The sequence below is a fragment of the Grus americana genome, chromosome Z, assembly GCF_028858705.1.
Source record: "Grus americana isolate bGruAme1 chromosome Z, bGruAme1.mat, whole genome shotgun sequence".
NCBI classification, from domain to species: Eukaryota; Metazoa; Chordata; class Aves; order Gruiformes; family Gruidae; genus Grus; species Grus americana.
Window position 1 is genome coordinate 25,455,933 of NC_072891.1, and position 144,179 is coordinate 25,600,111.

Below are 144,179 nucleotides of genomic sequence, written 5' to 3' on the forward strand. Positions count from 1 at the left end.
AGTTACAGACAATAATTTCAATATTCACCCACAACTTCTGTTTGAGTTATAACAGCATACAGAATATTTAAGTGCGTGTGTTGTCAGTACTATAAATATTGAAGTAGACACATAATCTACCTGGGCTGGGTGTGCCACAAAGAGAGAAAGCATTACCCAGACTGAAACAGGCAAATGATTGTGAAAGACAAACTAAAACAGAACAGGGATTTTTTTTGTTAGTTCTGAATTGCAGTAATACTTTCTTGTTGCCCTTAAATATAAAAAATGTATTGATTTTGATTGGCATTGCCTGTTAAGATTGCCAGATTGGACAAAGATTATAGTCATCAGCACAAAATGCCTTCATAAATTCAATTTCTTCATCTGCATCCAAGAGTAATACTAAGAACAGCATTTCTCCAGAATAGATTACTGCATTGCCCTGACTTAGGCATTTCCAAGAGAGACGATAAACAAGCTTCAACTTGCTTGAAATACTCTTGCCAGTGTTAGCATTTCATGCAAGGAAGCAATGACAGTTTTTAGAGATTATAGTATTTTTCATAAGCTATCAAAGGCAGTTGATTATAAGATATTATTGTTTTAAAAGCCCTCAAACCCTAGAGAATCTTTGCTTTAAAATCGCAGAAAAAGTACAGTGCTGAATAAGAAACTTCTGAATCTGAATCTTGGTCCTATGGTCAGATGCTCTGTGGCCTTCTCAGTGTGGCCAAGTCTCATGATAGCTCAGTTAACCTCTTAAACCTTTTGCTGCTGGAATCAAGTGATTGCATGAGAAATATAGGCTTAGGTCAATAAAATAAAAAACTGTGGCCTTCAGGGTGGAGGAAGCTTTCTTCAAAACAAAGGCTCAACAAGAAGTTAAAAACTTTTTTTTTTTTTTTTCAAATCATGATAAGGGTGTGAAGTAGGGCTGGAGTATCATTTGCACATATTTAGGCAAATCAAAGTTCATGCTCAGTTTCTCATAATTATAGACAAGCATTCATGTTGTAGAAGCTATTAAACAGAAGAAAACAATCTGTACCTCAGAAAATCTTTGAGGACAAAGTATTAGGCATAAGAAGAGCTGTATCTCTGATTGGTTTGCATGTTCTTATACTCCTGCTCCCATATTCTTGGCCAAAGAAGGTGGTTGCAATGGTTCTGGTGGATATTGGGCTGCTGGTCATTCACCTGACCCAGATGGTGTGTCTGTACAACTGAACACAAGAGGCCCAGGGAACTATGTCAAGGTTTTCTGAAAAGATGGCCTGGGATTGTGTAAAGTAATGTGAAGAATGTGCTATACCAGAGTGGAATTTTATGGACTGAAAATTGGGGTAATGGGTGCATGCCCCAGGGTGTAGAAAGGAGGTATGAAAGGACATTAGGGAATGCAAATCCCTAATGATGGGATTGTGTTGGAAGACTGTGTACTGTGGAGGGAGTGAACTCTGGTGCAACACCTATGCTGCCATTTGGGGAGAATGGTCCCTGAAGATACCTGTCCCTAGAACCAAAAGTAGCTTCATCTTGGGCAAGGCCAGTCAGAGTGGCCTAAATAGAGCAAAGGAGAGAGTTAGTAATCAATCTGTCTCAGCAATCAGGAGTCCAACACTCTAGTTTGCTTCCGGGACCCTGTTTATTTAACAGTGTAAACGTAGCTAATGTGGCTATTCTTACAAGTTTTAGGAAGATCATTTAATTAGCAATTACATTGTGCTCTAGCACTGTACAGAAGTACTTAGTGTTATGCAAAATTGGAAAAAAATGGTTTCTAAAAATGGTTCTTAGAATTACTTTTATAATGTTTGATTGTTTTATTGTCAAGACCACTCTCAGCTCTAACTCGCAGTTATCTTCTCTAGCATCATTGAAGAGCCTGGAAGGGTGTCTCTTTGGAATGTGTTTCCTAGTCTATTTTAAACCATGTTTTCACTTCTGCTTTAAATGTAATATTTGGCTGTGTTTCTTTAAAGGGTTTTTACGTAGTCTTACTGTACAGGCTTTGAATGTGCCTCTGAAAACCACTAAACAACAAAGTTGTTGTTGCCATTGCTGCTTGATCTTTCTGGGAGGCCAGTCCCACACAAACCTCCTTCTCTCTCCAGAATACTGCATATTGTAAATACAACAACAACTTTCAGTTTAGTCAGAGGAGAAAAATGCAGTAGCTTTCTCTTCTTTCAGATTGTGAATTAATTTTTTGTTTTGTGAATACCAGTTTCAATAGCTGCACAGCCATTTATGTTAACCAAAAGACCTCAGACATAACAAAAAGCACGAGCAACGTGGTGAGATGCCATTTCAAATTTGCCATTCTGGGACTGAACAGAGCATTATATTTAGATGTGTTCCCAGATTTTCATTCCTTTTTATACTTTTAGAGTTCTTCACGTGCTGTAATCACAGGTATTTAGTTGAGAAATGACATAAAAAGGTTATTCTTATCATATAGCAAGAAGACTTATGCTTTCTGTCTGAGTCAGTGAACTCTGACACTTCATATTGTAATAGCTCTAGCCCTATTCATGTGACTGAAGAGAAACTAAGGAAAAGGCAAAATAAAAGGAGAGGAAATACTATTCATGTTATATCTGCTCTCCAAATCTAAATGGAAAATTATCCTCTCATTCCATAAGAGTTTTTGAGATTTTGCAACCTTTTTCCCATGCTGAAATGGGAGGAGGAATTGAAGGGTAGGAAAATATCATAAACTAATACACTGCGGGAAAATAATTTGGACCAGATGAACTGTGTCATTTTATTTAGACATGTTAGAAATCTTTCACCTTTATTGTGGCCTTTTTAATGTGTTTATTATTATAAGTGAGTTAAAAGTTTTAAGGAAAAATGTAAAATTAAGGGGTAAATTGAAACGTGTGTGTTTTAAATGTTTGAGAATGGTGTTAGTAACTTCCAATAAATTCAGAAATTCAAGATAGTTTTTGAATCAGAAGCCTTGTTAATATAGCTCCCTTCTCCCCGGCAGCTTCATTTTGACTGACATGAAATATGTTAGAAAGTTTTTAACCAGTTCTACAAGTATCTTCTTCTTGACCTCTTTTCTGCCATTTGCCACCTCTGGTCATTATGGCTACAGAAAAGGTGATTATTTTCAAAATTGTTCTAAGCCTTATAGCTGTGCTGCTCCTTTGAGCATCTCTCTGCCTGTCCTGCTGCTGCACATGCACACTTCCTGACAGTCAGGGAGAGGAAATGCTGGCGTGCGGCTGAGATCCAGATGGGCACAACAAGGTACCAACTCCGCCAGGAGAACGCGGAGGGATGGGGCAAGGAGAGAGCCATACAGTTACGTAGTTTGTGTAATGTGTTCTTGCTTTAGGCTCTACATTAGGGCATCCTGATGTCCTTCCATTCTCCAGTCAGGTAGAGAACTAGCTAATGAATCACACTGTTGTCAGGAAAGGTCCCAACCCAAAACATTTCATAGACATACAGACTGGATACATTTCATTGATAGGATTTTCAAAGAATTCAAATTTTCAAAGAATCTCCCTTCAGTACATCCAGTTGGAACCTGAAGACCTGGGCTTCAGGATGGGGTACCATGCCCATCACCCAGTGTGTGCCTGGGGACTGGCACTGCGGGGCAGTTGGACAGCCTTGCCATGGAGCTTCCTTGGGACCAGGAATTTCAGGACCTACAGTCTCTAACTCTATGCCAAAAAAGTAGAAATCCAGGGCTTCTAGTGTCAACAGCTCTAGGGTCGCTCAAGTGTTTGGACTATGCACATATCCAGCACTTCTAAAGTCTGGATTGGATCCATCCTGTACACTACCCCATTTATCACTGTTGGAAGAGTTCTTTAGTCTTTCAGATTAAAATGGATTAAAATGACTTTTAAAACAAGAAAGGAAAAAGACTCAGATCACTTGAACTAAAATACACTTTTTACATCCCCAAAAATGACTTTTAGTGATAACACTTCCAGTATTATTTCCTCTTGAATGAGGGAAAGTCTTCCCTAAATTAAGAAAGTCCCTATGCATGGTGCCTTTCTTTCACTCTTCTTTTTGGATAGATTTCTAAACCTGTTAGCTCTGTCCGCTACTGTGCTTCTGATTTTAATTATTTTCTGAAGACTGAGTATTGAATATCCTATCATCGCTGATCAAATCCCCATAACATAAAGATGTTGATGTCATCTGATTCTTCACCATGTTTTGGCTTAGAGTCAGAATGAAGCAGAAAAGGTGTATTTGCTATTACAGAGGACATGCAAAGCAGTGCTCTTCATATTGGGAAGCAGAATGAAGATGTTACAGAGCAAATGGAACAGAGGAGTGAATCAGTACCTCTCAGTGCAGTCAGGCAACATGTAAGTATGGTTGCTAACAAACCACCAAAGGAAAGGGTTTTCCTTTCTCACAAGAAAATGCTTATCCCCAACCAGGACAAAGAATAAAATCGAGGGGAGAGGGGGGTTGGTGGGGAAGAGAAAAAGGAAGTGAAAGTTTCAGATTAAAAAGAAATTCCAAACCAGACTGGGAAATTTTTTGTTTGATAAATGCACTGTACTGATCACCAGTTTAATCATAGAATCATAAAATCATAGAATCATAGAATGGTTTGGGTTTGAAGGGACCTCAAAGACCATCTAGTTCCAACCCCCCTGCCATGGGCAGGGACACCCTCAACTAGACCACGTTGCCCAAAGCCCCATCCAACCTGGCCTTGAACACTTCCAGGGATGGGGCCTCCACAACCTCTCTGGGCAACCTGTTCCAGTACCTCACCACCCTCACAGTAAAGAATTTCTTCCTAACATCTAATCTAAATCGACCCTCCTTCAGCTTAAACCCATTACCCCTTGTCCTGTCACTACGTTCCCTGAGGAACAGTCCCTCACCAGCTTTCCTGTAGGCCCCTTCAGGTACTGGAAGGCTGCAACTAGATCTCCCTGGAGTCTTCTTTTCTCCAGGCTGAACCCCAACTCTCTCAGCCTGTCTTCATAGGATCACTTAGGCGATTTGCTCCACTGTTCTGGTTGATAGGACCCCTTATTTAACAGATAAAAGCCATGGCTACGCTTCTGGTTCTGCCAATGTAATCTGCTGTTATATATAACTCTTCTTCCTCCCTGTTTTAGAAAATGATCATATTCCTTCATAGTTTGTGTTTTACGATGTAAAGCAAACTAGGTTCTTCTAGTGTCTTGTGGCCTCCTTTAATCTCCTCTCTCCCCTCCGTTTCTCCCTTATTATGGTCTGAACTAATCTTTCTCAAATATGACACCCAAGTTTGAATTTAATTGTATTAAAGAGGTTTGATGCTTTCTTGGTACTCTAACAGTACTCCATTTCTGCTGGAAGTACTTCTCCTAATACAAACTAGTATCGTGTTTGCCTTTCTTTCTGACTGCATCACACTGGCAGCTTATAGCTTTCCTTTACTCAACTTCATACTAAGCTTTTACTCCTCACAAGTCATTTCCAACTGATGTTTTTGTTGTGAGTCACTATAGGGTCAAATTCTTCATAATCCAAGTACAAAGAATTTCCATTGGGCAAAAAAATTTTTTTTTCTCCTACAATTGTGAGTAGTTTCATTGCAGTGTCTGTGAGGACTTAGCATGAGGTGCTAAGAAGTTTTAGCTTGGACTGATTTACAGTGCTCGGAAAACTACTCCGTTGCTTTGCCATGCACAGAAAATGCTGAACAGTTGTGCTAATAAAAAGTCTACTGCATATCACATCATTGGTATTTCTAATTGCATAGTATTCATTTGAATCTTTTTACATCTGAGTAAGCACCAAAAATATGAAGGATATCCTGAAAAACATCCAATTTAAATTAACAATGAATTTAAGGAATTTCAGAAGACTCTCTTAAAGTTTAGCTCTCTAAATGCAAAAACCTTAAAGTAAATACACAAAACCATTTTTTGCCCTTACCATTGATCCTTCATCCCATCCTATTCTTTCTGATGATTGACATGAGACTTGCTAACAACTGCATAGAATTGCCTTGGGTATAAGTTTTGCAAAATTCTTAATTGTAATGCAGACAAAACGTGGTGTATCACTTCTTCCACATCAAGGAACAACCTCTATAGTTGTATTTTTAATACCACAGCACTGAGAGGTCAGTTTGGCAAAGCAGAATGACTGCAGTATTTGCCTAGTTTTCAGAATTGCCCATAGTAAAACAATCTTATGTTAAAATTAAAATCCCATGCCAAGGAAAATGGCAGTACCTGACTTTATGCATATAAGAACACTGCAAACATAGAAGTATTTTGTAAACAGAAATTGAAATTTGTGTATTGAAACTTTCTGCATTCATCTTGGAAATGAAAATTGCTCCTATTTTAAGTATTTCTAATATATTCTGTTGAAAGTATATGTATATCCCTACATATTTGCTTACCAAAATCCATCTGTACTCATCAGCTTCTGTCTCTCCATCAAATACAAAACAAAGATAATGATTGTTAAGCAGTAAAATGCTAACAGTTCTAGAAACATGCTTATGTGCAAGTTACATGGGCATCTAAATCTTTCTACTGGATGACATTTTTTCAGTGATAAAACTAGAGAGTTGGAATGTCTTTAGAATTTCTTGACATGGAACAGCATGGTGTATTTGCCAGACTCAAGTGTTCAAAAAAGGGAGGGGAAAAAAAAAGGGGGGGAAAAAAGATCGAGTTCATGAAAAGCTGAAGATGTTGGTTTAAAACCAATGAGATTTTAAATAAAAATACATGCTGGGGCCTCTTTATTTATATAAAGATGTTTGAACCTGGAGTCTTCTTTTTTCATGTTTTGCTCAATAGACCAGTTTGTGGACTATTATTTATTTATGTATGCATTTTTTTAGTGAAAGATGAGATTCTCATGTAGTTGTTAGCTTCTTAAGAGAGATGTTAAACTCTGAGAGCTGTCAAAATGGTGTGTAATTATCATTGACTTGAGAATATTTTACCCAATTTTGTGTCATTTAGAGTAGATTTTTGAAAGTACAGTAACAACTGTCTCTGAAATGTGTGGTGCCAGAATTAGAAAGACATGTACACAAATATACCCACTAAGTACCCCACTGACATTGCTGTAGAACGCAAGGCTACTAGAAATGATGCCCTTAGTGGCTCAATATGATGCTGAGCTTTTTCTCTTAATAACAGCATGGTTATAGTGCATGTTGGCAATTGACTTGGCATTATAATAGATGACATCAGCTACTGACACAGAAGAATTATTTACAGTGATTAGAAAGCACGCCCTTTAGGAAAGCAGAGTCTCTGAAACAAGCGTAGTAGTCCAACACAATCCAAAATTATGAGTCTTGCTAAACAGAAAAGCTAATCAACAGTACTGTTAAAACAGCAGCGAAGGAATGCTAAAGAAAAATGCTGGGGTTTGGCTGCTTCTGGGCAGCCAGGTAGCAGTTTCTCAAGAATGACATGCATTATTTGTGGAAGGCAATGAGTTTGCTAGTTTCTCCTGGAGTTGCAGGTCTTCACATCTCAACATACATTTGTTACATGGAGATGGATCCTAAATCATAGAATCATAGAATGGTTTGGGTTGGAAGGGACCTCAAAGACCATCTAGTTCCAACCCCCCTGCCATGGGCAGGGACACCCTCCACTAGACCACGTTGCCCAAAGCCCCAGCCAACCTGGTCTTAAACACTTCCAGGGAGGGGGCCTCCACAACCTCTCTGGGCAACCTGTTCCAGTGCCTCACCACCCTCACAGTAAAGAATTTCTTCCTAACATCTAATCTAAATTGACCCTCCTTCAGCTTAAACCCATTACCCCTTGTCCTGTCACTACACTCCCTCATAAACAGTCCCTCACCAGCTTTCCTGTAGGCCCCTTCAGGTACTGGTAAGCCGCAATTAGATCTCCCCAGAGCCTTCTTTTCTCCAGGCTGAACAACCCCAACTCTCTCAGCCTGTCCTCATAGGAGAGGTGCTCCAGCCCTCTGATCAGCTTCATGGCCCTCCTCTGGACTCGCTCCAACAGCTCCATGTCTCTCCTGTACTGGGGCCCCCAGAGCTGGACGCAGTACTCCAGGTGGGGTCTCACAAGAGCGGAGTAGAGGGGCAGCATCACCTCCCTCGACCTGCTGGTCACACCTCTTTTGATGCAGCCCAGGACACGGTTGGCTTTCTGGGCTGCAAGCGCACACTGCCGGCTCATGTTGAGCTTCTCATCAATCAATACCCCCAAGTCCTTCTGCTCGGGGCTGCTCCCAATCCATTCCTCGCCCAGCCTGTAGTTGTGCTTGGGATTGTGCCGACCCATGTGCAGGACCTTGCACTTGGCCTTGTTGAACTTCATGCAGTTCGCACAGGCCCACTTCTCCAGCCTGTCAAGGTCCCTCTCGATGGCATCCCTTCCCTCCAGAGTGTTGACCACACCGCACAGCTCGGTGTCGTCGGCAAACTTGCTGAGGGTGCACTCGATCCCACTGTCCATGTCACCGACAAAGATGTTGAACAGTGCCGGTCCCAGTACCGACCCCTGAGGGATGCCACTCGTCACCGTTCTCCACTTGGACATTGAGCCGTTGACCACAACTCTTTGAGTGTGACCATCCAGCCAATTCCTTATCCACCAAGTGGTCCATCCATTGAATCCATGTCTCTCCAATTTAGAGACAAGGATGTCATGCAGGACAGTGTCACATGCCTTGCATAAGTCCAGGTAGATGACGTCAGTTGCCCTTCCCTTAGGCTTCCAAGAGGTTCATATGCATCAGGACAAATCCTGAGAATCTCCAGGAAATTCTTCTTAGTGGTGGAAGCTAACAGAAAGCACTTTTGCTACTCCTGATTGTCACAGTATGGAGCATGAGCCATGTTAGCCCACTGATTTTAATCAGCTATTTGAAGTATTAATTTGGTGCACAAAGTCTTAGATTGTTTGTACCCTTGTTATGTGAGAAGTTCCTCCCATTTCTTGGCTTAGTTGAATTCGTGTTGATTTATGTCTGCTCATGTGACAGCTTTGTTTAGTTTCATCCTCCTCCCCTCCCTCTTATTGCAATTTGACAAAAATTTTGAAATGGAAAACAATTCTAAACCAAAATCTACTTTCCTTTAACTTAATTCTGACAACAGAGGATGTTTTGGCCAATTTGTGAATCAGGAGATTTTTTAAAAAACAGGTCTACTATCAATTTTGGTTTGAATGAATGGGTAGTTTGACATATGGAATTGGGAATTTCCCAGCTTGCTACTTCTGTGAGATTTGTATTTTAATATCTAAAGCTATTGAGCTGCATTGTTGGTGTAAAAGTAGTAAGTCACCAATTATAACCACCTATGACTAATCAGTAATGGAGGGATTTTAGAACCAGACCTCTTGCAAGACAAGACTGACCAAAGAGACAATGTGTTATATTTTGTTATATTAGTCAGTGATACCATAAAATGCATGCAAGTCTCTGAGCACGTTTTGTCGGTATAAGGCCACAAAGAGGGGGTCATAGTTTAGCTGTTTTCTTCTACAGCAGCATGGTCTGGTAATTCCAAGATGTATTTCAAGTGATTCAGAGGCACACCAAGAAATAAGAACAACTGCCTTCCTGACTGATTATCGTTCATTCTGGAAATGTTAGGTAAACTACATTCACCTAGATCTACTCTACCGCATAAAACAGGATCATCTTAGATTTAAAACTTAGTATCGTGACAGGAACTACTTGAAAATATCAGCACAGTTAGTCTGCTCAGAGACAAGCTACTGCATAGCACTAGTAGTCCAGGATATTCAAATTATACTGGGTACTGGCACTTTGCCAATGCAATAATTATGTCAGTTGCAACACAACCACACATATATTTTATGTGCTTTATATAGCCAATTGGACAGGTGGTTATATTAGTCTCACATGCAAAATACTTAAAAATAAGGAAGATTCACTGCCTGTGTTCCTCTGAATCCTGCCTGAGGGACAGAGCAAGGAGTGGCGCAGAGGCAAGCATTTTTCAGCACTCACTCTCAGGCTCATTGACACTAATCAAGGAAGGGCACCAAGGAGATAGATGATGAAAGCTGTTTCCAGGCTCTTTCAAGATGATTTGGTTCAGAAACCACTTCAAAGTATGTGGTCAGGCGCACACCTCTTGGTTTTACATCTGTGGAGCTGCATTTGTGAGGACTCTCTCTCCTCCTCACCTTCTCCAAATACTCTCTCCTGGGCTGGCTGGCGCATGCTGCAACCTGGCTGCATGGCTTTTCACATGTGAATCCTTTACAGAAAAGACACAATTATATCTGTTGGGTTTTGTTTTTTTCTAGGTACCTTCTTGAGAATATTCTAATCAGCATTACAGAGAGCATCCAAAATACAGAGCCAGCCAATCAGAGCAAATAATGTAAAACTTGTAGTACTAGTCTTTTAAAAGGGAATTCCCATCCATTACAACTAATGGATGAGAACCACAATCTTCCAGTAGCTCAGTGGGCTATATCTGGTTCTACTCCATAAACTTCCAGTTGTCTGCAGACTTCTCCTTATTCACATCTATCTCTCTCCTGCATTTGGAATAAAAAAATAAGTATGAATCTGAATTTGTTAGCCTTTGGGACACGCGAGACAGATTAAATCACCTGCTGCGGCTTCTCTGTCTGCGGGGTCTGTGTTGCGCACACTCTTTGGATTTTCGTAGTCTCTGAAAGACCTGGAGGCTTGAGGGCTGCTACTATTTCAAATTCAGCTGGAGCCTGATATAGCTCTGCAGTTAAATGCTAAGCATTTTTGTCAGTCTATGGGACGGGTGGGTCTGAGAATATTGACAGAGATGAGAAAGGATAAACTGAGATTCATTTATGGACTTCTATTTTAATGAAAGGCTGTAAGGATTCCATACCTCACCTTGTTTACATTAGTTCATTTCTAGGACATGGAGAGTAAAAAGTAAGTCCTGAGACCATGGGATCATTATTCCACCTTCAGTTGCTGACAGTTTTGCCTGAGCAAGAACAGCATGGCACGGTGCGCAGTAACATCGGATACTTCTGTGAGAGCTGGTCAGACTACTGCATACATAGACATTAACCAGAATTATACACACAGAATGTTTAATTGTCACTTTGCTGCATGGTAACAGCTGATACTGCTCAGCCCTTCTCCTCTTCTTTTTGGAAATTTCCCTCGAGTGCACAGTGTCTAATGCAATAGCCAAATACGGCTTAACAGTGTCTAACTCTGGTGTGGGTTGGTGACAATAACATTCAGGATATAAATATCCTAATTCTGGCTTAACCTTGGGCCACCAAGCTGCATGACAAATATGCAGCAGACCAAATATGCGCTTGGAGGACTATAACTTATAGCTGCCACAGTTGACAGGCATTCCCGTTCAGAAGGCCCCTAAGGATTCACGCATAGCTAATGCACTGCCCCATGAAATCTTGCTGGCAAGAACTTATTCAATTTTAGGACCACTGATATTTCTCAGGACAGTTGCAGTTCTGTCTTTTTTTCCCACCAGTACTTGCCCTTTTTATTGCATAGTACTTTAAAGTGTCAGTATTGATAGCCCTTTAAAATTCACCTATGATTTGTAGCAGAACAGAATAGGTTTGTACAGCATTAATGACTTGGAAACTGTTAATCAATTTCATTAATAATTATCTGGAAAGTAACCCTGATATTGCTAGTTGATTCCAGAAGAAAAGAGAAATCATACTTTGCTTTTTAGTTAGGAAGATAAATAGAACGAGTGAGTAAATTACTCAACTCCATAAATATCTACAATTTCATCTGAGAAGAAATATCAGAAACACCCAGATATCTATAAGGGACCCTAAAGTGTCAAAACAGGACTTAGAAAATGGATCGCTTATTTTAAATTACCCATTTTAGGCCCACGAATAACTGACTCACTCTCACAACAACCGCAGCTAACAAACTAGCGCAAGGAGGAACATCCTGCGAATGCTGGAGAGCAGGAACTGTTTTAGCTCTAGGAAAAGCAGCAGCAGAGATGCACTGCATGAATATGGCCAACATATGCAAACCAAACATTACAAATCAGACTAAATATAAATGGTGCTTAAGAAATGGCACACACACAGACTCCTCACAAGTACTTCTCTAATTTTGGAAACCCCTCAAGCATTTGCACAAAAAGCACACACTGAATGATTAATAGGGAGAACTCATTTGTCAATGGATTTATTTGCAAACATCATGCTTCATTGTCTCTGTCTTACAAATCCACACATTACTTCATCCCACTAATATCATTATAAGGTTGCGTGGTATTGACCAAGGTTAAATAGCACTCATTTTATTTCAATCTATAAACTAAAGCCAATCAACATGCCTTGATATCACTACTCCAAATTCTCAATAGGACTGAATAATAGAGAAGAGGTAAATCAAAGCTAACTACTTTAGCTCCAGCCAGTCTGTCTCCACTCAAAGCATCCATTCAGCTGGGAAGCACATCAAAATTTATAGCGTAGACATTTACTGTGAAAGGCTTTAACACTATGAGGAATCCTATACTCGTGCCTTGAAAGCCAATAATATGACACAGAGCCTATATTTGCACTGTCCTACAGGAGTGCTCAGTGCCTGACTGCAACAGCAAACAAAAGCATTTATTAGCCTATGAATCTTATTTCATCTGTGTACACTGACACTGGATTTGTCTTCCTTGAAGCTGAAAACAACAAAAGATCAGAAATGGTAACAGCTCCAGCCTTTTTCTTCTATTTCCAACTGAGAGTCCAGAATCACGGAATACTGATATAGTTCTCCATCAAAAAAGGTGGGCCACACAGCCCTGCGTTTCCAGCATCATAAGTGACACAGACCATAAAAATTCTGGCACAGGGAATACAGAGCAAATCTATTTTCCTAGACAATGAAAATAATCTTTTCAGGTTCATGAAAAGAACCAAGATTGCAAACATTTCTATTCCTGGCAACTTCATGTCTTAATTCTCAATATTACTGGTGAGGGTATGGAAGAGATGAGCATCTGAATCACCCTCTTACTGTGAAATAATCATCTTGTTTGGACAAAGCCTGAATGTTAGTAACAGATTACTCTTTCCCTCGTGAATCTAACAAGGTACTGTTTGGCAAACAGAAGGACATAAGATAGGCTGACCTTGAAAGGCTCTTGATTTCATTGGTGACCTATGATTTCATTTTACTTTGAAAAATAATGATATCTTTTAGACCTGCAACCTTCAGGCTGTCCTTCTAACATTCTTTACAGCTAGAGAGGATGAAAAGCCATCACTGCTGTGATCTACATTTTGCACAGCAGTGAAGTGCCTTGCTGCTTGCAGAACATCAATTGCTTTAAGACTGCAACCCAGAAGGAAAGAAGGATCATTGTTGGCACTCTCCTATATCATTGAGTAATAATTGTATCAGACATGTCAAGTCAGAAGTCAAACCTACCAGAGGGATGCTCAAACAATAGGGACTTTCCCAGATCCTCAGTAGGCATACAAACAGGAAAATAACCTTGCATTAATGTAGCAGGAACCTCCACGCATTCATGAGTGATCAGCTCACAGCATGTTCTGATATGGGTTGTATCATTTCACCCCAGAGAACTATGATAGTTTTCAAAGGTTTCTGTTACCCTAGACAAAACAGGATAATGTGACTGATTACATGATTTAGGGGATGGGCTTCCAGCTGTAATTATGTTTACTTAGCATTTCACTTGCTTTGCTTCTTTACTTCAAGGTTCAGTATTTTGATCTGTGAAACTCTTCTGTGTTTTGTTGGGGTTTTTTTTAATAACTAATTTGGTAATAATATTTACCCCTTTCCTCTTACCAGAAAAAATCAGAGGTTCAATCTCCCCATACCTTTTGCTCTCTTAAGCAAATCTAGGAAAGGAAGTTGTGCTCAGAACTTAAAAAATGTACTAGCTGGTAAAGGCTATAAAGTTCAAGTTTGATAAACCACCATAGCACACTTTCAAAAGCCACTTCACTTCTTCTGACATGTACCCTGAATAACTCACCTTTTCCCTTTTCTGGTGCCTTTGTCTTTTCTTGTGTTTGCTAATTGCTTGCCAATGGCTATGCATTCATTTTTCAGGAAGAAGGTTTTTAATCTGACAAGACTAATGCAATTTAAGGAAAAAACAAAGTGAAAAGTGGAAACAAAATACATTAAGGCAAGGTATGGGAAGTCAAGCATGCCCTGTATTGCTAACTCTGGCAAGTTTACCTTCTGATACAACTCCACTTTGTTGCTAACGCAAGTGAGCGGGGAAGTGTTGGCCATCTTGTTATAAAACTGAAAATCCTACCACATTTCATTTTGGAACCATGACAAGCATTTCATTTCAGACATTTCAAATCAAACTTCTACAAACAACAGAAGCAACCGCACCTCTTAGGTGCCACTTAGCTGCACTCAGCAAATCTGAACCCCCCTGGACTGCTGATATCTAGGGCAGCACACAGGATGGGAGCTTCTAGGGGTGCCAACCTATTAAAATTTAGGTCATGAACCTGAGTCTCCATTATAGGTGGGTGACCAAGCACGCAGTTGAGCAAACTGGCAAACTTCTGATAGAGATCTGTCTGGCAGGCAACTTTTGCAGCTCTCCTTGTAGAAGTTCCCAGTCTGTCCCCAGATTCCCAGATCAGTGTTTTACTGTAAGCTGATTTCATGCTATTTATTTCACATTTTTAAATAGAAAAAGATCAATTTGGAAATATCTGACCAGTTCTAGTAAAATTAATTACAGAAAATCATGTATTACTCGCATTTCTTTTTATCTCAGATTCTCTTGATTTTCTTTTGGGTAAATTCATTTTCATTGTAGACAGCCTATTAGATGCTGTTACCTCTCACATCCCCTAGCTCACAGCTCATATTGAGCTGGAGTTCCAAGTCAGGTTCTTCACATCACATCCATTTGCTTAGTCTTTACCAACCAATGCTCTTTCCCTCACTAATCTTCCAGACTAATTCTTCTGCTTCTTGTAAGTACTAACCTCCCTTCCTGTTGTGAAGTTTTGATATTCTCTAGGAAAGGAACATTCTACACATTAGTATGTTACAGCGGCTAGTTTTACATACATATTGTTCAAGCAATGTTGAAAAATATTCAGAGATGTCTAATTAGAGAAGATGTAGCACTCAGCTGACTACTGTGCAATGTGCTATGTAGGACCAAGCTCTGAACTGACCGGCATTACTAAAAGGCCAAGGGCCCCTTGGAGCCCTGATGATAAACTATTTCTGGTTATCAACAGGTTACCAGTGACTGACGATGGAGTGTGCTGTCTTTTCACATTAATGTAGCTTTTCTAGTAATCCTCACCTTATACCAGCAATCTCACCAAATTTGAGTCAAATTCCTGTCTCCCAACACACCTCATACTGAATACATGTGAAACACCAAACACAGACTGCTGTCAGATACACAGTATTTCATGTGACGCATATTTTGAGCTGAAAATTCTACCTCAGTCTTGTTGAAGCTCCTTCCTACTCTGAAATATATTTAAGGCCAGGTGTGCACACCTCCTATCATTTGTCATGGATGACCTCTGAGAGGCAGTAAGATTTGCTCAAACATACGCTTCCTCAGAGAGCATACCACGTACACCACTTCTGTTTTTTGAAAATACTAACTGGAGATATTTTCAAGACTATGTGTTATTCTAGAGATTGTACTTTCATTCAGAAATGTGTCAGCCTTCACTCTCTGTGAAGGAAGCTGGCTGGCTATAAGTATTCATAATGTGTATACATCAGAGCTCAAACACCTGCAAATCAGATACTTAAGGTTTTCGGATAATCCCTTAATGAATCTGATCCCATAGGGTAAAGCTGAGCTACATTTAGTCTAACTTTCACATGCTGTCTGATAATACTACTTCAAGAGAAACTCTTCTCACAGTTGAGGCTTTGGGCAACGTGGTCTAGTGGAGGGTGTCCCTGCCCGCAGCAGGGGGGTTGGAACTAGATGATCTTTAAGGTCCCTTCCAACCCAAACCATTCTATGATTCTATGATTGTCTTAGATCTACGTTTGAGAAGCAGCTCCACAGGAATCCATAAGATCAGGAGAATAATTTGGTGTCACCTTGAGAACTGTCAAGGACAAAGGATGATCAAAATAGGTACAGCTCTCTTCCAGCACATTATGGTTACCATATGTGGTATAGGAACTATATGATAATATTCCACAACAATGTCTAATGCATCACAAGCAACAGGAACCTTTCCCACCAACATATTATTACAACTCAGTAACTAATTTCTCAGCTGCATTTGCAACCCTTGCATGTTCTCACTCCATGAATAATCAAACTCTTGCATTTAAGAGCACAGATACTAATTAAAAGTGAATCTATAGTTCATTTGCTCAAAGTATTTGCTGTTGATGCTGGTTTTATTGCTGTTATCTAATAACAGGATTTCAAATATGGTACAGGGCTGATGAGTTAACTACATGTGGTAAGGTCTATTGCCAGGGCATGACCAGGGTGAAAGGTCTTAGGGCTACAGGCTGGAGAAGCAAAGGTCAGTTGGCAAAGGTCATGGTCACCTGCAGCTCATTAGCCTCCTGGGAAGCAGCCTGCAGCAGCAGCAGCAAAGGAGAGAAAGGGGAAGGCAGCTCCTTGTAACATTCAAAGGGTAGGGTTTGATCTTTACATTGTAATGAAGGGTTTCTACAGATTTTTTTCTGTTCTATATTATTCCTACATGCAAAATATGTTTAAACAGTGTTCTTACCTTTCTGTGGCTTTCTAAGAACTCAGCGGCAAAGAGGACAGAGAGCTGGTTTTCCATATGGACAGGAAAACAGATGAGATGTTACAGGTTTTGGATCATTACTCTGCAATGTTACTTTTTCCAAATTGGATGGAAGAGAACACAAAGATATTCATTGTTACGGTTAAATGGATAGGGGAGGTAGCATATAGCAATCATATCTTCAAGACTAGCTCATTACAGATGAGATGCTGTGGCTCTTCAAAGAGGCAGACTGTTTATTTTCCCCAAAGACTGAAGGTGCTAGTGGACTGTAACTAGATTTGGTGTGTAGGCTGAATTTTGGGGGTGATTTCTTAAAAGGAGAATGGATGAAGACATTTCCTAAGAAGAGCAGATGAAGGAACCTGCATTCTGCCTGAGCCATAGTTAAGGCAAACAAAGATCAGAGATTGTAATTCCCTGAAAGAATTTGATTAATTAGCAGCAACTTGCTTTTAGCTATTGTGTAGCACAGGTCTGTAGCAAGTCGCATCATGCTATCATTGCAAGCAGGAGCCTGATAAACTCCTTAGCATGACGGTTGTATTACCTCCAGCGTCTCGGCAGCCTGCTTCAGCTAGCTTTGTACTCGGCTGGAGGAAAGGCATGTCATGCTTGTCATTCAACCTCGTCATGCCACCAAGTAAATTACAAGGGAATGCTTACTTTGATACATGCCAGAGGCTGGCATCTACCGGGACCACAGCATAACTCCTGCCTGAGGGACATTGTAAGAACTGGAAGAGGGAAGAAAATGAGTTGTCCCCATCAAAGTCTATGTCTTGCCTTGATATGGGATTAAAACAGGGCTGAGAAGCATGAACTGGAAATTGTTGCCAACAATCAGTATAGATGCAGTTTTAAAAAATATCTGCAACTATTCCTGTAAAGTGTATTATAATATTGTTGGGACTATGAGTTTATTGCAGTTCTGCCTGAAATACTTACAGCAGAACCAGTGTGCAACCTCCTTATGAAAGACAAAACATCTTACATATAATATCAGCCTGCACTCAACTCCACAAATATAGGTCCTTCTTATTCACCCCTTTTGGAACCTAGGCTGTTTTTCTGGCTTCAAATTTACTGTCGCTAAACAAACACTTCAGCAAAAGCTTCAGTGGCTACCTTGAGTCCTCAGCAAGTGCTTCTGCAGACACATGAAGCAGGATCAGAGCCTATCTACACAGCAAGCTGGGGGATGTAGATGAAAGATGAAAAGTAAGAACCAAAAATTTTTATTATCTTGCTGGGAGACTGGGAAGGACTGTGAATTGCCTGAGGCCCTTCCACCAGCCCTCAGCCTATGGCAGAGACAATATAGGTGTCTGTCTGCACACTGTGATCCTGGACAGAAGGGTAGTACAGAAAGACTTGTACAATTTATCTGAAACAAAAAAAAAAAAACACAAACCACCAAAGACAAATTTTAGTCAGGTGAGAAAATCTGATCTCTGTGTCTGACTTCAAAGACAGCAAGGGCTTCTTATTTAAAGATTAGATTGTTTGGGGAACTCATTAGTCATCCTTATAGGACAGACTGAGAGAAATATATTCAATCCTACAGGAAGCTTTCAAGGAATGATGACAGCTGAGGAAAAGGATCAAGGAATAACTCTTACTGGTGTGGAACAAGAGCAAAGGTAAGCAGGGGAAGAAGGATGATCCAGAGGGCAGGTGGATGCCCAGGGAAGCAGCAGGAAACACAGAAAGCAGGTCGGAGCTGTATGCGGGGGTTCACAGTATTTGGGGAAAAAAATCACCTTGTCCTATGACACAGCTACCAAAGGAGGGAAAAAAGCAGCAGCATCTGCAGGGTCTGTCAGCCATTAACTGCCATATTTGTGATTACAATACCTGATCAACGACCCATTTGATTGCAGCTGGATTGGGAAACCAGCTGCCGTTGCTGCCAGCTGAGATAAGCAGCAGTATTCGCATGGAGACGTGTGGCTGAGTACTAGTGAGGTGTGTTCTGAGGCCAGTGGGCAACTGCTGGCTGTTGATAGGAAACCCACAAAATGAGAAGTGTCACTGCTCAGATATCATCATGGCTGGCACACAGGGAGTTCCCTTCTGTGCTGAGCAGCAGTGCAGTGTGAGCCACAATCACAGCAGAACATCAAAACATCTCAGGGAGGAGGGTATTGCTTTAGGCTCTGTGTGGTATGCTGTCAAATAGCAAACTGAAGTTTTGGAGGAATGATTAAATTCAGAATCACCTTTGCTTTGGGAGATACACCTGAGGCCAGTTCCAGTTGGAGTTCCAGCAATCTGTAGAGGTTTTTGTCCTACATGTCCAAGTACTCGATGAAGGAACTTACGTGTAATTCATATACTTGAATTACATGGAGACTGATTCCTGTTGAGGGATATTAGTTGTTTAATGTAAATAAGTAGGTTTTAATTAGAATAAATTACTTAGGAATATAATAGAGTGTGATTAGTGCTGTCTGCTTAGCTTTACTTAGTATAAGTAGCTAGATTTGCTGAAGACTTTAGGCTGTGATAGAGGTATTTTTCTCAGTAATTTTCCTAGTAGTTTTCCTAACAGCTAGTACAGTGCTGTGTTTAGTCTTGTAGTATGGGAAAGTATTTTGATATCACACTAATGTCTCGGTAATGTTTTTCCATGTCTGGGACTCTTCAGTTCTCCATGTTCCACCAGCAAGGACAGGTGTACAAGGAGTCTAAACCAGACGATAAGGAGGCTCCAACCTCTGGGGAAAACTGCGGACACTACAAGTCAACAAGATAAGCACCTGCCTGCCTGGACACAGAAGAAGAATCCAATTAGATGTTAGAAGACCTCAGACCAAAAATCACTCTTGGACTAAAAGACATGTGGACAGCATGTGAGGGGTGTGTGAGGGGTGGGTGTGTGGGACCCAAGGGTGTAATTGCCCCAGGATTTCTTTGTTCTGGGTCCCTCTCTTTGGAGGCACCCAGCCCAGGCTGATCCTGCTGCTGCACCTTTCAATTAAATTAATTATTTTCTAAAATCTGACACCTGAGACTCTGCTGCAGGAAATCTATGGTCGAGCCTGAACAAGGAGGAAGCACACGTGCGTGTGTGTGTGTGACACCATGAATGGTGTGCAAAGGCTTGGGAAGCAGCTACTCCTTCAACATTCCTAGGTTTTCAAGTCCCATGTAATTAGCATTATCAGCTCAATAGCAGTAAGGAAAATTCCAGGTAAAGTAAATCACTGACCTGAGCATGGAAGACAGTTGCTAGTTCAGGATAAAAGCACTGACTGTACAATATAAAATGGTTTTTACACTCTGCTTTGCAAGTACTGCTGGGTACACTGCCAGCTTGGAAAGTTTTATCCCACAGCAGGCTTCTGCTCAACCACATGGATCTGTCACTTGGGTCGCTGAAGTAACTGACAGCCATAATAGGTTAGTATTCATCCACATACAGGATGACAAGGGGTAATGAGGCACACGCTACCAGTGTTTATCACAAGTGCCTGCTGACGACAGAGAAAAAGCAATATACCCTTCTCCTTTAGTATTTTGGGGGGGAGGGGAGAGCGGGGAGAAGGAGAAGGGAGTGGGAAAGGGTAGTTTATGATTAAGTTGAAAGTTCAGGATTAAGGCATGGTTTTTACTTTACTGAGTTGGGTAGTGGAATTAACCTTATGCAATATAGAATAGATTGGAGAACTTGGGTCATTCTTCAAAGCAAGGAACTTTGCAATTAACTGCTGGTACAACCCCTCCCTTTGACAGCTAAGTCCCTTACTGTGGACTGCATGAAAGGAAAGCATTAGAAAAAATATGAGTCGACTTGATTAACAGGAGATGACTGAGGAAGAGAGAAATTTTTAGGAAATTTAATAATTTATGTGTGACATAAGGTGAGGAAGAACATTTTGTATTCCATTGGTTTCTGCCTGAACAATTCTCATGTTGTCATCCTGCTCCCTGCTAAAATCAATGCTAAGCATTTCTAATGGCCAATAAACTTCATTGCATTGTTCAGAGCACTTTTGAAATCCAATTTTTACTTACATCAACCAGTCTCACCTCTGTGCCTTGCAAGATCATGGAGCAGATCCTCCTGGAAACTGTGCTCAGGCACACGGAAAATAAGGAGGTGACTGGGGACAGTCAACATGGCTTCACTAAATGCAAATTGTCTGACAAGTATGGTGGCCATCTACAATGGGGTTACAGCGTTGATGATAATGGAAGAGCAACTGACATCATCTGCCTGGACTTGTGCAAAGCATTTGACACTGTCCCACACAACATCCTTGTGTCTAAACTGGAGAGATATGGACTTGATGGATGGACTGCTCAGTGGATAAGGAACTGGCTGGATGGTCGTACTCAAAAGTGTTGCGGTCAACAGCTCGATGTCCAGGTGGAGACCAGTGACAAGTGGAATTCCTCATGGAATATTGGGACCAGCACTGTTTAACATCTTTGTCAGTGACATGGACAGTGGGATCGAGTGCACCCTCAACAAGTTTGCTGATGACACCAAGCTGTGTGGTGTGGTCGACATGCTGGAAGGAAAGGATGCCATCCAGAGGGACCTTGACAGGCTTGAGAGGTGGGCCCCTGCGAACCGCATGAAGTTCAACAAGGCCAAGTGCAAGGTCTCGCACATGGATCGAGGCAATCCCAAGCACAGCTACAGGCTGGGCAGAGAATGGATTGAGAGCAGCCCCGAGGAGAAGGACTTGGGGATGTTGGTGGGCAAGAAGCCCAACATGAGCCAGCAATGTGCGCTTGCAGCCCAGAAAGCCAACTATATCCTGGGCTGCATCAAAGAAGCGTGACCAGCAGGTTGAGGGATGTGATCCTGCCCTTCTACTCTGCTCTCGGGAGACCCCGTTTGGAGTATTGTGTCCAGCTCTGGGGCCCCCAGCTCTGGGGCCCCCAGCAGGTCATGGAGGTGTTGGAGCGAGTCCAGAGAAGGGCCATGAAGCTGATGAGAGGGCTGGAGCACCTCTCCTATGAGGACAGGCTGAGAGAGTTGGGATTGTTCAGCCTGGAGAAGAGGAGGCTCCAGGGAGACCTTACAGCAGCCTTCCAGTACCTGAAGGGGCCTACAGGAAAGCTGGAGAGGGACTGTTTACAAGGGCAGGGAGTGATGGGACAAGGGGTAAGGGCTTTAAAGTAAAAGAGGGTAGATTCAAATTAGATATAAGGAAAAAATCCTTTACTGTGAGGGTGGTGAGGCACTGGAACAGGTTGCCCAGAGAAGTTGTGGCAGCCCCCTCGCTGGAAGTGTTCAAGGCCGGGTTGGATGGGGCTTTGGGCAACGTGGTCTAGTGGAGGGTGTCCCTGCCCACGGCAGGGGGGTTGGAACTAGATGGTCCTTGAGGTCCCTTCAAACCCAAACCATTCTGATTCTATAATCAAGAAGTGATGTTGTATTTCTTTCCCAGAAAAATATCCCAATGGTTTTCACCAAGAGAACACCCCAAATCCTCTTTAACTACTGTTACTACAAAGAAAACAAAGCTAAGGAATGTATGTTGCTGATGAATTGTATTAAGAAGTCACCAAGAAATTATAACATTATGCTGGCTGATGTGATGGATCATTTATGCTGTTTCTGCAATTCTGCATTAAGAACTACATGGAGCAGACAAGGAATGGTGAGAAGCTGACAGTACTGGGTTTCTAAGAGTTTACTAACTTCTTCAACAAAAGTAAAAATGAGTGAAATATTTAGAAGTAGGGCTAGAAAGAGCAGTGTTGGCTTAGAATTATGATAAGCAAATTGTATTTTGTTGCTGGCCTTATTTTATAGTTGAAGATCAGCATGAATTTCAAAGCATTTAAAAGTTTCAAGTATACTTTCTATTAGCTAGCTTTTGAAAGTTTCTTGAAGAGAAGTTGGGTAAATTACATTTGCCAAAATATCTTTTTAATAAGAGACAGTGAGAAAAACAGGTTAAAGCAATATGAATAGGAAACTTCAAACTATATCTTCTTCTGGTGAATACATCTTTGGGCTTTGAAACCTTAAGATCCTGTTCTTTTTTAGGCAATGAGCAACTTTGGTTGATGGTTCTAGTGGAAGATCTGAAAGTGTTTCAAAGTACTTTGGCTTTAAGTATTAAAAAAAAATACTCACTTCAGCTCAAGTCACTTACAGTAACAGTACAAAAACCCCCAAGTGTGGAGAAAGGCTAATGTCTGCACTGGGTAAAGGCAGTATTTAAAAGGAAAGTACCTAAGGACCTTACACATGGACCTTAATGGTATTTTGATGCTTAACTAGCTTTGCCTCTGTCCAGGGACAAAGAAGTTGATGTGGATTTGCCCTGTGTCAACAAAGTAATTCGTAAGTCGTGGTGCTAGATGGATTCAGTTATCTCCATGCAGGATACAAAGGATGTCTCTTCTAATTTCAATCAGGGGAAAGAAGATGTGCAAATGCTGAAGTCATCTGTACCAAGGATGGAAGCTTAAACAACCTACTTGGCATAGGCTTTGAGCCTTAGTTTCATATGCGGAGTTTGCTGCAACTCTCAGTTTAGATGACTTAGGATTGGATACCTAGAGCTGTAAGTAGTTCACACTAATAGAGGTGATGGGAATGTATCTAATTTATCTAATTTATCTGGGATTTCTGTCAAGATGCCAGATTCATCCACTTAGCCATGTAGGTCCTGTAGATTCAATCCACAAGGAGTTGTTCATGGTGACTGAATTTGATGTAGCTGTTCTTTAATTATCTATGGACAGGCAGGAAGAGCAAGCTAATTTTGGACATTACCTCAGAATTGACTAAGCCAGGGACTCAAGCCATTCATTGTTACTCATTCATTTGGGAAAGTTAAGTATGATACAAAGTGTGCTAGATGGTGTCTAGTTGTACTCTCTCCAACAGCAATGGGATACTTGCCAATGAGTTCAGTGGGTGGGGACTGGACCCTGAATCTCCATTCTCCAGCTCCAATTTCTGCAGTTGCATTCATGAGCTCTACCTACAAATGAAGAAGTCAGGTTCTCATTGTCTACTCATTTTTCCAAATAATGGAGATCATATACTTTCTATCCACACTTCCAATTAATTTGCAAAAGGAAGAGAAATGTATCATGCCTTGCAGATAAAGGGAGTTGTCTTGCCTTTACAAACAGGGTTTCAGGCATTGGAAACATCCAGAACTACAAAGAGGTATTTATTGTAGAACAACTTAACCATTCTGGAAGCAATTGCTTCTGATAGCTGGCAACTACACTGCTACAAAAATCATGGCAGCTGGGAGGCCTCGTGCTTGGAATTGTTGAGGGAACTTCTTGCTTTCTCCATTAATTTGCTGTTGTGTTAGTGATATCAGTAATAGCTCAGTGATCAAAGATCTTTTAAAAGCCTAGACTTGCAAAAGCTACTCCAGCTAAGGTAGAAATCAATTTATAAAATGAAGTGAAAGAAGTTCTGCTTTTGGAGCTTGCTATTCACTGATGCAAACACTTCCAAGTAGTCTGATCCAGAAAAAAGGAGACATTTTGAACAGGAGGCCGCTTCTGTGCCTTCTGGCTTTGAGGGTACATAAGACAAAAATGATTACTAGTACAGTGGCTATTACAGAAGATGTGAAACTTCCTCACTGATTTACGATCTGTCAAAACATGCCAATTAAACAAAAGCATTCATTTGGAATTCATTGTGTTTCAGCAGTTTTCTACTGTAACAACTGGATTTTGTGTTAAGCATCCTGTTTTCTACTTAGGAAAAAAAATCCAAATTATAATGAAGCATTTTGATAAACCTGGAATTAACATAGTGATAAAAGCAACCCTTTGGGGTTTAAGAATTCAGTCCACGAGAAATTTTATGTGTTTTGTCTTATTTCATTCCACAGACTGATTCCCACTCCTCTTGATGAGTTGTGCTTCTGGCCTCCAGCCATCATATTTTTATTGGGGATGTTTCCAAACTCAATTAGAGAGTCAGCACACAAAAAGCCATCTTCTAGTTGGTTGGTTAGTACATCTTCCCTTCTTGTATGTTTCTGCAGTGAATAAAACTCCATAAACTTACAGTTGCCCGGTTGCAGAAAGGAACAGGCAATAAACCACTTTGTTTCAAAATTCAAATTCTGTATGTATTTTTTAGTGCCAGTAAAGCATAGATTTTTTGCAAACAAACTTTTAAAATACAAGCAGCCTTTTTTATGAGTAGAATTTATAGCAATGTATTAGATTTGTGTGGCAAGGTTTTTCTGGCAGGGGGGCTACAGGGGTGGCTTCTTTGAGAAGCTGCCAAAAGCTTCCCCCATGTCCAACAAAGCCAATGCCAGCCAGCTCCAAGATGGACCTACCGTTTCCCAAGGCTGAGCCCATCAGCCACAGTGGTGGTGTCTCTGGGGTAACATAGTTAAGAAGGGGGGAAAAAAACAACCAACCTGTGCAGCAACTGCAGCAGTCAGAAGAGAGAAGTGAGAAGATGTGAGAGGAACAACTCTGCAGACACCCAGGTCAGTGCAGAAGGAGGGGCAGGAGGTGCTCCAGGCACCAGAGCAGAGATTCCCCTGCAGCCCATGGAGAAGACCACGGTGATGCAGGCTGTCCCCCTGCAGCCCATGGAGGTCCATGGTGGAGCAGATATCCACCTGCAGCCTGTGGAGGACCTCACGCTGGAGCAGGTGGAGGTACTTGAAGGAGGCTGTGACCCCGTGGGAAGCCCATGCTGGAGCAGGCTCCTGGCAGGACCTGTGGCCCCGTGGAGAGAGAAGCCCACGCTGGAGCAGGTTTGCTGGCAGGACTTGGGACCCCATGGGGGACCCACGCTGGAGCAGTCTGTTCCTGAAGGGCTGCACCCTGTGAAAGGGACCCATGCTGGAGCAGTTGGTGAGGAACTGCAGCCTGTGGGAAGGACTCACGTTGGAGAAGTTGGTGGAGGACTGTCTCCCTTGGGAGGGACCCCATGCTGGAGCAGGGGCAGAGTGTGAGGAGTCCTCCCCCTGAGGAGGAAGGAGCAGCAGAGACACCATGTGATGAACTGACCACAACCCCCATTCCCCATCCCCCTGTGCTGCTGAGAGGGGAGGAGGGAGAGAAATGGGGAGTGAAGTTGAGCCCGGGAAGAAGGGAGGGGTGGGGGGAGGTGTTTTAAGATTTAGTTTTTATTTCCCATTATCCTACTCTGATTTGATTGGCAATAAATTAAACTAATTTTTCCCCACGTTGAATCTGTTTTGCCCGTGACGGTAACTGGTGAGTGATCCCTCCCTGCCCTTATCTCGACCCAGGAACCTTTCGTTGTACTTTCTCTCCCCTGTCCAGCTGAGGAGGGCAGTGACAGAGTGGCTTTGGGGGGCACTTGGCATCCAACCAGGGTCAACCCACCACAAGCATCTATTTAAACCTATCAAAGCCCCATTCTTCCACCTGACAAGCTCGATGGATTCACATATTCGATGTGTCCTGAACATATTTTGTGGCAGCCTTCTGCTACAGACTGAAAAAGGAAACTCCCGGTGATGGGATGAAAGCCAGAGGAAAAAAATCTAAACAGAGAAGTAGCTACTTAAGAAACAGTAGCAAATCCGAGGCAGAAATACGGTCAGCAGTAGACTGAGCTGTACAGTGCCCTGCAGTGGGAGCTGAGATTTGGTGTCCTTCCATTGCTGTGGAAACTTAAGGAAAGCCCTATGTTTTTTGAAGGTGCAATAGGGTTCATTGAACAATTCAGACTAGAGCAAACATCTGCTTCTAATAAAAATCCATCCCTCTGCACAAAGCCTAAGTGCATGGGCGTGGGATTTACGTCTTTCTGTATACCCTGAAACATGCCTGGCACGCACCCTACACAGTGGGGCACATGTACAGCTCACCACCCTCCCAGATCCAGAGGCTTCATTCTGCCTTACCTATGCCCTGCAACAGGATCACAAAGACCTCATACCTGATAGTAGAATCTACAATCATGTTTAGAAAAGCAAACCAAAAAATCTATAATCATGTTTAGAAAAGCACACCAAATTGAGTAGACTGGTCATTTGACATTTCTGACTTAAAACAGCTGACAAATTAAAACAGATAAAAAACCAACCAAACAAACAAAAAATCTGAACAAAACAACCCCAGCCTTGGTACAAATTTGGGACAAAAAAGTTGTCCTCTATCAAAAAAAAGAGAGGTTTTCTCTTTGTCCAACCTACAGTGCATAAAAAAAAAACCAAACCCTCTGCTTGTGACTCAGTGATCGTTACATCTGCAGTTTGACCTCTTTTTCCCACTTCCAAAGCCATAAACTGGCTTATAAAGATGAAGTAGTTGTGGGACAGCAATTAGCAAATGAGGAATGTAGCAGTTCCCAAATGACGGTTCCTGGTCCACGATTGGAAGAACTGAAAAACATGAAGGAGACTACTGTTTTGAGACTGACTATCGAGGCTATAAAGTCATGCCACTGAATGAGGGGTGATATCCTCTGAAAGAAGAAACAGTGTCAGGTACCAGAAGGAGCTGTTCACTTTGCAATTAGAGGCATAATGCAGCAAAGCATGTACAAGAGAAAGGTGAAGGCCTATGCAATCATTAAAACTAGGGTCTGAGTGTGACAGATAAAAGTCACAGAAGTCAGGTAGTAAAAATGAATGCTAAAAATTTAGGAAATGGCATTTATGGTCATTTTTAGTATGGAGTCAGACTGATCCCAGCAAGAACCTAAATCTTCTGGCTGTTGCCTCTCTCACCGCTGTGCTGAAATCCATCTAACAATTCAAGAACAAAACATGACATTTTCCTTGTACCTTCAAGACATATTGGAAATACAGAAGAAAAAAAAGAATTATCTACAGTCTGTCCTCTGCCATATTTCCGTGCCTGAGTTTCTCTCTGAGCCAACTGTAAAATTTCCATACCTGCATTTACTTCTCTGTATAGAGTCCAAGGAGTAGAATGGAAAAGGAAAGAATAACTCCTTCTTATTTTGCTCAGCTCAAACTTTCAGGCTACAGCATTGTTTTCTTTTTCCTATTTGAAGAGCGGTGACAAGGATGTTGTAACTGCTGTTTGAAAGAACAATCTATAGGCACATACCTACCTTTTTTCAGGAGCTATGTCACATTTCTCTTAGAATGTCGTTCTTCCATACCTTACTACAAATGTCTCACTCTAAAACTGTCCTGAAGCCTTTAATAGCCACCTGCAAGTCAAAGAACTTGAATTCAAGAAATATGGATAGTAACTATTGAGTTAGGATACCTGCCATTTCAAGAGTTGTCTGTAAAAAACCTGGCACTCAGCAGTACGCGGGAAGGCTACACACATTGAAATGCCACGGAGACTTCAGTGTTCCTATAGCCACTATATGGAGCAACAGAGTAGCCTTTGCACTCTAAGAGCGTGTCTGCCTGCAGAATGCTGCCTGGTTTGTGTCTACCACAGGTATTAAGCATCCAGTAAATTTGGCAAGATTTACAGTAACTTGTCTTGGCATTTGGTAACTTCAAGATTAATTCACTTTAGTTTGGTGTCCCTTCTGAAGGGCTGCCAGTTCTTGGGTACAATTCCATCTTTTGTAGATACTTTGCAAAAGGATGTCTATATTCCATAAGCAAAAGGTAGACTAAACAAACTGAAATGAGTCTCTTATATTGGAAATTATATGCCCAGCACAGAATTCAGACATGCTGCATAGTTCCATGCTACTCTACGAACAGGTCTTGAATTTACTTAGCTGCAAATATGTCAAATATCAATTCATCAATCACCTATTACTGGCAAGAGAGAGCTAAATAGACCTGAACTAGGATTTGCACCAGAGAAAGAAGAAACTGCATCTCCACATCAAGGAATTAATTTGTTGGCAATAGAGTGATATTGATCCAAGCAGAGACAGGGACCATTTTCTTTCCAACTGCATTTTACTATGTGACTAGTGAATTTCTGAATGAAAATTAGATAGGACTTTAATTTTAATTAATTGTCATTTTGCTTTTCCATCACTCAGAGAAAACTGTATGATCATTGGGAAGCTGCCTGCAACAACGCAATCAATGAAAACGAGATAGGAAAGGGATTTCAAAAGATTGTCTAGTCCAATACTTTGCTTCAAAGCAGGAGAAACATGCTTTTGTTATTCATGTCAGGTGTTTGTCTTCCATGTTCAGTAAAATGCATGGTGGGATAAGACTTTAGGGAGAATGGCAAAAAGAAATGCTCTTCTCAGATGCTGTCTAAGAAGTGAATTACAGGATGGACTTCACTGCAAATTCCACTCTTTGGAGATGACTATGTAATGAAACATGAAGCTCATGTCTTAACGCTAACTGTCTTTCAGTGCTTCTTTGGTTTGTTTCTTTCCCACTCAAAAATATTCATTACTAAAGATGAGGCCCAGTTTCTCCACTTCTTTGCAGTTTTCTGAGCAAAGATTATGTGATATTTGCTGTACAGATGGCTACAGAAATTGACAGAAAGAAAAAATAGGCCTTGAAGATTTAAGTTCAAAGGGGAAGAAGAAAGTCCCAAGGCCCTTTTTTCTGAATCTATTTGTGAGGAGAACAGGAAAGAGATGTTCATTTTATTCATTTCATCCCTTTCATTCAGAAGACAAACAGCTGTGTTAGCTATTTCTACATTCAGCTTGATAGCAGCATGCTTCATTGGTTGGTGTGTTACTACCTCTAGGAAATCTTCACTCCCTCTCTACTATTTTGGGTCTTCTGGTCCTTCTCCTTGGGCTCAGGAGAAGTAGGTTTCCTTCAGTGTCTTCCACACCCTACATTATTTAAACCCTACAATTTCATCAATTCAAAAAAAAAAAAAAAAGTACCAAGCCTTCTGAAAGTTTTCTCTCTGGCATTGTCTTTTTTAAGTTAGCCACACACATGCAAGGATCTAAAATGAGTAAAACCAATTGTGATGCCTTTAATCAGAAAGCTAATACTCATCTGAGTTGTGCTCCCACAGAATCCGAACAAAAGTTGTACTCAATTCTTTTTCTTCATGGGTGAGTATGTATGTTCTTAAGTGTTTATACATCTGAATGCCAACAAACATGTTTATGGCTCGCTAGCCAAAATGCAGTACTATAACAGTTGGATAGGTCACCTCTTACTATAAGGTTTACCTTTAATTAGAAAACCAAGTGTCATGATAAGTCCCTCCTTGTCATATGCCTGGACTGGCAGAGAACTTGCTAAGCTGTCTGGTTTTTTGGAAATACAATCCTTCCCATGAACTTTATTTCACCTGTGTTAACATTATTGGTGTCAAATAGCTGGCAAATGAACTAATAAGGCACAATTAACTGAGTAACTTAAAAAATATTAAGAATATTGAAGCAAGGCTAACCATAAATATCTGTAAAAAGTAAAAATTACATGTTCTGCCTCCCTTTTCTCATCATATTCAGAAAGAAGGCATGGAAAGAATTGTGCTTAGATAGAGAAAAGGTTTGTGACATTTTCCATTGAAATATAAATACTCAGTAAAATCAGTCAGGCAAATGGGAATTTATTGCTTGTTATGCATTTAAAGTTATACTATTTGAAGAACTGCTGCTACTCCCAGTATGTAAGAGTGAAACCTCACTACTTCTCTACTGCTCAGTGAAGCAGTGATAAAACTTTCAATGTGATATCTGATGCATGTCCAACTAACACGTTTGTAGTTGCACATCTATATATAGCAGCCTATTAGCAGTTTAACACTATTCCAAATTACTATGAGACTCAATGAAGCTGTGTATTTTCAGTCTATGATTGAATAACTGGTGTAAAAGCCAATGTAACCAGTTTAGACTTTCTGAAAGCCTGGCCTAAAATTTCTTAGTCTTAGCTATTCTGGTAAGAAATCTATTCTCAGCAATAAGTAGACTGGAAAAAAAAACCCCTTACATCACACAGTGACTATATTTAATCAGAAGCACAAATGAGGTAACTTCCCAGGCAAAGATGCATCATTAATGACAGAGACAAAGACAAAAATATCACAAAATGTTTTTAAATAATCCAGTCTCCTAATATGGACCCAGCATATTTTCTTCCTGCCAATTTTGCAGAGGTAAGTGGGTAATTATTGACAGCCCATGGCAATATTAATTTTAAAAAACTGTCTTGGTTTCTGCAATGCAAAGCCTCACCAAATTATATCAGATCTTTGGAAAACAGGGTAATAAGAGCATACCAACAGGATGAAAAAAATTTCACAAAAGTGTGTAGGAGTAACAGCTTACCTCAGCAGCTCTATGCTGCTGGAAGTAGACAGACCAAGAGACCACCTTTTTAAAGAGATTTGTAGCTTTCCTTTCTTTGAATAAATGTAATTCACACCTTATCTGTCCATCTGTAGGATAATGCCCAAAGCTGCTCTGCGCTTGATGTGCAAATGCTAGGTCTATCATTTGCATGCACAAGTGATATGCAGGGACCCATTTGCACTTACATATGTAGAAGATGACATTTGAAAAACTGGCTCCTAGAATCATTCCTTCTGTGAATGTTATGCAGCCATCTGTACTGAAGTAGCAACCAAATACTTTGCCATCAGCAGAGTGTTAGCCTTTCAGATATGACTGGTTGAGAGGGGGTTTTTTTGTCCAAACTTCATTTCAACAGAAAACTGGTTTTTTGACTAATACAATTTTGCAACATAATGTTAAATACACTGTTGGTTTTCAGCTGAATCCTTCCTTTTCTCACCATTGCCAAATTTGATTGATTCAATAGATGCTAAGCATGTTCATGTCCTGGGACTTCAGTTTTCTCTGTGGTACTATGATCAGGGGTCCCTGTGACACATCCTAGCAGCCCAGCAAGAGAAGTATGATCCTTGAGGGACTGTAGCTTATGAATTACATAATTACATTACCTCAGATATTACCACAACATTTGGGGGAAAAAAAAAATCAGGTTTCTTTTCTAACCCCACTTCCAAAAGCATTAAAAAAATCCAACAAGGAAAGAATTTTCTCTCCAGTCCGTTCCAGTGAATCTGAAAATCCAAATTTGTCACATAATGGTGCATCATTCTTCCACAAGAGAACTGTTCCATGACAAAGGTCTTTTCCAGAGAAAATTATTGTGGCGAATTGCCAGAAAGATTTCTTTGCATAAAGATCAATGTAAAGTTAGCTGCTCAAACCAGGCACAAACTGGTCAGTGCTCTGTTGTCCATGAAGTATGTTGCCACTTGATCAATGGAGTGGATGGACAAAGTATGCAGTAAGAGAGGCATGAAAGGGAAGACCTCAGATGATGAGAATCACATATGGAATCCATGGGTCATGCACTACGCAAAATGCTCAGTATGCTAAATCTATCAGGGGCTGCACTGCTGAGATTCTGCAGTATTCCCAATATAATACAGATATTAAACACGCATGCTGCATGTTAGATTACATCTGAATCAAATAACCTAAACACAGGGGATGGCCAATGGCAGAAGCCATCAAAGAGTCATGAAAACAGGAGTGTGGCAATTTTCCAAAATCTGCTCAAATAGCACACATGCCAGGACAGGTGTTCTCTGCGTCCGCACACTGTGCCAGAGAAGTTAATTAGAAAAGTGGAAGAGTGACTTCTATTTGTCATATTAATCTGTGTAAATACTCATTCCACATTATTCTTCCTCAGTATTTTATACGAGACCGAGATCATGTGTGCACATGTATACACAGATCAGAGACATAGATGGGATTTTTTCAGGGAAGCATAATCAGTTTTGTATTCTTTCAACCTTTTGCTGGCGGGGAGAAGCAACTTTTACACTTTATCTGTATATTTAGGACAAATTTTGCTCTCGGTTACATAAATATTGGTATCTGTTGAACCAAACAGAATTTTATCCATGAATCAGAAAAAAAATAAAAATTATTTTTCCTAAGGAAATGCTGTTGCAAGCCAACACCTATTAGAAAGAAATGTTGCATTAGACTTTACTTGCAAAACCTCTCTGGAGAACCAAGGTGCCCAACAACATCTGTGCTCCCTTTAGGAGGAGATATTTAAAATTTGCCATTATTTTCTCCCTGCTTTCCTTCACATCTTGTCTTGTTCTTTACACAAACACTGAATGCAGGAACAAAGCAATCTTATCCCACTTTGGTAATGCTTTATTCTCCCATCCTACTTTCATCGTGTTTTATATGCACTTTCTGATATGGTGAATCATGGCACAGGATGCAAGACAATGACAAGTCAGGATCTAGAAGCCAGTGGACTTGGGATTTTCTTTTGTATATGTTTGGAAAAAGCATTTACATGCTCAGTCCTCAACTAACAGCTGAAACCAGTCAGCAGTGCTTTGATTTTGCTACCAGAAACTTTTCTAAGTCAGGTTTTAGTGAAAAAGGACATGGAGTAGGTGACAGCTTTTATGAAGTATATGTTTAAAATAATTCCCTCCTCTCCAGATTGACATCAGTTTCCATAGAAACAGAGGTGGAAGTGGACCATTAGCATCCCTGAGTCAAGTTAAGCTACTAGTGGTCAATTTCTATCATTGAAAAAAGAGCTTGAATTAGTGAAAATGGAAGTTTTTAAAATGACCCTTAAAAAAATCTTATAAGGTATTTTTCTGCACCTGCCAGGCTGGGTCTCTGTGGGACAGTCACAAAGGCACTTGGAGCCAGCAGGGAAGCAGAGGAGGAGGACGAGAACTCCAGATCACACGCAATAGCTGGAAGTAAAAAGGAAAACAAAAGGCAGATGAACCTTTGGGGCTCTCAAGCCTCAAAATTAAAATGTTAATTTAAAATTGCATAGACTTGTTTTTTAAACAGTGACTTTTTAATATCTTTGTCTGAAAAGCAAATTCTCAAGTCCCTTTAACAACTGCAACTACAGTCTTCAGGAATTCACTTTCCTTGGAAAGGTACAATTACAGGAGAGAAGCAGCCACCTAGGTCATGGGGATATTTAGTTATTAATCCTATATACTGTGATATGCTGTTTTACCAGTGCAGTCTACCCCCAAAGACATGAAAGAAGGAATTCCAAAGTATCTTTTGCTATGTAATTGCAGAATGCTGAGCTGTAAGAACGCTAGACTTGAGGCCTCTTGAGATTATGGTTTAGCAGCATGGTACAGATATTGAACCTCACATTTCTTTTATTGTGGTGAAGCTCCATTGCCATTAATGACATTACTCCTGCTTTCTAAGCATGAGAAGCTTCCTTTGTGGGAAATCATGGCAATCAAAACCAGTTTTGCAGTGGCTGCTTTCAAGCCTAAGTGTGCATGTGTTGTGCCCTATTTGCACATTACATCAACCACAATATTCGACTGCCATTTTTGCTTGTGTCTTTGTATGCAGTTAAATGTCTACATGTTCTTTCTGGAGTTCATACCCACTGCACACAGCTTTAAAAGCATCAACTAGGAGTCTGTGGTGCAAAATCATACTTCTGCTTGAAGACAGAGCAGCAACTTTTCTGCATAGCAGTTTGGATGCCTAGGGCTCAGTAGCTTCTCCTCTCTTTGGATGAGTTTCACTCCCCCCGCAGATGGTTAAAGGATGAAAATTACATGCTTAGTATTTTTTTTCAGGAATTCTGCCTGATTTCTACAGTGCATTGATATAAAGGTCAAATTCCATCAGCTTCTGCCAGAGAATTCTCTGAATTTTGTTCTTTTTTCCACAACACAAAATGAAGCAGTACACTTGCCTTAAAAATGCTTCAACTTTGGGGGGATTTGTTAATTTCTTCTCTTCCAAAAGAAGTATTACCTTTGTAAAGTATTTGTTGATTTCTGTATTTAGCTCTATTATTTCAGCATTTAGTCTTCAGCATTGGGTTGAGTCCTTTTTTTCAGTCTCCAAAGCCTCAGAAGCGAAAAAGAACATCATGTTCCTGCAGACTGCCCAGGACACATGCTTCACAGCTGTGCCAAGTTTGCAGCTGACCAATTGGCCTACGTTGCAAGAAGAGTCATTTTCAAAATTTACAATCGTTTTTTTTAATGTGTGCCAGATAGGCCGATTCACTGTGAGACTTCTTTGATTTTATTGACGTTTAGAGCCTCATCCAGTTCCCAGTGAAGTCAATGGGTGTCTTTCCAGTCCTTATAGCAGGACTTGGATGAATCTCTAAGTGGGCAGAACTGTTTCCTGTCACCTATCTTGCCCACTGAGACATTCAAAAGATCACCGACCCCCATTCTGTAACGTTGTATAACGGCATTTATCCTGGAATTTAAAGGAATTGCATGATCTTCAAAGGTAGCTACCAAATTAAAGGTGGCAACTGACTGACTTAAACTTACAAATTCCACAGTGCTAAGCATCTCATGGAAATGGTAATACTAATGGCATTATTTTGTTTGATTTGTTCCAGAAATAATGTGTGCCTTTTAGATCCCTAAGTCCTGCTCCCTGAACATGGTGGCTTGTCTGGGTGAAGGAAGTGCACGAACAAGCAAGTGTTAGGCATCTAATCTAAAATACCATGATGTGATTTCACTAGCCGAAATTTTCTAACAGTGGAAGCAGGCATAATTCAGCCATAAAATGTTTGGATTAGAGTTTAATGCCTGAAACTATTTCGGTCTGAACATTTCAGTTTACAGTGCAGACTTCTGAAAATCAGCATTTTCAAAGATGAAATCATAAGCTGGAAGACTCCAAACCCAGATGACATTTGAGTCTGTAGCCAACAATAGCATCCACTCCGCAGTGTAAAACAAACAGGACAGCAGCAATGTTCACATACATGCTTGTATGTGTACATTACTATACAAGCACAAAAAGCTTGTATAATGCCATTTTTCTGGTGTGTGCAAAAAGAAAACAAACAAACTAACTAACAACTGGACAGTTTAGGGCTTTTTGTTCCAGTCAGTCACCAAACTACTGGGGGGAAATGAAAGAAAATGAAGCTCAATAATTCCTTTCCCCAGTTGCCAGGGAAATTCTTTTCAGGAATCTGAAGCAGCATGGTATCAGTATGGTATATATAGTGAGGAATGAAGGAGACAAGATATCCTATTTGCTGAAAGAATTGGACTTTTTGGTAACCCACTTTTCTCTCCCCATCTCAGTGTCATCCTCCATCTCTAGAGTCATTATAAAGAAACACAAAAAAGAGACAGAAATCAAAAAGATAAATTGTCACAAGAAAATAAAAGAATATTTGTCCAATAGAAGAGTTGGTGCACACCACTTCTCCTCCTATACTTCTGGTGAAACATCACAAGCACCTATTAATTCCACAGGCACAAAGGCATATGACTTGTCTGAAGTGGAGCTAAATTAGGATGAGATATAAAGAAAAGTTTTTAGTAGTGATGTCTAAGGGGCATGAAAAGCTACACCAAAAAGAAGAGTGGGAGAACCACTTACAACACTATTGATCAAGACATTTGAGAATAGGCTATATGGAACAATTTTGGTATGAAGAGCATGAACTAGAAGTATAATGGGTCCTTTCCATGTCTACTTTCTCCACAATCTAATATAATTGAAAGTGTACTGTTAGAAAAACTGCTAAAAGGTACAGAATGTTTTTCTACATTTCTGTTAAGAGAAGGGAAATGCTATTAAATCAGTTAAGATAAGCACTAAATCTAAACCCAAGCGATTACAGAAGAAGTGATGCTAGACTGCGAGAAGAAAGGAAGAACAGGCTTTCCTCCACAAAGCGAGCAAGGGAAGAATAAAAAATCTATGTCACTGCAAAAGTTAACACTTGATAGTTTTCTCTTTAAAATAGTTTTAATTTCCAGTCGTATTGTTTCCCAAAGAGAAAACAAAGAAGTTGGTCATAGAAAGCTGATAAGATCATGCTAACTCAAATAAAATGAGAAGGCCAAACTAGGAAAAGCAATAGCTCAAGACCCCGGACAAATTTCTTCTAAGGCAGCTTAGAGTCATAGAAGGATGTTAAACCTATTTTCTCTTCTCTTTACTTTGCCTTCACTTTCCTTGTTCCCAACACACTCATCTTCATTCCCACCCTTGTCTCACCTGGACAAAAGAAGGTTACTATAATGAGAAGGACCAATGGTTCATGACTTTTCATGAACCATTACATCTGAGGATCTGCAAAGTCCATACTTTGTCACCACACCAGGAATGCAAACCATGAAAAGAATGGAAATCTCCCTCAGCTACTGGAGTTAGTCCAGTGGCTATCTAAGGTAGCAGTCATTATTTATACTACAATATCATTCAGGTTTGTGTGGACCAAAGTTTTGTAATCGTAGGTGCTATGTAAGCATATATGAAAAGGCATCCTCTCCTTGGGGCAGGAACTGTAAGGTAAAATGAGTGTCTTGAGGATTTGGTAACCAGTGAGGTGAAAGAGAAGATCAGGGAGGCAGCAGCTAGAGCACACACCAAAGAAAGGGGCTGAGAAACAGGCCTCAAGTCACTATTTCTGCCTGGAACAATAATGACCACTTCATTTAGACAGCTGATACCATCCATGGGCTTAGCAGCACATTTAGTCATTTCACCTCCCTGTCTGGACAAAAAAGTGGCTCATACAGGGGGAGAATCTGACCATGATAACTGCAGAGAGTGAAAGTGATGCAGGCAGTGTGGGTTGCGTGCATGCGTGTGAGAGGGAGGTCATGCCACCTTTCTTGGGTTTTGCCAGGAAGGTTTCTTTGCTGTTCCCTGTATTTCTTTACTGACCACTGTATCATCAACAGTAGTACCAAAACTGTATGAATGGCAGTACTTTAAATTAATTAGCCCCTGTATGCTGTGCTTCACCGAGGGAGTTAGGTAGTAGATCTAGTATCAATTGGCTTTACTTACTTCTTCGAAAGATATGTGGGAGGTTGGTTCTGGGCTGCACACCTGGCAAACAGAGACCTGAGACTGCTGGAGCTGACCAGGGCTTCATTCTTCTCTGCCTACCAAGAAAAGGGAGGCTGCATAAAAATATCTTTAGGGCATGGCATGCGGGAGTGCTAGTGGTAAGGACAGAGCATTGATTCACCTTTACAGTCAACAGGTCTGCACTTACAGTCATACCGCTGATGTTTAATGGAGGCATGAACCTAACTGCAGGGCAAAGGGAAACGGCTGCAGAATGCAACAAGACAACTGACTCCTCTGAAATCCTAACTGAAGTAGCAGTCATGTCGATATTGATCATGAAATCCCCTTTTTAGGAATATTTATTAAAAATGAGCCAAATTTCTCTCTTAGCTTATTTGTAACAATGGACTTTTCAATCCCATAACAGAAGCAGATACATGCTTAATTAATAAATGAATGGTTATGTTTCTGAAATAATACTTGGTTCCACATGGGCTACGCTTGGAAAGTGGCTGATAAAAATCTTAGACACAGAATAGGAAATTGTTGCTAGTTCCTTGCTCAATTATTTTTACTTTCAACGTTGCCTCAGATAATATTCATACATTGACCACTGAAGAATTCCAGCTCTCTCTCTCAGTGATAAACATACCCACAGCCAAGACATTCTCATAAAAGATTAAAATTCCTTCCCATATCAACAACAAATTAGTCATTCATTTTCACACTGTTGCACTCTGGAATCAGAAAAATATAAATTATTAACTATTCCTATACTCCATTTACAAAAGCAACTATTTTAGTTAATTGCTAATTTGAGCATGGCTTAAAAACAAATGAGAAAATGTACCGTAAATGTTAGCACTCAACTATATAAAGTGGATTCTATCAGCAACAATATTAGCACTTAGCAAGGAGATTTGGGGAATAATTCTTCATAGGAATAACTCTTAATACAAAAAAGATTTGCTGAAGACTTCATTTTCCTACATGGTAGTATAAAAATGGATCAAGGTATTTAGGATACTATTTCTGTGTTATATATCGCTTAGAACTAAGATTGTATTTTGTTCCCTCCTGTAGTGGAGAGTACTTTTATTGGTAGATACAGGAATATGGTCACATGCACTTGTGACTATTTAAGAAACCTGCATGGTAACATAATAATAAAATCCAGTGAAATCTTATCTATTGACAACATGAATAATTATGACAAGAAAATTTAACACACTAACTTCATAACATTCCAGAAAGGGAATCCTTTAAACAGATCTGTCTGCATCGCACCCTTTTACTAGCAATGAACCCAGATACATAAATAACCCAGTGGCATAAATAAATACATGCTGGTTCACCTCAGGTGAGGATTGACAAGCAGGCTTCAGCAGGGCTCAAGACAAGGATGTGGGACTATGTGGTTTGGTTCCTTTGTGGGACTAGATATAACAATGGCTTTCTAAAGAGTAAAATATCTTTTCACACAGGTAGGGTAGGTCCTGAGATTATAAGGAACATTCAGTGAAATGTATTCCACCAGAGTTATCATGCAAGGTTGTGGACACATGTAAATAAAATATCAGTCAGCAATTTTCTGGCATGACAGAGGGCTGTACCTGCCTCTTAAAGCCTCAGTTCTGTGAATTAAAAAATATATTCAAACATTAAAGACATCACAAAAAATGTTCTTTTTTCTTTTTTGTTCATGAACCAAGATCGCATTGGACTGAGCTGGCGATCCATCACAGTGCCCCATCAGGATCTTGTCCAGCTTGTCTGCAGGTGAGAAGGCTCCAGCTCACAGGCTGTGGTTAGGTGAGCTGGACAGAACAGACCAGACTGCAGGCACAGTACTTTGTACTTTCTGCTCAGACTACAGTATAAACAAAGGCTGGTGAGAAGCCAGGACTGTTGAATTGCCAAAGATGTAGACCCACCACTCCAAGCCTAGGTTCCATGTGCGCATATGGGAAGAAGGAAGTTGTACACTTATTCTGCTGCTACAGACCAGATGCAGGGTAAAGTTAATATGCAAAATGTGAGCTCGCCTGCCACAGACCAGACTATGCAGACTCCTAGCAGGTCCCTCAGCTTTGCACTGCTCTCCTCCAGTGGATCTGTGTGTTGTTTGAAGCATTATAGAACAGAAGTTACTGCCCCTAGCTGGAGTCTAAGTGCAGGGAAAGCACTGAGAGTCAGGGTCTTCGTTCTGGAAGTCCTCAGCTTGATCCTAAGCCTGACTGTCCACTCCTAGCAACAACCCTGAGGGCCACCACACTTCCCTGCTCTACCACACTGCACCATTGAATCAAGGTCATGTGTGCAAGTCAACCCCAACAGCAGTCTTCATGGAGAACAGAGCCTCCAACAGAAACAGCACTGCAATAATTTCCAGGATTGGGCAGGGGCATGGGCAGCTCCAGTACTGAGCACAGAGGGAGGCACTGGTTGACCTAAGCCCTGTACCTACGTCTCATCACACAGCTCTCCAGAGTGGGCCTCTTTTTGCAGTGCCTGCTCCAAAGATAAGCACAGCTGGCTCTTGTATCCCACTGATGCATCTATTGAGAACAATGGATTGCATCTGTTGCTGTGAAGTCACCACTGCAGCAAAACTACTGAAGTGATCTGTCTTTTTACTTGAAAATGGTAACAGAAGAGAAGTTTTTTCCTTTTTCTACAATCACACTGTCCTCCTCACCCAGCATAAGCTATCTCAAGGAGGTCTCCTTTGACTGTGACAGCCAGGGCGACACAATGAATATCCTGCTGTCTTCATGGAGGGAGGGAGGACTCTCTAAGAAATACTGAGGCTTCAGAATGAATACTGGCATGGGAAGTGAAATCTATTTCAGAGTACCTCCAAAAATTGTCTCACTTCAGCTTTTTCTTGCAAGGCTCACTAAAATTTCATGCAGTGCTGATATGATATGAAATATAGCACTGTGTAGGAAACAAGCTCACCAGGCATATTGGAATTACTTAATTCCCATTTTAGCTGTTACATTACTGTATGGGACCCAGATACATAGATCAGGCATCCATCCAGCCTGTCCCTGTTCCCACTACAAGTGGTGGAAGAAAATCAAGTTTGTGTTATATGATCACAGTCCTTACAGAGAATTTTGATACTTTATTAAAACTCCAGGATACGATACTCTCCAACTCAAAATAAGGCAGGACTCCAAGCCCACAGTGAAGATTATCTGTAGACTATAAGCTCCTTGTCTTTTCTCTTGAGTAAGTTCTTTTTTTCAGTTCACTACTCCATCACTGAAATGCTACTCTAAACATTCTCTGCATCATTTTGTAGACCATTAGCAACCACCAAAAAAAAAAAAAAAAAAGAAAAAAGACATAGGGAAACATTCCATGATTTAAAAAGTGAGATCCTGGGCTGCAAATTCACATAGGCCCTGTGTTCCCCCAGCTCCCCTAAGTGTAGCACCGTGGGGCAGCATGTGCAACACAACACACACTGTTCACCCAGACCTCCCTCGCCTCTCCCTAGTGAAAGCAGAAATGCCCTCCAAGGACAACTGCTTACAACATTTTTCACCGGTGAATATACCACGCATGCCCCTATAACTCAATTTCCATGTGGCTTATATTACCTACATTTTTGGGCTCCAGCTTCTTCCATTTTGTTGTTACTATATGCAACTGAGATCGAGTTGTGGCTAGACTAAGACACATAACTTGGGCAAGGCACATCATAGGCTCACCCACCTTGGAGTTTCTCTGGGTGACACTTCAGTCATTAATATCTAAATTATATTTATATCTAAATATCTAAAGGCCTCTGTGCAGAGTGCTGTACAAGCATGGAGAGAAGCCAACCTTGCAGGGATACTGGCCCTCCCTGGACCACCATTTCCTGCCTCCTAGCCTTCCAGAAGAAAACAGGTCGTAGTCCTCAGGTGCTGCAGGGCAATCTGAGATGGAGGATTTGCTTCCCACAGTCCAGCCCCTTGGCAGTTTTGAATTCAGTCACATACAAGAACAGCCACAGTTTCAGTACATGTCACACTGTGTTAATAGCACTTCCTCTCATCAGCTTCCAAGAAAATGTTTGCTGTACTAGCAATTCTTCTGTCCTGCATTTAACCATGATGTTTCCTACGGTGTACCTCACCATATCACTCTGTTCCCACAGTCTATACATTTTGCAGGTTTTTTCCCATACTGAAGCCATCGGCATCCTCTGCTGCTTCTAAGACTTTCTCTCTAGAAGGACTCATGAAAGTCAAACCATTTTTTTTCTGTGTCACATTCAAGACTTCTTATGTTGGCTGTTTCAATCCATTTCTGTAATAAGTTCAGCTATTTCTTACATCTTCAAGGCTGTCACAAGATCCCTCTGAGATCTGACTTATGATATGACACAGCTGATGAACTACAAGTTCCCCAAATTCCTTCACTTTTTAAAGTGATGCTTCAGGAAACAGGCCAGAGGGCAGTCAGTCCCGTCTCTTAAGAAGCTGGTGACCCTACCATAAGCCACAGTTGCATCACATCAAGGGATCTTGTTTCAGTAGCAAGTTGCATGAATAAATTGCCCTTACAACATAGTTTCTGCTTCAGGCACACTCAAACAAGGACAGTGAGAGACCAAACCCTGCTCCAGACAACATAGGTCATTTTCATCATGATCTGAGGGGATCATGGTATCTTTGCACCAGCCACTGATTTTTGTTTGTCATCCAAACCTATGCCCATCCAAAAAAAAAATCCAACCCCCTACAGCAGTAACAAATACTTCCAGAGACTACATGGCTTTGTTCTAGGTCCATTTCCTTCTCCTGTAAAGGCTGTTGGGAGGCACTCCTTTTCCAAAATGCATTTCATTTCCAAAGTCGTACAGAAGTTCTTATATGAAATGTGCAACAACAATGTACAAATTGGTGGGTAATGGGCAGACACTACCATTCTTATCTTTGAATTTCTGTTCTTTTCCTTAGACCCCAAAACCTTACTTTAAAACTGTGGTTTCCTCCACTCCCCTCCCCTTTTCTTTGTGGTTTAACAGATAAAGTCAGAATGGGAGGAGGTTTCACCACTTTTGCTGCATGTAAAAACATTAAATTATTCTGTTATTCTGAGGCTCACTGATAGTATGAAGATGACAACTGAACACCAATGATAGCATTTTCTTGTTCTGTTAGTAACAGAGGGCTTCTTTGGTTAGGTTTTTCAGTTTAGCAAATTCCTGATGCAATTGTCTTGATATGAGCTGTTCAAGTTTTTACCTCCATCTTTTCCCCAAAATAACATTCTTCTTTTCCCTATTTTTTATTTTTGCAAAAAAAGTAATTTGTAAACAATTATTCAGTTTATACTGAAATATACTAGCTCACATGCATTTGTCAAATCCTATTTTTCATCTAATTAAAAAGGTGTCCTAGTAGCACATACCAAATAAATATTCCAAATGAAAATAAAAGCATTTCAAATATCACAGAATCATTAATTCTCACAGAATAATTTAGGTTGGAAAGGACCTCTGAGGGGCATCTAGTCCAGTGTCTCCTTTGAAGCAGGGCTATCTTCAAAATTAGATCACGTAAACAAAAAAGGGTTCCAAACACTAACCGCTCAAATAATGTTTGCTTTACACTGAAATTCATTTAATAGTTTTGTAAGATTTTTACAATAAGCTATAATTTCTTGTAGTACAGAAACTATATTGTTGCCATAAAATGACACAAGCACCCTACTCAGATGTCCGGCACAGTTAATGACCAATTCCACGCGGACATGGGTTCGTATACATGTGCACTGAGGACACCAGTGATGAATCATCCTGTCCTATAGCTAGCTGCAAGGTGGAACTGGCACTGTTTGTTCCACTTGCTATTCCTACCAAAGAAGAGGAGTAGGTAGAAATAATAAAGGCAATTTGCTGCCATGCATTTCCCCTTGAAAAAGGGAGAGGCAAATGTTGTCAGCTTTCTCAGCTGAGATTTAATGAAGCCTGACTTTCTAAGGTGCAGCTCCCAGAGCCTATATTATCATTTTGGGCCTGCTAGAATGACAGCTGTCATGTCGTGTGATAATATTTGCAACAAACAGGTGGAAGCCTTGTTGATGCACTGTTAGTCAGCAACAGAATACCTTGATACAGCTAATTAATCAGGTTGCAAATTTGTCTCAAAGTTTAAAAAAATTATAGCTCTGGCCCATCAGATTAAACAGCAAAGATTCATTCATTTATTGCTGCAATAAAAAAGAACTACTTCCCTAGCCCAGGCAGCAAAAGGAAACTGGATACACTTTTCTTCTGGCCTTGAACTCCTACTAGCTTCACAGGATGAGCCCTAATTTTGTATTAGCTTCCTAGTACTGTAATTCTTAGAGATGTCACTCAAGATGTTTTTTATGTAGGAGCAACAGCACATGTTCCTGCCTGGCAGAATTTCGATTATTCATGCCCATATTGCAGTGAATTTCGCAGGCTCTACAAAAACACATCTAAATTGGCAAGGTTTCCAAGGCTTGGTCTTGCATCTTATGCACTTTGCAAGAGAAGGGAAGGTGCCATCTATGAAGTTGATATATACATTTATATATATCAAGTTTATTTATATATATTGAGGCTTACTGCATCTACTTCTCAGACCAAGATCACTACTGCAGGATCCAAATTTACCTGTGATCAGACATCAACACCAAAACGTACAAATGGCATCTTTAGGGAAACAGTCTCAGTAGGAAACACATCTACAGATGACCCTGGAAAATTAGATACATTATTACACATGGGGGTCTTATTACTTCTGGTGGTCTATTCAGATGGTGCTGATAGATGTTGGGTGCACAAATGATACAGCGCACATGAAAACTTCCAAGATTTCTGTTCACGTTGCACCACTTGTCTACACAGAAGACATGAGTCTTGCATGGCTGTCAAGCCTAGACTTTTCTATGACTTAGCACACAAGCACTGAAAGAGCAGAGGAGGAATTACTCATAGATTTCATAAAAAGCAGGATCTATGTTTATGTAATTTTATATGGTTGAAAGATAAACACAGATGTTGCATTTGCAGATATGATATTTATAACACTATTTTATCAATTATGCTGTGCTTCAGACATGGAGAAACATTGTCTATTTATTTGCCTTAATAGTCTGTAGATCAAAAAAAATTCTTATAGATTTTAAAAGGTTACTTGACAAAATGTAGATTTTCATATGTTTAGTCAAAATTATGAGACTAGAGAAAAAGATTACATAAGTCAACTTTCAGATGACTAAAAATAGTTTGGGTTTTTTAAACAAAATATTTTGAAGACTTTTCATGAACACAAAGTATTTTCTGGCTGTGATTAGCACACAGAAATATTCTTTTCCACTAGCTTTGTGTTTTAGAAATGTGCTCCAAAGCAAAGTGAAGAAACTCCTTGCTAACAGGTCATATTAGAGGAGTAAGGCTCTCTGCTATTACAACTGCAGTCATGTGGGTTTCAGACACAGGGTAGGAGCAGGGGAGCAATTTTGGTGCCACTTTGCTTCTAGTAGGAAATTTTAATTAAGAGAAAATATGGCTTCTCAGGGTTTGTGTCTTCTTCTGATAATTCATATATACATGCACTTACCTAACCATAAAAGGCATCCAGTGGTCATCTATTCAATCTCTCTGGCCAAGGCAGGACAACCAGTACCCCTGCTGGGCAGCTGTTTTGACTGGCCTTCCTAAAAACCTCCAGTGATGGAGATTCCACCACCTTCTCAGTCACCCCGTACCCTGAAGAATGGAAAAAAGCCTTAGGTGTCCACTATAGCATGAAATGAATCATACACTAGCAATGTCTATAAAGGGAGATTTGTCTGATTAGCTGAGATACCAACATCCATTGCTGATGTCAGGTTTTTGGCTGGATAGAAGCCATTCTATCCTTCCCACAGAACTGAAATAAATACAAATCAAATCACGCTGTGATGCCCAGCATGACTGGCACACTGCTAATCAGCTTCCTTCCAGTTTTAACTTGAAAGTTGTCAGGCTTACTTCTCTGATTCTTAATATGATTGCAAGCTTTGCTTCTTTCTTTCCTGCACTCCTATATCTTTAGTTCATTCTTTTCCTTTATATGCTAAAATGCTTTTAAGCAGTGAAGGAACTTGCTTTTCATGCTACTGTTTTGTCTTCTGAAACACACTTAAACCCACATTTTTTGGCCAGCAATATTTTCTTTGTCCTAGCTATGACAGGAAAACATCACCATTCACAGTCTTTGATGCTTGTCTTTCTTGTGATCCATTTTATATGTTTTGTATTTAATTCATGTCTACAATAACTATGGACAGTTTTTCCTGTTGTTTTCCTGACTTCCCACTACGGTCACTCCTTTGGGAGTTTTACATGAGTCATTTAGCAATGTGTGCTAGTAGAACAGCGTAGTTACACTGTATGAATTAATTTTCATCTTTGGGAGTAAGAAAGAATGTAAGTGTTGATTCTCTTTTCAACTTCAATGTTCAAATCAGCTGGCTGAAACTCCACGGCTGCAGGATGGTACAATATTATGCCATGAATCACAAGACTCAGTTCTGAACTTAGTAAATTACATATGCCATTAGCATTCATCACACCTAAGGTATATTCCAATAAAACTCCCCTGCACGGTTTCTTCAACCTTTGCCCATGCTACTCCAGGAGATCCAATTCAGCACTGATAAAATCCACTAATCTAGCTATCTTACTTTACAAAGGGATTTGCCTTGATATCTTAGAAGAAAGAGAAGGAAATCTCTCTGCTTAGAATGTGCCGGTAAAGAAGAAAAATGAAGTTTGCCAGTTGTAGTGGAGGAGATCTGACGCTCTGGGAACTCTGCTTTCCTCACAGATCCTCTGCTGAGTGCTTTTTTTCCTCTCAGTTTCCATACTTTAAAATTTCCTTTCTAAGATCAAGCTGAACTTTTTTTGCCAGAGGAAAGGGAACTTCCAGGGTAGATTCTCTCCAGTGCCACCTGACCTTTACCACAGAAAGCTTACCCAGAGGTCAGATGCAAAGGCTCAGATCACAGCAGCTGATGGAAGAAGGAACCCAGGTTTTCAAATTGTGCATCCTCCTCCTTATCAAGCTTTACACAAGAGTACTACTTCACAATGTTCCTAAACCAAACCTTATTGCATAACCTTCACCTACCAAGATCAGACATAGGAAATGATTCATGGAGTCACTGGGATAATGCTGGGGTCTGCAGGGAAAGGGATGTGAGGGAGCTGGAGTGACCTTGAAACAGATGTCACAACAGCCCTGACAGTAAAGCCAGCAAGGGGTGCAATAAAGCAACCTGCTGCTAGTGCTTACTTTCCCTCTTTTGGGTCCCTTTTTCTTCTTGATCAACAGAGCAAGCAGCAAGTGAGATGCTCAAGGTGAACTCAAGAGTCAAGTTCAGGGAAGAAAACTGGTAAAGAAAGAAGAGACTGAGATGCCTCAGCTACCACAGAGGGGAGGCAGAAAGGAGGTCCTGGACCCTGCCCTGGAGACTTTCCCCTCCAGTGAGGGACACCATGCCAGCAGGGAGGGTGCACAGACATCCACTCTAGCCCTCTATTTCACCTGTGGGACAAGTCTAGTCTCACCAGTTGGGAACCATTACTCAATAGGTTTTCAGTTCCCTTAAATACCCATTGTCAGGCCAGTGCCCAGGACTGGCATTCCAACCAGCCAGTCTGTCTAATCCCCTTCAAAATCCATGCTGTTTTTGCCCTCAGCAACAGCAAATGCCAGAGACAGCAGTCTGGACAGAAGAAATGGAACATTCTTTCTTAACTCTGCTTCTGCCTGCATTTTCAATCCCACCAAAAAAATGTATGAGACGAGAGCTGGCATTTCCCTCAACAATTTTACTATTTAGTATTTAAATTACAGCAATGCTTTTGCTTATGTACAAACACCAGTCCCTGTTCCAAAAGGATTGTTTAGTTTAAAAGTCATTTTGTGTGTTTAGATTGCCAGATAGGCTACTGAGGGCATTTTAACCATTTTCTGGGGACTGGATTCTGCAACTCCAAGGCTACAGCCTCACAGTGCTCTGTCACGATCCTGTGGGGTCAGACCCACGCTGTCATCCCAAGAGGCCTTAGGAGGTGTCATCTTCTCTCATCTGCAGTGCTGAAGTGAACAGAGTCCTAATGAATCAATGCAGAAATGATTAATGGGTGTCAGGAAACATCCTTCTAGTGTCTCTTGCAAGCTTGCCAAGTTAGGAACTCAACAGGGAAAAAAGTAAAATCCTCTCCAAAGCACAAAAGGCCATGGAAGAGCATCTTTTAAAGAAATTATAACTGATAAGAGATTTCCACTTTTTCCCATACTCAGCACAACCAAATTTCTTGGTTTAGAACATTTTTCAGCAAAAATACCTCCGAAAGTCCAAGGATTCCAAAACCATGCTCTGATCCATTGCACTTGGCAAAAACTAATTACAACTCATTGTAGTAAATGTTCCACTTTTTCTCTCAGTTGTCTGTGATCAGACCATAAGCTAATTTGCTGTTTCTGAATGCCCAACTGCCAAATTAAAGCAAGGTCGACTCTTCCCTTTCCCCTAGACAACAAGTACTCCTCTTTCAGTCATAACAGTTCAGGCTCTCTTACTTTATCAGTCCTACGGTTTCACGCAAGGTATTTCAAGGCCTGATCCTTACACTCTGCCCCAACAAACACCTAGTTCTTGCTTTTGATGTTCTACATATCTCTCATTTGGGTCTTTTTAATCGGGTCAACCCCTGGCACTTGTATTCACAGCAAGGGCCTCAATGAACCTTTAACTTGCTTCCTGCAGGGCTGCCCTTGCAGTCATTCCCTGCCAGCCTAGATGTGTTATACCTTTGCGTAAACCACTTTCTCCTCTTTCACAGCGACACCTACAAGGCCTGAGTCATGGTAACATATGTACGCATATTTAGTGTCTAAAGATAAACAGAGACCTGTTCAAACACGGCACACATACCTCAGCAGCACGACTCTCTTGCTGCAACCTCGTGGTGTTGTGTCACACCCGCATGTTGTCAGATCCACTGGAGATTGTGCACTCCTTGGAGAAGGGAGTATGTCATTTTATTCTGCGCTGCATGGAGCCTAGCAAACTTAGGCACCGTGCAATAACAATTAATGGTATCAACTGAAGATCTCTGCTGCTGCTGACAGTTACCACCCCCACCCATTCAACTGTGCCTGCTGCAAGGCAGCTCTGGCTAGGCTGGGGCTGAGGGGTGTTTGGCACGGCGCAGGGCTGCACAGGGCAGAGGGAGCACCGGGTGGCCCGCGGCCCGTTGCGCATCGCTGCAGGCAGCCCCCCGCCACGGAGGGCACCCCCCCATCAGCCCCGGAGCTGATGCCCCACGCAGCATTGCCCGGCCGCACCGCGCTACCCTGCTCCGGACTCAGCCAGACACCCACGGCCCAGGTACTGGGGAGCGGAGCTGGCTGTCTTGTTCTGGGCACGTTCCACCAACGTAACGTATTACGTCAATTTGGGGGTTAGGGAAGGAAAAAAGAGGAGAAAAATCCCCGAAGAGGAACTAGGCAGAAGCACATGTTCCTCTCACTGCCGCTCCCCGGCCTCGCCTGGCCTTCTGCGGCCGAGGGAGCCCCAGGCCTCACTGGCACCGCCGGGGCCGGCGTCGGAGGGCGGCGACCCTGCACCCCCTTCACCGCGGGCGGGAGCTTTGGGCAACCCGACACCGCCGCCGGCTGCCAGCCCCGCGGTCCAGCCTGGGGCGAGCCAGCGACCGGGCCGGGGGGCGGGCGGGCGGCAGCGGGCACCGCCCCTCAGCCGCCGTCAGTTAGCGAACGGGGCGGAACAGTGACGGTGGTGGCGGCGCGGATTGGCGGGCGCGTCGGGAGGGCGGGGCGGAGGCCGTGCCGGCGGCGGGCACGGCGCCGATGAAGCGCTGGGGCGGTGAGCGCGGCCAGGCGAAGCGAGTGCGGGTGAGCGGTGGGACGGACACACGGCAGAGAGCGGGCCGACGCGGCGGCGGCTGCCCGGCGGCGGGAAGGAGACGGTGGCGGCGGCGCTGCCGCCGCCGCCGCAGCTGCTGCTGCTGCTGCTGCTGCTGCTGAGGTAAAGTGAGTGCCGCTGCGGCCGCCTTACTTGGCCGCTGCCCCGCAGGCGACCGCTGGGGCAGGGGAGCGGAGCGGTGCGGGGCCGTGCGGCCTCACGGGACTCGGGCACCGGCGGCTCCTGCGGAGTGACAGGCCGAGCGGGAGCGCCGCCGCCTCGTGCAACTTTTTCCCCCGTCCGGGGCCGGCTGTGGCGCCGCCGAGCCCTCCGGCATGGCAGGCCCGGGCGGGCCGCCCGCTGCGGCCGGCGCCGAGCCCTGGGGGCGGCGGAGCTTCTCCCCCCGCGGCCGGGGGCGCCCCGAATCGGCGCTTCCTGATCGGGCAGGGCGGGCGGCGCGCCGTGCCGGGGGCGAGGCCCGGCGACCCGCGGGGCTGCCCGGGAGTCCCGGCCCCGCTGTGCGGCGTGGGGCGCCGGACTGGTGCCCCCGCCCGGCTTGGCGTCCCCGGGGCGGCGGGAGGGGTGTCCGTCGGAAGCGCTGAGGCGGCCGTCGCCGCGGGGAGCGGGCGGCGTGGTGTCGAGCCCGCCTGTCCTCGGGTCTCCTTCGAGGACGGTCCCGGCGGCTCCGCGACCGTCTCCGGGCCGGGGAGCGCTGTCTCCACGCAGCCCTTTCCCGGCGGTAGAGGGGCTGCACGCCCCCGAGCGGGGCCGGGGCGCGGGGTCCGAGCTGCGGCCCCTGGAGAGCGACTGCTCTGCGTCGGGGACCACCGCCCGGGTGTGTGTCGGTGCAGGACTCCCGGAGGGGTTAACTTGCCCGCCTCTTAACAGGGTGGAAGCTCAGTTTGTATTACTTTCCTAGCGTTTTCAATTATTGCTGTTAATTCAATGATTTTTCTGAAGTGGCCTTGATGCTTCCCTGCTTTCTTCCCTACCTTTGCAGCGCGTATAAAGTCTTTCAGGTGTTTCAGAGTGGGACATGCTTTACAGTGTCCACAGCGAAGTTAATGTACTTCTTCTATGTGTACGTATGTATTTGAACTTGTCCAGCGGTAGAATCTCCACAGGCTCAAAAATCATTCTTTCAAAGACTGGAAGTGGTATAAAAGTATTATATAAATATGCATCTTCTTCACGTTATATCATGGGCCTGACTTTCTTGCAGAAAATAGCGTCCTGGTGTGGTACTTACCTTGGTCATCTCCATCTGGAGAGCGGCAGCAGGTACTTACGTGCTTGTGCAGAGGGAACTGCACTTTGAGTTACAGGTGTGTAGACACCTAGTGGGGAGAAGAGTCAGTTTCCATGCACGTTCCTCTCTCACACTTCAATTCTCATTATTCCACTGCCTCCCCAGTACGTTAGTCTGCTCTTGTATTGAAGGAGCTCGTAATTGCAGTGAAAGGGAAGTTCATGTTAGGTGCTCTTTCCCTAGGGATTTTTGGAATATGAGAGAGATGGCAGTGCAAGGAGATGTGGTTATTAAATGTGTTAGTATAAAGGTGAATAAAATCTTTGCTGTCTTGTATAGGGGTGCCGTATCAGTAGCACATGGGCACCCCTCTTGTTGGACTGGTAGTAACATGGATTTGCAGAGTAGAAGTTTTTATTCTCAGTCACCAAAAGAATGCTAGCTAGTATGGGAGGAAATATTTGGATATCAGTGGAGTGGGAGCCAGACATCATTTTTAATAGAGAAGGGGAGAGTGGAGGGGAAGCTTTCATGTCCCCTTCCTTTTCCACTTGATACAAGAGATTCTTGTAAATTTTTCTGTTGAATTTTAAATTTTATAACTGTTGCAATGCCCAACATAAACCATTCTGCTGAGAGATCAGAATTCTGTCTGAACTCAGGAATCTTTCATTGGGATCAAGCTCTTAGACAGTAAATAAAAAACAAATGAGTGTTTGATTGTCTTACAATACTTCTTCCTCCTTTTCCATTCCACCAGCCAAATGGAAATCCAGTAATACATCATCTCAAATATAACAGTCTTTCTTGCCTAAGTGTTTGGTTGATTTTTTTTTTCCCCTCCTGTACTTGAGATGGTCTCCAAGCTATTTATTTTAAGACTAATCGGCTTAAGTCAGTTTGAGTTAAAATGTCTGAATGTAGAGACCATGAAATTTCACTTGGAGTAAAGGGAATTTGTTTATATGGGATCTTAACAGAGCAGTAAGTAAAGAACTGTCAAAGAGGGCTCTTTGGAGACGCTGCAGTCTTACCGGGCTGGTGTGGAGAACTGGTATCTGTCTCTGTGTTAGAGCTGTCTGCAAGGTTCTAGGAGTCTGAGTCTAACTCCATCCCCAAACCCTTTCAGACAGTGAGAATAAAAAAGGCATAAATCCAAGAAATTCAGCCTGGCTTACCTGTGGGTGTGTCTCCAGGTACACAAACCGTAGATCAGTCAGGAGATGGGATGCTGGGGGCCCTGTAGCAAGGGCAGTGCTGAGGAGTATGAACCAGTACTGCAGCTCTGAGCCCCAGGGAAACTGGATTTAGGGAAACTTTGCTACCATAACTGCATTGAGCTGTTTTAAGTACGTAGAATGCAAGTAGGTAGGACCTTTGGTCCTCTCTGATTCAGGTTTTGACTTTTTAAAATATGCTTAAGCAGTAAGCAGTTTTTATGTTATTACAACATTTCCAGTTCTGTATTGTCAAACTAAGCATGAGACGCAAGTACTCATTCTAAATATCTGGCCATAAAGTTACTATGATACATTTGATAATAAAAGATCAGAGGAGTAGGTCAAGTCAGTTAAATTATGCAGTGTTTAGAAGACTTAATTCGTTGAATGTCAAAATGCCCGTAGGCAGTAGGAGTGAAATGAGTAGTTGCAGCAGAGCACTTGTTGAACCTTTCTTAAAGAAAATAAATATTTCAGAATATTTAATGTAATCGAAGTGGTAATTTTCTAGCAAGTTTTGCTGTGCTTAGTTGGTTTTGATTAGAAACATTTAGATTAGCTCCAACACCTGGATCTAAGGTGTGTAAGTGCATTTTGTTCCCTTGTTATATGAAATGGGAGGAACCCATGCTTTTGAAAAGGCTTCTGTACAATTTAATTGATACTTGTGCTTTAGAATTTTTTTTTCCTCTAGTTCTTGTCTGTACGCTTTCCTCTGGTGGAAGAGGCAAAATTAAATATCACTGAAACTCTTCACATTAATTGCAAAGTCTGTGATGTTTGGCAGTGTGAGCTAAGCAGCATAGTTTGGTTTTTCAGAAGTGGCTGCAGAAATTTCTCATTAAAATTTTGGTGGGAGCTGGATGCCTAATCCACGTGGATGGATTTGCAGGTTATTAAAATAAATACTTGTGCGTAGGCTTTTTGAAATGAGAAGTCTAATTCAGGCTCAGATAATTCTTCCCTACAGCAAAAACTGGTTGCAAGGGATGATAAGGAAGTTCTTCGAGAACTTAGAAGATTTTTCTTCTGTGTTCTGTCACAAGAGATGTTGCGCAATAAGCTGCAGGGAATTATATTTAGACCTGATGGACTGAAGAGGAGCTGCATACAAGTTAGGGATCAGGGTCATTCACTGGCAAAGGAAGCCCATATACGTTCTTATAAACACTTTTTAGCTTGTGAGTTAGTCATGTTCCAGGGACTTGATGACTGAGACAATAGAGAAAATGGTGTGGAAAAGAGCTGTCAGAGGTTCCCTGTTCCAGTCCTGTTGACTGATGTCCCTTTACAATGTAGAAGGGAGTGTTTCTCAAAAAAATCAGCTTTCCGTACACTAAGTACATGGTACACAGTCAATATTTTATCTACTGGTATTACATAGCCCCCCTGGGTCTTTTATTGAGATGTAGTTTAGGAGTTTCAGTGCAACTTTGAGTAGTTAGTGCTTTCTGGTTGCCAGTGTAGCATTTCAAATTATGATTGGGTTTGTCTCTTTAAGTAGATGAAAATGAGTAACAGTTGAAATAATGTTTAGAAAACTTTCACTGTTCTATATGTCTTTAAGCTACTGTTTTCTAAATTGATTTTTTTAATCATATTTTTCCTTTTTACTTTATGGTCAGGCAACCTTGAGTCAAATGTTCAGGCCTGTAGTCTCTTGCCTTCAGTGTAATTTAAGCATACACCCTGATACTTTCCTCCTGCTAGTGCTGCTTAGGTGGTCTGGGTGTGCCTGTTTCAGTTGCTGATTGTTTTTTGTAGTATTATACTGTAAACACATTAAAAACATCTGAAAGATGGGGGAGTGGGGAAGCCCCTCTTTTTAAGAACACAGAAATATGGTATTTGTCAAGTAAAAGCATTTTGGACTTTTTGGTTCTCCTGCAGATTATCAAAAGACCCCTCCCTCCAATAGGTTTTTGGAATATAGGCTTTGGGCTGGGGATCGGTGAACATCCTCACCCTCTACATAGACAGCAGGAGATTGAATACCCCAATGGTGAGCGTCAGTGCTAATTACAGTGAGCTCCTCTTCTGTCCTGGCAGACCTCTTGTGGGGAAGGGTTGTGGCTGTGTGTCTTCAGGAAGATAACATGTAAAATCTTGCTGCTAGGATAGATACTGCACTACAGGGATAGCTCCAGGGCTTAGCCCTCTCACTCTGAGACTTCAGTAGCCTTAAGCCACAGAGGAAGAAGCATGTCTCATACTGCAGGGGTGCAAATTCGGTTCAAGTAATTACATACACATTCTTTATAAAAACATGAGCGTTACTGGCAGATTTTTTTTGTGAGGTTGCTTTATTTTATTGTTCATGGCTCTTTTGTGGGACTCAACCTCTACTGGGGTTGTAGAAACATTGTCATAAGTGGAATCCCAAGTTCACAATCGTCAAGAGAATTTGAAATGATTTCACCAATTTTGTCTTCTCTTTCCAGGAAGAGCATATGTGCAGAGTTCGGTGGCAGAATATTTAAGGTACGTGGGCAATCTGTTGCAAGTACAACTGAAGAAGGTGTGACTGGCTAGAAGAACCAGCTGAGCTTGTGTATGGAGACCCAGAAGTGCCAGCAAGCCCAGAAAACCAGCTAATTGGAAGAATATTGCTAGACACAGAAGGAACACATACTTCTGCAACAATCATTGACTCACAATAAATACATCAGTAAAAACATCAGCAGTGAAATGACAGATCCTGGTGCTTTTTGATTCTCTGGTGGATTTTGTTGCTTAGACGTTGCTATTGACACTTTTATTATCCCATTTAATACATCTCGAATCTCTCTGTACATAAAACTATAACTGGACAATTGCATTTTGATACTGTTTAATAACACTTTTGAATGTTAAATAGTTTGCCAAGATGAGTGCCGAAGGATATCAATACAGAGCTTTATATGACTACAAAAAAGAGCGAGAAGAAGACATTGACTTGCACTTAGGTGATATATTAACTGTGAATAAAGGTACCTTATTAGCACTTGGATTCAGTGAAGGGGAAGAAGCAAAGCCTGAGGAAATTGGTTGGTTAAATGGCTTTAATGAAACCACAGGGGAGAGGGGGGATTTCCCAGGAACTTATGTAGAGTACATCGGAAGAAAGAAAATATCTCCCCCAACTCCAAAGCCTCGTCCTCCTCGACCCCTTCCTGTAGCACCAAGTCCTGCAAAAGTTGAAGCAGAGAGTGAGCAACAAGGTCAGTACTGTTCACAGAAGGTGTGCATGTCCCATGTTTTTCTGATATTTTTTTTGTTTCATAGACTTGTCTGACTCTACATTTATGTGTGTAACACCTGCTGGTCAGCTTTTTTAGCACATGGCTCATTTCAGTCAATTAAGAAGTGTTTCTAGTTCATAGTATTTAGCTCACGCACTTTGTAATTTAATGTGCTTTGTCTCAGGCACCACAGAGACCAATAACTTACTGTGAGGTACATCTCACAGGTTGGAAAGTATGTTTATAATTCACGACTGTAAAGACTTAGATGGAGAATGCGCAGGGTAGCATTTATTTTAGGTTTCTAAGAAGCTGGTGGAAGTGTTTCCCTCTGTGGTTTGTCAGACTTAGTGTTGAGAAACTTCTTGGTGAATCCAACCGAATGATTTCCAAATAAACAATATGTTCCTATCATAAATCCGCTAACAGCAAAAAATATGTACTTAGTCATGGAGGTTTACCTATGGCATTAAGAGCAGGTATTTAAAAGTGAACAATGGAATGATGATAAACTCAGATTTAATGTTTTTTGGGGGTAGGGCATGCAGTAGAACAAATAGCACTTATATAAACAAAGGAAGATATTTCCTTTGCTTAAACATAAGTTGCTTTCTAACCTACATTTGCAACAGTATGTTGGGCAGAACTCAGAATGTGATCAGAGCTCTTCTGTTAATAGAAGAGTCTTCTCTTTTTTTAATTGGAAAAACTTCAGGGTAAAAAACCCAACACCCTTCTTCCAAGTGATTTGTCTCCTTTACCTACTGGCATTCAGATATTTGTGTTTTACATATCAACAATTCAAGTTTGATAGGATATTGATGTATCTTTCTTAGATTAGATTTGACATGGGTCTCTCACTTATGAAAAGTCTAGAATGGCTTATATTGCTTCATTATTTTTCAAAATTATCAGTGTTTCTAGCTGTAGGAAATACAGGTTTCAGTATGTGATCCTGTTTCTCACAGTGACACCATAGTCCTGAATAGTATCATCACCCTCTGCCTCTATAGAAATGTTTGCAGCATCACTTGCAAAGTTGTGGTATCAGTTTATCAGCTTCCATCCCACTCTGCCTATTATGAATTTATATTCAGCTGTGCTGATAATCAACAAAGGTAAGAATGGAAAAACAGAATATTGTATGTGGCAACCAAGTGGAAACCTGGCAGAATCATTTCTAGGTTAGTGGGGGCTTAATAAAGAACAGATCTGAACTGCTTTATATAACAATGTCCTTTGGCACACAAGAATTGCTTGCAAATGTATAATGCCTGGGTGTACATCATTGTTAGAATGAAAGTGGGGGCAGATGGAGGGTGTAGTGGCATTTTAGGTTACACTGTACCTATTTCTTAAGTCCTCGAACTCTCAGCCTCTAGTCATTAAGAGTCTCATGGTTTCTCATTAGATTAATTCTGAAAATGGGGTATTTGCTTTTGAAAGAAAACACTGCTTTGATCATTCCTTGTATTGGATATTAATGTGTGCTGAACAGGTAATATTCACTTTTTCCTTAACCACCTGCAGAGATGATTGTCTCCATCATATGTAACTGCAGAATAAACATGGATGGCTCTTTGGATAGACGCCTCAACACTGACAGGTCATTTTGAGGCAGAGGGTGGGAAGAAAATCTCGTTCTTTACACGTGCATGCTGTGGTGAAGTAACTGGCATCCCAGGCTTTGATGCATTTATTGCTTAAAACTTAAAAGTAGTGCTTTGTAACTTGCTTGGTCTCTGTACTCATGCTTGCTTGATGCTCCTGTTTGCAGCTCCACACTGTGAGCTGGCCACAGCACTGTGCTGGGAAGTCTTGGTGTTAATCTTGCAGTTTCTGAGCATGCCCTGTGACTATGTTTGTAACAGACTTTATGGGAGTTTCAGCTGCTGGGAACTACTCCGGGAAATTCTGCTGCAGACTCGGGGCATTTTGCTTAAATGTAGGCTTTTCTGCTTCCTTGGGATGAGACAGTGCCCCAAGCCTTAGTGACTAGATCTCTCCTAAACTGAAGTTCATTGCCTCTAGACAGAGTACTATTTACATGCAGTGTGTTTATTTTTAATAGCTTGGGACAGTGGGGATTTGAAACAAGAAAATGTGCTAATTTAACTGGGAATCTTAATCTCAAAGTCTGCACGTATGATCCTGCCATGCTCCAGAACGTTTAAGGATCATCTTGCAATCCAGCCTTGTATTTTTCTGATTAAAAAAAAATAAGGTAGGCTCCCATAACTCCTTTTGAATAAAAGATTTTAAGCTTCACATAAAAGGCTAGGAACCTTCAGTAACGAGGATTAGACACACACACACCCCCCAAAAGAACTGGGGAGAACACTGAAATTTGAACTCCAAACAGCTCAAGAGTTAGGTTTAATTTCTTTTAAGATAACATAATTGTACATAAAAGAAATTGGGAAAAGTAATAAGTGGTCTTTTTACTGTAAAGAACTAAGGCAGAAAGCCCTATAAATCTTACGAAACCAATTTGAGAAATGTTGTGCTGAAAGAGTATTATAAAAAAACAAAGGTGAAATTTTTAAGTGGGCAGAACGATACAAAAAAAGATATCTATGGTGAAACCAGAGGTGCAGGTGGAAATACAGTTCAGATAAAGAATAATGTTGTTCAGGTGGCCTCACTATTTTTGTATATAGGATTTGGTGCAGGGAATAGCACAGTTAATATTGTCCAGCAGCCAGTGTAATGGCAGTGGGCCAGAAGATTCTTCCCAGGATGATACTTCTCTCTACACCCCTAGAGTGTATTTCAAATAAATTAATCTGTAGTATGAAACTTGCTTGACCAAATACAGTCAAGTTTACATTTTCAGTACTTGATGATTTGAAACTGCTGTGGATCAAAATGACAAATTAATTGGGAACTGGAAGCAGAATTCTAAAATGTACCTCAGTTATTTATAATCCATGTACTCTTTTCATTCTGTAAAGAGTCAGTTCTGTATGTACCCCTGTTGTGTATATGTTGAATAAGAGTATCAGAAACTTAATTGGAGATTTTAAACAATAAATATATATATGAGTTCTTTTAATTTTACTACATACATAAGTTTATTTTTTTTAAGAAAATACTTTCAAATAATTTTGATACTCTTTAACACTTAATTATTTATTCTGAATGTTTTTTTTCAGGCTTGGTACAGGTCAGAGCAATGGCAAGGCAGGTTTAATTCCTCTTGCTGATGTGAGGCTCTCACTGGCCCAACCTGCCTTTTCCCCAGGTTTCTTCTCCCACCAGGCAGAGGTGACTGGCTGCTGCTGGAGGTATTGAGGCACTTGCAACAGTGGAGGCCTAGGATAGGATCGTCTTTATGCCCTCCACTAGGCATTTGAAATTTATGTGAAGCAGTAAAGATTTGATACTGATTTTTTTTTTTCTTGAAATGCTTTGTTTTTTTAAATTGGAGCTAGGTAGGGCTGGTTCCTTTCACTTAGCCTTGTCTCGCCTAACTTTGAAAATCAGAAGTGCATAAGCTCTACTGAGTCCAGCTGAGTTTTGTGAACTTTGATTCAGCTCATCTGATACAGCTGCATACGTTTAGACTATGAAACAGTATTGGTTTTCGGTCTGGTTTGTGAAGGCTGACCTTAAGCAGACTTTGGAGCATAACACTTTGACTGACAGAAATACTTTCAGATTTAACTTGGAATGCTAAATTCCCACTTTGAAATGAAGGTCAGATTGCAGAAGGGCAAACCAGAATTTTATATGAACAATTTGTCTGTTTTGATGTTTTAGAGCTTCGTGCAGCTTCCTGTGTAACTTAAAAGGGTTGTGTATCTTGACACTTCATACCATTTCAGCTGGTTTACAGCCTAAAAATAATCCTAAGCTCTTCCTTCTTGTAATGAAAATATAACACAGATTTACTTTTTTTAAAAACCCCACCTTTCTTTACGCTGCTCTTCTAGAACAGATACAGATCAGCAAATTAGACAAAGATAGTGACACAGAACATTTGGAAACTCTTTCCTTTCAGAAACCAGGTTATGCAATGTCTGACAAAGATCCAGACTGACAGAGAGCATAAAACCATTTGTGCATGCTTGAACTGAATATGCTGTAGGATTTGTTTCTTTAATTCTGCGATAAAGCCAGTAGAGCAATTGCATTTCTGAAAATTATTTACATTTGTAAATTAAGGGACGTAAGAGTGAGTAGAATGCAGCAAGCCTGGAGCCTCTGTTGGGAAGAAAACAGTCATCATCTCTCCTGATTTAGGCAAATGGAAAAAGGAAATTACGGGGTGAAGTGATGAGTCACTATCTCATTTGGTAAATGTATTTGCCGCTCAAGCCAGAGTCCTTGAATTCATTCTAAAAAGCCCAGTCTAAGCATAGGCCTTTGTCCTGCTGCAGTTGTCAGAACTGCCCTGCAGTCATGAACTTCACAAGTTGCTTTTGACTTACACTGAGAAATGGGGCAGGTTCCTGCCAGAGAGCCTCGCCAGCTACTTGTGGTCATGTTTCTTGGTGTACAAGGCAAATTTCTAGCTACCAGATGAGTTATTGCATCTAAAAACAAAGTTCTTGCCACCTGCTTTATCGCTAACGAAAACAAAGATTTTGCAAGCTGCATTAAAGTGAGGCAGAGCGTTTTTTTTCACACTGATAAAATCAGGATGATAGTAACTAAAAAAGTCTTTGTAAGCACCACAGAGAGCACAGGGATACGCTTGCCAAGTAGTAGTACAAATTACACATTAACAGTGGACCTGGGCAAGTTCATGGTTGATGCATGGCCCCACCTGCTGGTAGAGGAGAAAGGAAGCAAGACGGAGGAAGACGCTTTGAAACTAGCATCTTCCATGTTGTGTTTTAACTGTCACAGGATAAAAGTGAGGGAGAGTTTTTGAAAAGAATATTTTGACTAATTGATATTTCTGGGAAAAATACATTACTTGGGGCACAGAGAAACCCCTTTTGATCCTCAGAGATGATCTCAGACCTGAAAAGGCTTGCGTGGCTGAAATGCATCTTTTTTTCCCCAGCTGTATCCTTAGTCTAACAAAATACTGTCTTTTTTTACAAATTTTTGCTTTAAGAAACTGAAAGAATAAGACACTCCTATTTTCATGCTGTAAGAAATATGTGTTTTGTATCGTATCAATTTTAATATGCCTTTCTGTAGTTATGACAGTGACATGTTGAGTGACTTTGCTTACCTTTCTTTAGCCTTCTGTAATACTGATTCAGTCTGTTAATATCTCCTGCTGACATGAATGCTCCCGGGGCAAATTGAAAACAAGGCAAAGGTGAAGTAACCAGCTCCTCTCCCTTGGAATCACCTTGATCTGTTCCTGTAGCTGTGATCCAGGAACATCTGAAAAAACCCCGCTGGTTAGCAAATAGTTCTTACTTAGGCTTGCATAATATCAGTTTGTGGGGTTCAGCAACACATGGTGCTAAGTATTTGCCAAGAATGGATCATTCTGCACCCAGAGCAAATAACCGTGCCCACTTAAATAGTTCCGTGATGCCATATATACATCCAGATTCTCTTGTGTGAAAGAACACAGGTGTTGTAACTGCAGCTGGCTGTGCACTCTCACATCTGCGTCTTGCTCCAAAGCTGCTTTCCATGATGAACATCCATGAAATCAATTTGAAGGCTAGAATACAAAGAACTGCTTTATTTTCATAGCTAAGAATGACAAGGGGAATTACAGGATTTAAAAGAAACATTTATTTTAACTGGAGAAGGATTTTAAGTCCTGAGAATACTTTGGTGAGAATCTAGATACTTAGGAGAATTTAAAGAGAATTTTTGGCTTTTAAAAAAAAGTAATAACTGTGCTTAATACTTGCTAACTTCCCTTTGTGCTTTCAGCAAAATATATATCTAAAATACAATCCTATTTTGTGGTTTCATTAAGCAAAGAGATCTTCTTTTCTTTTTTGTTATATATTACATTTTTTTCTCTTTATTATAGAAATGCCTACATCCTTGGACATTCCATGAAGTCTTTTGGTAAAGTGTTAGGAGGTGTAACTTTTTTTACTAATTTGACTGCTTTTTGTTTGCTCTTTCATGAATGCTGTATGCAGCAGTCCACAAGAACAGCACCTAAACACTGTTCTTCATTTTCACATATGGATCCATTTTATAGAAGAGTTTGCATGTAAAAAAGCATTTAAAAATCTTATTTAAGCTGACAGCTTTTCAGGTAATAAGGTTCTATAATCAAAATCCTCAGGACAGAGTTTCAAAAACATGCTACTGCCCTGAACTAGGGAAAGATGCAATTGCATATGTTTCTACACTTAAAAAAATACCTTTTAAGACTAACTTGCACATCAAAAATGCTATGTGAACTATGGCATGAATGATGAAAAAGGTCTTTAACAGTTCAGTTAGCTGTCAGACAATTTGCTTGTATAATCCACTGGATCTGTTTGTATATGCTTGGCATCCTTTGCTGTGTTAGAGCATTTCCCAGAGGTTAATGTCTGAGATGACATCCACAATCTCTAGTGAAGAAATTGAGGGCAAGATGTGAGATCTACTCTTGGCAGGTCTGAACGTGCCAGTTTCCATCCATGCTCGGAGATCACTCGGTGGTGTCTGGGATGGGAAGATGCTGCTGAGAAGGCAGACTTGCCTACAGGAAGAGCAGTTACTTCTGGTCCACTCAGCTTCCAGAAGCTCTTGAGCAGCTATTGCATTTTTCAGTAAATAGGCAAGGCATAGACGAGGCTGATTTTTTTTTTTTCCCCCCCTCTGTGGTTTCTTTGCTTTTTTTTTTAACTGAGTTTCTGTGTGTTGGAAAACAAGACAAAGTCAACTCAGCTTTCCTTTAAAGTTTTGATGCTTCCTTCTAAAAAACATGCACACTTAAAAATGTAAAGATACTGGCCAAAACCCAAAGTATGCCACTGCAACAGATAAGATTGGTGTAATTCAAGGGGTCTTTTCCTTGCTCTTTCTCTCCTGTGGGATCGGGTTTGTTGGATGCACCATGTCTGAGTGCTCCTGTGCTGTAGCCTCCTGCTTACCATCTGGGAAGGAAGGGAGAATAGCACAAGTCTGAGGAGGGAACCCACCTCCCAGGAGGCATGACTGCACCAGTTTTGTATGTCTTGTTTACAGATATAACAATGGAATTTATTTGTTGGGGTTAGGACAGAAAACTGTAGTGCTGTCATTGATTTCTTCCTAGATCTCCTCATCCCACTGGGACAAGATTAGTAGGTAGCAGGTAAGCGTGAAGGATTATTCTTGGCAGAGAAACTTTTAAATGGTATCAGATGCTGCAGACCCCCATTTCAAAGCATGTTACAGCTTTGCTAGCAGTCTGTCTCAAAGGGAAGACTTTTAGTTTGTGAGGTTACCTTTTAATTTCCGAGTCCTCTTCCTAGGCTGTTTTTGGCTGGAGGTAGACCAAAGCACTTAAATTAGGAATTAATGAAAGAAACCACTAATTATGCACAATGGTAGATAAGGCTGCACAGCTGTGTCTGTTTTTGTTATCTTTCTATCCCAGAACATTCCAGAAATAAGCAGTTAAGGGCAACAATTTGCAGTCCTTTTTCTACGTGCACATGGTGTTCAACCCTGTGACCACACATTCCAATCCTGTATTGCTAATTTGCAATTTTTCATGTGCTGCGCTTGGATGGCGACCTGAAAATATCTGTTGTGTTTATGAACTTAGCCTTGAATTGTCTCCTTGCTGAGACACAACTGCTTGGCACCGGTGAGGAGCGACAGAGGCCATGGCAAAGCCCTCCATCATTTCCCACTTTCCTCCTAGTTGACTGGTGCACACTTGAGGGGCGTCTGCCCTGCCGTGGTCTGCAAAGGGCTGTGAGGCTCCAGGGCACCATGGGGTGCAGCGAGGTGTGATTTGCTCCCATAATCTTTCCATCTCCGCTGATGCATGGGTCTTCTGCGAGGGGTCAGCGCCCTTTGAGAGCTCCTCTAGGACAGGATGCTGTTGGCTGACCAAGTTTTGTGCTTCTTACTGTAGTCCAGTCTTTTGTTCTTCATTTGATGTTTATTGCACTATTTGCAATGTAGCCATTGCCTTAAGAGAAACGTCAGAAAATGTCATCCCTTGACATTTTGAAGCAAGCTATTTTGGGCACTTTGGAGTCAAATCTGTACAGATGTTTGAGTGTAATGTAGAAGATATTCTTACCAGTCCAAATCTGCTCCATTGTTCTGAAGCCAGAATAGCATAGTTAGTAGTTAGCCTACATAAGCAATTTTCTTAGGGAGAAAAAGATTTAGGGAGGCCTTTTGTTCCAGTGCAAGCCAGTTCTGAGAATAAAGAGGGGTTTTAGTGGTCCTTGCAATCTGTCCTGGTAATAGAGAGTGTGTTAAGGAACACATATTCAAAACAGCAAGTAGCAGAAACTTCATCTCAAATGTCTGGAAATAAAGGACCTCTGTTCACTCAGTGAGGGGTCCTCAAGGGCGCAGAGGGATGAATGTTTGAATTCTCTTTGCTCTGCTGTATTTATAATTTATTACTGTTGGTTGAAAGATTAGTGTGCATTCCCCACTGCTTTCATGTTTTTTTAACTTCCTCTGGGTCAGGCTTAGTGCTGACATCTCCAAAACCCTTCTGGTAGTCTGTGTAAGTTGCAGCCCTCTATGTGAAATGAGAGATTTTCACAATCCCATTATTATCAGGACACTTTTTTTGGGTTTATATTAAATCAGTGGTTTAACAATGTTTACTACAGAGTGACTAGTATGGAGTCTCACTTCTTTTGAGCTGCCTTCTGGCTTTTGGGAGAATTCTGATGGTCTGCTAGAGGAACATTTGGTGCCTGTCTGTTGTGTGTAATACTAATCATTGCTTTGGACTAATCTAGTGATGGTTAAAAGTCTCTTACATCTTTGACATTAAAACTTGCACTGAAAAGGACAGTGGGCTGTGGGTGCCTTCCCCAGTGATTTAAGATGCAGGACTTTGAGTTGCATGTACAGTTTCAAAAAAGCGGAAGACAGTTATCAACTGTTACGCTTTTTCTCCAGATGTTTCCTCTAAGACAAATATCTAGGGTTTTATTATGACACAGTAAGAACACACCAATAAGATGAGAATGGCTGGGGTTTTTTTTTTCACTTTTCATTGTCTGTTTGATCTAAATAGCCAGTCAATCAAATACTGTGGTAAATTGTCTGGTAGTTTAGATGGAACATGCCCATGCTTGTTAATGTGAGCTGCTGTCTTCTAAGCAGTATTAAAATGCTTTATTCAAAATCCCTTTGGATGCAAACTAAAAATAAGATTATTTTAAAATACTGATGTTCTTGAAAATATTATACATGGTTGGGGTTTTTTTGTTTACTTAAAAGACTTGTTCATACAAGAAGTAGCAGGCTCCTGTTCTACTTTCCCTTAAATTGGTGGCAAAACACATTTTGACTTCAAAAGGGACAGGATCAGACCTATAGTCAAGGTTTAGCACCATTGGGATAAATCCCACAGTTCTTACTCTCACTTCTCTCAGGCAAAATTCCCATTGCCTTTGGGGTTTGGAGCACAAATGCTAGCTCTGTTCTGAAGAGACTCCAGTACACCAGATTGCATATAATATGAATTTGCATGAAATACTACACGATAAACACTGATGTAAAGGACAGCGTCTGACTGTTCTTTCATGGATTTTGAAGACATGGAAGAGAAACACTGTTAAGTTCATCTTTTCTGAGGTCCTGGGCTAATGCAGGGCATGGAATTTCACTGAGTAATTTCTGTATCGAGCTCATAACTTCTAGACACATTTAAAGCATGGTCCTAATTAGTCCAAATTCCTCCCTTTAGTACATACTTAATGTAGATGACTTTTTAGCCATTTGTATGTAAGATTTCAAAATCAGGAATAGAAATGTCTTGATTTGGGACACACACATGCACATTTAATTGTAGTTTGTGATGACAGTATAGAGATTATTTTCACCAAGTTACTTTCTTCCATTGTATTCAGTCCTCTTCACTAATGCATTTGCTCCATGTTGCTAGATGCTTTGGCAAGGCTGGTGGTTTTTTTTTTTTCCTTGAGGCTGCCTGTTTTGGTAACCAGGGTGACAGTAATGAAGGTTTCTTATAATTGAGGAAATGATATGGTGACTGTTTTAATTGTATATTCTGTTATTGTAACAAATTATTACATTTACTATAAATACAGAGTTTTATTACCTCGATGCATGTGCATATGTACACTGAATTACACAGTATAGTAGGAAAGCATTGTTAAGGTTGCAAAACTATGCATCTAAAACTTGTGTTTGTACATGTAATTACATCTTCTTGTAGTGTATGCCATCTGATAGAGTTTTTAATTACCTAGTCGCCTGACCCCTTTTCCTGCTTATCCCTGCTTTGTTCATTGTCAAGGTCCTCAATGAATGCGAATAGCTTCATTCTGGTTATTTTGTGGTCTGAAGCCACCTTTTCTTCACAGCCTTAAGGCTCCTCTCTGGAAACAGGTTTCTTCATTGCCTCTTCTGCTCTTTCCCGTGACGTGGCTGATAACACCTTCATAGAGCTTCATATTCACAAATACTAAGTAGTCTTCAGGACACCGTTGTGAGCAAAGGTGGTACCATGATTCCTGTGAGGAAGGAGGTAGACCAAAAAGACGGTTAAAAAAATTACTGGTTTAAGATAGTTTAAGGTTAATCTCTTTGTAATAGGGATGTCATGTGGAAAAAACACTTTAAAAAGCTGAATCTGGGGACGGAACTCTTAACTTAAAGAACTCTTAAATGTTCATTGAGATAACAAAAACCAGGAACCAGAACTGCATTAGGTTTCACAGTGTAAGGCTTTATTTGTCACAAGGAGAAAGAACCATCTGCTCGCTCCATGGCTGGCTTCAATTACTGAATACTGGGTGTCTGAGATGATTCCTTGCAGAACAAATCTTCCTGGCATACCTCTGCCTGCATCATCCAGCTTCACCAGCTGAAATCCAAATATAAACATCAAAAGCAAAAGAATTTTTAGAATGTGAGTGCACAGATTAAACAGATGTGGTGACATAATTTAGTGTTGTCTTACTTGATTCTCAGTTCTGAGAATTCAAAGTTTCAAGATCTCAGTACTTTGTCGTACATGTAAAGCATGTCTTGCAATAGAAATATGCACTTCAGGGACATGCATGTTTTAAGTACCTCTTGCTTTACGTTTTTATGGTGTGTCTCTAGTAGTTTCGCTTTTTTTCCACTGTATCGTAGTTGTGATTCACAGTGCAGGAATTTTTGCAAATTATGACATTATATACTAAATTACAGTCCTTGAAACCTGATTTTAGTTTTCTAATATCAATCAGTAACTTGCTTACTTGAAAGATGCTTTTGCTACAATCTTTATTCTGCCATGCTGTAAAGTGCAACCTTATTTAATCAAGAGGTGTGGCAGTACAACTTCATCCCAGTGTGACAGACAACATTTTTTCCTGGATGACTGTTGTAACATCATACATTAGATTTCTCTTTTGGGATATACTAGTTTAGAAAATGGAAATCAAAGTGGCTTCAGCGTGGATGATAGATGAGTAATGGGGGAGATAGGAAAAACACTCTTGACACCTGGATTAGTTATGCATTAACTTTCCAGACACACTAGAAACATGGGAAGAGTGTTCTCCCGTGGAGGAATCTGTGCTGTCTCGCACCAGACCTCTACACCAAGTTTGAGAAGTTGAAGAATATGCTTACTTCATATGAAGTCATCTGCACAACCTTTGTGTCTTTAGATTTTTCATGTTCCGTGTCTTCTAGACGCTGATATGGAAATTGCAAGGTCATTGGGTTTGTACGTACAAACAAGACACAGGACTCTGAAGAACCATGGCATTTGATCTTTGAAAACCGATAGTGTATGAATGCATGCTCCTATGAAAACCCCGAATTGCAAAAATCATTTGTAGTGGGCTAGAGAGGCATTTGACAGATTACGTGCAAGTACGTACATGTGTATTTCATTATTTAATTGCCTTAGGAGACTGGTGTTTAAGTTGGCAGATCTACTTATTAAAAGCAAAGCACTTTGGCTGGCAGGATTACAGAATGCCAGAAGGAGAAAGAGACCAAATGCTGAGAGAGAATGTGTAATTTGCAGAAAGCATGGGGAAGCTATAAAGCCAGCAGGAAAAAGTAGACTTAAATATGGTTCCAATTTGTTCTATTGGGCTCAAGTTGATAGCCATACAGCAGTAAAAGCATGAAGTTCTCTCACTTAAGTATGAATTTAATGTTTTGGAAAATGCAGAGTTTTCTGTCATGTTAAGTATGATTTGGTCACCTGTTTGCATCCTATCAGAAATCTTTAATCCATGCTTATTTTCCTGATTGAAATTAAAAAAAAAAAAAAAGGTAGCTTGCTATGAAATTTTACAAAGGACTGTCAGACCACGACATAAATGAACACTCTAATGGGCTCTGAAACTTTTTTCTTAGTCTTGATTATCTTGATGCAAGACTACAGTATTGACTCCCAGTATATGTTAAATTTCTACATGTAATTTGGTGATATGTAATTTGTAGGAATCTGGGGGGGGAAAGCCCAAAACAAACCAAAACTGAACCCAGTCGTTATACGTAGTAGTTTAGTTCTAAACTATTCTGGAAGGTTTCGGAAGCAGCTGCCAAACAAGTTGAGTATGTGTGTCTAGGGAAGTCTACACCTGTGGCCTCACACTTTCTTGCTCAAGTTAGGTCCCTTCACCACGTCAGGCAGCACAGATTAGAATATTCACTTGGTCCTTTGCATTATTTATTCAGAGCTGAATGCTGTTAGAATAACCAGCTGCCTTGCTCTGTCTCCTAAGATTTCTCAATTTGAGAGCAAGGTTTGAAATGTGGGAAGCTGAGTGGTGGAAAGCTGACTGATGTAGTGAAACATGAGAAAAAGAGAAGCAGAAGGGCTGGCTCCCCTGAGAGATCAAGAAATAAGCTGTTTTAAAAAAAACAACAAACAAAAAGCGTTTTACTTAAGACCTAGATTTAGATGATTGCTCATACTGATCTCTCTAAAAGAGGCTATTAGTGGCACATTTTCCATGAAGTATTAGAACCCTTTGAGAGGTGGCAGGCTCCTGTTTAGCAATTCTGAGTCCTGCAAGAATCAGGTACCTGGTGTTAGCATAACGGAGGTTACATGAATTAGAGCAGCTGTCTGCTGCATCAGCCATTTTTGAGGAGCTTTATCTTGTAAAAGGCCTGGTAAAGTTCTCTGAAGATGCCACAACTGAGCTAATTAGGATACAAGTTTTTCCAGCTTCATGCACAAGTTCGGAAGGGTAAAATTAGAAGGAGAGATGGGTAGAAAGGTGCTTGTTCTGACGTAGTAGGCAGTTCATGTGAACTACACTTAAAAACAGGGAGTCATAAGCCTGTTAGAAAAATCAGGTCAGTTTAAAATGAATGCATTCCTTTTCCTTCTGTTCTCGACAGGGAACTGGTTTTCTGGAAGGATTTTCCATCTGGGAGTCCAGTGAGACCTCCTTTCCCTTCTTGGCATGGCCCACTTTTAAATAAATAAATAAATAGGTGTTCCCTTCTGCTAGGGTCAAATAAAGGTAACTCTGGTTCTTTCTTTTGGGAAGATGACCAAGGGATTCCTCTGGAGCACAATAACAAAAACAGACATGTAAGACTTCCCTTTTTTTCTTTTTTTTTTTCCCCCACTTTTTTTTTCCCCCGGTAGGATAGCAGGAAAACAACCAGGATCTACCTGGCCTTTTGACAGAATAGCAGCCAATTCCCACTCCTTGCTGGCCAGTGTGGAAGAAGGCTTACTCCTTCCAGCCAGCAGCCTTTCAGCCTCACAAACCTCCACACTGAGTCATAGTTGGAAGACCTTTTCACATGTTTGATCACATCTTATGCAAGTCAGGGATGTATTTTCACTCCCTTATTGCATCCTATAATCAACATTCTGAAACAACTGAGTGATTGTAGCTTTAAGCTCTGTTTGTACATATCTGGAAATAGAGATAGATGTATAGTTAGATAGCGCCATTATATTTTCAGATAGGGATGGGTTAATTAGAAGGCTAGCTAACTTTCTTGGCAGGAGCAGGATGGTGGAAAAACTGTTTTGGGCTTTTTATGTGTGTGATCTGTAGAAGCACTGTACACTTGTAGCACTTAAATTTGCAACAGATTAGTATTTCTTGGTGTGCTCATTTATACATTCATTACTCCTCTAAGTTCAGAGCCAGTTACTTGAGCATTGATCTTGTTTCCCTTGAATTTTCTACAGGGAAGTCAGAGAACGTCCACAGCATGTTCACCTGTGCTGGAATAGGCCAGTGTAGGGCAGCTGCCCGGTGGCAGAGGCAAGGAAAGGAAGCAGCAGGTCAGAGTGCTTCTTGCTCACCCCTTGAGTCTTTGTAGAGGACATAAAATGAGCATATGCCTCCCCAGCTTCCTCCCTGGAAGAGCAGCTTTCATTTGATCCTCCAGAGTTAAAAATCATAGGGAACATGTTGTCAGTTCTTAACCAGATGAGTATGGGGTTTTAAGTTTGCACAGCCCCTCTGAAGTTTAAGCTTTTCAAGACCACTTACACAAATACTTTGCAGTTTTTTCAGCCTCTTCTGCTCAGCCTCACTCCTTCACAATACACTGCTTGTTTTCAAGAGGGACACATTTTTCTTTGTCTTAGACCCCAAGAAACTCTTTAACACTACAGGGTTGCATCGAGGTTGCAGAAGGATTTCTCTGAGTTGAAGTGCTTAGAATTATGCTTAGGTTCTCTTAAAGAGAGGCTTTGCCTCTTGCTTTTAGTCTCTTTGCAAATTATTCCCAATGCAGACCGAAATCCTATTCCATACCTCCTTACCCTAACTCCAGTTAATCTTTGGCTTGCAGATGCTGATGTAGAAACATAGCCAATTGTTCGTGCTAGCTTTTCATTAGCACCATCTTTGTTATTTTCAATTCTTTTTTTACACTTCCTATAAACAGATTTTGCAGTATATGAACTTCTGCAACGCAGTATGCTAGACAGCACACAAATGAAGGTCTTTGTCCAGTTGCAGTTAGATAGACAGTTGAGAGCCTGACTGCTTTATAAAGGTTCATGAAATTCATTCACTACTTTAACTGTTAAGGTCTAAATTAAAGTTACTTCAGCAGTGGAGTGTGTACAAACAGTGGTTTATGGAAGAGAGGTCTTTAAGTTCATGCATTAAGTACATATTAAGTACTTCATATTCCATGACATCCTTTTTGTATAGTATCTTGATAGTGTGAAATATATTGAAATGATAAATCAATGCTGACATTGCTATGTAGAGAAATATCAACAGGTGTGTGATATGGGTCAAAAAAATCTTATTCATAGAGATTGAGAATTTTCTTATTCATCTGAAATTAAAGATGATAGTGGGATTACCTCTCTGTAGATCCAGTTCAAGAATTTCCTAATTATGTTGCTGTTTCTTTATCTGTGTCAGATCAGCCCATGATTTAATGCTGTAAGGATTAACCCAGTTCTACTTTCTTGTAAGATTGCCTTTCAGCATTGCTGTATTTCTGTTGCTACAGCTAGAGCCCTAAGCTTTTTTTTTTAAGAGGAGGAGGAAAAAGGCTTGCTTTGAAATACACTAGTTTCCAGAATAAAGAAGTCTTTCTGATGCTGGATTGCTGTTACCATTGTTGGCAATTTTTTTTTTCTGCATGACCATTGTTTGCAATTTTTTTTTTCTGCGTGACTGCTGTACACTCATTATTTTTAACTTTCTGTGTACTTATAAATGTTTCCCATAATCCCCAAAAGATGAAGGAGCTGTTTTGGCTTTTATCTGTCAGCAGCTTCTGCCAGTACTTTTATGTAAATCTTCCAGATCTAAACAACTTGCCTTCTCAAGCACAGTAATACACACTATCTTTTTCTTGCAGTAGTGAAGAGCTTATTCTTTTCCTCTAGATTGCTTGCCTATGGATAGTTTGAGGGGGATTTGTTGGTGTTTTTTTCCCCCATTAGTTTCTCCGCAGCAAAAAGATAGTAAAACAAAGCATTCTTTCAGAATGAAACAACATGCTGTCCTGAATTTTTATGTATTATGATTATTGAATAAAAAGAGAATGTTTTAAAGAATGCTTTTCAAGCAGAGTTATTATCACAAACTAGTGATGGCATTGCATATGAAACAGCTTCATGGTACCAAGAAAAAGGAAACAGTAGGATGGAACAGGGATCCTTTACAGGTGGGACAGGTCATTCTGGAGCACCATTACTAACCATCACCATAGTTAGTAAGTGGAAGGGGAACTGAGGTTGTTCAATACGATACTATTCAGAAGAAGGTACATGTCACTGCTTTTTAGGTAAAATGGTTCCAGCATGGGAACTTGCTCTCTTTATGAAGTTTTACCTGATGGAGGTCATTGAGATCATCTCACTGTGACTCTCCACTGGCTGGCCTCAACCAAAATTTTCAAGTGCCTCTTGAGATACACCTCAGCATTCGTTCCCTTAAAAGATAGGCAGCTGTCTCTCTCTTACATGACTAAGGTTTCCAGGAACAACTGAGTACGTACTTCCTTCCCCACTTGCTAGGAAGAACTCAAGAACAAGTTGTGGAACAAAGTACTTTTGCATAGGAAGCTGAGTTCAGATGAGATAATAGAAAATTCAGGTTTGAAGAGGAAAGTAAATGGGAAGATACTAAACTGCTGGACGACCATGTGTCCTTGTACAATCTGAATGATGCTCCGGGTAATAGATACCTCAGCTTTTCAGCTGGATTCTGTCCCTTGAGAGCACCAGACTTTGTGTGCTGAATTGGGCAGAGTAATTTAATGGGAAAAATGCTATGTCATGATGTGGAAAGAGACAAAAGGAAGAATTGAAATTGCACATGAAGCCTTGGTTCTTTGTTGTCTTAAGTTTTGAGTGCTTGACCTTGTGGTCTTGATGCTCTTTTAATGTAGTTTTGTTTATGAGTCTGTGTAGTATAGCAGGCATCAGAGGGAGCTTTGCTGCTGATTTCTTTTAGAGTGACTGCAGTAAAATACTGTGTAAATGTATTAACTTACATATAGTTGCTTTAAAACAAATTATGCTTTTACTAGAGTTTCACTGTTCCTTTAAAAAAAAAAAAGCCTAGTGTGCAGAAGTTAATAGAATATCATGGCTTTAATATCCTTGGGAAACATGAGGTAGAGTTTGTGGGAAGGCAGCTGGTATCAATTCTAAGAGATCACTTAGTTAATCATAAGACCACTAAGGGAGGTTTTGTTTGTAGAGAGCTATCACAAGTTTGTTCCGATTCTGATAAGGTCTTCTAGGTACTACTACTGCAATCTGGATGCCTAATGTCGTGGTTTTACCCCAGCTGGCAGCTGAGCACCACGCAGTCACTCACTTGCTCCCCCCTATCGGGATGGGGGAGAGAATTGGAAAAGTTAAAGTGAGAAAACTCGTGAGTTGAGATAAACACAGTTTAATAGGTAAAGCAAAAGCCACGTGCACAAGCAAAGCAAGAGATTCATTCACCACTGCCCATGGGCAGGCAGGTGTTCAGCCATCTCCAGGAAAGCAGGGCACCATCACGCATAACAGTTACTTGGGCAGACACACACCATCACTCCAAATGCCACCACCCCCACCATCCTCTTCCCCCAAGCTCCTTATAAACTGAGCATGTTGTCATATGGTATGGAATATCTCTTTGGTCAGTTTGGGTCACCTGTCCTGTCTGTGTCTCCTCCCAACTTCTTGTGCACCCCCAGCCATCCCGCTGGCAGGGCAGTGCAAGAAGCAGAAAAGGCCTTGGCCCTGTGTAAACACTGCTCAACAATAAGTCCATAGAACAAAAACATCTCTATATTATCAACACTGTCTCCAGCACAAATCCAAAACGTAGCCCCATACTAGCTACTATGAAGAAAATTAACCCTCTCAGTTGAAACCAGGACACCTAATGACAACAATAACCCTGAAGGGAACCTGAGAAGTAGGTCACAGGATGCAGCTGCCTGTGGAGCATGCTGTTTGTCCTCACACCTGCGCTATCCCACTACCTTTGAATATTCAGTATCATATATTTTCCTTCTTGATATCCTGTATGGTTTCATGTCAAACCACTGCCAGAAGCTGGAATGGTAAGTTTTTCATTGACAGTTAGTATCTCTGAGGAGAATTGGGCAGAATTACTCAAATTCTTGCAGAGCTCAGCTCTTTTCTAGCCCTGGAGCAGGAATCCTGAAGGAGAGGGAGGGGATACAGCAAGCCTCACTTGATGAAAAAGGCAATGTTTTGCACTTCACTGGGTCTAGCTTCTTCGTTGACCCTGTCCTGTCCCTCCCTTACTGTCACCTCTATCATATCTTCTTGCTTGTAGGTATACCGTAACTTGGTACCCACACCACGTTTTACTTCTCATCTGCTAAAAACTTGTGAAAACTCCTGGTAGGGAACCTGCAGACATAAACACAACATAAAAAAATAGGTGCTGGCTTATTAAAATAGTTTCTTTCTCTGTCCTCTGAATTAATTACGCTCTGAGGACTGTGCTGGCTTGTTCTGTTTAGAAACATTAACCTGCTCTTCCATTTATAGTGATGCTCCTTGGGACTGTGAGAGCGCTGCTACCAGCTGTGCTCCTGCACATCACACAGGGCTTGGGGTGATCCCTGAGAATGAGGGGTACGAGGGAATTATGCATGTCTGCCACCCCTGACAGAAGTGTGAGAAGCCTCTAGCCATGCCCCATGCTCCAGACAGTGGTAAGGAGGTGAGACACACCTCTCCCCGAGACCGGCTGTAACGAAGCCCCGGTGCCAGCCTGGTTGGGGTTCATCTCCAGTGGTGACTGTCCTGTGTCCTCCTCAGCTTTTTGAGTGCCCCCTTCTACTTAGAGGCAGAAAGGCATCTTTTACTACATCCTTGCTTATTTCTTATTTTACTATTTCTATGTATCTTACAGCTCTTTGAAAGAAGAGTTGAATAAGCAAGTGGTTTTCCCATCTCTTCCTTGGGCTTTTGGAGGGGTTTCTTTTGAAAAACAGTTTATGTGTTATGTGTGGCATTATAATGCAGTGTATGGCATGCCAGAATATTGATTTTTAGTTAATTTTTTTTCATACGCCTTGTAATTTTTCCTCAGAACAGGGTTGCTCATTTCTCTAATCATTAATACTAATTGTAAATAGTTGCAGCCATTTCAAATCCTAAATTCAGTTGTAGTTTGAAAAGGAGTATTGCAAAAGCTCACCCATAGAGGGAAGCATAATACTATCTTTACAGCTGTCTTAACTACAGGCTGCTTTTAAAAAATTATCTGTGCTTTGGTTGAAGCCAACAAAGAACATCTGTTGTCTTATTTATAGCTCCTATTTCTAAGAAGTATATTCTGTAGCAGATGAGAAAAGTACCTGACAGCTCATAATTCATAAAGTTACAGAGGTTTAATCTGATAGAATATTATGTACAGAATTCCTTTCCAGTACAGACAGCATCACTTCCCTTTTAACAGATGATAGAAACAGGGCTTTATGAAACATTAAATTAATAAGTGTGAATCATGATTAGCAGCCACTATTAAAAGTATTAAACTATTATAAAGGAATATAGTACTTTATGTTGATTGGTGGGTTTATTTTTCTACTTGTGCAGCTAAACTTTCCTCAAGCCAGACACCATCTTTTTTTTTCTTTCTCTCTACACTTTGATTTTGGTTTTGTCTTGGAGGAATTCTTTGTTGATTAAGGCAGCAGTTCTGTGACAAGCATTCATTTTTGTGTCAGAGAAAGGTAAAGTGACCCCACATTTTTTGGGGGGAGAATTGGTACATTGTAAAGTATGACTTTCTGTATCAAATCAAAGTTTTATTCTGTTTAGTTCTGCCATCTATTGTTTATAGAATATTTTCTTGCACTAATCTGTATTTGCCTGGGCTTATTTCCCCTCTGTTCCCCTAGTTGCCCCTTATTCTCCATAGTCCTGAGGGTGCAGCTGGTTCAACTTAATAAATTGGGATGAAGAGAGGAATTAGTTCTAACGGCCCTCAAAACGTCCTGTATAATCACCATGCACGTGATATTTTAGCAGTCAGATCACTGCTTGCATATATGTGCTAATAACCCTGGAAAATATCTAGGCAAAGTATTTGACTTGTCTCAGTTACAGCATTGATTTATACAGGTGACTATGTCTTTCTTGATGTGTTATGTGTAGCCAGGATAAAATGAAGTAACATTCAGTTTTTATTCTGACCCTCCTAGACTCAGTGGTTTGGACTATAAATGGCCTAATTATAATACCCATATATTTGTCCTCCTGAAAAAATGACTGTCTGGCCTTATTCCTCTAAGTGCCACATATGTTATAGCAAGTTGTGTACATTCTTCTACAAAAGTCAGTTTGAAATGCCCTTTTTCAAGCTTACAGGTGACGTTGCCAGTACCTACCTCGCACAGAGGATTCTGGAGTTGCTGACTTTGCGTTTTGGGCAGTACACTGGGACTGACTGCAGTTCAGAAGGTCATGCTGGTGAGAACTCCTGCAGTCGTCATCCTTTGGAATAAGCCCCGTGGAAAAGTTCTTGTCACTCTGTATTACTGATGTAGGATCACAGCAGAAATATGGATGCTTTAAAAAGCTATTTGAAGTCCAGAACTGTATTAACAGAGTGCTGTTTATCCATGAGGGTTAAATGTTGTCATGGAGATGCCCTAGGAGGGGTGTTGTGCTTTATTCAGGTGTTTCTCCATTGAAGACAAAGGAAAAAGAGGAGTGACAGCTGATGTGATAAACCATTTTTTCAGTACAGACCTGTATTTCCTTCTGTGTCTAAAATCTTCAGTGTACCATTAACAGAGAACACCTGAATGAAGTCGTCACTTCGTCCTCTAGTTCATACCCAACACCTGCTGACCGATGGAAGAAGCAGACTGTGCTGGCCACATAGTATCAAAGAATTTTAGAATTGGTATTTCCATCCAGCTTCTCAGTTGTACTCCAGTCACATAAGATCACCAGCAGGCATCATTTCCATATTCCTTTTCATAGCTCTGGGTCATTCACGTCGCAGTAAATCGTGACTCGCAGACATTTTCCTGCCTCCATAAAAATGGGTGTCTTGTGAGCCCGAAGGCTGATAGTGTTGGTGGGCCAGACCATTCCCTTTTCTAGTGCTGGGGTAGTCTTCACCTCTCTTCATTTCTCCTGGATTTAGTCTCCTTTGGCTGCCAAGGCTTCTGTGGTATTCTGAGTCCACAGTCTGCCTGTTTGACGACATCTGATAAAAATAAATGACAAGTAATAGTAGACAGACTTATTAAGCCACTTGTAATGATGTGTCAAATTCACTGAAGCTTAAATCACTTTCATATTTTTCCATGAATAGCGTTGTCTTTTAAAATTTTTCTAATGAAACCAGTACTAGAGAAGGTGGTTGAGCCCTGAACAGCTCTTCCTCCTGCCCTTTTCAGTGATGTTTTCCACTTCTAGGAGAATTTAACTATAGCTAAATGAAATCATTTCAGGTCAGTTAGGGTCTAAGGAGAGGTATTTTTCTCTTCCAGCAGTTGCAAGTGAATTTACTATCTATGATAATCCTCAATTTATCTGAGAGACGGTGAAACCAGCTTCTTTGTCTTTGCTCTCACCTTCTTGTCTTTCTTTCATCCTTGCCCAGTGAAAACCTTTTGCTAATAGCAGCTGGGCAGCTCTGAACACTGTTTGCCTGTTGTTTTGGTAAATGTGATTAGGCTCTCTGCAATTACCAAGGCAAGGTTACGGTCCTCAAATCTCAGAGTGAATTTCTCTCTGGTTATTTGCAATACCAGACTCATCTTTTTCTGTCTTGGTCTGGCATTGAACCCAAAGCACAGATCTCTATGGAAACTTTCTCTGTAGGGTTTTGGGTTTGGTGTGTTTTTAATCTTTCATACTGTTCTACTGAGAGTTTCTGCAGGAACTTGCTGCTTCTAAAAAAAGCAAAGAAACATATAATGGACCATGAAATGGCCTCTCACTAAAAGTTAGAGGGTTTGTGTCAGTATAAGTCATTTCACCCTCTGACAGGTTGTGTGGCCTTTCTTCCCCAGCTGAGGAAAGCAGGTGCTGAGGGGCTCGCGATGGCTGGGGCTCTGCATCTGGACCAGCTGCCACTGCAGGGCCGTGGGAAGCATGGGGATGTGCTGTCACCCATGTGGAGGCACCTCCTGGTGCTTTCCAGTGTGATGGCATCTGAACTTGTGTTACCGCAGGTATGGCTTTTGGTGCCTTCTCAGTGCACTGCTGAGAAGGCTTTTGGTGCACTTCTCAGTCCTGAAGCACTGCTGGCTCTGGTCTGGGGGTTGCGAGCAGTCAGCACGCTGGAGTACATGGGACTGCCTCAGTTCGTACCACTGCCTTAAAGGCTGTGCAGGAATGCCAAACTGCCCTCGTTTCCAATGCGACTTCACTTGAATCGTATAGTGACAAGATTAAATTCAGCCATTATAGATCCTTATTGAAATTCAGATTCTATTTCAGGGAAGATTGGTGATAATAATAGGACATTTTCTGAATTCCATTTCCCGTACCTAGTAGAGTACGTAACTGCTGAAATAACAGCATTTCAATCAAGAAAGCAAGCTCCCACATTTCCCAGAATTTTCAGTAGCAAGCTGGGTGTTGCACTTTGTGGAAAACCCTCCATTGTCCACTACTTGTCATGCATTATGCCACTGATGGTGCCACTGGCAAAAGTATTTTAGGTGCTCAGTCAGCCATTGTTTCTTCCTAGTTTGCTGGCTAATCTTGTATTATCACAGCTTGCTTGACAATGACCCTTACTTTTGCATTTCTTCTTCTGCATTAATTAATATACTTATCTTTATTATAGTTAATTTCAGTGCCGGTCAAGCCATTCACGTTTGGACGTACAATGTTGTTTAAAACAACGATATCTGTAAATCTATGAATGCATGATTCACTATGTTAGTGAATACAGTTGCATGGATAAAGAGTATATCTGCATGTACATAAGCCAGTTATGATCATCTTAAGACCTGAGCTCTCAAATATTAGACTTTTATGTAGAGCTGTGTTGTCATCAAATGCAATATGTATGCACAAACTTAAATGCCATTTCTGAAAAAAAGAACAATATGCATGGAGTAATTTTGACTGAAATATAAATTCAAGTCATGTTAGTATATAGTTCCTGTAAAATATTTAGAAATTAAACTCCTTTCCATGGTGTGTATATTTTAAATTATATTTTTAAGTTATGTTTGGTGGGGGTTTTTTATTATATATTCCTTCTCATTCTTCTTTTAGCAGTAATGAAGAATTTGGCTCAGAAGCATCTGAAGCCAAATTCTGGCTTTAAATTTCCACTTGTCCTTGCCAGGTACTAAGTACTGAAGTATCTTTTTCTACTGAGAACCCTTCCAAAAGGTGCAGCTGTGTGCTGGTTTCATCTTGCACTTTGTAGTGGTGCTGGCAACCCTTGAACGTAAGGTATGCTCTCATCTCCCACACATTGCCATTGCCTTAGAGCTGTTCAGGCCTGTCTGTATCAGGGAGAGGGAAGAGTTTGCAGATTGGAGCAAACCCTGGCTTGTGGTTCATCTCATTGGTTCTCACTCTGGCAAGGTAAAAATAGAGCTAGTGGAAAATCCAGCTTTTATCATGTGTCATCAGAAGCTTCCTTACTATCTAGAGACTCACTACCGGACTTGAGACTGGAAAGAAGACATGAAAACTGTATGACAGCTTTTCAGAACCTTAATATTTTGGAGACTGTGGAATTTCAAAAAAATTACAGGAATTTGGGGGAAAAATGATTGCTTTAAGTGAAAAACTTATACTGGATTGTAGCAAACGGATCTACAAAGTTGCTCAGATTCTTAAGAGTGGATTTGGTTCTCCAAACCTCTGTGCTGTGCTACAGCATGCTTCAAAGCAAAGGATACTTTTGAAATCAGGTACCAAATGCAGGTTGCATGTGGGCTTTTGTTTTCTTCTGTTTTAGTAAAACTACCCTATCTGAAAAGTTTTCCTTTCCTTCTGTAGATCTTAATATGCATGCTGAGTTTTCTTCTGGAACACCTAATCTAGAACCAGAACTTCTTCAAGGATATCTTGTATTCTGGCTCTGGGAGTCGGAATTTTTTTTCCCAAAAATAGGTGTAGTTCTCTTCGCTTTAGCCTCTGCCATTTCCTCTCAGTACTTTGAAATTGAAGAGCACTGTTCCCAAATTTGTCTTCTATGTAAATGCTATAAACTGGCTTCAGTTCTATAAGTAGTTAAGCCTTTTTTTTTCTGACAGATGTGTGTTTCATGAGGCTTTTTGCTTTTAAATGAACATAATTTTCTATTGCGTGCAAAAGTTCAGGATTTTAAAGTACAAGCCAGTATGATGCTTTGAGTTAATTATATTGGAGATGGCACAGTGAGTAGGAAATCCTAGATTTTAATTTGTTAATGCCATATTCATGCTGATGAAATTATTTTTTTTCAATGTTGCTGAGCACTATAACTGTGTGCCTTAGATGTATTCTGCTGTCATTGCTGTGTTGAAGGTAACTGCAGGTTTTGTACCTGCCGTTGTGTGTGTGTTTGTGTATTTTTGCTGTAGAGCTTATACTCACCAGTGTGTGCATAGTATTGAGAGGTGAATGTCTTGAGTTGTCAGTCAAATATACAAGTATTTCAGAGTTTATACAGAATAGTTTGCCATTATTTTAAAGGCTCTCTTCATATATAAAAGTTCAGTAATGTCTCTGGTAGATAGAAGTTTCCAGTTTTGGAGAAAAGGAATGGGGTATAGGGAAGAAGAGACATCCTCTGAACTCCTAAATTTTTAATATTTTCCCAATTGAGTATTTTAGGGTAGCAGAAGAATGTTGGAAATCTTTCATTTTAATCAATGTGACATTTGCTTTACATACTTAGATTTTGCATAAATACAAAGGTAAATGCATAACTTCTAAAAGCCTTTCACTTTCACTAAGAATATTATTGATCCAAGAATACTGTACAACAAAGAGATTCAGTAACAGATTATGATACAAACCTAGTTTATAAGCTAAGATCCTGCTTAAAGTATAGATGAAAAGCATGGAGCATCAGGTGGGTTGCAGGATGTTTGGGTGATCCGGGTAAGGTCTACATCCGCCCCATTCTTTATGTCCCATGGAGACAAACTGTTTTCTATAGTGTCTTTCTTCACCCTGCAAGGTCTTCTTCCCGTGAACTGAAGTCTTCCTCTGATACTTTCTCCTTTTTGCATGACTTGTACTCCATCCCTCATGTAGCAAATCTAAATTTAGTGGGAAATGGAATTCTTTTTTCTAAATACACCTTGTTTATAGGTATTTGGAGTCTATCTCTTGCCATCATTTCAAGGCACACTTTGCTTAATGCAAGAAAGCATCATTGTCTCTGCTGCTCAGTAGCCTGGATGGACCATCCCTGAACTGCCAAGCTGTCACCTGAAATCTTTCAAATGTCTATCAGGTTTGACTTCTGTCCTCTGTCTCTATTTCTCCTTCTTTGTCTCTCCTTTCTTTCCGCAGTTTCAGTTTAGACTGTTGACTTTTGCTGCATACTGCCTCCAGCTGGAATTATGAGATGAGCATCTTTGTTCAGAGATGATGCAATTTCATTGCTGTTATGCAAGAGGGAGAAAGATGCTTAATCTAACTAGCTACCTAAGGGAGCAGAAAGTTACTCTCATAAGTAAAAATAAGTAAACTATGTTCTTAAAACGTGTTCTTCCTCTGCTACCATGTAAAGGATGCATTTTATGTCCTTAGCATTCTATGAGTCTGTTAGTATCTCATAGTTTGAGTATTTTCATAACATATGCTTTGATGTGACTCTGATCTCATCTTTCGTTTATTCTTTCAATATATTTGCCCTCATCATGAGATAGGTTCATAGTTTGAGGTTGAAAGGAACTATTTGATCTGAATATTACAAATCAAATTGTCTGTATTTCAGCATGCCTCAGCAGAGGCTGTTGGAGCACAGCATCTTCAATTTGAGCCCAACTTGTGTTTGGTAAAGCAGATACGATGTTAAGCTAAAAGAGGTGTTCCGATGGAACCTGAAAGTGGTTTGAAGATGTAAAGAGGTGAGGAGTCCATTCCTTCCCTGAGTAGCTTGGAGATCTGCTGGTCAGCAACACCTATATAACATGTGCTTTCTTTGAATTTAGCTTTTAATCGCAGTGTTATACTAAGTCAACTATCTGACAAAACTTTAGAGTTTACTATGTCTACTCATTTGCATTTTTCACCTAACTATGGTGCCACTAAGGAAGGAAGGTAGTGTGGTTTTCAACAGAACCTGTCCTCTAAAAAGCTATGCAGACAGCCCTTAGTTACAGTGCTTTTATTGCTTTCTCATATGAGTCTAGTATCAGGTTTTCCTTTATTTTGCCGAGGACTGATAATGTAACTAGCATGTAGTCATCTTACTTCTTCTTTCAGAATGCGGATCAGGCATTAGAACTCCTTTGATCCCCAGGAATTGCTCTGATTTTCCACGAGTCATTAAAAAGTAACATCAGCAGGCCAGAGATCTCCTTAGGCAAATCTTTTGGGACTCCTGAATGCTCATTTTCTGGGCCTCCTAAGTTAAACTGTTATGACTAACAGATGTTTTTCTAATGTCCTTCTCAGTTATGAATGGACTGGAAAGTAGTCCATCACTGTCATATGGGCATTCTGCTTCTTTTTGCAAGGGACTTGTCTCAGTGTTCCAGTATGCTCCACTTCTATTACTAGCTCATAAATAAGTAATATTTATTGTCTTTCACTTCTCAGTTTTCTACACTTCCAAACTTCTTTTATACCTTCCTTGCTGTCTTACCACTTTTAAATCGTTTGCATTTTTAGAAAGTTTTATAATTGTTGCTTCCAAAATAGGGTGAATTCTCAGCCAAAATTGTCTGCTTTGTCTTTCTCAGTTGTGGTGTATTTAATTTTTTGGCTACCTCAAAGTTTTTCATTGAAAATTCTCTTCATATTTTGCTGGTGTGTTTTTTCTTTTTTTTTTTCCTCCTTCTACTTAGTTATTCTCATAATTTTGTTCAGTTTCAGTCTTTTAGAAACACAGTGTGTGCATGTACGTGCCTGTATGTATACCTAATGCACATATGTGCCTGTGCGATTAAGAATTGCTCATGATTTGTCTGTAGTGAGTTTAATCAGGCAGAGATCACCATCACTTAGGCAACTGGCAACTTTTACTTCAGTGATTAACTTTTGTTTATCAATCATAATCCATCGAACTGCCAGATGTTTCTGGCAGTAGTTTAATAATATCTTTATGTAAACATTCTTGCTTTCCAAGAGTTAAACAGGACCACTCTAAAACTTTTGAATTACTCTTTGGCAAAAATAGTCCATTTAGAGATAGATCATCCCTCACATCATAAAGCCACAACATTCCTTTATACAATGTGTTCTCTCCATGAGGAAACTGGATTGTGTGAAAATTGACTTTGTGTAAAATCTGTATGCAGGTTTGTTTGAATCTGCAAAATGTCCCTTTATGGTTTTACTACTATCTATTCTTAACCAGTCATTGTGGAAAAGAGAATTCTTCTTTCAAGAAAACTTTACTGTTAATAGTATTAAGCTTGAAAATGGAAAGCAAACAGAAGTTATTGAACTTTTGTATGAGTGTGAAATACTTGTTTCTACTGCCATTTCAGTAAGTCTGTTTTACCCAGGGGATCAGCAGCTCCCAGATGATGATGTGTTTAGCTACCTCATCTGGTGCACACTGGATGTAAATGGATCAGATTAAAAGACTTTTTTCTTTTCTTCCTTGCACTGTATTTCTGTCCATCCATAGACTTCAAACATTTATTGTGTTTTCTTTTCCTAGGCAGTATGGAGAGCGATTCTAGGACTGACTGAGGTCCCTAAAAGAAAATGCTATAAAAATGCAATTGTCATCATTTTTATTCAGCTTTCTGATTACTTGTGGAGTGTTCTCATTTTGACCTGACAAGCAGGATGTTTGTTCCATACTTAAAAATTAATTGGTTGCATTATGTGTCATGACTTTCATAAAGAAAAATTGCATTCAACTGGAGCTTGGCTAATTTTTCTGCTTTTTCTTTTACAGCTTTTTCACTCCCAGATCTTATGGAGCAGTTTGCACCCCCTGATGTTGCTCCACCGATTCTTATCAAGATAGTGGAGACAATTGAAAAGAAAGGTAGGCTGCAGAATGATCTATCAAGGTTTTTTGTTACTTATGTGAGCCAAGAATGCAGAATCAGATCCAGAGCTGGCATCTCCTCTTTCTAGAACTGCTAATGCATCACATTACTCAACAGATATGAAATAATTTCATTTAATGTTTGATGCATTGGCTTCTGCTCAGTAGAGGCTACGTGAACTGTAGGAGTAAAACCAAAGCTTACCTCAAATGACGTTTAATAACTCAACTAATACAAGCATTATTGAAAGGTAAAGGAGAAGGGTTTGGTATTGCTTTGTGTTTTCTAACCAATAAGCACCTTCAGATGGTCATGGAAATGACATTATAACATTGAATTGGATACACAGCCAAACAAGTAATGCTTTGCCCCAAAGCGGGGAAAAAAAAAGAATTAAATATGAAAAAGTTACAAGAACTGTTTTCATACTTGAGGAACTAGTTCTTTATTGCTTCTCTATGCTGAGCCAGCCAGTGTTATTTTTAGGATTTTTTTGCTCTCCTGCTTTCCCATGTTGATGTCTTTACATCCTTTTGAGGATTTTCCCTTTCTTCTGCTATGTCCTGCCTCTTTTGCCCTATTTCTCTCCTCCTGGCTCTTCCTGTGATGTCACCTTCATAGTCCTGGTGAGGTGAAGAGTAGCTCAGTGGGTCCTGTCCATTCAGTGGCCCTACAGCCGGGGAGCAAGTGGAAAAGTGGTATCCTGATCAGTGTCAGGCTGCTGTCCTTGGGGACATAGGTTCTCACATACTGTCCTGGCAGTTTAAGAGAGCATAAGCCTTTCCTGAATGACTAGGAGCTTGCTAATACCAATGAGAAGGGCCAGTAGCAACAGTTTGCATAAGCAACCACTGCTTCCAGGAAATGCCACTGATACTATTAAACTGTTGGTGCTCTGCATCCCTGGATCTGATCGCTTTCCTTGTGCCTTCTCTATTTTCTCTGAAATAGGGAAGTTGTAAACAGTATCTTTTACATGAAAACACTGTATTGGTGTCTTATTCAGGTAGATTATCAGACATGTTATGTGACATATACAGACATTTTCTGTCACACCAGTGATGTAACACTCACCCTACATACAATGTGAGGTGATGGGCCCTGTGGATAGTTTAAGGTGACCTAAGGGTTCCCTGTCTCATAGAAGGGGCTCTCTGTTGACTACATAGAGTGCCAAAGGTTGGGCACACTTATAACTTAGAAGTCTCAGTTAAATCTTTAAAACTAATTAAGGTTTGTCAGAACTTTTGTCATGTCCCTGTCCCAAGCCTGTGGGGTGGGCCTGATTCAGATTACTCACTTCTTATCTACCTGAAAGACCTGATGTTTCCAGCTGGCATGTAGAGGGTGAAGGAAGATCTGGCTCCCATGTTGCTCCTGCAAGCTGTTTTCTTCCCTGGGCTATGTGAATCTGTTTCCTAGTCCTGGCCTTCTACTGCCAGCCTGTGGACAGTTACACAGAATATGTGGGACTGCTGGCATCTCTCATCTTCCTTGGCCAGCTCTTTCTACAGACCCAGCAGTTTGCATGCACAAAGAGTTATCTTACAGCCTTAAAAAGCAATTGCTTTCTACAGTGTGGTAGGTGGATGGTGGTGGGAGAATGTAGCTAATTTATACCGTAAGTACTCATTTGAAGGAAACAGAAGTATGTTGTGTCATGGCAACAGTCACTGGAATATCTATATATCCAATCAATTTTGTTTTGAAGGTCTGGAGTGCTCAACTTTGTATGGAACACAAAGCTCAAGCAGCACAGCAGAATTAAGACAAATTCTTGAGTGTGGTAAGTACAGTTTTCTTCCTTAAAGCACTAGACAAATTTTGTGGTCAGACTGCTCCTCTTTTCTTTGTTTCCCTACTCAGCTTTCATATATATGTTCTGGTTCTGAATAATATAATATGAAAAAGATGATTGAAAGTAAAAAAGATTTCTAACTTTTACACTTTATATGAAAGGTATTTTTCACTTTTACAGGTTGTCTTTTTTTCCTGGCTCCACTGTGTGTTTTTTTCCAAGAATAAATATTATAATTGTTTCTTGGTCACTTGCTTGTTCAAGGACTGACAATCTAGCTGACCAGACCAAAACAAGGTGTTTTGTTCAGAAGCAAGATAAAGATACACTATTCCTGTAAGGCTGCAGGTTATTATTTTGTAAACAAATGGCCATTTGTTTACATACAGTTCTGTGTGTGCATTTTTTTTTGCTCCACAAAAAGGTGGAGAGGCAATAGCTGCACATTCCCTGCCTGCTACAGAAATGATGTTGGAAGGGAAGGAGAGAATTGATTTAATGCTGCAGTAGGCTGGGTTCTCAGGTTTTGGACAGTAAAATGCAGCTGCACCACTAACACCACACAGCCGTTCCAGTTTCCTGAAATACATTTCCTTCTCTTTTTGGTACTCTCTATTTCTACTTCAGGCCCAAATATACTGGCATGGCAACACTGATTTGCACTATGAGAGATCAGGAGCTGTTGTAGGAAGAGTGCTTGACCACGCCTTTGTGTGCTGGAGTGCAATGTGGGGTGTGAGCTTCCACTTGCATGAAAGAGCACAAAAATAAAAGGCTTAGAAAATGAAACTGATTACATGCCATGTTGCCAAAGGGACAAAGGAAGCAAGCTCAAACTGTGAATTAGCTCTCTTCATTTTTAGTAATTGCACTTATTAACAAAAAGAACAAGAGATGATACTATGAGTTGTCTATTCCTTCAAATCAAAAGAGCATCCTGTCCTATGCTGATTGTGGTAGGAGTGAAGAAGTATATGAGTGCAGCAAGCAGGCAGAGGAGATATGCACATGGTGCTAGCAGCCTAAGAGATATTTTTAGTATTGTAATTGTATTTTTCAGTCCAGATAAATCCAGATGTCCTATGGCACCAATATGAATGTATCTCTTAATTTATCTGAATCTCCTTTTAAGTCTCTAAACTGAGATGTACTTTTATTAAAGGTTCAGCTGTCTCCTGAGATCAAAAACTTGTGGTTTACATGCATTCTTATTTAAAATGTAATTAGATTTGAGAAAACAAAACAGAACTTTATCCTTTAGTAACAATGTATCTTTCTGAGTTCCCTTTAAGATAGGATCAGAATCTTCCAGGACATAACAGATGCAACGGGTGTCCAGATACACGGATGCAGACAGATCTCATCTGCTCTGCCTACTCTCTTTGAATTTGCAGAGTGCTAATTCAGAGAGCAAAGCTGGCTTTGGTCTCGAAGTTGTGAGCTGCATAAGTGTGCTGTTCTGCTTATGGTTAAAATGCACTCCATATTAATTGGGTAACTGCCTGTTAGCTTCAACACAGTGCTATCTAGCTCCAAAATCAAAGCTGACTTACATCTGGCCAGCTCGGCAGATGGAAGAGTTCAGGTCTGTTTATGACATTACACCCAAGGAGTTGCAGAGTACCACAAGTTTGTTCTTACTCATGTATTCATTGTAGTAATTTGGGATATACTTCAGAGAATGGGTCAACACTGAAAGAACCAGGATTTAACTAGGTCTATTAAAGAACATCCTGTGAGCAACAAAACTCATGAAAAGTATTTCTTATGAATTTGTGGTTGGATTCTCTGACATATAATTGCTGTTGTAGAATTCATACCCACACTGCAAGATTTTTATCATCTGAGCCATTCATACTGTCTTTTTTATCATGTAAATTCTTTGGTGCCTGATAAGAATTGAGCTCATACTGTAAGCTTTCCTTTTGGGAAAACAGAAAGGAGGTGGTGGAGTACTAAGTTTCTCACTACCCCCTTTTGACTGCCTTTTTTCACAGTATGTGTAGACACACCACAGATCTGATTCCTCTGCCTCCCTGCTGAATTTGGTTTACACTGGCCAGTATCTTCAGGAGTTATTTTACAGGGGACTTGGCTAGCCTAGAAAGTTGGTCAGCATTAATACCTCTAAAATTTTTGTGCCAAATGTGGATCTTTGTAAACATTAGGACTTTACTGCACCAGAGTTTCATGTTTTAAGATGAACCCTAATCTTGCTTGCGCTAAGTAAGCATTTGTGTATTTTCCTATTTTTATTTTTGCTGCTGATATTCCTTGCTCCAATGCTAACAAGTAGTCCTTTATGTGATGCTCCCAAACTTTAGCTGAAGTCATAACTATCCTGGAAGGATATCAGGTTTTACAAGATAAATCCTAACAGCTGCACAAAACACTAAGCACTCAGTTCTGCACGTGTGTATTTGTTTTGACATACTCACATAAATATTTACAGACTTGGAGCCCTAAGTTGTTAATCAAACTTACAGTCATAACAGAAGTAGCTCCCAGTCGAGAAGCTGCCTTTGCCCAAACCCTTGATTATTACTTACTTCTTACATGAAATATTTACAGGTAAAACAGAGACCTGTTAAAAATATTCTGATGTTCCATAACATTGCCAACATGCAGCAAGTTGCTACCGTTATTCTGAGTTCAGCCTTGCACTGTATATGACAGAAGGCCACACACAGCTGTGGAAGCCATTTGGTTTATCACATGCCAAAGGCTTGGGCATGGTGTTGGGCACTGTATGCTCTTCATCTCAGAGAAAATTTCTTGGTGTTTTTCATTCTTTCTTATGAGTTGCTCCCCGTAAACCAGGTAAAAGTTAGCAGGTTTCGCTTCGTATAAAGCCCTGATATCATGAGCCTGTATATTTTTTTCCAGTATCTAATGTCTAAAAAGTATGTTGCTCTTTCCCTTCAGATGCCTCTTCGTTGGATTTAGAGACATTTGATGTGCACACTTTATCAGATGCTCTCAAGAGGTATCTCCTGGACCTGCCAAATCCCATCATTCCAGCAGCTGTTTATAGTGACATGATTTCTGTAGCTCAAGGTATGATTATCATATTATTTCAAACGTGAAATAAAAAAAGCTTTTATTAGGATTCTGAATATCCAGTGGTCCAGGTGTCACCCACAGAACAGGGAAGATTCTTCACAGCCTGGCAGCATCTCAGAAAATGTATATGCCTTCACCACTTTTCATGAAAGCTGTTTCAATTCAGATCTAGACATACATTATTCACTTACCTATTTCGGTAAACATAATGGAAAATATAAGGGATAACACAGTTCTCTTCATTTTAGTAAGTACAATGGCGATAGAAAAACTGGGGGGAAAATCAAGGACTTATCTGTATGCAGAAAGCTAATTTTTAACTTTTTATCAGTGCTGACAAAGTAAATGTATTAGAGGTCATGGTGTTCTGCAGTATGTTGGGAGTTGCAGATTGCGAAGTGAGAAATACATGCATGTAAGATTCATCATCTACAGTGGTCATTTCAAACAAGTACAGCTTATAGGCTTTCAGCACGTGGGCCAAGTTTTCTGTTATATATCTCAGGACAGGATATTGTGACTGCTAACTTTCAAAGTTAGAACAGCACCTGTGAGACTTATCTAGTGCATCTCAGAATTACCCAATCATGTGTGACGCTAAACACAAGACAGACTTCTACCAGTACACTCTGAACGCATTGTGGTTTTTACCAAAATGCATATCTGTTTCCATTTGACTTTTAAATACTTGTTCTTCACTCTTCCCTGAGCATTTCACTTTTTTCAAAAGACAGGAGAAGTCTTACGGCACTAATGCAGGACAGAATTTATTTTTTTTTTCTGTAAAACTGATGCTTCCAAAGGAGTCATACACAGTTTCATTTTACTTATTGAATGTTCCCATGCTGATATCAAGAGCCTTTTATCTGTTTGCTTGCAGAAGGGCAGAGCTCAGAGGAATATGCTCAGTTGCTGAAGAAACTCATCAGATCACCAAATATACCTCCCCAGTATTGGCTCACGCTCCAGTATTTGCTCAAACATTTCCTCAGAGTTTGTCAAGCCTCCAGCAAAAATCTCTTGATTGCAAGGTCTCTGGCTGAAATCTTCAGCCCTCTGCTTTTCAAATTCCAGATAGCAAGGTACGTGGGTCATCTTTATTATATTTTGTAGTGTAAATGTGGGTTAGTTATATACAAAAGTAAGTTTAATGAAGTAAATTTCTGACCTTACTTCTAATGTGGAGGGCGTTGCTGTAAATTTTTCCAATGTTTTTTAAAAAATTCTAACGTAAACTTTTACATTTTTCCTAGTTCTTACTGTCTAATCCATCTCTTGCAGCTCTGATAATACTGAACACCACATAAAAATCCTAGAGGTTTTAATCACAAGTGAATGGAATGAGAGACAGCCTGTACCAGGTAAAAACTGTTTTTAATTTAAAAAGTTATATACCATTGTTTTCTTAAATATTAAAATTCAAATTAAGGACAGTAAATGCTTATTGTTTTTCTTTTTGAATCAGACTTAATGCAAAAGTGCATAATCACAGAACTAAGTAGAAGTTGTTCATATGTTCTGTAGTGGTGTAAAACATTTGTTTTGTAAAAAAATGTTTTTTTCATTACAATCATTACAGTACCCATGCTTTGTACAGCCTTAGGACTTTCATTTCTCTTTCAGTAAACAGTGAATAGGAATCTGTGAATTTTTAACCCCTGTAAACCAATAGAATGCATATCATACAGTAGTGGTGGTGTAAATTCTGGAGATTTAAGTCTCGCTCTACTCCCAGGCAAATTTTCTTAGAACTACAATACCCATAGAGATCATTGGAAGAAAGTAAGGTTTCCCCCTTTATTTACATATATGTATTTTTTAATCAAGAGACTCCAAAAATTTATTTATCAATGTCAATAAACAACACAGAAAATATTAAAACCCCATTCAGGAAAGTTATACTTGTGGGTAGATTATAACTTGTATCGAGTTAGCATCTAATTTCATCACCAAACAGTAAAACCCACATCTAATTTATGCAAAAATCCCCATTTTTAAATCACATATTTGATAGGAGCAAAGCAGAGTAGCTAACTATGTGCAAAGGAAATTATTAATGCAGGGGAACTTCAGATGTTAGCTTAAAGTAATTCCTTTTACAGCTTATTAACAGAGAATATCCGAACAAAGGATAGGGTGATGGTGAACAGAACAGTGGGCAGGCTTTAGCTCTCCCACCTCTCTATTCAAAGTACAAAGTAAAGTTCATGGCAGTAGGATTTGTAGGGCTGCTGCTGTGTTTGAAGAGCTAGAACACAGCAGCAGAAAAACAGCAGCAGAAAAATGCCTTACTTGTATTTCAGGTAGGTGCATTGTATAATGTCCTTTCTCAACTAATGAAGATTAATTCAAAATGGCTAAGATTTTTATTCCTACTGCTCTGATTGGAAGGCTTTTCCAACCTTGCCAGCTCTATTAGTTAGGGACCTTTCCCTAACATTTAGTGTACATCTGTTTTCAGCTAGTTTATACCTAATTGATTTTGTTCAATTCTGTCAAAATGGTTAAGCAGGCATTTCCAGAACCACTGTGTATTTTTCTTCATAATGATTCATAACAACCAGGAGAGTCCAAACTTTTAAAGACTATTTGTCCTATTTTACTAAGAATCAAAAATAACTGCTAATTGTTAAAGAATTATTTTCGCCACCAGTTACAAGCCTTAAAAAGAAAAATAGATTATTGAATCCTCTAATATTCTAAAGAGTTCGCTAATAGCATTTTTTTAGATTATATGTTTGCAAACGCTTTAGAGTATGTAAATTTATATGGCTAGAGGCACTAATTGGGAGGTTACAAAGGTAGGGTCACAAGTGAGAATTTAAGAGCACTTGGTTGCATATCATCCTTAGTTGCTTCATATGAGGAAAGTATAAAAGTGAATCTGTTGATGTTAGAACTGCTAATGAGGACAAGGAGTTTAGTCATCTTGAGAGTATCATTAGGGCACTTGAAGAAATGTGGCTGTATCCATCAGATTTGTAGGATTTGACACTGCATTATTGACACTACATTAATAATTATAAGCTAATATCTGCTTGTTTTTAAAATTGCTTCTGCATTAATTAATGTTTTATAATGCAATAGTTTATTTTGAGGATCCTCCTGGGATTTTTCAGACGATCTGTTACAAAAATAGAACTCCTTCGCTGTGCATTTCAAAGTTCATCCTGGGCAATGGAATGTTTTTTAGTAGAACATTTGCACATCTATTAATATGCTGAAAAAAACCCGCAGATACAAATTATCAGGCTTTGTAGTCTATAGTTAGCTAGCCTCTGCTCTTAGGCCTGTAAAGCACTTGAGTAATTTTCAAAAGTTGAGTCTTAATAGCATGTTATGTAAGTTTACAGGATTAGAATGCCAAAATCACTTAGTGACCTGATCATCTGAAGTGCTCTGTTTTTACAGTTCTCATAGAAGACTCTAAGATGTATTTTTCAGAATTAACCATCTTCAAGATTATTGTTTGTAGTGGCTTGAGTTTCCATAAAAATTGTTTAGAGACATGGTAATAAAAGAAAGATACCTAGATAAGATAATGTATTTGTCATATAAGTGTTCTGAGAATGACAATCTGTAATAGAATTTCAAAAGTGCAGAAGAGGTTTTAAGCAGAAATAATCTTACTTGTTGAAAATAACATAGTAAGTCATAAAAGGGAAGCCAATGCTGCCTCGTTTCTTCTCTTTTTCACAGACTGGAGTGATAGCTTCCTCCTTTCTTTTTTCTTTCTGTTATTCTCAATCCTGGATGAAAACATTCTGTCTAAAACAAGCTGTGCATGAAGTTTTAGTGGTATCTTATGCAGTACATAGATACATTAAATGCAGTGTTGGAGATAATGGATCTACATGGGGAGGAGATCTTTGCACAGCTATGGGTTTTTTTCTTATCGCATCACCCACTAATTATCCTTCTTGCCTCAAAGCAATAGAAAGTATGCAATTGGACCTTATGTCTTGATATATCTTAAAATTAGTATCTTAAGTTGGGCATCTGTAATTGGACATCTTATAGCTAGAGTGATGTTTTGCACACCGTAAAGCAAAAACAGGCCACTACTTGATTTTTTTTTTTTATCATGAAACAACTCTGGAATTTTTTTTTCCCTCTGTCACAGTGTTCAACAGCAAACTATGCATTTTAGTTTGTGAATTAGAATAGTGCTTAGTCCTCCACAAAAGTTAAAGTACTAAAGTTAAAATACCTCTTGTGCCTATGTGTGTAGTAGGTAACGAAAAACTAATGTTGCAGGAGAATTAAGATTGGAGAAGCAGTTGGTGTTTTGGATAACTGGTAACCAGGTCCATTTCCTGCCAGAGCAGGCCGGTGTAAAGGCTGATCCTTTTCCTCTTGGAAATGGACACAAAGCTCCCCTAGACTGCTGCGATGGTCAGGCTCGGCCCACAGTCCCGTCGGTGGTGTCTTGGGGACGCAAACAAATGCGTAGGAAGGCTGTCCTTTATCCGCACTCTTGTGCACCGTGTCCGGGGGCTCGGCTGGCCCGTGGGCAGCGCCGAGCGTGGTCCGTGGCGTGCAGAAGGCAGGCTGTCCGGGGAAGCGGGTGCGCGGAGGGATGCTGCGCCTCCGGGCCGCCCCCGGCAGAGGGCTCCCTCCCCTTCTAAGCTAGTGACAGCCGGGCTTCTGCCTGGCTTGACAGAGAGCAGGCTTTGTTCACCACCGCACCTAGAAACGTTGTGTTCTTGGTTTAGGTTTTGACAGTAGTCTGTGCTTTATCTTTCTCTATAGCTAATTGAAAGTATTTGGTAAAACGGAAACAAGATGTATGATGTTATGAGAATTTTTTGCAGATTGATATGTGCGTGTGTGTGCGTTTGCTTGTAAGTATGTGTAACACACACAAGCAAGCCTGTCAAACCTGATCAGTTCTTTTCCTGCTTCACAGATAATTTTTTAGAGAAAAAAAAGTACTTTATAGATAGGAGAACACTGTGACTATGATTGCAAAAAATAGTAGGCTGCTGACTTTCTGCAAATACAAACCTATAAATTCAATGGGCACCACTCAAGGTTTTGAAATTTAAATTTAAATAAAAGTTAAGATAGGGCAGTCATATGAAAAGGCAAGTGTGTGCATGCTGGTATCTTTTTTTGACAAGACACTTGATTCCCTTCTGCAGGATGATTATTTTTGCACAAGCCACTGGAATTAAAAAAAAAAAAAATACTTAGTTGCAAAGCCTTATCTTTTATCCTGTGTGGGTACCTGTGCTTTTTAAAATGATAAACAATTCAGTGAACCAGGTTTGGGTTGTCTTTTCTCCTTTCAGAATGTGTTTCTGTATTGTGACCCTGTAAAACAAGAAGTGTTATCAACTCCTTCTGTAATTTTGATAGTAAAGAGGAGGCATATCAGTTACTGTCTGAAGTTGGATTAGTTCAGAAACACAGGTTACCATCTCCACTTGAAGTAGGCTGTACCTTTATGACTGTGCTGCTTTAAATTATGTATAGAACTGACAATTGTTTAAGTAGGCAAAGACTAAAACTAGAAAAGCAAGGGATTGTTAATAGGTGAAGCTAATCAATCAACTGTAAAACACTGAAAATGTACTGTAGATATTTGGGATTTCATTATGAGGTACAAGTGGGTTTGGTATTTTGTAGCATAGGAAGATTTTGGTTAGTGGAGTGTTTGGGAGGTGAAAACTTTTCAGTGCCATTTGACTGCCATAAGGAGCACAAGCAGATCTCAAGAACACAGCTACTAGAAGTTCTCACTCTTTCCAACAAGTGGGAGGAAAATCCTAATGCACTTCTCTTTCTCTGAATTCAAGCTTGTGGTCTGCTTCTCCTTTCACTTTGAATTTATTTCCTTGTAAAAGTATAGCTGGCAAAGAAGTTAACCTCAGTAGGCAAACGGGAGCAGGCTCTTCAGTTGCTGCTCTGTTCATTTAGGAAGTCTGATCTCCACCAGGCACTAAGGCAAGGAAAATATATTAGACCAAAACCGGTCCCTTTCTGTACAGTCCATTTTCCCACCTGCCTGCCTGCCCAGGAAATGAACAATCCTGACGTACTGGAAAACGCCATGGATACAGACAGGTGTTTTTTCTACTATTTTCAGGTTATAGGAAATGGATAAAATGCCTCACAGTGTCATGCTAAGGGTCTTCAAGCAGCACCTGTACTCGTGATCCACCGTGAGTGTGTAGGAGGTGATGCTGTGCTTGCAAGCAGGCTATTTTGCTTGCACAAGGCTGCTCTGAGAGATGCAACTCTTTTCAAGGAAGATTTTGATTCTGGGGTTTGTTTTTTTTCTGCAGTAAGTTAGTTAGCCACTTCCTGTATCTGGCTGTTCATGGTGTTTTCTCAATTTTAATACTGCATTCGGCAGCCAGTGACAGAGACTATTTTAAGGCCTCTTACAATGGTCTTCTCATTTACTTAGCTAAAATGAGAAAGTTAGCCCTGCATTGGCCACTTGTTAGCTGATGACAACTTTTACTTTGAATCTGGCTCCCCCTCCCCCACCTGAAATCCCTGGCTCAGCAAATATTTGAACCTGCCCAAGTTAATCATGAAACTGAGATCTTTATCTGAGAGAGACATGCAAGCTACTGAGGGTGGTGGTTGCTTTTTTTTTTTGCTTTTTTTTTTTTTTTACAGTACTAAAGTCAGGTTCACTTTTTAATGATGAACCAGAGTAAGTGGATACCTTCTGCAGAGCACAGAGCTTTAAGCAGTTAAGAAGAGAGAGGAGGCTTGGATTTTCTCACTGAATGTTACAGCTTTTTTAGGGATTTTTATGGAACATTGGTTGGAGAGCAGAGCAATCTCTTCTTCAGAATTTTTTTTTCTTTTATTGCTTCAGAGAAGCTTCCTAGTAAAAGGAGTTTTTTCGGGTTTTTTAAAGCAAGATTTTCATAAGAGGAAACTGATTAATTTTTCAGGTTATTGGATTGTATTTTCAGGCTGTGATACAAGGGCAAGCATTTGTGATGCATAATTTCCAAAGTAAGTGATTTTGAATTTCTGTATGTGTTTTCTTCATCACCTGGTGGAAGTATTTTGCTATAACTGATTACTGAGTAGAGCTTTCATGGTGTTAAGATAGGTGAATGAAAGTCAAGTACCTCAGTACCCCTCCAGGTTATACAGGGAATGGAGAATCGCCTAACCGCCTCCTGTCTTTTCTTGCCTGCAAGCTAGGCTAGTCTGAGCTGAGCACTAACCTGATTATACAAGTGCGGGCAGTACAGAATTTGGCCACCAGTGAAACCTTGGAGAAGTAATTTTTCCTGAAAGCCTTTATTCAACAGAATAAAAAATCTTACTGATCCCACATGAGACCTAAATGCAGCAATGTAGTCTTTGTAGGAAGTCTTCATAACCTAATTTAAATAATTACCTTGGCAACTCAACTGTTTGTGTAGCAGGTGGGCTAAACCTCCAAGTTCAGTGTTTGGACTTGTGTCTGGGATGATTTTAAGTATCCTATTTCATTTTGGAAATGGAAGGAATCTTTGGAGCATGTTTACCTAAACAGGGAGGGGAGAGTCTACTTCAGCATGAATTTAAGCTTGTTAACATATAAAGCAAACTAGCATGTTTTTTTTTTTTTTCCTTTTGTAGCTGTTGGTACTCCAGAGATGTTCTTGTATGTTAATGCTTGTCTAAAAGGGGTAAGCTGCTGAGGGGCACAGAGTGAGGGTAGATATGTGTGAAATAGTTGCGAACGATGTAAATTGTGTTAATTTTTTTAATGAGTATTTATGAGATAGAGCACATTAAAGCTGCACCAGGATTTCTTATGATGTAGTCCCGGATAGTTGCTACAGCTACTCTTTGCTGTGGTTATTTTTGGTATCTGGTTTTCTGCCCCCATAGATTATAGCAAGTATAAAGGATTCACATTACTTTACATAGCATTCTGCTCTGGAATTAATAGTCTATTGTGTGCATGTTTCTTCCAAGAGGTCTGAGAGAGTTATAGTCAGCTATGGGGTGGGGGGGTGGGTGGGGGGAATTAAGAAGGAATATTTGTAAATGGTAGGAGGGTACTGATGACATAAGATCAAGTGAGGAGGGACACACTGACAAAGGGACTCTTGCTTTTAAAAACAATTAACTTGATAAATACCTCAATGAGAACAGGGTAGAGAAACAGTGTGAAAAGGCAGACTAAATCTTGTTTTGTCCTGACAGACTGGCTTTTTATGTTCAGCAAAATCACTTTTCAAGATCTTTCTCAGTTTTTACTTTATTCCACAGTTTAGGCTATTCTGCTGAATGTAAAAGTACAATATTTGGTTTTTAGAGTTCAAAATTACTTTAATCTAGATCAAGTGGAATTGTATTTTATTACGAAATTGTAAGGGGGGGAAGACATCTCTGCAGTAAGCACATTTTATGTAATAATTTCAAGAATATCAGACCTGTGTGTCCATTAAAATAATACATATTTTTACAGTTTAAAAACATAATCTGTATTTCATTATGTGGAGATACATATGTCTGTGTGTGTATGTTTGTGTAAAATGGGTGTGCAATGGATACACACAGAGTCATGCTTTTTTCCCTTCCGCATCTTTAATCTGTTCAGTAAGTCCAGAAACCTTATAAAGCTTTTTGAATGGTAAACTTCAGGCATCCAAGCAGTATGCAACTGAGATGTGACTGACCGACTTCTAAAGGGAACTGCCCTGTGTGTGAGTGTGCATGTGTTGTGTGCGCGTGTGTGTAAGAGCTACGTGCTGCAGCATATCAGCCTTTTGTCATCCTGCCAGGATTGGACTGTACCATGCTGCAAAGTCAGGAAAATGAGCTGGGAATGCGGGTGAGGAGAGCCCACTCGCTCCTTTTGTTTGTAATACCAGGTTTATATTGCAGTTCTGTTAAATGTAGATTCTTTCCGAAACTGAAATTGTTTTAAGATTAATGTAGAACAAAACGATGAAACAGGAGTGGTCTGGTGACATTATTTTGACATGATTGGCTGAGGATTATGATGTAATAGGTTACAGTGCAGCCCCTTATAGGTTTTAAAATGAATTCCAAGACACCATTACAAAGAGAGCCTGACTCTTTTCTTGTATGTGAGCTTACTCAGTGAAACTCATACAAATGTACAATACTGTTTGGAATATGGAAGAACTGGATATAGAATATCCTAAGACAGATATAAATTGTGGCACAGACTTGATGTTTTACATAGAAATGGATCCACCAGGTAAAACTGTAGTCTTATTATGGAAGACTTAATTCATTTTGGTCTTTACAATAGCTGCTGAAAAATTCTTAGTGGATGTAGGCTTTCTTTACTTTGTCATTGATACAAATAGTTTTTCTTTTTCCTTTTTTTCATAAATTAGAATTAAATTGTGGTTTAGTGCATGGTTGTACTAATTAGAATCATAACCTGTAGAAATACCTGTCTGCTTACTTAATTAAATTTTTACTGTTTTGACCTGTTTCTGTTTTTATTGTCAGATGTAATTCTAGTTCTGCTATTGTATCATAAACATTTTGTATTTCTTTTATTATTATTTTTGCTATTTCTAGTCCACACTGACTAAAAGGAGATGCTGTAATAGCATTTTTATTTCCTGAAACAGTGATTGTTTGAGGAAAAACAGATTTTAAAATCTATCAATATTAATTGAATACCTGATATTGCATTATTTTTTCACATCATATAAAATTATTATGCTATCTTGATATTCATCGTAACTTTAAAACCATAATCTTTTGTAGTCAGTCATAATATACAGGACAGGGACAATTGTAAGGAATGATGCACTTACTGGAGAACTAGAAGTGCTGGGTTGATTTTTAATCCTGATTCCGTTGTAGTCCCCCTTGCTACTAAGTCAGGAGTGCTGCAGTATCTTCTCTGGCACCCACTACTGTACGTATGCAGCTTTGACATTGAGAAAAGGGGGATGTGGTTTTAATCAGTCCTGGCATTTGGAACACAATTTATTCTGTAGAATACTAAGATTAACGCAAGGGATATTTGGGTCATAGATGGGTTTCTTAAAGTGTTTTTTTGGCAGATCGTCGCACAGAATGCTGAGGATCACAAAAACCCAATTCTTCTTAAAATATACAGTATTGCTTTGGGTTTGCATGTTTTATTATTTAGCTTCTAGGTGAGGAAGCAGTAACATTCCTCTAAGATCATTACGTAGGAGGGGAAAAAAAAAAAGGCATTTTCCATGTTTTATTATTTATATTCACTTGAAGAGAGTGGAAGAGGTAAAAGCAAACTTCAGAAATGTTTTCTTTCTGAGATGCTTTCTTCACAGGGAGAGATGAGTATGGTTACATTTTGCCTAAAATATATTATTGCAAAAGTAACATACTTTTTTGAAACAGTACATCTTTCTTATTGAATTACATTGTTTTCAGTAAAATATCCTGATTCCTCTAATGTCTTCTAAAGACTGTTAGTAATGGAAATCTCTATTTTGTAACTATTCTTTTTTTGTTTCCTCATTCATGTAATAGTGTGCCATTTCAAGGAATATATGCTCAGATTTTCAGAGAGTTAAAATCAACTTTTTTTTCCCCTTTCATCTGCAGCACTGCCTCCTAAGCCACCGAAACCTAATACTGTAACTAACAACGGCATGAATAACAACATGTCACTACAAGATGCTGAATGGTACTGGGGGGATATCTCAAGGTAAATCAGCTCAAGACGTGTATTTTTTATGCTTGGCTTTGTTCTTGCTGTGCTATTCTGTGTGTATGTACTACGCTTAAGTATAGAAAAATTACAGTTATAGGAGCCATTTTTGGGATATTTTCCAATGCAAACATATTATGGTTGGTTTTATTCTAAATATGACTAAAAAGTTACTGGCAGTCAGTTAGAATGTAGTATGTGAAATGATTGTTATTACTTCGACAGCTATATGAAATGCTAGCATGAAAGGACAACACAAATAAGTGTTTTCTTCCTGTCTTTCATTCAGACTCTCAACTGTAGGCACAATAGTTAACAAGCCAGACTAAAAAGTGCCATATATTAGCAACATTTCTAACTGTACTATATATAGGTACATTAGACCAGCACTGGCTGCTCCAATTGTGCAGGCTTGTATGAACAAGCAGAAAGACCTATGCACTAATATAATTTCATCCAGCAGTGAGAGGACATAGGATATACCATTTTTATAGCCCAGTTGTTCTTCAGCAATGTTAAATTAGCTCTTAAATAACTGTATTTATTAATATGGAAATCAAGAAGGCTTATAAAACCCACTTATTTTAAAGCAGAAGAATTTAGACCAGAGTGAGAGGATAAATGAGTGAGAAGTAGCCGAAATGATTGGTTACTTTTGCTTTCATTTTAGAGAAGAAGTAAATGAGAAGCTTCGAGACACTGCTGATGGTACCTTTTTGGTACGAGATGCTTCAACTAAAATGCATGGGGACTACACACTGACGCTAAGGTAAGATTAGTTACACTAGGTCTGTAATACTTGACAGTAAAATGCAATACTACATTTAAAATACAGTGGTCATTAGGAAATGATACTTGAAGTATGCTTAACTTTTCAACAAACTTTATTTGCAGGAAAGGAGGAAATAACAAATTGATCAAAATATTTCATCGAGATGGAAAATACGGCTTTTCTGACCCATTAACTTTCAACTCTGTGGTCGAGCTAATAAACCACTACCGGAATGAATCTCTAGCCCAGTATAATCCTAAACTGGATGTAAAATTACTTTATCCAGTGTCTAAGTACCAGCAGGTAATTTGGTCTATTTTCTTTGTGTTTCAATTAAATATAGAGAAATTACTGCAGACCGGGGAGTCATTTATCATGAAGAATGTCAGCTCTGTTAATATTTGAAAAGATAAAGTGGGTATAGAAATGCATATTTTTGTTTAAAACCAACTTCACAGTTTGCATATAAATAATTAAAACTTTAAATACTGCAGATATATTATTAAGAAACAAACTTATGTTAATAAATATTCCACTCATTAATGATGAAATATATAATTTTCAGTACAAAGCTGAACACTGGCAATGCCAAATTGCTTTTTGTCATGAATTTCTCATTTGCATATTATGCACATAGTCTATTATATCTCCATATTGATGAAAGAGCAGTCACATTTACCATGTAACTATCTAGGCATTTTTAAGCAGTTTTATCCTGAAAATCTGTGAAATGTAATTGTTTCTTTACGGAATATCTTTCCTTCTGCTCATCATTCCAGGATCAAGTTGTGAAAGAGGATAGCATTGAAGCAGTGGGAAAGAAATTACATGAATATAATACCCAGTTCCAAGAAAAAAGCCGAGAATATGACAGACTCTATGAAGACTATACAAGAACATCTCAGGTGAGCTAGATTTGAAACCAAAGGGAGAGCGGAAGACTTCAGTAGATTTAGAAGAAAATTATTCTAAATTCATACTGCCATACTCCTCCATCTCCTTCCACCACCACTACCATTGCCCAAAAGAGGAAACATATCTGATGTCCTTGCTCAGTATAGTAGAATCGCTTACTCATGTTTGAACAGTCACCACGTGTAACCTAAGCCACCCTGGGCCCAAGTCTGACACGTGCATCCAAAGCAAGCACAGAACTATCTTGATTTACCAACACTTCTGCGTACTGACCTCATCAAGCTGAGTTATGGTTTTCAAGACACATTTGCAGGGAAGCATTATATTTTATTACTAGTGTTTGAAGGGTCTAGTTTCATCTGTACAGAGTAGAGAGATGACTTGCGAAGATACTGAAAACTGCCTCTAGCCTTCTTTAAACTTAACCGATTATTAGCCAAGTCTTGAAGTGCCAGTGAATTAGTGCTGTTTTACACACCCAGAATCGAGGCTACTTAGAATGTGCAGGAAATACACCAAAAAATAATTGAAGACAGGTGCAGGCAACTTGAACTAATGACTTAAAAGACTTACATATTGACTAGCTATGCAGGGGCAGGAGATGGACTAGATGACCTCTTGAGACCTGTCCAGTTTTATTTCAGAAAGCCATATTTGCCTCTAAGGTCATTAGTTGGTACGAAGTGCAACTAGCGCATTGCCATCAGGCTCTAATCATCACCAAAACCACTTATTTATACAAAACAAAGATTGTAGCTAGCTCTTTGTCTAGCAGGTTTTTTTTTCCCTGGAAAACCTTATCATGTAACACCTCATCATGGTAGCCTTTTGCACAGGCCTGTTCTCTCTGTGTTATAAGGCTCTGCAGACAGAATGCGTTCTGGTAAAGGGATATTGGAGTCTTCTGTTACAATATACTGAAGTGTTTCTGTGATACAAGCCAATAAATCATCCCCTCTGTCTGATAACAACTGTAATAACAATTATTTTCTTTCAGGAAATTCAAATGAAGAGAACAGCTATCGAAGCATTTAATGAAACAATAAAAATATTTGAAGAGCAGTGCCAGACACAAGAAAGATACAGTAAGGAATACATTGAAAAATTTAAACGAGAAGGGAATGAAAAAGAAATACAAAGGTCAGTATTTGTATTTGCCTTTCAAAGTGTGTGATTTTTAAGAAAGAAACAATGCCAAGTGTAGATCTGACAAAAACTAAAGCAATATGGCAAGTTTAAAGTTGTTCAGCTGTAAGCAAAGCAAGCCTCACATGGGGTAGACGTGAACTCGCAAAATGTATAGCTACATCTAGAGAAATAATCTGTTCTCTTACGTGTCTACACTGCTAAGTAGCAGATTATAAAGTTGTGAATAAGACATCATCAGAGTGTAACCTACCATGTTATTCCATTCAGAATTATGCACAACTATGAAAAACTGAAATCTCGAATAAGTGAAATCGTGGACAGCAGGCGTAGATTAGAAGAGGATTTAAAGAAGCAAGCAGCTGAATATAGAGAGATAGACAAGCGTATGAACAGCATTAAGCCAGACCTCATACAGCTGAGGAAGACAAGAGATCAGTACTTGATGTGAGTATCAGTACAAATTAACAAAATTTTTTATTTTTTTTTTTATTGGTATCCAGCTTCTGTGACTAACAATTTTATTTGCAATTATTGTCCAGGTGGCTGACTCAAAAAGGTGTTCGGCAAAAGAAGCTAAATGAATGGCTTGGAAATGAAAATACAGAAGAGTGAGTATTAAAAGATTTAAATCTTTCTGGTATTTCAAATCATCTTATGCAAAAGTGAGAAAAAATATTTAATTCCTGGATCACACAGAAGAATTCTCAAGCCTAGGTCTCCCATAACAATGCACACATGACGTTAACACATGATGGCCTACATCATGCAAGTATTAGAAAGGGCTCTGTCTCACACCCTACTCTCCGTTATTCAGGGAAGTGAATAATCAAGTTACTATAGCAAAGTACTAGGATTTAACCTGTGTCTTTGTTTTTACCAGCAAAACATAGATCTTACAGAGATGCCATATGGATAAATAAATTGTTCAGAGGGTCTCTTAGGCATGGGCAGGCTTTTTTCCAAATTTCAAACGTTGGTACTATGGTGCTATCTAGTATAGTGGTACCCACATAAGTATATCACATTGCTATTGGAGATGATAAAATTGTATATGCTGAAGAGTAGTCCTTCTCTGTTTTGTGGTCTGGTTAATTTTTCTGGGAAATGGCAGGATAGCATTCTGTCATTTCAGCAATTCAGTTGACTATAGGTTCTGACAGGGGCTTGGCTAATGAATACGTTTCACTTGATTCCTGGGAAAAATGCAAAAAGCACCTGGGTGGAGTGAATGTAGACCAAATTTAAACAAAAGCAAGCCACAAAATAATATCAAAAGTGTAGTAACAGTGAAGAATGAACAAATAGGAAAACAAAGTTGTCTGAGTAATATTCGTATCAACATTTTCTGCCTATGTAGTTTCCTGTGTATGCCTTTTACACTGCCTGGCTGAATATATAGCAAAAGCACCAAAGTGACAACAAATCTTTTGTGGATTTACATTCTAGCCTTGTCCACATCTATTTTAATTTGGCTTGGCTCATTGAGTCTCCTACTGTTATCCTGGAAATTTTTCATCTCTGCTGTGGCTGCAGTGGTAGAAGCAGGAGATAAAAATGGCATACATGTTTTAAAGCCATGTTGTTCACTCAGTGTTAGCACAGCTCAAAGATGATATGATGGAGGATATGTAGGCACCTGTTTTCATTCGTACTCCCATCACTTAAGTGGTAGACAAAGAACAGTGCCAGGCCATAGTTTTAATGTAGCATCAAAACAGCAAGTGAAACTGTTCAAAGAAAATCTTCCTTTTCTCTCACTCTGTGACTCTCCTTGCCAGTTAGTCTGGTAAGTGCTCAGGTTTCTACTGAGCACTGAATTAAACTTTCAGAATATGACTTTAGGAAAAAAGTTGTAATGCAGAAAAAAATCAATATAATGAGCAGCAGGAAAACCAGGAATCGCTTTCTCTAGGTGCTGGTTGAAAATAGAGCTACTGCTGAATGCGTTTGAATATCACGCAGGACTAAGGATTACCATGGGATAAGGGACCTAGAGACAGTGTCATCTGAAACAAAAGAGCCCTTCTTCTTTCTGAAAAATTGAATTCTGTGAGAGATTGCTGATTTCTGTAGACCAGTGTGAGAATCTTCAGAAAGACACAACTGTGGATGAGTGAGAAGTCAAGTTTTCTTAGATCAAGGAAAACTGATTAAAAACCTATTACAGAGAGAATAAATACATTAGCCAAACACAGACTGATTGCAAGCTGAGCAGGAGAGGCAGGGCCCATCAGTGCAGGCTCTTGGGGGAGCGTGGAGCTCTGGAACTGCAGAATATCAAAGTCGTGTCCACACAGCTGAACCAGAGACATCTTCTTTCATGGTGGGCTTTAGCTCAGATGGTTCTCTGTAAGTGTGAATCAGCTTTATAGTTGGTGGCTGTTTTGGTAGAGAAGGCCCTATATTATATGCTTTTCTCATAATCTGGTTACAAGAAGAGCGAGCACTCTACTATTCCACCCTTTCCACAAAGCCATCTCCCCTATAAATAATTAATCTGCCTACCTGTACAACTGCTCATAGCTTTCCCAAGCAGCGGCTGTAGTTGATACATTGCATGATTTTTCACTGCTGACCAAGTGTTCTGATCTTTGGAAATGAAGCTGACTCAGAGGGTATTGATTTCATTGGGCTTGCTATTTACCAAAACAGTGAGCAACGGTAGTAGTTGCAAAAGCACCAGTGCTCGCAGCAGATTCTGAAAGATAAAACAGCATCCTTTTATATCCGTCTTCAGATTTACATGAGTGTTTTATAAAGAAACAAGAACCAGAACTTATATTTTATTTTTATTCAGTGGTTTAAACGGTGCAGTATTGCATGGTGTACATCCCTAGTTTTACCAGGGAGGTATCCTACTAACCACTGACTTTTTTTTTTTCTCAAGTAATATGAAATGGGGACTACTTAATTAGCGGATTTTGCTCTGCCATGTGTTTCACAAACACATTTTGTCCTATTTCAACAGCCAATACTCTATGGTAGAAGATGATGAGGACTTGCCCCATCATGATGAGAGAACGTGGAATGTGGGCAATATCAATAGAAGCCAAGCTGAAAATCTGCTGCGGGGAAAGCGAGATGGAACATTCCTTGTTCGAGAGAGCAGCAAACAAGGCTGCTATGCCTGCTCTGTGGTGTACGTACCCTAAATTGTGAATGATGTAACCAACATTTGAGGCACCTACCTTGAGCCAGAGGCAAATAAACACTTGCATATGCATGGATCCCATTGGTCTTAGAAGCAAACCAAGTAGTCCTGCGGCCATCCTTACTGCTGCTCCATTCCCTACACAGCTCAAGCCTGTGCCACTCCCCACATGAGCCTCACACAGTAGAAGGGAAACCAAAGCATGGATGCACTTCCTCATGTGCAGCTGCTAAGTCCTGCCTCTTTCCTGCCTCCCTAAGCTAACACAGTATCTAGGAATTTGGGTTAAACCAAGGCTTTTACCATTATCCCACCACAGAAGACAGTGGTTCTATGTAGTGGCTAGCATCTTAAGATTTATTGCCAATACGTTATTTTCTAGCTTACCTTTTCTGAACTGAAAAACTAAAAACTGGTTGTTTTTTTTCCTCTTTAGGGTGGATGGAGAAGTAAAGCACTGTGTGATAAACAAAACACCTACTGGGTACGGATTTGCAGAGCCATATAACTTGTACAACTCGCTCAAAGAACTGGTGCTACATTATCAACACACATCACTCGTGCAGCACAATGACTCTCTCAATGTCACACTAGCCTACCCAGTATACGCACAGCAGAGGCGATGAAGATCTTAATACTCTGGGTTGTTTGTTTTTTTTTCTAAAGAAAAGATATGACAACATTGAGGCCTCTGGAGAGAAAAGGCTCCTTTCAGTCTTACTCAAGAATTTGAGCTGCAGTATCAAAGCTATCTGTCTTCAGATGGGACTAGAGCTTTTCTTCACAACTGCAGTGGGAGAGATCACAGTATTTAGCTGTGAACATGTGTCTAATCTGAAATGCTTTCTTTTTTTTCTAATTAAGAAAAACATGAGAGGGAGAAATCCTAACGTGATCTCCGTGCAGGGACATAGAGGCCTTTAACCATGGTGCTTGTTTACGACCACTTCTGAAGCTTTACCAGCTAGAACATTGGGTTCTCCAGACACAAGGTGTAAGAGGTCTTTGTCATTCGGTTATTGGAATTTCACGGTCACGACCTGGCTTGGATTTGGTGTTGCTGCACTCAGTGGATCCAGACACACAGCATTGTGGATATTTTGGTTTCTGGTGAATGATATGTAGCAGAATGGCACTTTCATTTCTAAGGGACACTTTAAAAGGACTTCAGTTACAGTATGTTGTTCAGAGTCATTGTTATAGCAAAGTGCCAGGAAGTGTTTTGTTTAGACGTTTAAAAATCCTGTTTTAAGAATATATTTAAGACTGAAGAAAACAGGATTTTTAATGTCATACAGTATATAATAATGTACATAGCATTGGATGACTAACTATCATTGATGGAAACTATCAATACCAAACTGCTTCTCTTTTCCCTTTTCTGTTTGCTGAAAGCTGAATTCTTAGACTGTGCTATGCAATACTGAATTTTCTTTAGGCAGTAGTCTTCTCTCAAGCATATCTTCAGGTTAAGCTTGTTTTTCTTTCTTGTTTCCTCATCTTCTTTTTTCTTTCTTTCTTTTGCCTGTGAATATTTTTCCTGATGATTATTTTTTATCATTCATTTTGTTGGTTGGTTGGTTTTTTTTAAATGTACAGGAAGCCAGCAAGAGTTGGCTTCAGAACTAAAACTATGAAATATTTCACAATTTTTCTTTGTATAGAATATTGAGCTTCTAGCTCAAAGTTCAAAATGTTCATAATTTTTTTTGCCTAAATATTTTGTTGGGCAGTGCCTGATAAGCTTCAAAGCTGCTTTATTCAATAAAAAAATATATGAACATTACAAAATATCACTGAGTCCAACAATATTGTTTCAGAGAGATCTTCAGAATACGGTACCGTGCTATGTTTGCTTCTTGAAGCATTTTGAACTTATATCATGATTGTCTTTGTATTTGGAAGACAAAAAAATCGTGTATCCTTCTCTGATAGTTGTTGCAGAAAAAAGAGAAAATTTGTCTACTGGGGTGGATAGTTTGGATTTCAGAATGAATCCACTCTTCACAGTAAATAAATGACTTGACCTACTGTGGCAGAATTTTTGTCAGCATTTAAAGATATTTTCATTTCATATGAAGGAAGTTTCTCTAATCTGTTGCTTAGATTTGTTTTTTGTATTAGTATTGTGAAAAAAAAAACCTCCCACCTTTACTGAGAACATTTGGATACAATGTAGAGCTAATTAAGACTGGAAAATAATCTGTTTTGAAACTGATTAGGCTATCATATTTGGATTTATTTTTGTAAGATTGTAGGCTGAGGCAGTATCAAAGTGAACACTTCTGTAATTTCAGGCACCAGACACTCACAAAATTATGGTTTAGTTAAAGGAAACAAATACATGAACCCACTAGAGCAAACTTATTAGGCATTCCAGGACAATTCACTGTGGGTGGTTTGCAATGGTTAATTATTGTCCTGACCACTGAAGAAATTCACACATTGCAAACTGATAAAGTAATGAAGTTCAGAGAAATCTTGGAAAAGTTTTGCCTAAGTGAACATATGAATTTATTCTTCCCCCAAGATGCAAAGGCAAGACCCGTTACTATTAAAGGGAGTTGCACACACAATCAAAAGAGTAAGATGCATGGAGTTCTCTTCTAAGAACTCTGTTTTAGAAATACATGCGTTTTAATTGAAAGTATGCAGTGCTTATTAAGCTACTGGTAATAGTAAGAAGAAATTAACCAGTCTCCAGTAGCTTTTATATTATCTTTTAATTTTTACATTATTCCTTCATTCCTGAGGCTGTAAGGCTTTTGATTTTATTGTGACTTTGTGCTCTTTTTTTTAGTGGAGTGTCTTTGCTTTCCTATAGATGTATTTTCTTACTAGAATTTATATCAGGAAACAAGATTCAACCAACATTAATGTTTCAGGATAGTCACCACTTACAAAATTATAGAATAGAATTTTAGTCTTCTTCCCTTCCTTATTCCACACTCTTTTCAGGCCTGTAGGACCATGTAAATTTGGTTAACTGATAACTGGTTTTTACTATGAAAAGCACCAACAGTTACTCTAGCACGCCAGTTGTACTACCAGGCTTGAAGTTAGAAATTAGTTCAATATACAACAATTTAACACTTGTAGCAATCCAAGATATTCTTTGGGACATATATTAATTTTTGAATGTTAAGTATTTTAAGAGTAAAATTGTATTTTTTTCTCTATAAGCAAAATATATGTAATCTGAATTGATGTTTCATGTAGCATTTGTCAAGAAATTTTATCATAGTTAAGGCATTTGGATCTAATTTTCCTTATATTAAGAAAACCTCTGCTATGTCAGTGGGCCATATCCTTATCATGCCCAGCCCAGTAAAGGGATATAGTTTGTTCCTGTCATGCTGTACAACTTTTCTTCATTTGTGGTTGTAGCAGAGAAAAGAAATTGTGTGTATGCAAATTTGCCACTTGCTTTTCTTGCACAAGCAACAATGAGAAATAAGCACTATGTTGTGAGGAAGAGTGCTTAGGCCTTCCTAAGGGGAAGTTCTGCCTACAGAGGGTCTGTGCAATTTGCAAGGATCACTTACGGCCTCAGATTGGCATGAGTGGGTTTTCTTTGGTACTTCGTATTGTGTGGCCTCTGCATTTCCCTCTCTCCTTAATGCACAGAGCTACATCCTGCCGAAGGCCCTATTAACTGCAGAGTTGTTTGTCCTTAATGTACCATATTGTTCACTCCAGTTTTGATTTGATCTCAAGCAGACTAGTATATACAGAAAAAAAAGCACATGGAGATAACTGAAGTAATACGGTGCTTTTCTGTATTTCTATTGACATGTAGTTTTTCCATCTAATATGATTCTAGGGTGGGATTTGATTTGTTATTAATTTTTGTTGTTGTTGTTATTGTTGTTGTTGTTTGGGGATTTTTTTTTGTTTTATTTTAAATCCTTGAGTTACGCTGCACTGCAGCAGCACTTTCAGAAGGCCTTTTAAAGGTATGAGACGTAACGCAGAGAACCAAAACTCAAAACTAGGAGATTCTGATTTCCTTAAGTTAAAATTTGAACTTACAAGTTTGGGGATGCTTATCTGTGCATATGTGTGCACACTTGCTATGTTTATGCATATGTTGTATGAATAGATCCTAGTATAGCTGCATTTTCACCAAGCATCATTTTGCTGAATTCAGTAAGTGATATCATTAACTTTGTTTAAAGGCACACACGTGCACACTAGACCTTTGTGGGTGCAGCATGTTTCCAAATACAGTTAGAAAACTGAGTTTCTGTGTTGTTGGATATTTTCCTTCTTTAAAAAAAGCTTGTCTGTATGGTTCAGTTATCTAAGAAATCTTGTCAAGCAATCTGTAAAACCAAATCTTCAGATTTTCTATTGGTGTCAACTGTTTTGTAGTGAAAAAAATGGCTTTGTCTTGTAATTGGCAATGAAATAATAATGCTTGGGAAAATATTCAGACGCTTCTAATGGGGAAAACTTGTGCCGATTTTCACACAGTGCTTTTGCTATGCATGTATTAAGTTGGGAAAGTGAATCCTGATCTTTTCTTTTCAGGGTCACTTTAGAAATGGGCAGCTCGAAGCACAATGCCTCCCATGGGACAAGGTTCCAAAATGCATTTTATGTAGAATCATGTTGTATTTACTGCAGTCAAAGACTAAACTAGACTGTGGAAGTTGGTAATGTTACATTGCACTTGTCCTAATGAGACTGCATTAGCTGCCCAAGATGCTGCTATTTTTTTTTTTATTCTTGTTTTTAAAAATAAAGTTCTGTTCTGTTAAATGTCTTTAAAACATTAAGATTACTTTGTTTTAACATGGTCTTTGAGGAGGTGGAGGGTAAAGTGGGTTGTAAATTGCCTTTACAAGGCAATAATGAAAACATGCCTCCTTGAAACTTTGTTAAAGCTGTAGAGTTGATGGAGCTGTGTCTTGTTTTTAAGTTGCTTTTAAAATTGTAATAAGTCTTTAAGCAGAATAAAGGTTGTTTTGAAAATGCATTTCACTTGTTGAGGCTTCAGTAAGCACTGAGATACCTATCTACCTTGACTCTTCCTGTGTGTATGTGGCCTACTTTAAAAACGAGACCCAAATGTGCATGTTATTAGAGGGAACTAGGGAGCAAATAATTTCAGCTGGCTCACAGCCATCTTATGTATTGAACTGAATGAAGTAATTCAGTAGTTCCGAAATAGTCTTGTGTCAAACAGTGACAAAATGACAGTTCTGCTCATCTCACTCTCACAAAAGCAGTACAATATTCATGATCTGTGATCTGCCTTTTACATCGCAGATGAAGTTCTGGTTCTTCTGAAATCAGTGTGAGGTTTGTCACTGATATCCGTGAAGCCAGCATGTCAGCCTTTGTAGCTAGAAGTCATTCACCAGCTTCATGGCTGCACTTAATTGTGAAAACCCAACCTGAGAATGAAAAGGGAGGAAGGAAGGGGGGGATTGGGCAACACTGATTCTGAGCAGTGTTTTCTTCCCCACATTATTGGTATGTGGTATCTGACATTTTCAAGCCCATCCATATTTTGCCTGAGGAAAGGTCCTCCAGGGAAGACAGCCACTCTGGAAGCAGAAAGAGATTCCTATTCCCATTCTGTCCAAGGTCCATTCCAAAAAATCTGCCCACGTTTTGCTCGCAGTTGCCACATAATACTCGGTTAGCACAGGCTTGAAATAATTATTAATAATCACATTGTCACTGGCCATTAGAGGTTCTTACAAGAAATGTGGATTAAAGGCTATTGTCATATTTTTAGCGCACTTAATAGAAAGTGGGGGTAGATCTCCGATGAATGTATCTGTTGCAGTTTTTCTCAGTTAGTAAGCTGATTCTTTTAAACAGATGCCAAGTTTATCTCATTCTTGCTCCCTGAACCGCTGTTGAGCAACACAAACTCTTCTGCAGCCGTTCAACACCTAAAAATAAGGTTAGCTAGGTCATGAATCACGCATTGTCCATCATCAGCTATTGAGAGAAATTATGACTGGCTGATCATAAACTGCAGAAATCTACGGACCAGAAGATTTCTTGCATGTATTATACATTGTATAGAAATCACTCTTGGCAGACTGGAAAAACAGTTTGCAAAAACGTCATTCTATTTTTGCTATCTGCAGACAAACACACCCCCACTTTCCCTCTCTGCTTCTTGCTAAGGCTTGATGGTCATTTTTCGTAGGGAATATGAAAAACTGCTTAAATCTATCTTTGTGCAGCTACAAGTGGGTGTGTTATTTTTAAAGGCTTGGGAATGCTTGTTGTGTTGGGGTTTTTTTTCTCCCCTAGCCGCTTGACCTGTGTGAAGTCGTGCGCAAGTAACTTCATACAAATCCCTTTGTCTGAGCTGCAAAGCCAAAAAGGGAAGAGAAGGTTTTAAAATTTCTCACTGTTGCCTTCTCTGGGCTTCCCTGAAGGGACAGGTGGCAGACCTCAGCCTCCACCATCTCCCCCAGCACCCTGGCTTCCCTGCCGCTTAGGGGGAGCTTCCTTAAGCCAACTGAGCTGGTCCACTGTAAATCACAGGCTAGCTGATCAGCTAGTGGGTCAGCAAGGGTGGCTTTGGCAGGCAGAGGTCCCTGTAAAGCAAACATGCCGAGCAGGGGGGCAGGCAGAGCCCAAATGGGTGCCTGTGGAGGGCTCTGCGTGGACAAACACAGGCACTCCCATGGCCATGGCAGGGGCAGCCAGGCACAAAATGGCGGGGGCAAGGACACAGCCCTGCTGAGGTGCCAGGCCACATCTTGTGGCTCAAAATGGCCTCCCACAGAGATGGCCCTCACTTATGCCACAGCGAAGACCCCCTCTTGTTTGCACAGGGACCCTTTGAGATGATTATGCGTAGGGTACACCTAACATTTACCCCCGGTGCCCAACACCCCAGAGGGACCCTCATTTGGAGGGTGGAAACTGAGGAAATGGGAAATGGTGAGGTCCTGCCAGTGTCCCTTGCTGGAAAGATGGCTAAAAATAAGCGGTTCTGCTTTCCCTGCAGGACGGCATGCGGGGGAGCGGGGTCAGACATGCTTCCCAACAGACGTGGGCTGTACAAAAGGCCTTTCCTATCGCCTCTGAAATAACAAAAAGCATAAGCTGTGGGAGTGCTGCTGAGGACATGGTTCTGGTGTCTTTTTAATCCCTTCGAGTACCTATGTCCTCAAATACATAGACTACCAAAAATAGAAACTCTGTAGGGACCTTCTGGGTAAACATGTATTAATTGATCAGCCACTGTTCAAACTTTGGATAATCTTTGCAGGGACCAGCACTTTAACCTCTGAACAGCAATCAGATAACCAGAAAGGTCCTAACAATTCTTTGAAAAAGGAGGGTTTTATCCACGGCATTACAAGGACACCTCTTTTTGCACCTTTCTTTCCTCTATGAAGAAATTATCTTTGCATCCTAAAAAAGGAGGAGTTTAGGCCACTGATTTAAACGTGCAAATATTTCTGGGAGAAAAATATTTAACAGGTAACACACAAAAGGATCTAAAACTTGCCATCCTCAGGTCTTTGAACAAACAATATTGACAAAATCAGACATGAATATAGTTAACTTGGATGAAGATTTCACTGTCATATGCCTGGTATTCCTAACTCATTGGAAGACTGTAGCCTGAGAAGACTGATAATTAATTTATACCTGAGACCTTTTCCTCTCTAAATGTTTATTTCCTACATGGTATGGTTTATTTTTCCACAAATCTTGTGCTTGGTGTAAAACAAATGTTCTGTGAAGGTTGCTGGATTAATCCTTCTCTTTTTTTCTTTTTTTTTTTCCGATGTTGCAACCACCCAAAGTCCTTCAGCAGGTTTGTCCGTGGGGTGTTGGGTGAAACAGAAACACCAAGAGTCAACATTTGGTGACCTCCCTGCAGGGAATTGCGTGGCTGTTTTTGTGTCGGGGTGGTCCATCACACCTGCCTGTCCAGTACCCTCCACAGTGCTCCATGCTGATGCGTGCTTTCGTGTGCCCTCAGGCCTGTCACTGCATCCAGGGGAATGAGACATCACCTTTACCTATCTAAAAGGTGGGTATAGTAACTCTTAGCAGCTTGTATGCTGTGAGGCTGAATGGGAGCAGAGACCTGAAAGAGCATGACGTGGAAATAGAAGATGAACGCAAATCCAGCAGCTGCCAGAGCTGGAGGCAGCCATGCCGTGCCAGGGGGCGGAGGTGAAGGGAACAGCCTCGCACCCTCTGGGCAAGGACGCAGACTGCACCGTGATGGGGCTGGGGCCTCCGTTGCCTTTCTCTTTCCCTATGAAATCCATGCAGGATTATTATTCTGTGGGTAAAGGCTGCCACATAAAACAGCGGCTGTTTGCAGGCTCATGCAATTTGCAGCTCTTCCCTGTTTCAGGAAAACAGTGAGGTTGAATATTTTGAGGTGAGATTAATCTCATCTAATTTTAAGCACCTAAAAGAAGGGCTTGTCATCAAAGCTATCTGGCAAAGCTCTCTTCACAGAGAGCCAGGCAATTCCCCAGGGTGATTCACCCCACCTACCTCAAGCACTATTCTTAGGATGCGGTGAATCATGCTCTGGAGTCACTCCATTGACTGGAGGGGGAGCCCAGGCAAATGGCTTATGCTAGACATGCAGCTTTAAGGTGGCTAAGGTTAGACAAACTCAGTCTCTTCCCTGCTCATAGGCAGTTCAGTTTTAATCTTTCCAGTACCAGCTGCGATGTCTTCTGTTCTTAGGTGTAATGATGTGGGACAATTAATTTGGGGCAGGAAGTTCAGTTGGTTTATAGATTTTAGGTCTTTCATAATAATTCTGAAGGTGGCAGACACATTCAAAAGATGCTGAGCTGTATCCTCCTTGCAGCTGTAATGCAGACGAATGTGAATAAGCAGTAATTGCAGGATACTGCCAGCTTCTCTGCCTGGTCCAGAGCAAAACCTAGCACTGCCTCGGGCCTGGCTTATTGGTGCCTTCCAATGGCCTGTCTATGTGAAAGCCATAGACTTGTCTTTTGGGGAATAATTTGGTCTCTTGCCAGCCACGTGGTCAGCTGAAAAGACATGGATGAAGAAGATGCTTCTGGTTTTTCCAAGCGAGATCAGTTTGTTGTTACATCTGTATTTCCTTATCCAGGGGAAACTTATGGAATTTGACTTTCCTGCCAGCTGATCCATAGCCAAGAACACATTTTATTGTGACAATAAAACTAAGATAGGAAGGACTTCAGTCAAATTACCTCCCAGCCAGACTGAGCCCTACCTCACGGCAGGAGAGCTGTATGAAATTTCCCATGCATCTACTACATGGAAAATTCAAGAAGGTGGCAGGCCCTACAATATTTTTTCGATACGGGAGTATATGCATACCTACCCCAGTTAAACCAAACCTTTCAGTAAGAGTGCTCTGCTTACTGCATGTGGAGTTTCCCTTCCAGTGAAATGGGAAGTCTGGCTTTACATAGCCTCAGTGGCTAGAGCAGATGCAGTGATGGGTCGAAGGCAGGAACAACATTTTGGGGAGAAGCTTCAGGAGACTTGAGATGAAAGAGGAGAAGCTGTTATGCAAACAGCTGTTGCTTTACTGATAACAGGCAATATAAACAAGAAAGCCATGGACTGTCAAACAACCCTTGAGCACCAGGAGTCCTCAGGATATGTGAATAAGATCCTCAGAATGGGTTCACGGCATTGCACCTCTTTATGGTAAGCACTGTAGGTTTCCAGACAAAAGAATAATGCTCCTATGTGAAGACAGACTGGCCTAGAAGGTGAATAAATGTGCACAACTACTCTCCTGCAGGGCTATGAGTATTTCAGAGAGGATGAGAGGACAAACTGATAAAAAAAAAAAAAGCTAACTGCCAACTGGTGTACAAATACACACAATTAAATGATGATGATGATGTTTCAAAATGTCTTGATCTTCATTATCAATAACAGTGTTACTAAAACTGAAATCTTGTCATGGTCTGCTCATTCCCAGCTGTAATCTTGACAGGCACAGATGAGCAAGGTCTTGTCCACAGTTCTCCAGTGGAGAAAATACCTCTTATCTGGCTGGGCCACATGGGCTTCCAGCAGGGTGCGGCCAGAGGCTGGACCCAAGCTCTCTTCCGGTAGCGCAAGTCACTTGGGTGCGTGTGCGCTCTTCTGGCCAGCTGCGTGTGACAGCTCCTCAGTAATGCTAGCTCAAAACAGCCATCTGCAGAGGAAGGGAGCAGAGGGGAAGGGAAAGAGATTGCTATTAAAGTCTTGGTAGGAATTTTTTTCACAAGAATCTTCTTTTTGGTGTCACATGCAGAAGACCACATTCTCTACTAAGATGGTTCAAGAAAGCTCCTTTTACTGGGGAATCCAGGAAGGTAGCTGTGGCAATTAAATCAACAGGTTTCCACCCCTTATTTTCAGAACATCTGTAGCAATGTAAATGCACACTCTCCCTCAGCATGTCTATACATCAGACACTGTCACTACAATACCTGTGGGCATACCTGGGCTTACCTGGCATTTCTTAACTGAGGCCTCAGGTCTGAAGACAGGCTGACTAATTGACAATGTATTCAGCTTCTTAGCCAGGTTGTGCCAATGAATAGTCCTCATTTCAAATTGCCACGCTCCTCCCATTTTTAAAATTCATTTATCCCTTGAAAAGGATATAAAATTAGTGAAAAGTGTCTTGAGAAGCCTGAGAAATCCATGTCAATGCCTCAGTAAGGTAACCACACTGCACAAGTGAAAAAGACTGCTGTAGGAGTTTTCCAGAAAAGATGCTCTGGAGCTTGGAAAGTGAGTCTACCACAGCTCTGTCACTGCATCCCATCCTTATTGTATGTGTCTATGATTTCTAGATTGGATTTGCTGGATTCATCTCCAGTCAAAAAAGAAAGACTGTGGTCTTTTTCACTGTCATCAAATCTTAATATTCCAGCCACTGACAGGGGAACCAGCTGAAGCAGGCCAAAGCTGCTCCCACCCACACACCTGGGTTGTTTTCTATGGTGATGGGGCTGCACGGGAAGGTGGTGGCTACCTTATGCCCTGGTATGAAATCAGGACACACCTGAGGAACATGCCTCATCTAAGAAACTCAAAGAAACTGCTTCCATATCTGATAATGCATATGTAGGCCTTGACTACATGTCACATGGCATGTCCACGCCCAGTTCAACACGTATGTTTTCTTCTTTGAGCTGTCATCTTCAAAGCTTTTTAGCTTACAAAAAACATTGGCACAAGTTAGGCAGCTGGGGTTTTTTCTATTTTTTTTTTTTAATGTCAGCTCTACTTTGTACAGTCTTGAAGCTGAAATAGCTGACTGTAGGCTCCCCTTGAGAAAAATAATGAGTACATGTGGCTAACAGTCCCAGCAGATACTTCACATTGGAAGTCTCTATACACTTTTACCTCTGTGGCTTCTGAAGCAGACCTGACTCTGGAGCTTTGAGAACTGTCTCCCTTAGTGAGAGGGACCACGCTGGAAGTTTTTCTTCAAATATTTTTTCTTCCAAATTGAAAGTTTTTCTTCCAATATTTTCCTTAGCTACCCATTTCGAGTGGACCAATTTCCTGGGAGAGCTACTTGAATACAAGAGGGAGGGACAAGACAGAGAAATACGACAAGATTGTTAATGACTAGCTTTTCTATTCACATAGTCTTCTTAAACTTCAGATTTACTTATCTTTTTAATTCTGCTCTGCAGGTCATTAAGGGTGAAATGTTCCAGCCCAGCATCTTTATCAAATTAAAGTTATTGATGTATTTGTTAGTGATGATGCATTTGATAATCCAAGGCTACATTCCTGTGTCAGATAAATGGCCCACTCAGCAACAAGATGTTGTCCTTGCCTAGAAATTAATCTAGTCGTGGACCTTTAAAGAGACTAGGAATGTGAGGCTCAGCATGCACATGCTAGAGTTGATCAAGAATAGTTCTGCAAGGACAATTCTCATTAAAAACCCTCACTTGTTTGATGTAAAATCCTCACATGGGTTATGGATTTAGCAGAACTTTTTCAATATTCAAAATTAAAAGCAGGACTCCATTTTCCATCTAATATAGCCTGTTAGTCAACATTGACCATGCTGGTAGTCACTTAGCATATTTGAGATCTAGGAAAGTCTCCAGTGAGCAGTGGCTGAAGTGAGGGATGAGGCATGCTATGTGAATGCTTTTCCCACCAGACCAAAGAGTTAACTTCAATCTACTGGTGGTTTTACTCCATATAAATAAAAATATTCATTTGTATAAAGAAAACTGTTATAGTGCCCAGTCATTATGGCTCTCACCAGAGACAAAGGAAGACTGAATTCACATCCCTGCTTCAATGGTGACTCCAGGTGTACAGCATGAAGCCTCAAGCTTCTTGAAAACTAAGCAAGCTTAGGCTGAGACAGGTAATTTTATAGCTATAAAGGTGGTGGTGTTTTTCTCTCAGCAGTTTGATTTCTTGGTTCTTTACTGAGCATTATAGCTCAAGAAGTGATATCTAGATCAGAACTACTTTTAGATCAATACTCACATTTAAGGTCTAATTGGTCTGCAATGTGAGTCTGGCTTTGGATTCTGAAGGACTAAAGTCTGGGAGGTTTTTCTGCCGCGAGAAACCATCTCATGCAATTGTAGAAATAACAAACTTTCTGCTTTGAACAGATATAACTTAAAAATAGAACAGGAAACCAAACCCAGCCAGTTCTGAGTGTGACACAAAACCAGACTGGACTGGTGTTTCCATAACTGTACTTTATCCACCCAGAAATCAAAGGTATTTTAGATCCTCAATTTTGATTTGGCTCATTTTTACTGAAAAGCTCAATACTGCCTAGTCTTTTGGAGCAGAAACATAAACATTTGAACACAGCAGCAACAAAAAGGCCAATGAATGTGTTAGAAGTGTTTATGGCTCTAAAAATGTACCACAGTGTAACTAACTGTTAACGGATTGGAAGCTCCAAGACAGAAAAGACCCCTGGGTCTTTGTTTCAAACCCCTTCCCTCCAGACTACTCCAATCCCAGCACAAACTCATGTGAACTAGAAATGGACAAATACACATGACAGGGCTGCATGTGCCAAAAATTTCTTTAGGTTCACTGACTCCCATCTAATCCTAGCACAAGAATCTCCCCTTCATTATCTTCATTCCCTATAGATAGATTTGGCTGCCATTCAGGTTACTATTTTTACTGTTAAAGTGATTAGCCCTGCCTACTTGCTGAGCTAAAATATTTTAAAATGCTTTCTGCTTTCTTTACCAACATTTTTAAATGTAACTGAACAGAAATCACTGGTCAGGCCTCTTAGCCTTGAAGACATGCATGGTCTGGCAAAGGAGAAATTTTTCTCCTATTATTTGCATCAAAGTGCAAAAATCCTGAGTGGGTAATAGAATTACACCAAGGGTATTCATAAAGAAAGTTCAGTAGAAGAAGAGTCACATTAAAACTTCACTCAAATAATCCCTCTTGGAGGCTATTGGACTTCAAATGCTGTTCAACCAGCAAAATGGTGATCATATCCACTAGGGAATTTATTAGACAACTTTTCAGTAATTTATCTAGCACTGATGATACCTCATTTGTAAGTGAAGAAGTGTAAATTATCAGTCTCTTTTAATTTTGTTGCCACAAGCTCCCATGGAGTGCTTTTGTTCTAATGCCATACAAACCTCTTCCCCTTGTGTACCTGACTGCATGCACCTGGTGTACCTGAATGATATTTGCAATGGAAAATAGAATTTGTATTTCCAAATTAAAGAGCTTGACTGTTCTCAGATGCCTGAGTTTCTTGAGGTCTTTGTCCATTGAATCTGAGCTATAAACTTTGTTTAAATATTGTTCCCACAGGGAGGGATTTCTTTTTTTAACATTCTTCTGCATGTTAACCTCCCTGCCTAAAAAATGGGTGGAGGGGCAGGTGGGAGAGGGCAAATTGGCAGGCTGATCAGATGCTTGGCTTACCTGGTCATCAGCAGTCACTTTTAGGATGGGACAAAGAGTTGATATGAGAACAAATTCACAGGGGCTGGTGAAAAGATACTGGTCACCTGAATCAGGAAGGTTCAAGTTCTTCTGTCTCTGGTTTATTGTGGAGATAGCTGGGAGAGGGCAGGAGGAAGTGGTTTTTTCGTTAGTGGTAAGGGCAAAGGGAGGTGTACATTTCCTCTTCTAGAAGTGCAATGTATAAAGCTCCTCAGGGGGTTCTGTCTGTGTGTAGACAGGCATATAGGACAAGTCACTGCTGCAGTATCAGTTTGCACCATAAGCACAATCATTAAGAAGTCCCATACTACTTTTTCTCAGCTCAGCAGTGGAAATTCACAACTTGGTCTGTTGCCTTATCAAACCTGAATCTGTGAGAAAACCTTTATATAGTACCCAACTCAAAGAAGATCAGTTCATAAATCAGTAAGCAACTCAGCTGTTTCAAAGACAGTGGAAATCAGACTGCACATGGTTGTGGTCTCCTTCATCTAGAAAAGCAGATAAAAAAACTAGCAAAGATGCCAGGTAGGACAACGAAGATGGTTGAATGTGTGGAGTAGCTTCACTGACAGGGGAGATAGCTAGGCTAGGGTGCTTTTGTTTGGAAAAGAGGCTGATGAAGAGTTGTCATAGGTACAACCACTTCTGAAAGACACAGGGAAGGCAAACAGAAAATTTAATTACTGCTCCTCAGAACATATGGTCTAAGGGCATCATACAAACTTAACAGGTGGTTGATTTAAAACAAATGAATACAGATAATACATAGGTGAACTGTGAAATTCTTTGACCTTGGAAGCTGTGAATACTGAAGGGTGAGTAGACAAATTCATGGCAGTCAAATCCACCAGGACTACTGAAGAAAAAACTGCTGCTACAACTGCCAGGCAGTAAAATCCCCAGACTGCACATAGAACTGAAGCAATGATAAACTGAGGAAACTATTACATGGGGACTAATCAACTATCTGCAACAAAGTTATCAAGATAATTCAGACCTAGATTCCAAATTTGTTAAGGATTTGGGGGTTAGGCTCATTATAACTTCAGCTGCAATGTTCAGTTCCACAATTTAAACTTCTACCTTCAAAAATGTACGGTGTTGTTCTGCTTTCGCTTTTTCCAGAGTTTTGATTCAAACTTGTGTCTCATGAATATTGCTTTTTTTTTTAAAAAAAAAAAAAGTCTCTAGGAGCTCATTACTGGTCTAATAAAAGTTGGGAAAATCTGTCAGAACTCCATCTCCACGACAGGATGTAAGACTCACTTTCAAACTCTGGGATGTACAGTACCATAGCTACACATAGTAAAATTCTAAAATCACACCAAGTATTTGTCAACATAAACAAATAAGGATATATTCTTACTGTGTTCTTATGACCTTTTGCTTCAAAGGTAAATGCAAGCTTAATTTCTAGTATTCCTCAGCTTTTGTGGAGGCATTCTAAGAGGCTCAGTTTTAAACAAGATTGAACATGTTCACAGCTGAAATCTAAATGGGTTCTGCATCCCTGTTGAAATGTTCTGCTTAAATGTTTGATCCTTAATGCAATCTACGCTCTGCCCACAGCAAATGTTCATCCCAGCTGCTGTTCTTCCCATTAACAGAAAGTGGAAGAAGAATTAAGGTACTGCTCTATCCAAACGTGTTGAAGCCAAGAGTTCAGTAGCTGCCATCCAATATGCAGTGGCCTATAATAGATTGGATAATTGCCTGCCCATATATATTCAGAACTCATATCGCATGAAAATAACATTTGCTTTGTTAGAAACATTTTCCTGATCATTTAGTCCTCCTAATTTCCAGTCATTCAGATAGGGTTTCCTCCTCCTTTCCATTCTGGAAAACTCTCCCCAAAAAGGATTTAAAAAAAAAGATTTTTTTTCATTATTATCGTGTTTAACCATAACGGGACGTTTTGTCTTGGAGTGGAAGGAGGGAAATCAAAAGCCATAGGATGATGCCAGATTCAGCCCCATCCCTGAATTATCATAGGTCAGTCATTGCATTTCCATCTAATGCATTTCTAAATCTGTATTCCCTCCTGCCATTTCTCTATTTTGTCATTCTCCATTACTCGAACAAAGTACTAGTAAAATGGAATCTCTTTCTATTTCCCAACACTGCAAATACAAAAAGCAAAACAAACAAACAAAACCCCTCTTTCAGGTGAAGACAGTGACAAACTAATTTTTCCCTCCAGCTTTTTAGATAGGGAGTCACACTGGTGCAGAACTATATCATTCTGAATAATTTTCAAGGCAAATATCCCAATTCCTCCTATTCAGTGGTACACGAAGAAACATCTGGAATTCATTCCAGGCACTCTCTGTCATAGGAGAAACTATGGAACATGGGTCTGATAAACTTTGTCCTATTCTTTGATTCCTCAGTTTCAGTCAGTAGCCTCGCAGCCATTTTAATTCATTTTTGGCCTTGTCTGAGGATAGGAGTTAACTGGCAGGAGGCTGTGCAAAACCATTTTGTCTGTCAGACCAGGCTTCTCACGGGAACCCCACTGATAACTCTCATCAGCTTGCCTCTTCAAACTAGATGGCTCTGGGGACAAGTGGACACCTAAAATATTCGTGTACCAAAAATGTATTAATCCCTCCCTGGGAGTATGGATGGGTTCTTCCCTCCTCAGGTTCTTTCTTTTTCCTTTTGGTTTGTCTGTTCTTGTGGCCATCTGACTGCTACATCACTAATACAGTGTATTAGGCAAGCAGGAATATATTTGTGTGTACTAAATTACCCAGTGCAAGCTTGTCATTGCAATTGGTCACATTTCTTCTTTTTCTTTGTTTCAGCAAAGCCTTATCTCTCAGCTTTCTGCCACAAGCTTCTTTGAGGTGGGGAGGAAAAGCATGAGAGAACACTCGATCCATACAAAATGAAAAGTGAAAAATTAGATACACACAAAAAAAAGAAAAAACCTTTAAAAGTTAACTGAAGCAATTTCCACAGGGTCTACAATCACCAAGCACCCACTTTTAACGTCTGAGGGAAATAACCAAGGACACTGCACTTCTGGAAAAGCATTATGATATGATAACCACACACTAAGTTCAGCAAACCAGTACTGCTACCAGACTCCATCAATACTAATCTCTTTTGTGGGAGTTATTCCTCTCTATAGAAATAATTAAACATTCACAGGCCCAGAGCAAACATAGGCAATTAGAGGGATATGATGGCCCAGTGGCTAGATGTCTCACCAGGGGATACAGGAGAACAAGGTTCAAGATCCTAGTCTGGCATACGTTTAGTTATTTATATACCCTAATAGACACTATTTATCTACTTTAATAGCACTACAAGAGATCTTACTTGAAAAAGTCTTGTTCCAAGTACCTATTAGCATCATGGTGAGAGTACTGCACTACATTGTGAAAAAGATGCTTTTTTATTCTTAAACTGACTCAGAGACAGAAGCTCGTTAGCAATTAGCCATTCTAGTGAGCAGAAGACTGGTCTCCCTTCCCCTGGGGTTTTCTCCCACCAGTAACATTATTTATATTTCATTTATTTTCATGAAGGGACAAAACTGTTGCCTGCCACTGGTACGGCAAAAACACCTCCATCCTGGCTGGCAGGTTGCCTTGGCTCAGTTGGTACCTTTTCAGTGATTTCTGGAGTACAGAAGGAAGCCAAGGACTGTTGCAAATGGACTTTGAAGTCACCTGGAATAGGCTTTGCTTGTGGAGCTCTTCAGCAGTGTGGCAACACCTTGTCTCATCTATGTCCAGGCAAAACAACCCCAGGATGAAACATTCAAGACTTTAAAAGCTCAGGGTCAGAATGGAGGGAACAAGCGCTCTGGCCCCAGAATTGAGCTTCTGGAGGAGACTTTGTTACAAATCAGTTTAGCTGAGAAACAATTTTGTGAGGATTACTGAGAGAGCAGCTAACCGCAGGATAATTTGATTAGAGACATGGAATTAGATGAAGGAGTGGCTTAAAATAAACTGCTTAGATATTTTAAATCTATGAGTAATAGGAAAGACTGGGAGAGTGCTCTGGATATCTGTTGGTTAGATTTGCAAAGAAAGCATTCATGAAGATTTGCCAGTGGTGGAGACCATGTGGAGGAGGAAGTTATGTGAGCATGGGGCAGAGGTAACAGGCCCCAAAGAGCTGGTGCAGAAGAGTCTCTCTCATGGGAGAGGGTGCTTGGTGGGGCATGGTTTAGGAACTGCCCTGTATACATGGGATGCTATTCCAGTGTGGACTAGGAAATCTTTTTCTTAGTTTTAATAATGTATTATGGTTGCTGTTTACCTCAAACAGAAACTGAAGCACTGCAACAGCAAACATTATCATCTGCCAGAAGGCTTTGGGAGGCAGAAAATCTGTCATGCTGCATGCTTGGGAAGAGCTTGCAGCAGTAAAAATACGCCAATTCACCTGTGTGTTTAGATACCCTGGGTCTGAATTGGTAATGATCCACAATGCCCTCATCTCTTTCTTGAACTGCATCTAAATCCTTGGAAAAGCTGAGGCTTGGTTCTCAGTCTGGGTTTGAAATCAACAGCCAGGAAGCAAACCTCTGCATGAATTTACCCATATCAACCTGCCATGTGCACTAGGAACAATGGGAGAATGTATTTCCTGTATAAACGTATTGATGTAAAACAGAACTATTACACTGATTTAGCTTGACTATTCAGTCAGATAAGTCTCATTCACCACAAGTCAGGGATATAGAAAAGGTATATTTGATCATGTGTCTTTGATCCTTCTTTGAGAGTAGAAAAGGTGCCACTAAGTTAACTTAAGATGATTAAAAAGCCCAGTACAGTGCATAGCTTTGCACAACTTGTAAAACTTGCAAAAATTTTAGTATCTGTCTAATATCCAGTAGCTTTTTTGTGGGCATTCATTTCACTATTGTGAATGTCACTGGAAACCTCCTAGAGAAGTTAGACAGTGAAGCTATATGTATATCTATCTGCATACATATCAGTGATGGATTCGTCCCTTTGAAATCCAATTATACCCATATGGTTTCCTTTATATTATGTTAAGAAGAAAGCAAAGTTTGAAGGTGCATTAGTCAATGCATTGTAGCCTAGATTCCCCCCTGGGCCAAATATAGGCAGCTAACAAGTTTTTAAGCATGTTAGCCTGCAGCCTAACATAGTTTTTGAGCTGCATAACTTGCATTGTTTGAGCTAACATGAGTGAAAAATGATGGGGTTTAGCCTACTGAGACAGGATCTCTGAGGAAGCAGGAACAGAGTTCAAAATGAAAGGATAAGCTTATGCTGAGGATTGTTTTTTCTGCCCATCAAAATAATCAGGCAAAATCCTGGATGGTCGTGAATGTTGTCATAGCTGTGGCATAGGTGTGCTGTGGAAGCTACTTGCTCTTTGTTCTCCTCAGTGGGGTTTCTAGTCCTGAACTCAAACATATCCTTAAACAGTCAGTGAAGCACAACACACTTTGTAGTGCTGCAGTGCAGGAAAGAATGGAAAACTGCTGTTTGTAGCCGACATGCATACCTGAATCAATGGATGGGACTTCAGTCAGGCACTCCTTGTTCAGCCAAGTCCAGCTCTCTGTTACCCAAAGCAAAACTGCTGCATTACCCCAGGACTGCATCTGAGCTGCAGTCAGCTCAGCTGTCTGGGCTGATGTTGATCAGGGGATTATAGACCTTTCAACCTCTGCCCACCAGCAGATACGCACTTCCCTAGCTGCACTGCTCTGGGACCTGATTTGCAATGAGCCTGTTGGCTCAGTTCTCACAGAGGAGAGCTGCTGAACACCTACTGATCCTTTTCACTTCTTGGGATTCAAAAACATTCATCACGACTGGGAATTATACAACATTTGGCAAGCCCTAAAAGAGGAAACACTGAATAGGATATATTTCTCTATTACATCTCTGCTAATAGCTGTGCATGTCAGGCCAAGCATGGGTTTGCTGTACAATTAGTGACTCAAAACCACAGCTAGTTTTCAGAAACCCTCCACTGTATAGGAGTCAGGTCTCTGCTCCCTCACTGCACTCAGAATTCATCATTCACAATACAGACAACGCTTCCACTTGACATTTCATTTCAAAGAAGGAAAACTTCACATTTCAAATTCTGTGACTAAGAAATTTTATTAGATACTTCAGAACTGTAACTCCTTGAGGTTGCTTCCCATTGTATCTAGAATAATGTGGATAAAAAAAGAGATGATGAGAGTTGCTTCTCTACTGTGGCCAATCTGTTCCATAGGCCTCATTAGGCCTTGGGTATACTGATCCTCATCACAACACCAAGTCTAAATGTTTAAAATATTTTCTGACTATGGACCATTGCTATACAACTATGCAGACAACACTGTTTTGTGCTCCCAGCTTTTTCTTCTCCCATCAAGATTCCACCTCAACCCCATGAAAATAGCAGCACTTCTACACCAAAATGAAAGACTGACAGATACTTTAAACAATTTTTCTTGCAAGATCTTATTTATTTTTAGTGGAAAAGAACTGTAATCATACTGTTCATTACTGTACTTAATTTCCCCCACCCTTGGATCTGTGGAGCATCAGACATCGATAGCCTGCCCAATCTCCTGAAAATCCAGGGAGAACCAACACTTCCTCATGGACAGTTTGGAGATTGTTAAATGCCCCTCTCAGATGTTCAGCAGAATAATTAGAATAATAATCCTCCCCTCCATCTTTAGCTTCAGAAATAGCCTCCTAAGCAATAAGCATTAAGTCTTTAAGTTATTCTCTCAGTAAAACCAGTAGTGTATGTACTGCTCTCTCCCAGGTCACTAGCCTGCCTTCACCTACTGCTTTTTCGTTCTGGTCTTCATGCAGTGAGGAAATACTCAGAAGAATGGAGCCAGGATTTGGGACAACCAGCTCACTGAGGAAGAGATTTAGATTTTTAGATTAGGAGTCGAAAAGCTTCCAGATGTTTTTAAGAATTTTTCTATGTACATTTTTGTATGACTGCTTATCTTTTTGCCCACTTTACAATTTTTCCATTCAACACACCCTGCCAACTTGTGGGTGGGATTGCTTTATCTTGTAGCTGTGGCAGATCTGAAGGGCCTAGTGCCTGTAGGCAGGAATAATGGTTGAGTACACCAGTGCCATTTCTGAACCATACTCTTTATTTCAAGTTTCTCAAGACCTCACATCTCTGACAGCACCTGCAGAAGGTGCTTGATGTTCCTTAGGAGCTTCTTAACCTTCACTAGATGCAGGGCTGTGCTGTGCACTTGGAGGGAAGTGGTGCCTTATGGCACAGCTTCTCAATGGTGCTGGGACATGCAAAACTGGGATCCCCAGAGCTGCTTGGACCAGCAGAACAATTTTGAATCTTCTGGGTGTGGAACTTGGAAATTAGGAAACTGAAATCTGCTAAGATTAAACTAATTCAATCTCAGAAAGATCATGTTTGATTTATTTAGCAAGACACATATACTTTTAAGCCAGGTCTTTCTATACTAATTTGACTTCATTAATCTCCAGGAAGATCACACTATTGCGAGCTTTCCACTGATTTCTTCTTTATGGTATTAATCCAAGAGAATGTAGAACAGGGCAAAATGCATTCAATAATTAAGTTTCAGCTCTTAGACACATTTTATGCATATAGTTAACTAAATGCAATGAACTGTCTATTGAATACATGTAAGTGTTTGTAAAAATCAGATGTAGATTTGTAAGATTATGATCTAATTTATGTACTGTAGTATACGCACTGTCACTGATGCAACAAATCTCCTTTATGTACTTTCACCAGAGTACAATGTGACAGAATCTGGGCTGCTCTGCAAAAGAACCAAGAAAGAGTTAGAAATCTCTGGGATGTAGTTAGTTCCTGGAAGGACTGTCTATGTCATATAACATACTGTGCATGCAGGTGATCCTGCTGGTCTTTCTTCCCTTGCTGTGCTGATATCAATGTCTCAATTTGAAGTTTAGGCAAAAGATGAGATTTCCAGAACCAGACAGTCGAAACTGCAAGGTCAAAAGCCAAGCAAAAGGCTGAATGTTCATAAGTACAGGGAATCCACATGCACCAGACGTCTCAGTTCTGAAATACTCTCTTCCTGTTTAGATTGCATAGAAATACAACTCGGTGCAAATTAGCACTTCTCTCAGATAAGATAACACTCCTTTGAGAGCAGGGATACTGTGTCAAGAGTTAGTTGTTCAGAGTCCAAATGTTCTTCCCAAGAGCTTCTAGGGATTTAAATCTTTCCAAACCTGTTTAGAGAATATAGGTATTTCATTAACCTTTGCTTGTTCCACTGAAGATAAAATACAACTCAGAAAGAAGCTAGCTTTATCCTCGACTGAGGATTAGGTCATTATCTGGCACATCCCTGAGCTCTGTTACTGCTGAGGTCCATGGGTTTCATCATTGTCTGGGGATCTGTTATGGCTCATTCCTACACCATAACACCACTTTAACACTGATCTCATGACCATTTGTTAGAGCTGTAGAGCAGAGCCTGAAGCAATCCCATGCAGCCTGATAGGTGTGAGACACAGAGATGCAAAAGAGGAAGAACTCAGAGAAATCTGCATTTCTCCTGCCTATCATGTGGGTAGCAGCCATGAGATGGAGCCTAGAACAGCCTCAAAATCATGACACTGGAATTTCATGAACCCCAAGAAATTATATGGCTCCTTCTCACATGTTTTTGCTCTTTAGCCAAGTGCTTTGTTCAGTATATCTGGGAAACTTTCTGCAGAAATACCCTAATAAAAGCTTTGTTGCTTGTTCTTCTACTCCATTAAAGTAGTAGACATCCACCTCCGAAGTCTTGGCCTTGGGGCATTTTTGGTCCCCACTCTCAGTTTTTAACTGTGATTCCTGTAGCAAAGTTTCAGACATAGAATGGGCTGCATTATTCAACTGATGGGATTTGTCACCCATTTTTCCAAACAGCTTTTACAGTAACTGGTTTTACTTGCATAGTAAAAGCTAAAATAAAAGGTTGCATTTATAGCTCATTGCATCACCAACCACAGCAGCAGGCCCCATTAACAGCCACCTATCTCAGGGAGAATTGCAGTCCCAAATGCAAATCAGTTAAATGAGAATGACTGGCATCTAATGGTAGATAAAATTATTTGACATTGTCGAGGTCACAATCCCCTGTCTGTTTTTGAAAGATACTGCTATCAAATCTAAAAGACGTAAAAGGTCAAGTGTATCATTTTCGGAAATACAAGGTTAAGAGGAGGACAAGAGAAGGTGATTTAGCTGCTCGCTCCTTAGGTTATGATTTTCATAGATTATTCTTCCATTAACTCACAGAACAGATGAGAAAGAACAATAGCTGTTTGTTTTCCCCTTACACCTGCCTTTCCCTACTGCATAGACTCGGCAGGCTCTAATCCAGCTTCAAGTAAAGGAACTTGGCATGCTTCTGGTGAGACCACAATTTTATAGACCTCTGTGGTGATGGGGAGCAAAGTTTAGAGATTTGTCACTGGGAATGAGTCAGCTGTGGAAACCTTTTTCCCTAGACACCTGAAGCTTGGTTGGAACCATTAACAGACAATAATGCCAATGTCATATTTCAAGTGCAGAACATCAGCTAATCTCTTATCAGGGAATTATAGCAGTTGCAAAAACAGGGAGCCACCAAGTGGGACTAGAGTGCTTTTCATAAGTAGGGAACCAGAAAATTATTCTCTTACATATCCCACTTTTCAATGTGAAATGGGAGGCTGAAAACCTATGTGTAGATCTATTTCCTTTGAATTAGATCAAAATTTAAGCTGCTTTGCAGTGAGTCTCACACGGCATGCTTTCTGAGACAGAGTGTTGTCTGTGTTCTTTTCTTTTTGAGGTATTAAGATTCAAAATCATACGTGCAGTTCATGTTTGCTCTATTCTGGGGGAAAATCAAGGCAGGAGCAACAGAACAGTAGCTGTACCTGTGGATAAATTAGGCCATTGGAAAAAAAAAGGTTTTTCTCTTTTCAGAGTTGCCTTGTGATAGGGACAGTCTGATCAGCTGATTTACATTCCTATCTGTAGCAACATGACTTAAACATTTTTCCTCTGACTGTGAGTTTGCTGGCATGTTTTATAGCTATCTGGCTGGATCTCTGCTGAGATACTGATTGCTGAGGCTGGAGACTGCTGGACTGCCCCAGCACTGTCCACTAGATTTAGGCTGTTGGGGGATCAGCTAGCTTCTAGCAAATCTGTGAGGCCAGACCTAGTCTTCAATGGCATCTTGAATCCATTCCCAGTAGTTATGGAGCTCTGATCTTTTCAACATGATGGCTGCTCTCAGGAAAATGCTGATCACAGAGGCTGCATTGATGTGTTTGAGATGTGTTGTGTGCTCACAGCTGGGTCGGAACAAGCTGTTAGAGCACATTAGATGCCATAATCAGCAGGACATAGCTTAGTCACTTTCAAAAGACCCTACCCCAAAGCATTCTGTTTCACTAGCATCATTCAACCCAACCCACTAAGCAAAAAAATAAAATTTAAAAAATCACACAGAAATGCAATTAAAAGAGGTAATAGAAAACTAAATAAAAAAAAAATCTACACACATACCAGAAAGTAAACAGAGATTTACCCACAAAAGAAAAAAGTATCTGAGTTCTGCCACATTTCACTATTGCCATTGATTTTACCTGATAGGCTTTCAGTTACTCTGTTAATGCATGGCTACAGAAAATCCCAAGACAGAGAGTTGTAGATGTATCTCTCAGTGAAGGAATTGCTTTGTCCTGAACTCTTGCATTGTTTCTCCACATCACAAAACTCCAGAGTGTGAAATTACCAAACCTGTAGATATCTGTAGTCCAATGAAGTGGGTACAGCTTCTCTTAGGAGCATTGCCTTGAACTAGAAATGTGTCAACATAAAGTGCACTAAGGACTTGTGATGGCAGCTCTTTCCTTTTCCTTCAAAAAATCCGGAGACTCCTTTATATGACAAATACTTCAGTTTCACTCTAAAGTAATCTGCTATGTATTGGCTTCTATTTGTCTATTACAATAACCAAAACAGCTGCATGAGGCAAAAGAAAGAATTGTTACAGCTTTGTCTTGTTCAAAACAGACACAAAAAAAATCACTATTAAAACCATCCCTCAGTGGCTGATAAAAATAGAACCGCAATTTATGCTCCCAAATACTACCTTTATCTTAAGGCTCTTAAGGAGCATTTTCAGTAATAATGGCTGATTTAGATGGATTCCCAGGGTGCTGGATCATTGCCGATGACATTAATGGTTTAAGGCTCCCTGAATTTTGATTGATTGCTGTAATCTGCAGAAACTATTTCAGGACATAGATTTATTATTATTAAGCCTATAAAATGGTGTCAGGGTCAAAGCAAGCTGATGATTTGTGTTGTGATGCAAACATTACACAGGAGAAAATGAAATCTTTTAATAAACGTGAAATTCAGGAGAGAACAATGTTTCATCTTCTTTGAGGAATCTGTGGCCAGCCAATACAGATTACAGCAGCAGGATGGGTGTATTTAGGCTAAGGCTGCACTCCAAAAAATAACCTTCAACAGCATGCTCAGTCCATTGAGTGTTATTCCACCCAGTACTTGAGATCTTTCAAGGTGTTTAACTGAGTTAAACCATGCTTACCTCCGCTTCCTCATTCTCTGTCAATAAAAGCTGATCTGAAATTCTTGATTTCATGAAACATTGTGGACCTAAATCCATCTAGTAGCATGCAGGATTTAAAAAATGTTTTTCTTGGTGAATTTTTCCCCCCATAGGATTCCTAGCTAAAGAAGAGGGAGACTGAACTGTAACTCCATCAGACCATAAAGGGAGAGACCATAACTGAATCTGGACATAACTGGTTTTTTTCCTAACTTCATGTGTGCTCACAAGCAGAATCAGACCAACTGGTTTCTTGTACGAAGGAGAAGCAGGATTATAGCAAAGTAAGTCACAGCATTGCATGGGAGAGATGCAAAAACATCCTTGTTTGTTTTTCCCCCTTGTGACTGGATGAAAAAAAAAAAAAGTTGTCAGATCCAGGACTAGTAATACAGCCAAGAAGAATGAGAGAAAGACATATTCTCAAAACCAAAGTGTCATATGGATATTTTGCCTTAGCCCAGCCTGCTTAATAGGTTATATATGCAACTGAATACCTTCAGGCAAAAGTTTATTTTCTGCAGGTGACAGGACATCTACTGAAGCACTGAGAGATACACACAATCTGATAATTCGTTTATTCTGGTGGTTCTGATCAATTAATGACTTGGATAAGAGACTACCAGTAAGCTTCAAAAACCATGATGCTTATTTCAGGCTGGCACATTTTAACTTCCTTGTGTCCTGCTATGTCCAAAACCATTGCCATCTTGCTAGAAGGTATTATGTTATTATTGCACAGTCAGCTGCAATCAACAAGATGCAAAACCAGAAGGAAAAAGCAATCTTGGTCTCTAAAAGCTTAAAAAAGTAATTTAAAATAGAAAGAACTAAAGAGATACGATACAGGCAAATAAGTACTTGGGCTTTCCAGTGGCCATACAGTTCCACGGTAGATTGTGCTTTTATGTAAATATTTGTAACTAACTGCTATGTTTTATGTCCTTAGCCAGTGTTCACTGGAGTTGTGGCAGGCTGGTGGAGGAGGAGGAGAGGAGAGGAACAGGCAGGGCAGGGAGCACAAAGGCTGCTATAACAGGATATAGGTGTGACCAAAAGCCAGCACCTACACAGCATGTAAGCAACCTCCCAGAATATGAGCAGTGCTGACACGTATAGTTTAGTAAATTGTCATTTCAGGAGGCTGCAAAGACTTGTCCTATTCCTGGAAAGATGGCTGATGAGCGAGAAGCCTTGGAAGATTAAACTGTGTTAAGTAATGGGGATCACAGAGGTGGAGAGGGAAAGGAAGGGAACTCATGGCTGGGTGAGACTTAAAGGACCCTTTTGCACTGGTTGCTGCCAGCCAGGTGGACAACCCTAATTTAAAAATTACTTGTAGACCAACCTAAAGCTGCTAAGCAGAGACAAGCTAATCCGGGGTATCCCTAATCTGAGTCTGGGGCTATGCAGACTTTCACCTGGCTATTTTGTAAATTGTTTTCAACAGGGAAAAAGAAAGGGACAGAAAATGGGAGGCAAGTCTGAAAAACACAGTAAATAATCCAGTGAAATTAGAGTATAAAAAGGTAAACAAATTGATAAAACAATTTTTCTGTGAGGACATTTAAAAATTTCTGTGAGGACATTTAAAAATTTCTGCTTATTTCAAGTGGTGAACTTATTTCAAGAGTGTGAGAACTATAGAAATCTTTCCAAATGCTAAGCTTGATTTTTGGCCTGGTTTTCTAAGGCAATGAAGACGATGTTGTTGATCTGCTGTCTCTCCAATATCTTTTGAATAGATTGGCTGATTTCTGCCAAATTAGAAGGGCAGAGAGATAGACTTGAACTGCTTTTGTGTTTGGGGTTTTTTTTCAGGAGAGACCCTTGTTATATTGGGAGTGGTCTTCACTCTTTCTTTAAAGCAGAAAAAAATATATACATGTAAGTGTGTGTGATTTTCTAGTTATGCATGTGTAGAGTTATATATAAAAACTATATAACTTTAAACTAGCTATGCAACTGTAACCTACATTTATAATTACAACTATCTATCTGTACACATGTCTATGCTACATATATAAATACATACACACACGCTTGGTTTTTTTGGTATAAACTCAAATATTAGCCTGATAAACGCTCTGACCTGATAAATGCTAAAACATTTCCAGAGGCTCCAGGTAGCTGCAAGACTGGCTGGAACTTTCTAGAAGCTTGTTTCTTCCTTCGCTCTGCTCTCCGGTGCTATGCTGAGGCTGTGCAGAGCTTATCGTTGTTTTTCACTTGCTGTCTTCCTTCTTAACATGTTATGGGGCCATGACGATTTCTGCATCTGAACAAGCAAAGCAATAGATAATTAATTCCCCCAACTTCACTGGTAGTTCACCCCTCTGCGTTACATCCAGAAGAAAGGATCTGCTTGTGGCCACAGGTTAACTTGGTAGCAGAGCACTGAACAGATGCCAGATCTTTTGAGTCACAACCCAACTAAATAGCTATTTCGGCAATTCAACTCAATGCAAAAACCATTCAGCATTCCTGGTAAGATTCCTGAAAAATGTTTGGAAGCAAAAGTAATATTTGCAAAATTGAACTGCATTTCCAAGGTTACATTCCCAACCTCATGAGCAGGAAAGGCAAAGCAAGAAGGCTGTGGTTATATCTCTTTAAGGCCCACACCTGTATTCTTCCTAGTGTCTGATAGCTGTGATCTCCCAGCCAGGCATACCCTGGGGCATCCCTGGGGCCACCTCCCAGCAGTGCCACCCCACACTGCACCACAGCATCCTGGAGGCACTGCAGTGTGGAGGAGTTAGAACTGAGCTCCTCTGAGTGACAGAGAGTCAGCTCTAAAAGCAGCTCCTGAAATCCAGGGATGAGCAGGACTGTCTCTGTAAGTGACTCCCTCAAAAGACTCAAAGGATTTCCAGTAAACAAGCCACACGGCTTCCAAAACAGAGTCAACCAAAAAATACCTTCAGATTTACCATACCTCATGCCTTCTTTGCCATTTTGGTGTATTAATTTCAGGTCAAGGAAGAAAGCCAGAGCTTAGGTTTGAGAATCCTCTAAGAAAGGGACCTGTCCCTGGCTCCCAAATCCACACATAAGCCACAAATGTGGGGTGACCTAGTGGGCCAAGAGCAGGCTCACTCTGGGGCACAGGATCCTCTGCAGGACACCCCTTCTCTGCAGGACTGGCTCTGAGCTGTGCATGGCAAAGAAGTCCCTGTTCCCCTAAAACAGAGCAGAGGCATCACTGTCCAGATCTGAAGGTAAGCATTGCATCTGTGCATTAAGCAAGACTAAGGGGGAAGTGAGCTCCTAAGGGTGGACATCAGCCTTCCTCCCTACAGTGCCTGAACCCCAGCATCTTCCTCCTAAGGCAGCTGTGAGACAAGTGATCTGGAAAGAACCACTGGTCTATGAACCGAAGAAGTGTTTAACAGGAAGACGGGCATAGAGCAAGGAGTGAGGAGGCTGGAAAGCAGAGGAGCTATCATCAGCCACCCACCCTCATCTCACATATGTGAAGAATCTTTGGTACCAGACCCAAAATATTCTGATAAGCAAATTAAAAATCCTGTCACTGTTGGTGATAGGACCTATGTAGTGCAGGAGTCATTCTATGTGGGTTACAGGAACAAAGGAAGCACATCTGGAGCAGAGCTGTGATAATGGAGGGAGGACTAACATGAACTATGCAAGCTGCAAGGCCATGTGGAGAGCCTTAAGCACAATCTGGATCTTAAGAGGCGTTTCTGAGTGAGTTGTGCCCTCACAGAGGTACAGACAGGTCTAGCAGGCCTGGGGCAGATGGCCATGGTGATCAGACCAAGAACAGAGCTTTGTCTTCCCTCCCTCAGAAGCAGACTGCTCTGGGTGCCCTGGCTTATAGGCAAAAAAGTCTGTCAGACATGCTGTGATCTCACTTTACTGAAAAGTTAGATGGCCAGAAAGCAAAGCTTTCCCAGACTGTTCAAAGAGGAGCTGAATTTTAATGCTGCACCTTTTTTTTCTGACCAAGCTTGCCCTGACTGTCTCCTAGCACGAGAAAGGTAGGGCTCTCCCAGGACAGCAATTCTCTTTCCATGCAATATCTGAAGATAAATAAATTAGCCAGTGATTAAGGCAGTTCCTGCTTTCCTTTGCTGGAGTAAGGACACCATCACTTAACAGCCCTCTACAGTTCAGATCTACCTTGCCAAAACCTCTTAGGTCTGTGGATAAAGGTACATCTGCTTTTTTTGGTCTAAAGTTGGACTTTTCCAAGTAAAGTTCAAGGAGAATTGAACTGGCTCCATTCATGCCAAAATGAGGTACAGACTTTTTAATTGCACGTGTAAACAATTAACAAGGTTTCTAATAAAGGTTCAGTGCGAGTCATGTGGTTGTTTCAGAGTCACATCTGAATTATTTCTTTGTGTAATGTAATCTATGTCAAGTGCCCTTGGGCAGGAAGCCATTGTAAGCAAGTTGACTAATTTACCTTGTTCCTTTATCAAAATGCCTTACCCAAGCAACCAGTTTTGCATTTACCTGCGAGATCTGTGAAGAAATATACAATGGGCTACAAGAATAAACGGACTTGCTAATTGTCCAGGTGGAATGAATAATTCACGGTTAATAACTTATCCAATTAAGTCAGCCTATTTGTCTGCCTCCAGAATATCCAGAAGCAGACCACAATTCCCCCTCACTTACTCTTTATTTGCATTTTCCCAATTGTTGCAAGACTGATTATACTCTGTGACCTGCTCCCCTCTCCTGCCAGCAGGACTCCTTTAAATGGCTCCTCCTTCCCTCAGAGTCTCCCCACATTGTCCTCAGCAGCTCCCCTTTGCACATTGAAATCCCTCAGCCTCCTTTTCTGAGCTCTTTTGTGTATTTTAACAAGAGCCTTCAGTAGTTGGCTGCTACTGGCCTCAGGGCACTTTTTTTCCCTATTTTCTGACTGAATGGTCCATAGTGAGGGCAGAGGAGAGTCTGAAGTCGCTCTGAAGCAGCTGTAATTAATTGCAGCTTCTTAGAAAATTTTTAAGGCCACACAGGCTTCTTGCTCAAAGAGTCTTTCCTGTGAGCGAAGTCTGTTTAACTGGGTAAAGTCCTAATAGTCAGCTTACCCTCTTCCTTCTCTATATGACTAGACACTTTCCTGGAGGATACACCTTGTTTAGGGTGTATTGGAAGTTTCCTGACTGATTTATCCTGCAAAATGATGCCCACAAGCAAACTTCTCAGCCCAGACAGACCTCTGCAACAGTCAGTCCATGCAGAAGTGTCCCCTTATGCACATGCAGGACCACCTCCATGCCAGGATGACAGGATAAAGCTCTGGGAACCTTTTTCTTCCTTTTTTCCAAATGTCAGTTTGATCCATTTAAAGTATTCCAGCTGTATGTTATTGATTGCTCTGGAATTTTCTGTCATCGCTTCTGTCAGTGACACAAAACAAACAAGCACGTGTGAACCCATCATCACCACTTTGTCTTATCTCTATGCCAAAGAAAGGAGAAAGTTGGGAGCCTTCTGCTCCACCCAAGCCTGCTGCCTCCCACAGACTTGTTGATGCATATACAAATTTTCACTGAAGGCAAGTAAAACAAATACTCAAAGGAAAAAGGCTGTTATGTTCCCATTAAGCTGTGGTACTGTCCAGAATGAATAATATAATTATTTATAATGCTTTTATCACCCCAGAAAGCAAAGAGAACCGTATGGCAGCTGGCATATGAAATCAGTGCTATGTGCTTGGCCCAGTGGAAACACAGATGTGCACAGGTAATGCAAAGGTGAATGGATAGACAGATAGACAGGCAGACTTATTTTCAGTGTGTCTGAGACTTGTTTTAAGACTGGTGTTCACATGTACCTGTTCTAATACATTTGTTCCATAGGACTGCAAGGCAAAGCTTGGTGCAACAAACAGCTGAGCTGAAGAGACCTATCAATCAATGCAATAAAGTTTATTGTGATATGAACACTAAGAAAGAAGAGATCTGGGTAGCTGGTGAAGATTTGTACTGGGGAGATACTGCCCTTCAGATACTTACCAGATTTTAAATTTCCCTGCTTAAAATGCACCCAACCTGAAATTGGAGTCTCTTAGTGAGAACGATTACATACACTTGCGTAACTGTCCTTTTGTCCCATTCTGCTGCATTTTTTTCTGCTCTGTTACCATGGAAATGGGAGTGAGAAGGTCATACATATGGTATAGGCAATTGTTTTAAAGGTGCTTGAAAGGCTTTTCTATTCTCTGATCTTACTTTTTCTGAGAAGGGAAGTGGGAAAGCAAGCCAGACATTCACTTTTTGTTATTTTGGTGGCATTTAATTTGAATCTATAATCCCAGGAAGCCAGGAAAGGCCATTTTACTTTCTTCTACACCTAGGAAGAAGATTGTTCTTGGGGGAAAGTGATATGGTGGGCAGCCCTGGTATCTATTCATGAACATATTAGCATGGTCCTGTCATGCAACTTGCTATGTGACACTGCTAACCAGTGCTTAAAACACCCAGTCTAAAACAAAGACTCTGTATGGACCGGGGAAGAGAGCTTCACGTATAAAAAGTCTATTTGCCCGTTATGAAACAGAAGTACTATTTACCTCAAGGATGTTTTGAGGCTAACTACAGTTGCATTTGGAAAGCACTTTGAGATCCACCACTGGAAGCAGCTCTTGATAGAAAGCATTTACTTTGTTGCTACTATCAAGCAGAAGTAAGATAAAGGTATTAGACTGCTCTCTTTTGATTATTTTCTCCTATTTTATTGTCATGCTTCTAGCTTCCATTTCCATGGAAACAGGGCTAGAGAGGCAGTTTCTAACAATGTGCAAGCTATAGTTGGGAATGACACATGTAGATTTTAGCTGCTAGATGTTGGCCGATAGCTATAAAAATGAAGGCACAATAAAAGAGGAATGGTAAGAGTGCAAGGGATGGACAAAGGGAACGAGACCCAGCGATTTCAAAGCTGATGAGCACTCCTCCTTCTTAGTAAAGGTTATGGACATTTTGTGTTTTCTCTCTGCATTACTACTTTCATTTTCTAGGCCTGTACTTGGACCTGGCCTCCTTTCTATTATTTCTGTTATAATTAAGTAATATTTTGTTGCCATGGTGCCTGAAGGCCCAAGAAAACCTGAGGCCCTCCTGTGCTAGAAACATGCAAACCTGGAGCAAGAGACATTTCCATAGTGGGAAGGAGAAAAAAGCACAGGAAAGGTAAAATGATTTGGCTGTCGTCACACACAAAAGCTGGTGACAGAGCCAAAATTGGTCTTTACCCAGAGCTCGTTGCACAGCTCCTCTCCACTTGCTCACTGCTTGCTGTGCCAGTGCTGAGGGCGACGTGCCTTTGCCACCTTTCTCCAGTGCTTCCTATGCTCCTCCTGAACCTGGGATTTCCTTCCAGAAACTGCCTCTCCTGCCTATATATCTGAGTTGCTCTTCTAAACCCCATGCCTACAGCTGTCTACAGACCACCTCTTCATTAGCTTTTTTACCTGTATTACTGAATTCCTCCCCCCAACGCTGCTCAGAGCGAGCACTGGCTCTGCTAAACCCCGTGTGAAAGAGCCATTTTTCCCTCTTCCCAGTGTGTGCCAAACCCTTGCCTGTCTGTCCAAGCCACCTGTAGTCCTTCAGAGAGAAGTTTTGCCTGTGAATTAAATTTTTTCTTGGAAGCTCCTGATCAAATCGTTCCTTCTCTTTAAAGTAGTAAGGCATTGTAATAACAGGGCAATTCTCTAATCTCCAACTCACAGTTATGGGTATTTCACCTTTGAATTGCTCAGCCTGAATTGCTCAAGCTGCTCCACCTTGTCACTGATATCTATGATCAGTTACCCTCTTTGCTATCAAAGATATTGTCTGGGTTTTCTGCTTTCTATCATGTACCCTGGTTAGGGGCCACAAGTCTCCTAGGGACACACTATTTCTGAATGGAAATTCATGATGGAATTATTACATTTTAATTACTTAATTTTAAATAAAGTCTTCTGTCTAAAATACATGATATTGAATGAACAAATCTGTTATTGTTCGCAAGGCAACAGGTGCATCACCTTATTGGCAGATACTGATTATCGAGGAAGGTATTTGGCACTGGTTACGCTGGGTCACCAAGATATATGACTTTTAACTCACCTGCATTGCAGGAAGCAAAGTGCTGTTGCAGAGAGGGGGTGTACAGGATGAACAGATCAAAGGCAAGTCACCTAAAGGAGGGCTGAGCTGACCTCTGATGATGTGGGAAAGGGGCAAGTAGAAGGGAGGAATTGTGTTTTGGAGGCTTCAGTGCATATGCTAAAGGCTTGATGAGGCCCAAGAGAGATGAACTATGAATTATTGCATTACCACAGCTGACTAGAGCCTCTGCTACAAAAGCACAGGAATAGCAGGATGAGGGGCATTACTGGGAAAGCTACTTTTTAGTGAAAGGTGTATTAAAGCCTGTGTCTATGAGGAGAAACAAACTCATTACCTGCAATCAGTGTGCTTGTTTCAGCTTTTCTGTTTGGATACTCTCAAACCTAAGTCTCATTTATGATGTACGTGTGTGTCTGTCCTTTATTTTTTCATTGACCTCTCAGAGTCTACGTATGATTATTTTCAGTCTAAGAACGGGAAGACTGAAACACTCTAAGTATTCAGCCAAAGCTGCTTGTTCTGTAACTGCTCGAACAAGTAGGTAAACAACCGTCCTCTTGGTGCTCAGGAAGGATTGGTATTCATAATGTTGGGGCAGGCAGCATAAAATCTCCTAACAGCAGATAAGCTAAGAACCTCACACGTCAATGCATCACAGTAAAGAATTAATTTGGTTTATCGCAAAACAATTCTAGTGTGTTAGATTTTTCCTTTTTTTTTGTTTTGTTTTGTTATTTATTTAGTGCACCAAGGCTCTTTTAATCATTTGCTGTTCTTCTTTATATACTGTCAAATACGAAGAGAAGCACAGAGACATTTAGGGCATTTTATACTACAGGAAGAATGAAGGAAGGGATGTAAATTCATTTTATGATATAGCACTATTCCCTTTATACTTTAAAACTCAACAGAGTAACACATCTTTTCTGTGTGTTAACCTCTTCTTCCAACTTCAGCTTACCACAAACCCCTTTGTTGCTTCACAGCTGAAGTGTACCCTGCGGGAATGTTGCCCCCTCCTTGGAGCACCTAAAAGCTGATACAGAATTATAGCTGAATACCAACAAGGACTGGTATCACTGGAGTGCAAGCTGTCCCAAAATCATTCCTGCGGGAAAAATCAGATTTAAACATGAAAAAGGAAAATAAAACAGAAGTCATGGAAAAGATTATCAGATTCAGGCATCGTCCAAAAGTTCCCCAAATCCCCAAATGGATGTGTCAAAGGCAGGGAGATGTCTCAGTTCTGCCTTTCCAGCAGCTAAATTCCTTCCCACACTCCAGACTGTCCCAACCTCAACCTCCACTTGTCAGCCCTCAGTGCTCCCCAGCCTCCACAGAAATCAGCTGTGCACAATGTCAGGGACTGGCAGACACATGCATCAGGCATCCCTGGCACTGCAGAAGCCCTTCCCATGTGGGAGCAACCACACTGAAAGCACATGAGAGGATATATTTCCCCTTCTTCCAGATTTCAGCACATTAACAGAGCCAGGCATCAGCGAAGTGCTGAAAGAAATCAGAGTCACCACATGTAAGTCAAACCCATTCCAGCCATAGCTGATGAAAAATACCTACGAGCACCATTACTGACAGAATTTGTCAACACCACCATGAAGAAGGTGGCTCACTGGTTCTCCTAAATGAGAACTTGGCATCTCCTGGGAAGCCTTTTTAGACCTGACTGATCATATAAATTATGCTTGGCTCCAAAGCACTCCTGAGTAATGGGATTATGAAGTAACCAGAGAAATATTTTCTTTTAAATTTTTTAACCACCAGGCAAGCCCCTGAGACTAACTCATGGTATTGCAAAACATTTGGTAACACTTACAGGTTAGCATCTACCTATAGTCTAGAAAAAACATCTATGCTTGCTCATGGGATTTGATAGTTCAGAAATCGTTCAAGGGGTTGAGGAAGAAACCTTTGAAAGAGATTAGTTCTGATTAGCACCAAAATAATGGGAAGGGGGTGAACCCTGAGCAAAGACCAAATGGAAGTAATAAAAGATACCTTAGTAACAAACATTGTAGAAGAGCAAACAACCTCATGACATGCCTCTACATCAAAGGAGTTTGCTTCTGCAGCATCTGAATAGATTACAATTCAGCAGGGTGTCTAGTTCTTCCGGGCTGTTTTGCCTGAGCTAAAGACTGAGCATTAGATGAGCATTAGATTCAGCCAAAGAGCTGCGAGTCCTGAGTGCTTAGCTTCTAATAGCAACCCCGAAATGCATTTAACACCCCACATCTGGAAGCAGGCAAACAGAAACAATCCTACGGCAGCGTACAAAAGACTTTTATTCTACTTGGTGTGACTGTTCTTCACTGTCTCACCATGCAGCGGATGTGCCACAGGGTGGCGAAGCAAAAAGGTTCAGGGAAATGTAGATGACTTAATCATTTTGCCTATGCCTAATGCAGATGACTTCATCCTCCAAAATAACTGAAGCCAGCAGAAAATTTTAGCAAGCAAAGAAGGCTCCTGAATACAGTGATTACAAGACAAATGGCCGTACATTTGACAGATAAGTTATTTCTTTTGTGCTTCCTTAATAATCTTTTCCCTTATAGTCCTAAGACTTTCCATAGAAGGACCTGCAGAAAGTTGTAAGAAGGAGGAAAATCCTTCCTCCAGGAAAATTATACTTTCTTGGGACGATTTTCCAATTATTCCAATGGTGCAAAGATATAGCATTGTACTGCTTTTACTGCCTTGGAACCTTGATCAAGTTTCTTTTTCTTACACTGGAGAAATCACCAGGGCTCATGTGTGCACGTGTGAATAAAAGGCATTATTTGCAATTGAGCCATGTCCAAATTTTCTTCCTAGCATGCTGAATAAGAAGTGACAGCAAAACATGAGGAGCAGAGTGTGTCCCAGAAATGGGAAGGCCATTGCTGTTACTGCACGTGCCAGTGGACCCTCAGACTATGAACTCTCACAGCCAAACTAGCCTTGATGACGCTTGTTGTGGCCTCTTCTGCAGGGTGAGTCAATCCTCTGGGCAGCTTATACACCCTGGAAATGAACAAGCCCTCTTTGTGGTGGAAGGAGGGGAAACATTGATCCTCTTGTCATCCTTTCAATCTTGGCCTATATCTGATCTGAACAGCTAAGTGTGCGGGCAGATTTCTACAGCATCTGGGGAGCAGTCATAGTTATATACATAGAGCCAGAAAGAGCTGCTTGCTGCTCCCCAGATTGTAATCTGGCTCCATGATCTGCTCCCGCTGAGTACAAGATAACTGTCCTGATTTTGTTCTCTTAGCAGTCCAGGGGAGCTGCTATGAGTTTCAAAGACCAGAGTTTCTGAACCTGAAATGGCATTGCTCTCTCTCTCTTGGAAATTATAGAGAAGGGCAAGAAAAACAAAAACAAAGAAAGAGAAACCACAAAGACCAAATAAAAGGCAGGGTGTCAGCTTACAAGGCCCGAAGCCATCTTCCTTTCCTGTGAAAATTAGGTGTCTGTCACCACCCAGATACAAAGAACTTAGCATCGTTCTGGCCAACTCATCTGAGGAAAAAAACAGTGTCCCTGCAGCATTCCCTGTCTCCTCTCTGCCTGGGAGGTGATGCTCCGGTTCCCTGGTGCCGTTCCATATGCCGATACCTCCCTGAAGACCAGACTGCCTCTGTCACCTCCGTAACCCCCCTGACACAGCATGTTCACTCTTAATGCTTTTACAGTGCAGCTGGCAACAGAATCAGAAAAAAGTTGGATTCAGGAAATGATAGGAAGCATTGGCACAGATAATAACCAGGAGCCTACTATGAATCCCTCACCATCCTGGGTTTGAATCATTCCAGCTTTCTGTCACACACACATCTCTAGTAATGTGGTTTTTTTAATGGAATGAATCATCTGAAATGTTTTCTACAGTAGATTTCCTAGTTTAAATATTTTAAAATCTATTAAACTTCTTTCTACTTGAAGAAATGGATCCCTGCATTATTAAAAACTTTCCTTGCTCTACTCATTTATCTTTATTTCCTTATTTAGGTCATGGGTTGGGAATTTTTTCTTCACTTCCCCTCACCTTCTTTGATTTAAATCTGACTCAAATTGAGCACTTAGGGAAAGAAAGGTGATACTGTATCCTGTGCAATCTCTCTCAAAGTTTATCAAAGAACATGGTTAGTCAAATCTTCGTCTTTGTCAGGAGTTAGCACCCTATTGTGCTGACTTATGGTAGGTTCTGGAAACACATATACAGGCAGTAAGATTTGACAACTGCATTTGTTCTCTAAGACCCCTCATAAAACCATTTATCTAAAACAGCAAATCTCTCTACAGAGCCTGTGGGAGAAGTCAGAGTAAGAAGAGGGAGAAAAATGGCATGGTTTCAGAAAGGCACAGAGGATCGCAATGATAATGCCAGCACCAAGAAGAACAGAGACTGGAACAACCATTTCATAATGATGGTTCACATTTTATTAATATCTTAAAATATTGCCCTGAATGGTTACAAATACCATGAACAATGGCCTTACCATCTTCCCTGTGGTGGAGCAATTACAACCTACTATTGAAAAAGCTGCCTGTTTTCTTCATCCCAATCAAGTGCCACCTGAGCCACCTGACAGTTCTAGCCAGGAAGATGAATCACGTGTTCCTGCAGCCTGTTTCTGACTTTGCATGACTGGGGGAAAATCACCTCTCTGTGATGCAATTTCCTCATCCGTGGAAACAGGAGAATTCCTGTTCACGTGGAGAGACTCTGTGGATGCAAGTTTCGCAAAGTGCATTGTAAGCAGCAGAATGGGGAGCTGCATTGCATGAATGTGAAGATTCATTCTGTACAACTCCTAGTACCTTACCTCTAACCAACCAAGTTTGCTGAGTCCTCAAGTCCACCACCTTAAACCTTTGGTGTCCATAAATGCTTTCTATAGGCTTACAAACATGGGGCATACTTCTGGAGCTATTAAGAGACAAAATCAACTTTGATTGCATGTCCCATATCTATCTTTTTAGGTCTCTTGCTAGTTGTTTTCACTTGGGGACTTTGTCTTATGAAAGGATAAAATGTTCACTTTCTTTGGGTTATATATGCTGTAACCAAGAAGGACACACTGACCTCCAAACCCCATGGTGTAACCAAGAAGGACACACTGACCTCCAAACCCCACCTTTCAGAAGCAGAACTGTAAATACATGTGGCTCACACTTCAGAAACGTATACAGAGTTAAAAGCTGGGGCTGGGTGGTAGGAGTTTATTTTTGTCACAGACAATTATATTTGCAGTTGTGCATGGTCATGAAGATAAATCAGAGTTTATGCTTTGTGGCAAAGGAGAAAGCTTGTGGGACTCAGTTTCAAAAGACTTCTCAATGAATCAGTCACCTTCAGGGGCAATGCTGGCAGTTGCTGGCAGCGCACACCGAGCTGAGTAAGAAAGGAGGATATCTGTCTTTGACATACAAAATGAAGGCAGTCAGTTGGTGTAAAATAAGCACAGGAGAGATCAGCATCATTTACTGTTTGTGTACTGATGGCCTGCCTTAACATCTTCTCTTGGTTAAGGAGAATAGCTCCTCAAACAGATGAAGGCTTATCCAGCCCTCCAAATAGTCACTCTAAGGCCTTCTCCATGGGAAGATACACATCCAGGGAGAGATGCACCAGAGTCCTCCCTGCCTCTGTGTGTGTATCTGGCTTGCATAGCAGCAGGTAGGGGATCGTTTGCATTGTTTATTCAGCCATTTTCCCCCGTCAGCACTGCAGCTTGCATCTAGCCCTAGTGTCCTGTGTCTTCTAACTG

At 40.5% G+C, this 144,179-nt stretch overlaps 1 protein-coding gene across 3 annotated transcripts; it reads left to right on the forward strand.

Moving 5' to 3' along the window:
* The first annotated feature begins 49,317 nt into the window (after positions 1 to 49,317).
* Positions 49,318 to 109,720, forward strand: PIK3R1 (phosphoinositide-3-kinase regulatory subunit 1). Of its 3 annotated transcripts, XM_054809510.1 has the most exons (16): positions 49,318 to 49,494; positions 54,282 to 55,040; positions 83,138 to 83,230; positions 84,946 to 85,020; positions 87,958 to 88,089; positions 88,976 to 89,177; positions 89,377 to 89,456; positions 98,647 to 98,749; positions 99,423 to 99,521; positions 99,647 to 99,827; positions 100,304 to 100,429; positions 101,437 to 101,579; positions 101,856 to 102,032; positions 102,128 to 102,196; positions 104,557 to 104,727; positions 105,176 to 109,720. In XM_054809510.1, exons 2-16 carry the CDS (start codon positions 54,707 to 54,709, stop codon positions 105,363 to 105,365), a joined length of 2,175 nt encoding a protein of 724 aa, XP_054665485.1. In that variant the 5' UTR covers positions 49,318 to 49,494; positions 54,282 to 54,706; the 3' UTR covers positions 105,366 to 109,720. The 3 variants fall into 3 exon arrangements, with proteins under 3 accessions (XP_054665485.1, XP_054665488.1, XP_054665486.1); XM_054809513.1 differs by lacking the exons at positions 49,318 to 49,494; positions 54,282 to 55,040; positions 83,138 to 83,230; ... (2 more) ...; positions 88,976 to 89,177; positions 89,377 to 89,456 and adding an exon at positions 94,744 to 95,076; XM_054809511.1 differs by lacking the exons at positions 49,318 to 49,494; positions 54,282 to 55,040; positions 83,138 to 83,230; ... (2 more) ...; positions 88,976 to 89,177; positions 89,377 to 89,456 and adding an exon at positions 97,111 to 97,291.
* Positions 109,721 to 144,179: the final 34,459 nt, after the last annotated feature.

What these genes read in the sequence shown, in the direction of transcription:
- PIK3R1 (XM_054809510.1), top strand. Translation starts at nt 54,707, where the DNA reads ATGAGTGCCGAAGGATATCAATACAGAGCTTTATATGACTACAAAAAA. An exon ending in AATGAAAAAGAAATACAAAG is followed by an intron (nt 101,580 to 101,855) that starts GTCAGTATTTGT and finishes TATTCCATTCAG; the next exon opens with AATTATGCACAACTATGAAA. An exon ending in ACAAGAGATCAGTACTTGAT is followed by an intron (nt 102,033 to 102,127) that starts GTGAGTATCAGT and finishes ATTATTGTCCAG; the next exon opens with GTGGCTGACTCAAAAAGGTG.